Source organism: Nerophis ophidion, linkage group LG23 (assembly GCF_033978795.1).
Source record: "Nerophis ophidion isolate RoL-2023_Sa linkage group LG23, RoL_Noph_v1.0, whole genome shotgun sequence".
Lineage (NCBI taxonomy): Eukaryota > Metazoa > Chordata > Actinopteri > Syngnathiformes > Syngnathidae > Nerophis > Nerophis ophidion.
In genome coordinates, this window is record NC_084633.1 from 33,679,234 (window position 1) to 33,823,412 (window position 144,179).

At 38.5% G+C, this 144,179-nt stretch overlaps 3 protein-coding genes and 1 long non-coding RNA gene across 4 annotated transcripts in view; 1 reads left to right on the forward strand and 3 right to left on the reverse strand.

Moving 5' to 3' along the window:
- Positions 1-14,682: 14,682 nt before the first annotated feature.
- On the reverse strand, positions 14,683-18,649 carry LOC133541124 (uncharacterized). The gene is made up of 2 exons (XR_009803797.1): positions 15,473-18,649; positions 14,683-15,372 (listed from the first exon to the last, which is right to left on the reverse strand). It is a non-coding gene; the product is annotated as an uncharacterized LOC133541124 (long non-coding RNA).
- Positions 18,650-24,146: 5,497 nt separating this feature from the next.
- Positions 24,147-75,435, reverse strand: LOC133541125 (heme-binding protein 1-like). Its single transcript, XM_061884233.1, has 4 exons — positions 74,970-75,435; positions 41,798-41,936; positions 33,377-33,557; positions 24,147-24,626 (listed from the first exon to the last, which is right to left on the reverse strand). The coding sequence occupies exons 1-4, from the start codon at positions 75,045-75,047 to the stop codon at positions 24,449-24,451; spliced, it is 576 nt and encodes a 191-aa protein (XP_061740217.1). The 5' UTR covers positions 75,048-75,435; the 3' UTR covers positions 24,147-24,448.
- Positions 75,436-87,374: 11,939 nt separating this feature from the next.
- On the reverse strand, positions 87,375-96,708 carry fmc1 (formation of mitochondrial complex V assembly factor 1 homolog). The gene is made up of 2 exons (XM_061884234.1): positions 96,528-96,708; positions 87,375-87,713 (listed from the first exon to the last, which is right to left on the reverse strand). The coding sequence occupies exons 1-2, from the start codon at positions 96,651-96,653 to the stop codon at positions 87,510-87,512; spliced, it is 330 nt and encodes a 109-aa protein (XP_061740218.1). The 5' UTR covers positions 96,654-96,708; the 3' UTR covers positions 87,375-87,509.
- An 18,120-nt stretch (positions 96,709-114,828) lies between these two features.
- LOC133541130 (glutamate receptor ionotropic, NMDA 2B-like) overlaps positions 114,829-144,179 on the forward strand; it is a 553,382-nt gene continuing 524,031 nt past the window's right edge. Inside the window, exon 1 of the mRNA XM_061884238.1 lies at positions 114,829-115,331. The gene's annotated coding sequence lies outside the window, so the exon portion shown is untranslated. The remainder of the gene's footprint in view (positions 115,332-144,179) is intronic.

Here is a 144,179-nt window from a genome sequence, read left to right on the forward strand (position 1 = left end):
TTTGATCGTGAATTATCATTATACCGTTTTTTGTTACATCTCTCCTCCGTTAACAAGTAAAAAGACATGGGCGGTCACGGCAATTTTTTGGCTCCTATGTTGGCCATTTTTTTAGGGCGTTACTGCAAAGGACGTATATAAAGGTATATATGTATATAGTTATATAGATATATATATATGTAGTAGTGTTGTAACTATACCAATATTTTGGTACCGGTACTAAAATTATTTCGATACTTTTCGGTACTTTTTTAAATAAAGAGGATCACAAAAAAAAGGGATTATTGGCGTTATTTTAACAAAAAAATCTCAAGTTACATTAAACATGTTTCTTATTGCAGTTAAGTCCTTAAATAAAATAGTGAACCTACTAGACAACTTGTCATTTAGTAGTAAGTAAACAAACACAGACCCCTAATTAGTCAGCTGAGGTAAGCAGAAACATATTGTCATTTATCTAACTATTATTTCGTCAACATTATGAGGCACAAACTGTAAAAATTGATTATTAATCTACTTGTTCATTTAGTTTTGGATGGTACCACAAATTTGGGTATCAATCCGATACCAAAATCATATATTGGTGAAATACAACTTAAGGGGATTAACAAGCATCTGGCTTGTTAATCGCTAGCTGACAACTTGTAACCTAATTACTATATAAATGCATCTGGTGTGATAATTGCTAGCTGACAACTAACACCCTAATTGCTAGCTGACAACTTTTAACTTAATTGCTAGGTAATTGTATCTGGTGTGATCATCGCTAGCTGACAACTAACACCCTATGTGCTAGTAGGCAAGTGGTGTGCTAATTGCTAGCTGGCAAATAGTCACATAATTGCTATATAATTGTATCTGCCTTGATAATTGCTAGCTGACGACTAACAACCTATGTGGTAGGAGGCAAGTGGCATGCTAACTGCTAGCTGGCAAATAGTCACCTAATTGCTATATAATTGCATCTGACATTATAATCGCTAGCTGACAACTAACACCCTAATTGCTAGATGACAACTTGTAACCTTGATTGCTAAGCAATTGCATCTGGCCTGATAATTGCTAGCTGACAACTAACATTCCAAACGCTAGCTGACAACTTGTAACCTAATTGCTATATAAATGCATCTGGTGTGATAATCGCTAGCTGACAACTAACACCATAATTGCTAGCTGACAACTTTTTACTTAATTGCTAGGTAATTGTATCTGGTATGATCATTGCTAGTTGACAACTAACACCGTTTGTGCTAGTAGGCAAGTGGTGTGCTAATTGCTAGCTGGCAAATAGTCAAGTAATTGCTATATAACTGCATCTGCCTTGATAATTGCTAACTGACGAGTAACAACCTATGTGCTAGGAGGCAAGTGGCAAACTAATTGCTAGCTGACAACTAAGAACCTATGTGCTAGGAGGCAAGTGGCATGCTAATTGGTAGCTGGCAAATGGTCACCTAATTGCTATATAATTGCATCTGGCATGATAATCGGTAGCTGACAACTGACAACCATTATGCTCGTAGGCAAGTGGCATGCTAATTGCTACCTGGCAAATAGTCACGCAATTGTTATATAAATGCATCTGGCTTGTTAATCGCTATCTGACAACTAACACCCTAATTGCTAGATGACAACTTGTAACCTTGATTGCTAAGCAATTGCATCTGGCCTGATAATTGCTAGCTGACAACTAACATTCCAAACGCTACCTGACAACTTGTAACCTAATTGCTATATTAAATGCATCTGGTGTGATAATCGCTAGCTGACAACTATCACCATAATTGCTAGCTGACAACTTTACTAACACTCCAAACGCTAGCTGACAACTTGTAACCTAATTGCTATATTAAATGCATCTGGTGTGATAATTGCTAGCTAACAATTTGTAACCTAATTGCTAGGCAATTACATCCGGCATTATAATCTTTACCTGACAACTAAATCCTAGCTGACAACTTGTAACCTGATTTCTAGGTAATGGTAGCTGGTGAGATAATCTCTAAGTGACAACTAACACTCTAATCGCTAGCTGACAACTTGTAACCTAATAGCTAGGAAATTGCATCTGGCGTGATAAACGTTAGCTGACAACTAACACCCTATATGCCATCTGACAACTTGTAACCTGATTGCTAGGTAATTGTAGCTGGTGTGATAATCTCTACCTGACAACTAACACTCCAATCGCTAGCTGACAACTTGTAACCTAATTGTATCTGGTGGGATAAATGCTAGCTGACAACTAACACTGTAATCGCTAGCTGACAACCTGTAACCTAATTGCTCTGTACTTGCATCTGGCATAATAATCTGTAGTTGACAACTAACACTCTAATCGCTAGCTGACAACTTGTAACCTAATTGTATCTGGCGGGATAAATGGTAGCTGTCAACTAACACTGTAATCGCTATCTGACAACTTGTAACCTAATTGCTATATACTTGCATCTGGCATAATAATCTCTAGTTGATAACTAACACTCTAATCGCTAGCTGACAATTTGTAACCTCATTTCTAGGTACTTGCATCTGTTTGATATAATTGCTAGCTGACAACTAGCTCTTTATATGCTACCTGACAACTTGTGACCTGATTTCTAGGTAACTGGAGCTGGTGTGATAATCTCCAGCTGACAACTACCACTCTAATCGCTAGCTGACAACTTCTAAACTAATTGCTAGGTAATTGCATCTGGCATGATAATTTCTATCTGACACCTAATAATGTAATCGCTAGCTGACAACTAACAACCTATGTGCTAGTAGGCAAGCGGTTTGCTAATCGCTAGCTGACAACTAACACCCTAACTGCTAGCTGACAATTTGTAACCTAATTGCTATATAAATGCATCTGGTGTGATAATCACTATCTGACAACTAACACTCTAATTGCTAGCTGACAACTAACACCCTATGTGCTATTAGGAAAGTTGTGTGCTAATCGCTAGATGACAGCTAACACCCTAATTGCTAGCTGACAACTTGTAACCTAATTGCCAGGTAATTGCATCTGGCATGATAATTCATAGCTGACAACTAACACTCTAATCGCTAGCTGACAACTTGTAACCTAATTGCTATATGAATGCATTTTGTGTGATAATCCCTAGCTAACAATTTGTAACCAAATTGCTATGCAATTGCATCTGGCTTGTTAATCGCTCGCTGACAACTAACACTAATCGCTAGCTGACAACTTGTAACTTAATTTCTAGGTAATTGCATCTGGCGTGATAATCGCTAGCTGACAAATAACACCTTATATGCTATCTTACAACTTGTAACCTGATTTCTAGGTAATTGTAGCTGGTGTGATAATCTCTAGCTGACAACTAACACTCTAATCGCTAGATGACAACTTGTAACCTCGTTTCTAGGTAATTGCATCTGGCGTGATAATCGCTAGCTGACAACTAACACCCTATATGCTATCTGACAACTTGTAACCTGTTTTCTAGGTAATTGTAGCTGGTGTGATAATCTCTAGCTGACAACTAACACTCTAATCGGTTGCTGACAACTTGTAACCTGATTGCTAGGTAATTGCATCTGGCGTGATAATCTCTAGCTGACAACTAACACTCCAATCGCTAGCTGACAACTTGTTGCCTACTTGCATCTGGCGTAATAATCCCCAGCTGACAACCAACACTCTAATCGCTAGCTGACAACTAACACTCTATGTGTTATCTGATAACTTGTAACCTAATTGCTAGGCGATTGCATCTGGAGTGATAATCTCCAACTCACTGTCAACTAACACTCTAATCGGTAGCTGACAAGTAACAATCTAATCGGTAGCTGACAACTTGTAACCTAATTGCTACGTAATTGCATCTGGCCTGATACTATCTAGCTGACAACTAACACTCTAATCACTAGCTGACAACTTGTAGCCTAATTGCAGCTGGCGTGATAATCGCTAGCTGACAACTAACACTGTAATCGCTAACTGACAACTAACACCCTATGTGTTAGCTGACAACTTGTAATTTAGTTGCTTGGCGATTGCATCTGGCGTGATAATCTCCAACTCACTGACAACTAACACTCTAATCGCTAGCTGATAACTAACACTCTAATCGCTAGCTGACAACTTGTAACCTAATTGCTACGTAATCGCATATTGCGTAATAATCCCTAGCTGACAACCAACAGTCTAATCGCTAGCTGACAACTAACACTCTAATCGCTAGCTGACAACTAACACCCTATGTGTTAGCTGACAACTTGTAACCTAGTTGCTAGGCGATTGCATCTGGCGTGATAATCTCCAACTCACTGACAACTAACACTCTAATCGCTAGCTGACAACTTGTAACCTAATTGCTAGGTAATTGCATCTGGCGTGATAATCTCTAGCTGACAACTAACACTCCAATCGCTAGCTGACAATTTGTGGCCTAATTGCAGCTGGCGTAATAATCCCTAGCTGACAACCAACACTCTAATCGCTATCTGACAACTAACACTCTAATCGCTAGCTGACAACTAACACCCTAGTGTTAGCTGACAACTTGTAACCTAGTTGCTAGGCGATTGCATCTGGCGTGATAATCTCCAACTCACTGACAACTAACCCTCTAATCGCTAGCTGACACCTAACAATCTAATCGGTAGCTGACAACTTGTAACCTAGTTGCTACGTAATTGCATCTGGCGTGATAATATCTAGCTGACAACTAACACTCTAATCGCTAGCTGACAACTTGTAGCCTAATTGCAGCTGGCGTCATAATCGCTATCTGACATCTAACACTATAATCGCTAGCTGACAACTAACACTCTAATTGCTAGCTGACAACTAACACCTTATGTGTTAGCTGACAACTTGTAACCTAGTTGCTAGGCGATTGCATCTGAGGTGATAATCTGTAACTCACTGACAACTAACACTCTAATCGCTAGCTGTCAACTAACACTCTAATCGCTAGCTGACAACTTGTAACATAATTGCTACGTATTTGCATCTGGCGTGATAATATCTAGCTGACAACTAACACTCTAATCGCTAGCTGACAACTTGTAGCCTAATTGCAGCTGGCGTCATAATCGCTATCTGACATCTAACACTATAATCGCTAGCTGTCAACTAACACTCTAATCGCTAGCTGACAACTTGTAACATAATTGCTACGTATTTGCATCTGGCGTGATAATATCTAGCTGACAACTAACACTCTAATCGCTAGCTGACAACTTGTAGCCTAATTGCAGCTGGCGTCATAATCGCTATCTGACATCTAACACTATAATCGCTAGCTGACAACTAACACTCTAATCGCTAGCTGACAACTAACACCTTATGTGTTAGCTGACAACTTGTACCCTAGTTGCTAGGCGATTGCATCTGGCGAGATAATCTGTAACTCACTGTCAACTAACACTCTAATCGGTAGCTGACAACTTGTAACATAATTGCTACGTATTTGCATCTGGTGTGATAATATCTGGCTGACAACTAACACTCTAATCGCTAGCTGACAACTTGTAGCCTAATTGTATCTGGCGTGATAATCGCTAGCTGACAACTAACACTCTAATCGCTAGCTGAAAACTAACACTCTATGTGTTAGCTGACAACTTGTAACCTAGTTGCTAGGCGATTGCATCTGGCGTGATAATCTGTAACTCACTGACAACTAACACTCTAATCGCTAGCTGTCAACTAACACTCTAATCGCTAGGTGACAACTTGTAACATAATTGCTACGTATTTGCATCTGGCGTGATAATATCTAGCTGACAACTAACACTCTAATCGCTAGCTGACAACTTGTAGCCTAATTGCAGCTGGCGTCATAATCGCTATCCGACATCTAACACTATAATCGCTAGCTGACAACTAACACTCTAATCGCTAGCTGACAACTAACACCTTATGTGTTAGCTGACAACTTGTAACCTAGTTGCTAGGCGATTGCATCTGGCGTGATAATCTGTAACTCACTGTCAACTAACACTCTAATCGGTAGCTGACAACTTGTAACATAATTGCTACGTATTTGCATCTGGTGTGATAATATCTAGCTGACAACTAACACTCTAATCGCTAGCTGACAACTTGTAGCCTAATTGTATCTGGCGTGATAATCGCTAGCTGACAACTAACACTCTAATCGCTAGCTGACAACTAACACCTTATGTGTTAGCTGACAACTTGTAACCTAGTTGCTAGGCGATTGCATCTGGCGTGATAATCTGTAACTCACTGACAACTAACACTCTAATCGCTAGCTGACAACTAACACTCTAATCGCTAGCTGACAACTAACACCCTATGTGTTAGCTGACAACTTGTAACCTAATTGCTAGGCGATTGCATCTGGTGTGATAGTCTCCAACTCACTGTCAACTAACACTCTAATCGCTAGCTGACAACTTGTAGTCTAATTGCAGCTGGCGTGATAATCGCTGGCTGACAATTAAAACTGTAATCGCTAACTGACAACTAACACCCTATGTGTTAGCTGACAACTTGTAATTTAGTTGCTTGGCGATTGCATCTGGCGTGATAATCTCCAACTCACTGACAACTAACACTCTAATCGCTAGCTGATAACTAACACTCTAATCGCTAGCTGACAACTTGTAACCTAATTGCTACGTAATCGCATATTGCGTAATAATCCCTAGCTGACAACCAACAGTCTAATAGCTAGCTGACAACTAACACTCTAATCGCTAGCTGACAACTAACTCTAATCGCTAGCTGACAACTAACACCCTATGTGTTAGCTGACAACTTGTAACCTAGTTGCTAGGCGATTGCATCTGGCGTGATAATCTCCAACTCACTGACAACTAACACTCTAATCGCTAGCTGACAAGTAACAATCTAATCGGTAGCTGACAACTTGTAACCTAATTGTTACGTAATTGCATCTGGCGTGATAATATCTAGCTGACGACTAACACTCTAATCGCTAGCTGACAACTTGTAGCCTAATTGCAGCTGGCGTCATAATCGCTATCTGACAACTAACAACTTATGTGTTAGCTGACAACTTGTAACCTAGTTGCTAGGCGATTGCATCTGGCGTGATAATCTGTAACTCACTGACAACTAACACTCTAATCGCTAGCTGTCAACTAACACTCTAATCGGTAGCTGACAACTTGTAACATAATTGCTACGTATTTGCATCTGGCGTGATAATATCTAGCTGACAACTAACACTCTAATCGCTAGCTGACAACTTGTAGCCTAATCGCAGCTGGCGTGATAATCGCTAGCTGACAACTAACACTCTAATCGCTAGCTGACAACTAACACCCTATGTTAGCTGACAACTTGTAACCTAGTTGCTAGGCGATTGCATCTGGCGTGATAATCTGTAACTCACTGACAACTAACACTCTAATCGCTAGCTGTCAACTAACACTCTAATCGCTAGCTGACAACTTGTAACATAATTGCTACGTATTTGCATCTGGCGTGATAATATCTAGCTGACAACTAACACTCTAATCGCTAGCTGACAACTTGTAGCCTAATTGCAGCTGGCGTCATAATCGCTATCTGACATCTAACACTATAATCGCTAGCTGTCAACTAACACTCTAATCGCTAGCTGACAACTTGTAACATAATTGCTACGTATTTGCATCTGGCGTGATAATATCTAGCTGACAACTAACACTCTAATCGCTAGCTGACAACTTGTAGCCTAATTGCAGCTGGCGTCATAATCGCTATCTGACATCTAACACTATAATCGCTAGCTGACAACTAACACTCTAATCGCTAGCTGACAACTAACACCTTATGTGTTAGCTGACAACTTGTACCCTAGTTGCTAGGCGATTGCATCTGGCGAGATAATCTGTAACTCACTGTCAACTAACACTCTAATCGGTAGCTGACAACTTGTAACATAATTGCTACGTATTTGCATCTGGTGTGATAATATCTGGCTGACAACTAACACTCTAATCGCTAGCTGACAACTTGTAGCCTAATTGTATCTGGCGTGATAATCGCTAGCTGACAACTAACACTCTAATCGCTAGCTGAAAACTAACACTCTATGTGTTAGCTGACAACTTGTAACCTAGTTGCTAGGCGATTGCATCTGGCGTGATAATCTGTAACTCACTGACAACTAACACTCTAATCGCTAGCTGTCAACTAACACTCTAATCGCTAGGTGACAACTTGTAACATAATTGCTACGTATTTGCATCTGGCGTGATAATATCTAGCTGACAACTAACACTCTAATCGCTAGCTGACAACTTGTAGCCTAATTGCAGCTGGCGTCATAATCGCTATCCGACATCTAACACTATAATCGCTAGCTGACAACTAACACTCTAATCGCTAGCTGACAACTAACACCTTATGTGTTAGCTGACAACTTGTAACCTAGTTGCTAGGCGATTGCATCTGGCGTGATAATCTGTAACTCACTGTCAACTAACACTCTAATCGGTAGCTGACAACTTGTAACATAATTGCTACGTATTTGCATCTGGTGTGATAATATCTAGCTGACAACTAACACTCTAATCGCTAGCTGACAACTTGTAGCCTAATTGTATCTGGCGTGATAATCGCTAGCTGACAACTAACACTCTAATCGCTAGCTGACAACTAACACCTTATGTGTTAGCTGACAACTTGTAACCTAGTTGCTAGGCGATTGCATCTGGCGTGATAATCTGTAACTCACTGACAACTAACACTCTAATCGCTAGCTGACAACTAACACTCTAATCGCTAGCTGACAACTAACACCCTATGTGTTAGCTGACAACTTGTAACCTAATTGCTAGGCGATTGCATCTGGTGTGATAGTCTCCAACTCACTGTCAACTAACACTCTAATCGCTAGCTGACAACTTGTAGTCTAATTGCAGCTGGCGTGATAATCGCTGGCTGACAATTAAAACTGTAATCGCTAACTGACAACTAACACCCTATGTGTTAGCTGACAACTTGTAATTTAGTTGCTTGGCGATTGCATCTGGCGTGATAATCTCCAACTCACTGACAACTAACACTCTAATCGCTAGCTGATAACTAACACTCTAATCGCTAGCTGACAACTTGTAACCTAATTGCTACGTAATCGCATATTGCGTAATAATCCCTAGCTGACAACCAACAGTCTAATAGCTAGCTGACAACTAACACTCTAATCGCTAGCTGACAACTAACTCTAATCGCTAGCTGACAACTAACACCCTATGTGTTAGCTGACAACTTGTAACCTAGTTGCTAGGCGATTGCATCTGGCGTGATAATCTCCAACTCACTGACAACTAACACTCTAATCGCTAGCTGACAAGTAACAATCTAATCGGTAGCTGACAACTTGTAACCTAATTGTTACGTAATTGCATCTGGCGTGATAATATCTAGCTGACGACTAACACTCTAATCGCTAGCTGACAACTTGTAGCCTAATTGCAGCTGGCGTCATAATCGCTATCTGACAACTAACAACTTATGTGTTAGCTGACAACTTGTAACCTAGTTGCTAGGCGATTGCATCTGGCGTGATAATCTGTAACTCACTGACAACTAACACTCTAATCGCTAGCTGTCAACTAACACTCTAATCGGTAGCTGACAACTTGTAACATAATTGCTACGTATTTGCATCTGGCGTGATAATATCTAGCTGACAACTAACACTCTAATCGCTAGCTGACAACTTGTAGCCTAATCGCAGCTGGCGTGATAATCGCTAGCTGACAACTAACACTCTAATCGCTAGCTGACAACTAACACCCTATGTTAGCTGACAACTTGTAACCTAGTTGCTAGGCGATTGCATCTGGCGTGATAATCTGTAACTCACTGACAACTAACACTCTAATCGCTAGCTGTCAACTAACACTCTAATCGCTAGCTGACAACTTGTAACATAATTGCTACGTATTTGCATCTGGCGTGATAATATCTAGCTGACAACTAACACTCTAATCGCTAGCTGACAACTTGTAGCCTAATTGCAGCTGGCGTCATAATCGCTATCTGACATCTAACACTATAATCGCTAGCTGTCAACTAACACTCTAATCGCTAGCTGACAACTTGTAACATAATTGCTACGTATTTGCATCTGGCGTGATAATATCTAGCTGACAACTAACACTCTAATCGCTAGCTGACAACTTGTAGCCTAATTGCAGCTGGCGTCATAATCGCTATCTGACATCTAACACTATAATCGCTAGCTGACAACTAACACTCTAATCGCTAGCTGACAACTAACACCTTATGTGTTAGCTGACAACTTGTACCCTAGTTGCTAGGCGATTGCATCTGGCGAGATAATCTGTAACTCACTGTCAACTAACACTCTAATCGGTAGCTGACAACTTGTAACATAATTGCTACGTATTTGCATCTGGTGTGATAATATCTGGCTGACAACTAACACTCTAATCGCTAGCTGACAACTTGTAGCCTAATTGTATCTGGCGTGATAATCGCTAGCTGACAACTAACACTCTAATCGCTAGCTGACAACTAACACCTTATGTGTTAGCTGACAACTTGTAACCTCGTTGCTAGGCGATTGCATCTGGCGTGATAATCTGTAACTCACTGACAACTAACACTCTAATCGCTAGCTGTCAACTAACACTCTAATCGCTAGCTGACAACTTGTAACATAATTGCTACGTATTTGCATCTGGCGTGATAATATCTAGCTGACAACTAACACTCTAATTGCTAGCTGACAACTTGTAGCCTAATTGTATCTGGCGTGATAATCGCTAGCTGACAACTAACACTCTAATCGCTAGCTGACAACTAACACCTTATGTGTTAGCTGACAACTTGTAACCTAGTTGCTAGGCGATTGCATCTGGCGTGATAATCTGTAACTCACTGACAACTAACACTCTATTCGCTAGCTGTCAACTAACACTCTAATCGCTAGCTGTCAACTAACACTCTAATCGCTAGCTGACGACTTGTAACATAATTGCTACGTATTTGCATCTGGCGTGATAATCCCTAGCTGACAATTAACACTCTAATCGCTAGCTGACAACTTGTAGCCTAATTGCAGCTGGCGTCATAATCGCTATCTGACATCTAACACTATAATCGCTAGCTGACAACTAACACTCTAATCGCTAGCTGACAACCAACACCTTATGTGTTAGCTGACAACATGTAACCTAGTTGCCAGCCGATTGCATCTGGCGTGATAATCTGTAACTCACTGACAACTAACACTCTAATCGCTAGCTGTCAACTAACACTCTAATCGGTAGCTGACAACTTGTAACATAATTGCTACGTATTTGCATCTGGCGTGATAATCCCTAGCTGACAATTAACACTCTAATCGCTAGCTGACAACTTGTAGCCTAATTGCAGCTGGCGTCATAATCGCTATCTGACATCTAACACTATAATCGCTAGCTGACAACTAACACTCTAATCGCTAGCTGACAACCAACACCTTATGTGTTAGCTGACAACATGTAACCTAGTTGCCAGCCGATTGCATCTGGCGTGATAATCTGTAACTCACTGACAACTAACACTCTAATCGCTAGCTGTCAACTAACACTCTAATCGGTAGCTGACAACTTGTAACATAATTGCTACGTATTTGCATCTGGCGTGATAATCCCTAGCTGACAATTAACACTCTAATCGCTAGCTGACAACTTGTAGCCTAATTGCAGCTGGCGTCATAATCGCTATCTGACATCTAACACTATAATCGCTAGCTGACAACTAACACTCTAATCGCTAGCTGACAACCAACACCTTATGTGTTAGCTGACAACATGTAACCTAGTTGCTAGGCGATTGCATCTGGCGTGATAATCTGTAACTCACTGACAACTAACACTCTAATCGCTAGCTGTCAACTAACACTCTAATCGGTAGCTGACAACTTGTAACATAATTGCTACGTATTTGCATCTGGCGTGATAATATCTAGCTGACAACTAACACTCTAATCGCTAGCTGACAACTTGTAACATAATTGCTACGTATTTGCATCTGGCGTGATAATATCTAGCTGACACCTAACACTCTAATCGCTAGCTGACAACTTGTAGCCTAATTGTATCTGGCGTGATAATCGCTAGCTGACAACTAACACTCTAATCGCTAGCTGACAACTAACACCTTATGTGTTAGCTGACAACTTGTAACCTAGTTGCTAGGCGATTGCATCTGGCATGATAATCTGTAACTCACTGACAACTAACACTCTAATCGCTAGCTGTCAACTAACACTCTAATCGCTAGCTGACAACTTGTAACATAACTGCTACGTATTTGCATCTGGCGTGATAATCCCTAGCTGACAATTAACACTCTAATCGCTAGCTGACAACTTGTAGCCTAATTGCAGCTGGCGTCATAATCGCTATCTGACATCTAACACTATAATCGCTAGCTGACAACTAACACTCTAATCGCTAGCTGACAACCAACACCTTATGTGTTAGCTGACAACTTGTAACCTAGTTGCTAGGCGATTGCATCTGGCGTGATAATCTGTAACTCACTGACAACTAACACTCTAATCGCTAGCTGTCAACTAACACTCTAATCGGTAGCTGACAACTTGTAACATAATTGCTACGTATTTGCATCTGGCGTGATAATATCTAGCTGACAACTAACACTCTAATCGCTAGCTGACAACTTGTAACATAATTGCTACGTATTTGCATCTGGCGTGATAATATCTAGCTGACACCTAACACTCTAATCGCTAGCTGACAACTTGTAGCCTAATTGTATCTGGCGTGATAATCGCTAGCTGACAACTAACACTCTAATCGCTAGCTGACAACTAACACCTTATGTGTTAGCTGACAACTTGTAACCTAGTTGCTAGGCGATTGCATCTGGCATGATAATCTGTAACTCACTGACAACTAACACTCTAATCGCTAGCTGTCAACTAACACTCTAATCGCTAGCTGACAACTTGTAACATAACTGCTACGTATTTGCATCTGGCGTGATAATCCCTAGCTGACAATTAACACTCTAATCGCTAGCTGACAACTTGTAGCCTAATTGCAGCTGGCGTCATAATCGCTATCTGACATCTAACACTATAATCGCTAGCTGACAACTAACACTCTAATCGCTAGCTGACAACCAACACCTTATGTGTTAGCTGACAACTTGTAACCTAGTTGCTAGGCGATTGCATCTGGCGTGATTATCTGTAACTCACTGTCAACTAACACTCTAATCGGTAGCTGACAACTTGTAACATAATTGCTACGTATTTGCATCTGGCGTGATAATATCTAGCTGACAACTAACACTCTAATCGCTAGCTGACAACTTGTAACATAATTGCTACGTATTTGCATCTGGCGTGATAATATCTAGCTGACACCTAACACTCTAATCGCTAGCTGACAACTTGTAGCCTAATTGTATCTGGCGTGATAATCGCTAGCTGACAACTAACACTCTAATCGCTAGCTGACAACTAACACCTTATGTGTTAGCTGACAACTTGTAACCTAGTTGCTAGGCGATTGCATCTGGCATGATAATCTGTAACTCACTGACAACTAACACTCTAATCGCTAGCTGTCAACTAACACTCTAATCGCTAGCTGACAACTTGTAACATAACTGCTACGTATTTGCATCTGGCGTGATAATCCCTAGCTGACAATTAACACTCTAATCGCTAGCTGACAACTTGTAGCCTAATTGCAGCTGGCGTCATAATCGCTATCTGACATCTAACACTATAATCGCTAGCTGACAACTAACACTCTAATCGCTAGCTGACAACCAACACCTTATGTGTTAGCTGACAACTTGTAACCTAGTTGCTAGGCGATTGCATCTGGCGTGATTATCTGTAACTCACTGTCAACTAACACTCTAATCGGTAGCTGACAACTTGTAACATAATTGCTACGTATTTGCATCTGGCGTGATAATATCTAGCTGACAACTAACACTCTAATCGCTAGCTGACAACTTGTAACATAATTGCTACGTATTTGCATCTGGCGTGATAATATCTAGCTGACAACTAACACTCTAATCGCTAGCTGACAACTTGTAGCCTAATTGTATCTGGCGTGATAATCGCTAGCTGACAACTAACACTCTAATCGCTAGCTGACAACTTGTAACATAATTGCTACGTATTTGCATCTGGCGTGATAATATCTAGCTGACAACTAACACTCTAATCGCTAGCTGACAACTTGTAGCCTAATTGTATCTGGCGTGATAATCGCTAGCTGACAACTAACACTCTAACCGCTAGCTGACAACTAACACCCTATGTGTTAGCTGACAACTTGTAACCTAGTTGCTAGGCGATTGCATCTGGCGTGATAATCTGTAACTCACTGACAACTAACACTCTAATCGCTAGCTGTCAACTAACACTCTAATCGCTAGCTGACAACTTGTAACATAATTGCTACGTATTTGCATCTGGCGTGATAATATCTAGCTGACAACTAATACTCTAATCGCTAGCTGACAACTAACACCCTATGTGTTAGCTGACAACTTGTAACCTAGTTGCTAGGCGATTGCATCTGGTGTGATAATCTCCAACTCACTGACAACTAACACTCTAATCGCTAGCTGACAACTAACACTCTAATCGCTAGCTGACACCTATCACAGTAAAATGTTGTATTTAGATGAGTGGACATATTTAGTGCACAGAAATGAACTTTACACACTTTTTGGTGCTGTCATTTTATTTTGGAAGGACTCAATATCAGCACACGACACAGAAACATCACATAAAACACTTTCAAAGTAAAACACTCAACTGCTACAGTAACTTGTTGATTCATCACAAAAGTAAAACATAAATATATCGACTCTACTTTATGGCTTTTATTTCCACTTCCTAATGTTATTGCTTTGTTACTTTAATGACCGTGACAGTCGTCCCTCGTCTGTGGTAAAGGAATAATTATGATTATTAATGATAAGTCACTTATTTTACATTTTTAAAACATTTTTACAAGAATTTTCAAACAAAATGTTGTTCAGCGCCAAGTTTAGCGACCGTGTTGTTAGCATTGTTCACTCTCAACCCGGGAACTGGAATGTTGCTTCCCGATTCTAACTCGATTCATTTTGAAATCGGTACCGATTTGGTATCCATTCCTAGTGTCCGGAGCTTAATGGCAAAAACTCTTGACTTCACTTTAGATGATCGAACTGACTCGAGGCTTTAAGACGTTAACATCCGCACCAACATCGCCCCCTTCTGTTGAAAAAGTATAACTTCCTTACACATGATCCCATCTTCCCTAAACCTCAGGTGGTGGGTTGGGTCATTGGGAACACAGCTGCTAACTTGTTAGTGCTAACATTAGCATGCTAACTTTTTTTTTTTCACCAATTTTGCAGCTGTGCACCTAAGAGTCATACAGTTTAATATTTGACACGTGTTAACTGTTAGCATGCTTATATTAGCATGCTAACTTTTTTTTTTTAACCAATTTTGCAACTGTACACCTAAGAGTCATACAGTTTAATATTTGACACATGTTAACTGTTAGCATGCTTATTTTAGCATGCTAACTTTTTATTTTACATGATTAGCTAATTTTGCAGCCATACACCTTAATCATATAACTTGGTACATGACACATGCTAACATTTTATTTTAAATTTTTTAGCAACTTTGCAGCCGTACACATTAGAGTCATATAACTTGATACTTTATGCATGCTAAATGTTAGCATTCTAGCATGCTTATATTAGCTTTTTATTTTACATTTTTAGCTATTTTTGCAGCCGTACACCTTAGCCATATAGTTTGATACTTGACACATGTTAACTGTTACCATGCTAGCATGCTAATTTTTAATTTTACATTTTTAGCTAATTTTGCAGCCGTACACATTTAGTCATATAATTTAATACTTGACAAATGCTAACGTTTTATTGAAAATGTTTAGCTAATTTTGCAGCCGTACACCTTAGTCATATGACTTGATAGTTAACACGTGCTAAATGTTAGCATGCTTGTGTCAGCATGCTAACTTTTTATTTTACATTTTTAGCTAATTTCGAAGTCGTACAGCTAAGAGTCATATAGTTTAATAGTTGACACAAATTAACTGTTAACATGCTCATACTAGCATGCTTATATCAGCATGCTAACTTTTTATTTTTAGCTAATTTCGCAGCCTTACGGCTAAGAGTCATATAGTTTAATATTTGACACATATTAACTGTTAACATGCTCATACTAGCATGCTTAGTCATATAACTTGGTACATGACACATGCTAACATTTTATGTTAAATTTTTTAGCAACTTTGCAGCCGTACACAGAGTCATATAACTTGATACTTTACGCATGCTAAATGTTAGCATTCTAGCATGCTAACTTTTTATTTTAAATTTTTAGCTAATTTTGCAGCCGTACACCTTAGCCATATAGTTTGATACTTGACACGTTAACTGTTACCATGCTAGCATGCTAACTTTAAATTTTACATTATTAGCCAATTTTGCAGCCGTACACATTTAGTCATATAATTTAATACTTGACACATGCTAACATTTTATTGAAAATGTTTAGCTAATTTTGCAGCCGTACACCTTAGTCATATAACTTGGTACATGACACATGCTAACATTATATTTTAATTTTTTTAGCAACTTTGCAGCCGTACACAGAGTCGTATAACTTGATACTTTACGCATGCTAAATGTTAGCATTCTAGCATGCTCATATTAGTATGCTAACTTTTTATTTTAAATTTTTAGCTAATTTTGCAGCTGTACACCTTAGCCATATAGTTTGATACTTGACACGTTAACTGTTACCATGCTAGCATGCTAACTTTAAATTTTACATTATTAGCTAATTTTGCAGCCGTACACATTTAGTCATATAATTTAATACTTGACACATGCTAACATTTTATTGAAAATGTTTAGCTAATTTTGCAGCCGTACACCTTAGTCATATAACTTGATAGTTAACACATGCTAAATGTTAGCATGCTTGTATCAGCATGTTAACTTTTTATTTTACATTTTTAGCTAATTTCGCAGCCGTACAGCTAAGAGTCATATAGTTTAATATTTTACACTTATTGAATGTTAACATGCTCATTCTAGCATGCTTATGTTAGCATGTTTACTTTTTTTTTAGCTTATTTTGCAGCCGAACACATTAGAGTCCTATAACTTGATACTTAACACATGCTAAATGTTAGCATGCTTATGTCAGCATGCTAACTTTTTATTTTACATGATTAGCTAATTTTGCAGCCATACACCTTAATCATATAACTTGGTACATGACACATGCTAACATTATATTTTAAATTTTTTAGCAACTTTGCAGCCGTACACATAGTCGTATAACTTGATACTTTACGCATGCTAAATGTTAGCATTCTAGCATGCTTATATTAGCATGCTAACTTTTTATTTTAAATTTTTAGCTAATTTTGCAGCTGTACACCTTAGCCATATAGTTTGATACTTGACACATGTTAACTGTTACCATGCTAGCATGCTATCTTTTAATTTGACATTTTTAGCTAATTTTGCAGCGTACACATTCAGTCATATAATTTAATACTTCACACATGTTAACATTTTACTGAAAATGTTTAGCTAATTTTGCAGCCGTACACCTTAATCATATAACTTGATAGTTAGCACCCACTAAATGTTAGCATGCTTGTATCAGCATGCTAACTTTTTATTTTACATTTTTAGCTAATTTCGCAGCCGTACAGCTAAGAGTCATATAGTTTAATATTTGACACACATTAACTGTTAACATGCTCATACTAGCATGCCTGTGTTAGCATGTTTACTTTTTTTTTAGCTTATTTTGCAGCCGAATACTTTAGAGTCCTATAACTTGATACTTAACACATGCTAAATGTTACCATGCTTATATCAGCATGCTAACTTTTTATTTTACATTTTTAGCTTATTTTGGAGCCGAACACATTAGAGTCCTATAACTTGATACTTAACACATGCTAAATGTTAGCATGCTTATATCAGCATGCTAACTTTTTATTTTACATTTTTAGCTAATTTTGCAGCTGTACAGCTAAGAGTCATATAGTTTAATATTTGACACATATTAACTGTTGGCATGCTCATATTAGCATGCTAAGTTTTTATTTTATGTGACTAGCTAATTTTGCTGCCATACACCTTAGTCATATAGTTTGATACTTGACACATGTTAACTGTTACCATGCTAGCATGCTAACTTTTAATTTTACATTTTTAACTAATTTTGCAGCGTACACATTTAGTCATTAAATTTAATACTTGACACATGCTAACATTTTATTGAAAATGTTTAGCTAATTTTGCAGCCGTTCACCTTAGTCATATAACTTGATAGTTAACACATGCTAAATGTTAGCATGCTCATATCAGCATGCTAACTTTTTATTTTACATTTTTAGCTAATTTCGCAGCCGTACAGCTAAGAGTCGTATAGTTTAAAATTTGACACACATTAACTGTTAACATGCTCATACTAGCATGCCTGTGTTAGCATGTTTACTTTTTTTTTTAACTTATTTTGCAGCCGAACACTTTAGAGTCCTATAACTTGATACTTAACACATGCTAAATGTTAGCTTGCTTATATCAGCATGCTAACTTTTTATTTTACATTTTTAGCTAATTTTGCAGCTGTACACCTTAGTCATATAATTTGATAGTTTGATACTTGACACATGTTAACTGTTACCATGCTAGCATGCTAACTTTTAATTTTACATTTTTAACTAATTTTGCAGCGTACACATTTAGTCATATAATTTAATACTTGACACATGCTAACATTTTATTGAAAATGTTTAGCTAATTTTGCAGCCGTTCACCTTAGTCATATAACTTGATAGTTAACACATGCTAAATGTTAGCATGCTCATATCAGCATGCTAACTTTTTATTTTACATTTTTAGCTAATTTTGCAGCCGTACAGCTAAGAGGCATATAGTTTAATATTCGACACATATTAACTGTTAACATGCTCATACTAGCATGCTCATGTTAGCATGTTTACTTTTTTTTAGCTTATTTTGCAGCTGAACACATTAGAGTCCTACAACTTGATACTAAACATATGCTAAATGTTAGCATGCTTATATCAGCATGCTAACTTTTTATTTTACATTTTTAGCTAATTTTGCAGCCGTACAGCTAAGAATCATATAGTTTAATATTTGACACGTATTAACTGTTAGCATGCTCATATTAGCATGCTAACTTTTTATGTTATGTGACTAGCTAATTTTGCTGCCATACACCTTAGTCATATAATTTGATACTTGACAAATGTTAACCGTTAGCATGCTAGCATGCTTATTTTAGCATGCTTACTTTTTCCCCCCACTAATTTTGCAGCCGTACACAATAGAGTCATATAACTTGATACTTGACGCATGCTGAATGTTAGCATGGTTATATCAGCATGCTAAGTTTTTATTTTATATTTTTAGCTATTTTTACAGCCGTACATCTTAGTCGTATAACTTGGTGGTTGATTTTATTTAAAATTTCTAGCTAATTTTGCAGCTGTACACCTTAGTCATATAACTTAATACTTGACGCATGCTAAATGTTAGCATGTTAGCATGCTCATATTAGCATGATAACTTTGTATTTTACATTTTAAGCTAAGTTTGCAGCTGCACACCTTAGTCATATAGTTTCATACTTGACACAATTGTTAGCATACTAGCGTGCTTACTTATTTATTTTAAATGTTTAGCTAATTTTGCAGCTGTACACATTAGAGTCATATAACTTGATACCTGACGCACGCTAACTGTTAACATGCTAGCATGCTTACTTTTTATTTTAATTTTTTTTAGCTAATTTTGCAGCTGTACACATTATTAATATAACTTGATACATGACACATGCTAACTTTTAGCATACTAGCATGTTTTTTTTTGTTTTTTTAAATTTTTAGCTAATTTTGCAGCTGTACACCTCAAAATCAAATAATTTGATACTTGACACATGCTAACTGGTAGCATGTTAACATTAGCACGCTAACTTTTTCAGCGACATTTACAGCCATGCACTTCAGAGTCATATAACCTGGTACTTGATACATGCTCGGTGTCATGCAGGCCCATCAATTTTGTTGTCGTCATCATTTTTATACCAAATAATACACTGCGAGAATTGTGTGGAATCAGTTCTGAATTGAATCGTTACCCCAGGAATCGGATCGAATCGTTAGGTGTCCAAAGAGTCACAACCCTAAACCACACTTGAAATAAGACTTAAATCAACACTTCTTTTAAACCAAACATTTTTCAATATATCTTTTTTAAAATGCGTAATGTGGCAAAGTGGCAATATGTGAAGTGTGACGTAGCGAAGGACGACTGTACCGTATAACCTGGAATAATTCACATCAAACAAACACAAACATGAAAATACTGTCAATACTATTTATATAGATATATTTATATATACACACATATATACATTTATCTTTATTTATACACATATATACATTTACAGCCATATGTATGTGTGTGTGTATATAAATGGTAACACTTCAGTATGGGGAAGACATATTCACCATTAATGAGTTGCTTATTTACATGCAAATTCGTAACATTGGCTCTTAAGTAGTCATTATTAAGTACTTGTTAATGCTTTATTCTGCATTGCCTTATTATATAAGCCATTAACTAAGAGTCTTCCCTCAATAACCTCAGAATTAGAGCTTATTAGTAACCCTCGTGTCCAAACAACTCTGAATTAAGTCTTTGTTATTTTAATAAGCAACTAATTAATGGTGAATTAGTTCCCCATACTTAAGTATATATGTATGTATGTATGTATATATATATATATATGTATGTGGATATGTACTGTATATATATGTGTGTATATATACGTATATATACATATATATGTGTATATATATGTATATATATATATATGTATATACATGTATGAATATATATCCATCCATCCATTTTCTACCGCTTATTCCCTTTTCGGGGTCGCGGGGGGCGCTGGCGCCTATCTCAGCTACAATCGGGCGGAAGGCAGGGTACACCCTGGACAAGTCGCCACCTCATCGCAGGGCCAACACAGATAGACAGACAACATTCACACACTAGGGCCATTTTAGTGTTGCCAATCAACCTATCCCCAGGTGCATGTCTTTGGAAGTGGGAGGAAGCCGGAGTACCCGGAGGGATATATATATAATATATGTATGTATGTATGTATGTATGTATGTATATATATATATATGAAGAGTTCATACGCAAAAACCGATAAACGCCATTTTGATCAAGTTTAGCCCAGCCTCGGTAATATATAGTCCGCCACTTCTATTGTGGTATACCAAAATCAATTTGTTTGCAAATGCGGACAAATGCCGCTTTTAACGTCATTTAGTTCAGCGATTTATTGCAAAGGCCGATAAGCGCCATGGATCATCTACCACAAAAGCCGATATATCCGTTTGCCCAACCAGCGCTGCAGTACGGGATCACCTGACAAACAAAATGGCGGCGCGCACGGACTCACTCAGTGTTGTTATCCACGCATGAATAATTTGGAAGCTTCTCCTGTGAACAATGTTAAGCCAGCGAAAAAAACTGACCTGTTGAAGTTATTTGATGTTGGCGCTAGCACGCGTGTCCGTGAGTTTTACACCGCCGCGTTAAACGATGTTGTCGAGCAGGGAGCTAATGTCGATAGCGATGATGAGTGAGGCAAACCAGGTTGAGCATTTGTGGTTGTTTTATTAATAAAACATTGTCTTCATTGCAACAGTTTTTTTTGTTTTTTTCATTTTGTGCTGAAAAGCACAAGGTAAATATGTGAGGTCACAGTTCCAAAAAAGCATGTCCGGTTAGCAAGTACGAAAAAACAATGTTCGCGGGGACAGCTAGATTTATACGCACCAAGGGATCGAAACTGTTAAATAATGAAGTAAAGAAATGTGAAAAGTTGTTACGTTGAAATGTGGCTTTCGATAAATTTAACGTTCTGTTTTTCTCTCTATCTTTATCTTGAATATTATGCGAAATAACGACCGCAAAGAAAACGATTTTGGAGATATCTGTTTTTGCGACATATCATAATTTGGATATATCTGCTTTTGACGTAAAACCACATCAAACACTCTTACTTGAAAGCCATTCATTACATCAGCATTTCTTAAAAGTGACTTTCATGACTTGCTTATGTTGATATTAAATAAACCATTGTATGCTTGTACATGTACCGGCAACACCAGCAGGCAGAAAATCGTTAATATACAGAATCGGTCAAAATGGATTTATCTGCTTTTGCATATGAACTCTTCATATATATATATACATATATATGTATGTGTATATATGTGTATACCGTATATGTGTATATATACAGTGGGGCTGAAAAGTATTTAGTCAGCAAGTTCTCCCTACTTAAAATGATTACAGAGGTCTGTAATTTCCATCATAGGTACACTTCAACTGTGAGAGACAGAATGTGAAAAAAAAATCCAGGAATTCACATTGTAGGAATTTTAAATAATTTATGTGTAAATTATGGTGGAAAATAAGTATTTGGTCACTTCAAACAAGGAATATCTCTGGCTCTCACAGACCTGTAACTTCTTCTTTAAGAAGCTCTTCTGTCCTCCACTCGTTACCTGTATTAATGGAACCTGTTTGAACTCGTTATCTGAATAGAAGACACCTGTCCACAGCCTCAAACAGTCAGACTCCAAACTCCACTATGGCCAAGACCAAAGAGCAGTCAAAGGACACCAGGAAAAGAATTATAGACCTGCACCAGACTGGGAAGAGTGAATCTACAATAAGCAAGCAACTTTGTGTGAAAAAATCAACTGTGGGAGCAATTATCAGAAAATGGAAGACATACAAGACCACTGATAATCTCCCTCGATCTGGGGCTCCACGCAAGATCTCATCCCGTGGGGTCAAAATGATCATGAGAACCACACGGGAGGACCTGGTGAATGACCTGCAGAGAGCTGGGACCAAAGTAACAAAGGTTACCATCAGTAACACACTACGCCGACAGGGAATCGAATCCTGCAGTGGCAGATGTGTCCCCCTTCTTAAGCCAGTGCATGTCCAGGCCTGTCTGAAGTTTGCCAGAGAGCACATGGATGATACAGCAGAGGATTGGGAGAATGTCATGTGGTCAGATGAAACCAAAATAGAAATGTTTTGTTATAAACTCAACTTGTCGTGTTTGGAGGAAGAAGAATACTAAGTTGCATCCCGAGAACACCATACCTGCTGTGAAGCATGGGGTTGGAAACATCATGCTTTGGGGCTGTTTTTCTGCTAAGGGGACAGGACGACTGATCCGTGTTAAGGAAAGAATGAATGGGGCCATGTATCGTGAGATTTTGAGCCAAAACCTCCTTCCATCAGTGAGAGCTTTGAAGATGAAACGTGGCTGGGTCTTCCAGCATGACAATGATCCCAAACACACCACCCGGGCAATGAAGGAGTTGCTCCGTAAGAAGCATTTGAAAGTCCTGGAGTGGACTAGCCAGTCTCCAGACCTCAACCCCATAGAAAATCTGTGGAGGGAGTTGAAAGTCCGTGTTGCTCGGCGACAGCCCCAAAACATCACTGTTCTCGAGAAGATCTGCATAGAAGGATGGGCCAAAATACCAGCTACTGTGTGTCCAAACCTGGTAAAGACCTATAGTAATTGTTTGACCTCTGTTATTGCCAAAAAAAAGGTTATATTACAAAGTATTGAGTTGAATTTTTGTTATTGACCAAATACTTATTTTCCACCATCATTTACAAATAAATTCTTTAAAATTCCTACAATGTGAATTCCTGGATTTTTTTTTCACATTCTGTCTCTCATAGTTGAAGTGTACCTATGATGAAAATTATAGACCTCTGTCATCATTTTAAGTGGGAGAACTTGCACAATCGGTGGCTGACTAAATACTTTTTTGCACCACTGTATGTATATATATATATATATATATATATATATATATATACATATATGTACACACATATATGTATATTTATATGTATATATGTGTATATATATGTACACGTGTGTATATATGTGTATGTATATGTATGTATATGTATACAAATGTATATATGTATATGTATATATGTGTATATATATATGTATATGTGTGTATACTGTATATGTGTATATATATATATATATATATATATATACAAATATGTATATATATGTAAATATACATCTACATTATTATTATATATGTGTATGTATATATGTATACATATATATGTGTGTGTATGTATAATATATATATTTTTTTACTTCAACTCACAAACATACTACACACTACACATGTCTTCAACAATATAGTAATTAAGTATTTCCCCAAAGAAAAGGATGAGTTCTCTCTGCAGAGTGTTGGGAGTGTCAGTGGGAGGAGACTGAAGTCCACTCGGGCTCCTCCTGTATAATAAACCACAGCTCTAAGGCTCCTCCTGTATAAACCACACCTCGTTGCGTCGTCCATAAGGTTTGATGGGCGAGTCGTAGCTGCAGCAGAAGTATTGTTTTCGCTGGAAGGGCGCCGTCTCCCCGAGAGTGCGTGTCAGGCGCAAAGCCTCCGCTCGGTACTCGCTCTCGGCCGCGAAGCCGCCAAACTGCCTGTTGGGGAGAAGAAGAAAAAAAACGAATCGACAACAGCTGGAGACCAACAACAAATTGTTGGACTGCCAGCGCCCTCTAGGGGGCCAGCGAAAATATCTCTTACTCAGCTGGGGTCTATATGGGCCGCAGTTGTAATACACTTGTCCAACACTGGGGGCAGTAATGACAACACCAAACAGTCAGGGGCCAAAGTCATTGAGAAGTTACTTCAGCCTAAAAATTACGACTAAAGTGGTGAAGCTGGATTTTCACTTTCACAACACTCGTCCTCAATTAAAACGTTTCGCATTTCCAATTCAAAACCCTTCCAAAGTCAAAATGTTCCAGGGTAATGTTAGCTAGCTAGCATGCTGATGTTAGCATTTTGGATAAATGTGTATCTATACAGGTCAGAGTCAAAAATATATTTTTATATATTTTCTTAGCATGCTACCTTTTTTTGTTTGGCTTATTTTGCAGGTGTACACCTGATTCAACTATTTTCATATTTTATGTATGCTGTTAGCATGCCATTTTTTGCAGGTATACACCTCTGATTCAAATATTTTCATATTTTGTGTATGCTGTTAACATGCCGTTTTTGCAGGTATACATCAAAGAGTCATATTTTGTTACTTGTCTCTGCCTCGCTAGCATGCTAATGTTAACATGCTAGCTATGTAGCTTATTTTTCAGGTATACACCAAAGTCAAATATTTTCATATTTTATGTATACTGTTAGCATGCTGTTTTTTGCAGGTATACATCAAAGAGTCATATTTTGTTACTTGGCTCTGTTTTGCTAGCATGCTAATGTTAACATGCTAGCTATGTATCTTATTTTTTAGGTATACACCTCTGAGTCAAATATTTCCTATTTTATGTATGCTGTTCGCATGCCGTTTTTGCAGGTATCCATCAAAGAGTCATATTTTGTTACTTGTCTCTGCCTCGCTAGCAAGCTAATGTTAACATGCTTGCTATGTATCTTATTTTTCAGGTATACACCTGAGTCAAATATTTTCATATTTTATGTATGCTGTTCACATGCCGTTTTTGCAGATATTCATCAAAGAGTCATATTTTGTTACTTGTTTCTGCCTCGCTAACATGCTAATGTTAACATGCTAGCTATGTAGCTTATTTTTCAGGTATACACCAAAGTCAAATATTTTCATATTTTATGTATACTGTTAGCATGCTGTTTTTTGCAGGTATACATCAAAGAGTCATATTTTGTTACTTGGCTCTGTTTTGCTAACATGCTAATGTTAACATGCTAGCTATGTATCTTATTTTTTAGGTATACACCTCTGAGTCAAATATTTCCTATTTTATGTATGCTGTTCGCATGCCGTTTTTGCAGGTATCCATCAAAGAGTCATATTTTGTTACTTGTCTCTGCCTCGCTAGCAAGCTAATGTTAACATGCTTGCTATGTATCTTATTTTTCAGGTATACACCTGAGTCAAATATTTTCATATTTTATATATGCTGTTCACATGCCGTTTTTGCAGATATTCATCAAAGAGTCATATTTTGTTACTTGTTTCTGCCTTGCTAGCATGCTAATGTTAACATGCTAGCTATGTAGCTTATTTTTCAGGTATACACCAAAGTCAAATATTTTCATATTCTATGTATACTGTTAGCATGCTGTTTTTTGCAGGTATACATCAAAGAGTCATATTTTGTTACTTGGCTCTGTTTTGCTAGCATGCTAATGTTAACATGCTAGCTATGTATCTTATTTTTTAGGTATACACCTCTGAGTCAGATATTTCATATTTTATGTATGCTGTCTCATGCCGTTTTTGCAGGTATTCATCAAAGAGTCATATTTTGTTACTTGTCTCTGCTTCGCTAGCATGCTAATGTTAACATGCTTGCTATGTATCTTATTTGTCAGGTAATACACCTCGGAGTCAAATATTTTTTTTCATATTTTATGTATGCAGTTAGCATACCGTTTTTGCAGGTATACATCAAAGAGTCATATTTTGTTACTTGTGCCTGCTTGCTACCAAGCTAATGTTAACATGCTTGCTATGTATCTTATTTTTCAGGTATACACCTCTGAGTTAAATATTTTCATATTTTATGTATGCTGTTCGCATGCCGTTTTTTGCAGGTATTAATCAAAGAGTCATATTTTGTTACTTGTCTCTGCCTCGCTAGCATGCTAATGTTAACATGCTAGCTATGTATCTTATTTTTCAGGTATACACCTCTGAGTCAAATATTTTCATATTTTATGTATACTGTTAGCATGCTGTTTTTTGCAGGTATACATCAAAGAGTCATATTTTGTTACTTGGATCTGTTTTGCTAGCATGCTAATGTTAACATGCTAGCTATGTATCTTATTTTTAGGTATACACCTGAGTCAAATATTTCCTATTTTATGTATGCTGTTCGCATGCCGTTTTTGCAGGTATCCATCAAAGAGTCATATTTTGTTACTTGTCTCTGCTTCGCTAGCAAGCTAATGTTAACATGCTTGCTATGTATCTTATTTTTTAGGTATACACCTCTGAGTCAAATATTTTCATATTTTATGTATGCTGTTCGCATGCCGTTTTTGCAGGTATCCATCAAAGAGTCATATTTTGTTACTTGTCTCTGCCTCGCTAGCAAGCTAATGTTAACATGCTTGCTATGTATCTTATTTTTCAGGTATACACCTGAGTCAAATATTTTCATATTTTATATATGCTGTTCACATGCCGTTTTTGCAGATATTCATCAAAGAGTCATATTTTGTTACTTGTTTCTGCCTTGCTAGCATGCTAATGTTAACATGCTAGCTATGTAGCTTATTTTTCAGGTATACACCAAAGTCAAATATTTTCATATTCTATGTATACTGTTAGCATGCTGTTTTTTGCAGGTATACATCAAAGAGTCATATTTTGTTACTTGGCTCTGTTTTGCTAGCATGCTAATGTTAACATGCTAGCTATGTATCTTATTTTTTAGGTATACACCTCTGAGTCAGATATTTCATATTTTATGTATGCTGTCTCATGCCGTTTTTGCAGGTATTCATCAAAGAGTCATATTTTGTTACTTGTCTCTGCTTCGCTAGCATGCTAATGTTAACATGCTTGCTATGTATCTTATTTGTCAGGTAATACACCTCGGAGTCAAATATTTTTTTTCATATTTTATGTATGCAGTTAGCATACCGTTTTTGCAGGTATACATCAAAGAGTCATATTTTGTTACTTGTGCCTGCTTGCTACCAAGCTAATGTTAACATGCTTGCTATGTATCTTATTTTTCAGGTATACACCTCTGAGTTAAATATTTTCATATTTTATGTATGCTGTTCGCATGCCGTTTTTTGCAGGTATTAATCAAAGAGTCATATTTTGTTACTTGTCTCTGCCTCGCTAGCATGCTAATGTTAACATGCTAGCTATGTATCTTATTTTTCAGGTATACACCTCTGAGTCAAATATTTTCATATTTTATGTATACTGTTAGCATGCTGTTTTTTGCAGGTATACATCAAAGAGTCATATTTTGTTACTTGGATCTGTTTTGCTAGCATGCTAATGTTAACATGCTAGCTATGTATCTTATTTTTAGGTATACACCTGAGTCAAATATTTCCTATTTTATGTATGCTGTTCGCATGCCGTTTTTGCAGGTATCCATCAAAGAGTCATATTTTGTTACTTGTCTCTGCTTCGCTAGCAAGCTAATGTTAACATGCTTGCTATGTATCTTATTTTTCAGGTATACACCTGAGTCAAATATTTTCATATTTTATATATGCTGTTCACATGCCGTTTTTGCAGATATTCATCAAAGAGTCATATTTTGTTACTTGTTTCTGCCTTGCTAGCATGCTAATGTTAACATGCTAGCTATGTAGCTTATTTTTCAGGTATACACCAAAGTCAAATATTTTCATATTTTATGTATACTGTTAGCATGCTGTTTTTTGCAGGTATACATCAAAGAGTCATATTTTGTTACTTGGCTCTGTTTTGCTAGCATGCTAATGTTAACATGCTAGCTATGTATCTTATTTTTTAGGTATACACCTCTGAGTCAAATATTTTCATATTTTATGTATACTGTTAGCATGCTGTTTTTTGCAGGTATACATCAAAGAGTCATATTTTGTTACTTGGCTCTGTTTTGCTAGCATGCTAATGTTAACATGCTAGCTATGTATCTTAGTTTTTAGGTATACACCTCTGAGTCAAATATTTCATATTTTATGTATGCTGTTCGCATGCCGTTTTTGCAGGTATACATCAAAGAGTCATAATTTGTTACTTGTCTCTGCCTCACTAGCATGCTAATGTTAACATGCTAGCTATGTATCTTATTTTTCAGGTATACACCTGAGTCAAATATTTTCATATTTTATGTATACTGTTAGCATGCTGTTTTTTGCAGGTATACATCAAAGAGTCATATTTTGTTACTTGTCTCTGCCTCACTAGCATGCTAATGTTAACATGCTAGCTATGTATCTTATTTTTCAGGTATACACCTGAGTCAAATATTTTCATATTTTATGTATACTGTTAGCATGCTGTTTTTTGCAGGTATACATCAAAGAGTCATATTTTGTTACTTGGCTCTGTTTTGCTAGCATGCTAATAATGTTATCATGCTAGCTATGTATCTTATTTTTTAGGTATACGCCTCTGAGTCAAATATTTCGTATTTTATGTATGCTGTTCGCATGCCGTTTTTGCAGGTACACATCTAGGAGTCATATCTGGTATACTCCTGAGTCAAATATTTTCATATTTTATGTATACTGTTAGCATGCCGTTTTTGCAGGTATTCATCAAAGAGTCATATTTTGTTACTTGTCTCTGCCTCGCTAGCATGCAAATCTTAACATGCTAGCTATGTATCTTATTTGTCAGGTAATACACCTCGGAGTCAAATATTTTCATAATTTGTGTATGCTGTTAGCATGCCGTTTTTGCAGGTATTCATCAAAGAGTCATATTTTGTTACTTGTCTCTGCCTAGTTAGCATGCTAATGTTTACATGCTAGCTATGTGTCTTATTTTTCAGGTAATAGACCTCGGAGTCAAATATTTTCATATTTTATGTATGCTGTTAGCATGCCGTTTTTGCAGGAATACATCAAAGAGTCATATTTTGTTACTTGTCTCTGCCTTGCTAGTATGCTAATGTTTACATGCTAGCTATGTATCTTTTTTTTCAGGTAATATTTTCATATTTTATGTATGCTCTTAGCATGCCGTTTTTGCAGGTATAGATCAAAGAGTCATATTTTGATACTTGTCTCTGCCTCGCTAGCAACCTAATGTTAACATGCTAGCTATGTATCTTATTTTTCAGGTATACACCTCTGAGTCAAATATTTTCATATTTTATGTATGCTGTTCGCATGCCGTTTTTGCAGGTATTCATCAAAGAGTCATATTTTGTTACTTGTCTGCCTCGCTAGCATGCTAATGTTAACATGCTAGCTATGTATCTTATTTTTCCGGTAATGCACCTCGGAGTCAAATATTTTCATATTTTATGTATGCTGTTGGCATGCCGTTTTTGCAGGTATACATCAAAGAGTCATATTTTGTTACTTGTCTCTGCCTCGCTAGCATGCTAATGTTTACATGCTAGCTATGTGTCTTATTTTTCAGGTAATACACCTCGGAGTCAAATATTTTTATATTTTATGTATGCTGTTAGCACACCGTTTTTGCAGGTATACATCTAAGAGTCATATCTGGTATACACCTGAGTCAAATATTTTCATATTTTATGTATGCTGTTAGTCTGCCGTTTTTGCAGGTATACATCTAAGAGTCATATCTTGTTTATTGAAGTTATTTTAGCATTTTTTTTGTTAATATACTAGCTTTTGAGCTAATTTTACACCTGTAATAGCAAATTATACTTTTATATTTATTTATATTTTCGTATGATTTTTTTGATAGCTTTGTTTTAAAACTCATTTGCATTGCAGGTATACACTTCTGTATCAAATATTTTCATATTTTATGTATTCTGTTAGCATGCCGTTTTTTTTTTTTAGCTCATTTTGCAGGTATATCATCTAAGAGTCATATTTTGCTACTTGTTTCTGTCTTGCTTGCATGCTAATGTTAACATGCTGGCTATGTAGCTTTTTTTTCCAGTTATATACCTCTGAATCAAATATTTTCATATTTTATGTATGCTGTTAGCATGCTGTTTTTTGCAGGTATACATATCTAAGAGTCATATTTTGTTATTTGTCTATATTTTGCTAGCATGCTAATGTTAACATGCCAGTTTTACCAACTCATTTTACAGGCCTACTCCACAGGGTCAAATATTTTGTTAGAAGTTAGAATGCTAATATTAGCGTCCTAGCATTTAGCTAATTTTTCAGGTAAATAACTAGTTTTTTTTTACGTATTCGAATTGTTAGCATGCTAAAGCTAGAATCTGGACTTTGATTATTGTGCAAGTGTAAACATAACAGTCTTATATTTCATTTGACGCTATCGGTCAAGAATGCTAACGCTTAGCAATTCAGTTCAGCTTCAGATTTTTTGCATTCTCTCACAATTTCTACTGAATCTACATGTCTATTTTCTATTTCATTCTCTTTTATTCAACTTTTTTGTCTAGCTTTTTCTCACATATTCTTATTCGATTCAAGCCATTCCACTTTTAAAATGTTTGGCTAAAGCATAAATGCGGCGCATCCTTTTTTTTTAATTATTTTACAAAAAACGTACAAAATTACCCATGTTACCATGAATTCCACTTCTTCCAGGAAAATAAATGGAACATTTTTCAAACTTCGACATTTCTCAACCAATAAAAAAACATTCCACTCATCCTGGAAATTGAAACTAACATTTTTCCAAATATTTAAAATTCCCAGAATTCCCAGTTTTTATTTTGCAGTTGTCACCTTTTTTGCTTTTGACTTTCCCGACATGATTCAAAAATTTTACCATCAAACACTTCGCTTATTCGGGACATTCAGGCTAGCTGTTTTAATGTTACAAAAAATCCCAGTTTTTCCCGGATTGTCCATTTTTCTAAAAGTTAGTCTGTATTAACGAGTGTTTCTACTTCCACATTTGATATTACAAATTTGAAAGTTTCTTTGCATGTTTACATTGTTGTTTTTATCTGGTAATTTTACAGGTATTCACTTCACAGTCATATTTTGTAACTTCATGCATGCTAACTGTTAGCATGCTAGCCTTGTGGGCTAATTTTGCAGACATACACCTCAAAGTCACATTTTGGTACTTGACGCAATCTTTTCTGCTCATTTAGCGTGTATACACATAAGAGTCGATTTTTGTCACTTCACGCCGTCTGGCTAGCGTGCTAACTGTTAGCATTTCAGTTCGGCTGCGGCTTGCAATGGCTAAATTCGTATTTAAGTTATCTGTTGTCTAAAACCACAGTTTGAGTCTAGGACAGTGGTTCTTAACCTGGGTTTGATTGATTCCTTGGGGTTCAGTGAGTCAGCCTCAGGGGTTCGGGGGAGCCATTTAAGACACACCTGACTCATCCATACTTGGTAGTGGGGGTTGAGGTGGGGGGGCGGGCGTGGTTGAGGTGGGCGAGATTTGGTGATAGCGGGGGTGTATATTGTAAATTCTGGAAGAGTTAGTGCTGCAAGGAATTCTGGGTATTTGTTACGTTATGTTACGGTGCGGATGTTCTGCCCAAACGTGTTTGTCATTCTTGTTTGGTGTCCGTATTTGTAACAGTGTTAAAGTTGTTTATATGGCTACCCTCAGTGTGACCTGTATGGCTGTTGACCAAGTACGCATCGCATTCACTTATTTGTGTGTAAAAGCCACATAAATGATGTGAATGCCGTTTGGATGGAGGAAAATCGGACGTGACGACAGGTTGTAGAGGACGCTAAAGGAGAATGGTTGCCCCGGGAGATTTTCGGAAGGGGCACTGGAATTCGGGATTCTCCCGGAAAAATCGGGAGGGTGGGCAAGTATTGACTCATCGTGTAAATAAAAACTTCTCCATATCGGCGTATCATGGATACGGCAACAGCAGAAGTAACACTGATTTGCAGGTGTGTAATTTGTTGTGGGTTCATGCACGGTTCATTTTGTACACCACGAAAATAAAAAACATATAACTTTGTCTTGAATTTGGAAAAAATAAAAAATACATTTCACAAAAGAAGGGTTGGGTATGAAACTGGTGGGGTTCGGAACCTCCAACAAGGTTAAGAGCCACTGGTCTAGGAGTTTGTTGTTTCTCTGTTATTTGTCCTAAAATAAAACACTTGTATGGCTCTTCACACATTCTTGGGGCTTGCCGGGGATGTCTCCAAACCCCCACCTACGCCTTGAATAGGACAACGATTGTTGTGATGATTTTGTCCTATGTCGAAGGTCACTCTTGAAATGGTTTTCTTTTGGGATTGGGACTACTTGTCCAATGTTTCATGGAAACATTCCTGGTTTTGGCTGATGTCACAATTAGATAAATGGTATTTTGTCCATTGTCCTCCCCTACCCAGGATGAGAGCCTTCGCCCCAACCCCTCGTCTTTTCCCAAATGCTATAAAGTTCTGGAAGAGTTCTTAGTCTTTAACTCTCTCTCGCTACTTCTTGCTCGTTTTTCTTTCTTTCTGTAGCAGCGTTAACTTTCTCCTATTGCAATCTTTAATCCTTTATACTTAAACACATCCTAGTTCCCTCTGAACATGTATTTGTTGAAGAGGAATAATTCTAAAACAGACTTCAGTGTGTACTAATATTATTTGTTTTGAAACTTACAGTGTATAGACCGTCATGCCAGGCCGATCCTCAATCTTGATGGCACTGTCGGTAGGCGTCGGGGGGCCTTGCTGGTAGATGGCGGGGATACGGATGGCGACCACCAAACGGCGTGATAGCACACCGTCGTTCCGGGGGTATACAGTGATGATGGTTGGTGCCGCCGTTCCCATCGATTCGCCTTGTTGAAAGATTAGAAAGTAGGGGTTAGACCTTGGTGATAGTATGGCAACATGGACACAATGATTGGACGGACTACAATATCGGGAAACTGTACCAGATAACTTTAACTTGGGTAAAAAGTACGTTTGTTGTCTATATAACTTGTGCAATGTGTGCAACTAATTCTTCTTGTCTTGTCTTGGGGCCGCATTCACCCTGGGTGTGTTGAGGCGAATTCCTCTCTGGCCCTGACAACATCCTGAACCACCACACACGACGGTCCTGTGCTAGGTTGCAGGAGATGGCGAACCGCATATCAGTTCCACCGATGCAGACCCAAAAGTTCTTAATGGTCCCCTTTGATCGTCATTGCCCAGGTCTTCAACTGTAATGTGTGCAACTAGATCTTCTTGTCTTGTCGGTATTCACCCTGGATGTGTTGAGCCGACTATTCTCTCTGGCCCTGACAACATCCTGAACCATCACACACGACGGTCCTGTGCGAGTTTGCAGGAGATGGGGAACCAAATATCAGGTAAACCGATGCAGGCCGACCACCTGTGGACCCAAAAGTTCTTAATGGTCCCCTTTGATCGTCATTGCCCAGGTCTTCAACTGTTATGTGTGCAACTAGTTCTTCTTGTCTTGGGGCAACATTCACCCTGGGTTTGTTGAGCCAACTTCCTCTCTGGCCCTGACTACATCCTGAACCATCAAACACGACGGTCCTGTGCGAGGTTGCAGGAGATGGCGAACCACATATCAGTTCCACCGATGCATGCCGACCACCTGCAGACCCTAAAGTTCTTAATGGTCCACCTTGAACGTCATTGACCAGGTCTTCAACTGTAATGTATGCAACTAGATCTTCTTGTCTTGTCGGCATTCACCCTGGGTGTGTTGAGCCGACTCTTCTCTCTGGCCCTGACAACATCCTGAACCATCACACACGACGGTCCTGTGCGAGGTTGCGGAGATGGGGAACCAAATATCAGTTAAACTGATGCAGGCCGACCACCTGTGGACCCAAAAGTTCTTAATGGTCCCCCTTGATCGTCATTGCCCAGGTCTTCAACTGTAATGTATGCAACTAGATCTTCTTGTCTTGTCGGCATTCACCCTGGGTGTGTTGAGCCGACTCTTCTGTCTGGCCCTGACAACATCCTGAACCATCACACACGACGGTCCTGTGCGAGGTTGCGGAGATGGGGAACCAAATATCAGTTAAACTGATGCAGGCCGACCACCTGTGGACCCAAAAGTTCTTAATGGTCCCCTTTGATCGTCATTGCCCAGGTCTTCAACTGTTATGTGTGCAACTAGTTCTTCTTGTCTTGGGGCAACATTCACCCTGGGTTTGTTGAGCCGACTATTCTCTCTGGCCCTGACAACATCCTGAACCATCACACACGACGGTCCTGTGCGAGTTTGCAGGAGATGGGGAACCAAATATCAGTTAAACCGATGCAGGCCGACCACCTGTGGACCCAAAAGTTCTTAATGGTCCCCTTTGATCGTCATTGCCCAGGTCTTCAACTGTTATGTGTGCAACTAGTTCTTCTTGTCTTGGGGCAACATTCACCCTGGGTTTGTTGAGCCGACTTCCTCTCTGGCCCTGACTACATCCTGAACCATCACACACGACGGTCCTGTGCGAGGTTGCAGGAGATGGCGAACCACATATCAGTTCCACCGATGCATGCCGACCACCTGCAGACCCTAAAGTTCTTAATGGTCCACCTTGAACGTCATTGACCAGGTCTTCAACTGTAATGTGTGCAACTAGATCTTCTTGTCTTGTCGGCATTCACCCTGGATGTGTTGAGCCGACTATTCTCTCTGGCCCTGACAACATCCTGAACCATCACACACGACGGTCCTGTGCGAGTTTGCAGGAGATGGGGAACCAAATATCAGGTAAACCGATGCAGGCCGACCACCTGTGGACCCAAAAGTTCTTAATGGTCCCCCTTGATCGTCATTGCCCAGGTCTTCAACTGTTATGTGTGCAACTAGTTCTTCTTGTCTTGGGGCAACATTCACCCTGGGTTTGTTGAGCCGACTTCCTCTCTGGCCCTGACTACATCCTGAACCATCACACACGACGGTCCTGTGCGAGGTTGCAGGAGATGGCGAACCACATATCAGTTCCACCGATGCATGCCGACCACCTGCAGACCCTAAAGTTCTTAATGGTCCACCTTGAACGTCATTGACCAGGTCTTCAACTGTAATGTGTGCAACTAGATCTTCTTGTCTTGTCGGTATTCACCCTGGATGTGTTGAGCCGACTATTCTCTCTGGCCCTGACAACATCCTGAACCATCACACACGACGGTCCTGTGCGAGTTTGCAGGAGATGGGGAACCAAATATCAGTTAAACCGATGCAGGCCGACCACCTGTGGACCCAAAAGTTCTTAATGGTCCCCTTTGATCGTCATTGCCCAGGTCTTCAACTGTTATGTGTGCAACTAGTTCTTCTTGTCTTGGGGCAACATTCACCCTGGGTTTGTTGAGCCGACTTCCTCTCTGGCCCTGACTACATCCTGAACCATCACACACGACGGTCCTGTGCGAGGTTGCAGGAGATGGCGAACCACATATCAGTTCCACCGATGCATGCCGACCACCTGCAGACCCTAAAGTTCTTAATGGTCCACCTTGAACGTCATTGACCAGGTCTTCAACTGTAATGTGTGCAACTAGATCTTCTTGTCTTGTCGGTATTCACCCTGGATGTGTTGAGCCGACTATTCTCTCTGGCCCTGACAACATCCTGAACCATCACACACGACGGTCCTGTGCGAGTTTGCAGGGGATGGCGAACCACATATCAGTTCCACCGATGCATGCCGACCACCTGCAGACCCTAAAGTTCTTAATGGTCCCCCTTGATCGTCATTGCCCAGGTCTTCAACTGTAATGTGTGCAACTAGTTCTTCTTGTCTTGGGACATCATTCACCCTGAGTGTGTTGAGCCGACTTCCTGTCTGGCCCTGACCACATCCTGAACCATCACACACGACGGTCCTGTGCGAGATTGCAGGAGATGGTGAACCAAATATCAGTTCCACTGATGCATGCCGACCACCTGCAGACCCTAAAGTTCTTAATGGTCCACCTTGAACGTCATTGACCAGGTCTTCAACTGTAATGTGTGCAACTAGATCTTCTTGTCTTGTCGGTATTCACCCTGGATGTGTTGAGCCGACTATTCTCTCTGGCCCTGACAACATCCTGAACCATCACACACGACGGTCCTGTGCGAGTTTGCAGGAGATGGGGAACCAAATATCAGTTAAACCGATGCAGGCCGACCACCTGTGGACCCAAAAGTTCTTAATGGTCCCCTTTGATCGTCATTGCCCAGGTCTTCAACTGTTATGTGTGCAACTAGTTCTTCTTGTCTTGGGGCAACATTCATCCTGGGTTTGTTGAGCCGACTTCCTCTCTGGCCCTGACTACATCCTGAACCATCACACACGACGGTCCTGTGCGAGGTTGCAGGAGATGGCGAACCACATATCAGTTCCACCGATGCATGCCGACCACCTGCAGACCCTAAAGTTCTTAATGGTCCCCTTTGATCGTCATTGCCCAGGTCTTCAACTGTAATGTGTGCAACTAGATCTTCTTGTCTTGTCGGTATTCACCCTGGATGTGTTGAGCCGACTATTCTCTCTGGCCCTGACAACATCCTGAACCATCACACACGACGGTCCTGTGCGAGTTTGCAGGAGATGGGGAACCAAATATCAGTTAAACCGATGCAGGCCGACCACCTGTGGACCCAAAAGTTCTTAATGGTCCCCTTTGATCGTCATTGCCCAGGTCTTCAACTGTTATGTGTGCAACTAGTTCTTCTTGTCTTGGAGCAACATTCACCCTGGGTTTGTTGAGCCGACTTCCTCTCTGGCCCTGACTACATCCTGAACCATCACACACGACGGTCCTGTGCGAGGTTGCAGGAGATGGTGAACCACATATCAGTTCCACCGATGCAGACCCAAAAGTTCTTAATGGTCCCCTTTGATCGTCATTGCCCAGGTCTTCAACTGTTATGTGTGCAACTAGTTCTTCTTGTCTTGGGGCAACATTCACCCTGGGTTTGTTGAGCCAACTTCCTCTCTGGCCCTGACTACATCCTGAACCATCACACACGACGGTCCTGTGCGAGGTTGCAGGAGATGGCGAACCACATATCAGTTCCACCGATGCATGCCGACCACCTGCAGACCCTAAAGTTCTTAATGGTCCACCTTGAACGTCATTGACCAGGTCTTCAACTGTAATGTGTGCAACTAGATCTTCTTGTCTTGTCGGCATTCACCCTGGGTGTGTTGAGCCGACTTCCTGTCTGGCCCTGACCACATCCTGAACCATCACACACGACGGTCCTGTGCGAGATTGCAGGAGATGGTGAACCAAATATCAGTTCCGCTGATGCAGGCCGACCACCTGCGTACCCAAATGTTTTCCTCTTACACACATGTTTGTGTGCTATAGCTATGAGTTTTTTCCCCCTTGGCCTCAGTCTGGACTCCCTCTACAGGGCCCCAGGCTTAGACTGAATTTTTTTTCCCTCCTCCCCTTTCCCCAGCGTTTACCTGTTTCTCACCTGTTTTGTAAGGGGCGCTGGAAGTTGGCAGAGCCATCAGCGATCCTGTTCTGTCTCCCTGTAATGTTGTCTAACCTTGAATGGGATTGTGCTGAAAATCTCAATTTACCCTTGAAAATTAGTAAAGTATTTCTGATTCTGATGGTGAACTAAATATCAGTTCCACCGATAAAGGCCGACTTCCTGCGGACCAAAGAGTTAGGAAAGGTCCACCTTGATCGTCCTTGCCCAGGTCTTCAATTTCAATGTGTGCAACTACTTCTTCTTATCTTGTCGACATTCACCCTGGGTGTGTTGATCCAGCTTCCTCTCTGGTCCTGACAACATCCTGAACCAATGGCGGCCCACGCACGACGGTTCTGTGCAAGGTTGCAGTAGATGGCGAACCAAATATCAGTTCCACAGATACAGGCCGACAACCCAAGAGTTCGGAAAGGTCCACCTTGATCGGTGCTTCCAAGGTCTTCAACTCTCCGTTAACACGCTTGTGCCAATGAGGCAGTGGGAGTGGGAGAAGGAGATCGCAAACCATCCACCCTCCACCCGTCAGGCTGCATGACCAAACCATCCTAAAATCACCGTTGCAACAACAGAGAAGGAAGAGGCCATAGATCCAGGCATTGACGGCGACAGGCGGTACGTACACGATCAGTGCGTCAGCACCTTAGGATGCGGCAGAGGCAGTCATTGTAGCAGACCTCCAGCTTCTTGTCCAGACGTTTCCCCGCCTTAGAGGAGGATAGTTTGAGCAATGGCCTAGTAGATTCCAGCTAGTCAACCAGGGTTGTTGTTGTTGTCGCTCAATTTTTAATAAATTGACAGAGACGTTAGCATATTGCACAAGACCTTAGGTTGATTGATTAGACTGTCTGGGGCATGTCGAGAGAAATTGTACTCTCCAATTTGATCGGAAAACAGTCATAAATGTTAAACATGTTTAACATCCATGATCAAAAACCCTTTTGTTTATGGTCAAAACTGAAGACATTTGAGTTTTAAATGGAAAGGCCAACTTTCTTCAGGACTTCAGAAGTGGAGGACAAACTCTTGATGTCGACAGTAGTTTACCTTCGCCAGGAGTTTATAAATTCATTGCCGTTGGTTGTTAGTTAACTAGTCATTTAGCAAAAAAAAGTTACGGGCGGATTTTCATCAAACTTTCAAGAAATGTCCAGAATTGGATAGGAAACAACTGATTATATTTTGGATCTGATGCAGATCATTACTGCGCTACCTTACGTCTTTACGTTTGGAGCTTCAACTTCTGTGTGTATGTTAGCGGCCCCACCTCCACCTGCATAGGCAAACACTGCGGATGACTGAATGTTCATTCCGTTTCTTTCGTTCCGACACAGATCGCTCAAATTTTGCTTCTTGCTTTCAGGAAATGTTAGGAAAAAGTGATTACATTTTGAGGATGATACGCATCATATCGGTAGATAGCAACTGAAGTCCCCCGTTTGATTTTTACCGGCGATGCTACGACAGAGATGGCACAGAGATGGCAAAAATGTCTGGATATCCTGCGACACTCAAAGCAGATGCATTCCCAACGATAAAGTCAACGAAATCACAAAGGTGAGTGTTGTTGTTGTTATTGACTTATATGCTAATCAGACATATTTGGTTGCGGCATGACTGCCAGCTAATCAATGCTAACATGCTATTTAGGCTACCTGTATGTACATTTGAAACTATATTTACATCCAGCGTTTCCTTCCACCCACATTTATCCATCCATCCATCCATTCATTTCCTACCGCTTATTCCCTTTTGGGGTCACGGGGGGCGCTGGCGCCTATTTCAGCTACAATCGGGCGGACGGCGGGGTACACCCTGGACAAGTCGCCACCTCATCGCAGGGCCAACACAGATAGACAGACAACATTCACACTCACATTCACACACTAGGGCCAATTTAGTGTTGCCAATCAACCTATCCCCATGTGCATGTCTTTGGAAGTGGGAGGAAGCCGGAGTACCCGGAGGGAACCCACGCATTCACGGGGAGGACATGCAAACTCCACACAGAAAGATCCCGAGCCTGTATTTGAACCCCACATTTAATGCGAAACAAACTTTTACCAATCGACGGATTTAACATGACCATTGTTGGTTGGATGGCGATCGCCGAATAGCTTCAATAGCTATTCGCTCAATAGCTTCAGTTTCTTCTTCAATTTCGTTTGCACTATCTGCCTCCATACTCCAACCATCTGTTTCAATACATGCGTAATCTGTTGAATCGCTCAAACCGCTGAAATCGGAGTCTGAATCCGAGCTAATGTCGCTATATCTTGCTGTGCTACTTGCCATTGTTCGTATTGGAATCGCTATGTGACGTCAGAGGGAAATGGACAGTGGCTTAAGCAAATAGCGAAAATCAAGCACTGTAAAGCTTTTTTTAGGGATATTCCGGGACGGGTAAAATTTCGAAAAAAATTTCGAAAAATAAAATAAGCCACTGGGAACTGATTTTTATTGGTTTTAACCCTTCTGAAATTCTGATAATGTTCCCCTTTAAAACTGTGGTATGGTACAAAGGCCCTATCTGGCGCCACGCTAAATAATTACTTGATTAAAGGACAGTGGTTTCTTATATTACAACACAGTGTTACTGTTCAAACTGTATGTAATGTGACGGGGGCCAAAAATATTAAATATACCTTGTTTTAATGACTACCTAAACCTACCATGCTACTGTATTTTAAGCGTTTTCTGAGGTGGAAATTGGTTACAAAAGTGTAAGAACCGTTGTTGTTTTTTAAATTAAGTTTAAATATCTGGCAAACCTATTTCTATAACCTTGCCACCATCTTGAGGACAATGTGAGTAATTCAGGTAAAATGACTGTAAATTGTAATTTTGTAGTGATCCAAACCACCTTCCCTAGTCATGGCGCAATAAAAAAAAAAAGCAACCAACACAAAGTCAACACATATAACAACGATCAAAATTACACTCAATCCTGCTCAGTGGCCTTGTGGTTAGTGTCCGCCCTGAGATCGGTAGGTCGTGAGTTCAAACCCTGGCCGAGGCTTACCAAAGACTATAAAAACGGGAACCGTTACCTCCCTGCTTGGCACTCGGCATCAAGGTTTGGAATTGGGGGTTAAATCAGAAAAATTATGCTCACTGCTACCCTCACCTCCCAGGGGGTGGAACAAGGGGATTGGGTAAAATGCAGAGGGTAATTTCAACACACCTAGTATTTGTGGTACTTTAACTTTAATTTAAATCCAATACAATGCATGATGGGAAGGTAGGAGTCAAACTTTCCGGTCTGGTGGAGGTCATTAAACCAGAAAGAACGTACGGACGCTACAGGGCCAGTAGTCTGGATGAGCAAAAGGGGAGGGGCTTGCCAACACAGCATGTCTAAGAATGACCACGTCGGTACGTCCGTCAGTTTTTGATGTCATATATTGGACACTGTTAAAAAAATACTACAAAATCCAGCAGTCAGAGCCACCCACAACCCAAATGCACGATTTGACGCTTTGTCACACGAGTATCTAACATTTTAACAACATTTATAAGTCGAAAAGACGTAAATCCTAATAGGTCCTCTTTAAACCAAGCAAAAAAAATAGCGGTTTTACACAACAAGCACGCTGCTGATCTCCTACGAGGCCTTACCTTGTTCATTACTGCCACCAATGTACATGAGCAGCTTCCTCACCAACTCTCCTGTCACCTGGTCGAAAGTGCGTCCCTCCGAGGAGACCACGGCATATTTGGCAGCGTCGTATCGCCGTACTTCAAAGCTTACTCCATCCTAGGGGAAGGAAGCAAAATGGGAAAGGCTGAGGCATGAGTGAGCAAAATGTAGCTATGACCGATACTGTCTATGGAGGTCTTCATCGCAACTGGACTGTTCAGTTTGTCTTCTCATTCAAGCAGGCTTCATCCGTTCATGATCATAGACCTAAATTGGTCAGATCTAGACAAGAGACTACCTTTTTGGATTGGTCAGATCAAGACAAGTAATTACCTTTTTGGATAAGTCAGATCAAGACTAGAGATTACATTTTGGATAAGTCAGATCAAGACTAGAGATTACATTTTGGATAAGTCAGATCAAGACTAGAGATTACATTTTTGGTTTGGTCAGAGCTAGACAAGAGACTACAGATATGTCAGATCCAGACAATAGATTACATTGTTGCTTTGGTCAGATCAAAACAAGAGACTACCTTTTTAGATTGGTCAGATCTAGACAAGAGACTACATTGTTGGTTTGGTCAGATCAAAACAAGAGACTACCTTTTTGGATTGGTCAAATCCACACAAGAGACTACTTTTGTCAGATCTAGACAGGAGACTACCTATTAGATATGTCAGATCTAGATGAGACTACCTTCTTAGATATGTCAGATCTAGGCAATAGAGTACATTGTTGGTTTGGTCGGATCAAAAACAAGAGACTACATTTTTGGTTTGGTCAGATCAAGACAAGAGACTACCTTCTTAGATATGTCATATCTAGACGAGAGACTACATTTTTGGTTTGGTCAGATCAAGACGAGAGATTACCTTTTTAGTTTGGTCAGATCGAGACAATAGACTACCTTTTTATATATGTCAGCTCTAGATAAGAGACTACCTTTGTCAGATCGAGACAAGAGTGTACCTTCTTAGATATGTCAGATCTAGACCAGGGACTACCTACTTCGATATGTCAGATCGAGACAAGAGTGTACCCTCTTAGATATGTCAGATCTAGACCAGGGACTACCTACTTCGATATGTCAGATCGAGACAAGACACTACCTTCTTAGATACTGTATGTTAGATCCAAACAAGAGAATACATTTTTAAATTAGTCAGGTCTAAACAAGAACTACCTTTTTACATATGTAAGATCTAGACAAGAATGACCTTTTTCAATATGTCAGATCCCTACAAGTGGCAATATTTTTAGATTGCACAGATCAGAAAACTTTTTACAAGGACTAGATCTGACAAATGAGACAACAATTAATTCTATGAGAATGAACCAATGAAGCATGCTCGGATGAGAGGCGAATAGTCTTAAAACCAACTGAACAGTCTGAGTGTCTGATATGTTTTGTGTATTGCATAAAAAGGCATGAGTGAGCCAAATGTAGCTATGACCGATAATGTCTATGGAGGTTTTCATCGCAACTGGACTGTTCAGTGTGTCTTCTCATTCAAGCAAGCTTCATCCGTTCAAGATCATAGACTTAGATTGGTCAGATCTAGACAAGAGACTACCCTTTTGAATTGGTCAGATCAAGAAAAGAGATTACATTTTTGGATTGGTCAATCCCACACAAAAAACTACCTTTGTCATATCTAGACAAGAGACTACATTCTTAGATAAGTCAGATCTAGATGATAGACTATCTTCTTAGATATGTCGGATCTAGACAAGAGATTACATTGTTGGATCGGTCAGATCAAGACAACTGACGACCTTTTTAGATTGGTTCGATCCAGACAAGAGACTATCTTTTCGATATGTCAATTCTAGACGAGAGACTACCTTTTTAGATATGTCAGTTCTGGACAAGAGACTCCCTGTTTAAATATGTCAGTTCTGGACAAGAGACTATCTTTGTCAGATTTAGACAAGAGACAACCTTCTTAGATATGTCAGATCTAGACAAGAGACTACATTTTTGGTGTGGTCAGATCCAGACAAGAGACTACCTTTGTCAGATTTAGACAAGAGACTACCTTTTTAAATATGTCAGATCTGGATAAGAGACTACTGCCTTTGTCAGATTTAGACAAGAGACTACCTTTTTAAATATGTCAGATCTAGATAAGAGACTACTGCCTTGGTCAGATTCAGACAAGAGAGTACCTTCTTAGATATGTCTGATCTAAACAAGAGACTACCTTTTAAGATATATGTCAGATCTAGACAAGAGAATACCTTCTTAGATATGTCAGATCCATACAAGAGATTACCTTTTTAGATTAGTCAGGTCTAGACAAGAGACTACCTTCTTAGATGTGTCAGATCTAGACAAGAGACTACCATTTTAAATTATTCAGGTCTAGACAAGAGACTACCTTCTTAGATATGTCAGATCTAGACAATAACTATCTTTTTAGATTGGTCAGATATTGACAAGAAACTTCCTTCTTAGAATTGTCAGATCTACATTTTCACATGTAAGATTTAGACAAGAACTACCTTTTTGGTTTGGTCATATCCATACAAGAGACTATCTTCTTAGATATGTCAGATCCAGACAAGAGATTACATTGTTGGATCGGTCAGATCAAGACAAGAGACTACCTTTTAGATATGTCAGATCTAAACAAGAGACTCTCTTTGTCAGATCTAGACAAGAGACATCTTTCTTGGATATGTCAGATCCAGACAAGAGACTACATTTTTTTGTTTGGTAAGATGAACACGAGAGGCTATCCTTTTAGTTTGGTCAGATCCAGACAAGAGACTACTTTCTTAGAAATGTCAGATCTAGACAAGAGACTAAATTTTTTTGTTTGGTAAGATCAACACAAGAGACTATCATTTTAGTTTGGTCAGATCTAGACAAGAGACTACCTTTTTAGATATGTCAGATCTAGATAAGAGCTTACCTTTGTCAGATCTAGACAAGAGTGTACCTTCTTAGATAGCTCAGGTCTAGACAAGAGACTACCTTCTTAGATATGTCTGATCTAGACAAGAGATTACATTGTTGGATCGGTCAGATCAAGACAACAGACTACCTTTTTAGATTGGTCATATCTAGACGAGAGACTACCTTTTTAGATAAGTCAGATCTGGACAAGAGACTATCTTTGTCAGATCTAGACAAAAGACTACCTTCTTAGATTAGTCAGGTCTAGACAAGAGACTAACTTCTTAGATATGTCAGATCTAGACGAGACTACCTTCTTAGATTAGTCAGGTCTACACAAGAGACTAACTTCTTAGATATGTCAGATCTAGACTAGACTACCTTTTTAGATTGGTCAGATATTGACAAAAGACTTCCTTCTTAGAATTCTTAGATCTCGTTAAGAGACTACATTTTTACATATGTCAGATCTAGACGAGATACCTTTCTAGACAAGAGAATACTTTTGTCAGATGAGAGACTCTCTTCTTAGATATGTCAGATTTAGACAAGAGATTACATTGTTGGATTGGTCAGATCAAGACAAAAGACTACCTTTTTGGATATGTCAGATCTAGATAAGAGCCTACCTTTGTTAGATCTAGACAAGCGTGTACCGTCTTAGATAGGTCAGGTCTAGAGAAGAGACTACCTTCTTAGATACGTCTGATCTAGACAAGAGATTACATTGTTGGATCGGTCAGATCAAGACAACAGACTACTTTTTTAAATTGGTCAGATCTAGACAAGAGACTACCTTTTAGATATGTCATATCTAGACGAGAGACTACCTTTTTAGATACGTCAGATCTGGACAAGAGACTATCTTTGTCAGATCTAGACAAAAGACTACCTTTTTAGATATGTCAGATCTAGATAAGAGCCTACCTTTGTTAGATCTAGACAAGAGTGTACCCTAGATAGGTCAGGTCTAGAGAAGAGACTACCTTCTTAGATACGTCTGATCTAGACAAGAGATTACATTGTTGGATCGGTCAGATCAAGACAACAGACTACCTTTTTAGATTGGTCAGAACTAGACAAGAGACTACCTTTTAGATATGTCATATCTAGACGAGAGACTACCTTTTTAGATACGTCAGATCTGGACAAGAGACTATCTTTGTCAGATCTAGACAAAAGACTACCTTTTTAGATATGTCGGATCTAGATAAGAGTGTACCTTCTTAGATAGGTCAGACCCAGACAGGGGACTACCTTTTTAGATTAGTCAGGTCAAGACAAGAGACTAACTTCTTAGATATGTCAGATCTAGACGAGACTACCTTTTTAGATTGGTTAGATATTGACAAAAGACTTCCTTCTTAGAATTCTCAGATCTCGTTAAGAGACTACATTTTTACACATGTCAGATCTAGACAAGAACTACTCTTTACATATGTCAGATATAAACAAGATACCTTTCTAGACAAGAGAATACTTTTGTCAGATGAGAGACACTCTTCTTAGATATGTCAGATTTAGACAAGAGATTACATGCTTGGATTGGTCAAATCAAGACACGAGACTACCTTTTTAGATCAGTCAGGTCGAGACAAGAAACTAACTTCTTAGATATGTCAGAACTAGACGAGACTACCTTTTTAGATTGGTCAGATATTGACAAAAGACTTCCTTCTTAGAATTCTCAGATCTCGTTAAGAGACTACATTTTTACATATGTCAGATTTAGACAAGAACTATTTTTTTTTTTTACATATGTCAGATCTGACAAGATACCTTTCTAGACAAGAGAATACTTTTGTTAGATGAAAGAATCTCTTCTTAGATATGTCAGATTTGGACAAGAGATTACATTGTTGGATTGGTCAGATCAAGACAAGAGACTACCTTTTTAGATATGTCAGATCTAGATAAGAGCCTACCTTTGTTAGATCTAGACAGGAATGAACCTTCTTAGATAGGTCAGGTCTAGAGAAGAGACTACCTTCTTAGATACGTCTGATCTGGACAAGAGATTACATTGTTGGATCGGTCAGATCAAGACAACAGACTACATTTTTAAATTGGTCAGATCAAGACACGAGACTACCTTTTTAGATCAGTCAGGTCGAGACAAGAAACTAACTTCTTAGATATGTCAGAACTAGACGAGACTACCTTTTTAGATTGGTCAGATATTGACAAAAGACTTCCTTCTTAGAATTCTCAGATCTCGTTAAGAGACTACATTTTTAAATATGTCAGATCTAGACAAGATACCTTTCTAGACAAGAGAATACTTTTGTCAGATGAGAGACTCTCTTCTTAGATATGTCAGATTTAGACAAGAGATTACATTGTTGGATTGGTCAGATCAAGACAAAAGACTACCTTTTTGGATATGTCAGATCTAGATAAGAGCCTACCTTTGTTAGATCTAGACAAGAGTGTACCCTAGATAGGTCAGGTCTAGAGAAGAGACTACCTTCTTAGATACGTCTGATCTAGACAAGAGATTACATTGTTGGATCGGTCAGATCAAGACAACAGACTACCTTTTTAGATTGGTCAGAACTAGACAAGAGACTACCTTTTAGATATGTCACATCTAGACGAGAGACTACCTTTTTAGATACGTCAGATCTGGACAAGAGACTATCTTTGTCAGATCTAGACAAAAGACTACCTTTTTAGATATGTCGGCTCTAGATAAGAGTGTACCTTCTTAGATAGGTCAGACCCAGACAGGGGACTACCTTTTTAGATTAGTCAGGTCAAGACAAGAGACTAACTTCTTAGATATGTCAGATCTAGACGAGACTACCTTTTTAGATTGGTTAGATATTGACAAAAGACTTCCTTCTTAGAATTCTCAGATCTCGTTAAGAGACTACATTTTTACACATGTCAGATCTAGACAAGATACCTTTCTAGACAAGAGAATACTTTTGTCAGATGAGAGACACTCTTCTTAGATATGTCAGATTTAGACAAGAGATTACATGCTTGGATTGGTCAGATCAAGACACGAGTCTACCTTTTTAGATTAGTCAGGTCGAGACAAGAAACTAACTTCTTAGATATGTCAGAACTAGACGAGACTACCTTTTTAGATTGGTCAGATATTGACAAAAGACTTCCTTCTTAGAATTCTCAGATCTCGTTAAGAGACTACATTTTTACATATGTCAGATTTAGACAAGAACTATTTTTTTTTTTTACATATGTCAGATCTGACAAGATACCTTTCTAGACAAGAGAATACTTTTGTCAGATGAGAGACTCTCTTCTTAGATATGTCAGATTTAGACAAGAGATTACATGCTTGGATTGGTCAGATCAAGACACGAGACTACCTTTTTAGATCAGTCAGGTCGAGACAAGAAACTAACTTCTTAGATATGTCAGAACTAGACGAGACTACCTTTTTAGATTGGTCAGATATTGACAAAAGACTTCCTTCTTAGAATTCTCAGATCTCGTTAAGAGACTACATTTTTACATATGTCAGATCTAGACAAGAACTATTTTTTTTTTTTTTACATATGTCAGATCTGACAAGATACCTTTCTAGACAAGAGAATACTTTTGTTAGATGAAAGAATCTCTTCTTAGATATGTCAGATTTAGACAAGAGATTACATTGTTGGATTGGTCAGATCAAGACAAGAGACTACCTTTTTAGATATGTCAGATCTAGATAAGAGTCTACCTTTGTTAGATCTAGACAGGAGTGAACCTTCTTAGATAGGTCAGGTCTAGAGAAGAGACTACCTTCTTAGATACGTCTGATCTGGACAAGAGATTACATTGTTGGATCGGTCAGATCAAGACAACAGACTACATTTTTAAATTGGTCAGATCTAGACAAGAGACTACCTTTTTAGATATTTCAGATCTGGACATGAGACTATCTTTGTCAGATCTAGACAAAAGACTACCTTTTTAGATATGTCAAATCTACGTAAGAGCCTACCTTTGTTAGATCTAGACAAGCGTGTACCGTCTTAGATAGGTCAGGTCTAGAGAAGAGACTACCTTCTTAGATATGTCTGATCTAGACAAGAGATTACATTGTTGGATCGGTCAGATCAAGACAACAGACTACATTTTTAAATTGGTCAGATCTAGACAAGAGACTACCTTTTAGATATGTCACATCTAGACGAGAGACTACCTTTTTAGATATGTCAGATCTGGACATGAGACTATCTTTGTTAGATGTAGACAAAAGACTACGTTTTTAGATATGTCAGATCTAGATAAGAGCCTACCTTTGTCAGATCTAGACAAGATACCTTTCTAGACAAGAGACTACTTTTGTCGGATGAGAGACTCTCTTCTTAGATATGTCAGATTTAGACAAGAGATTACATTGTTGGATTGGTCAGATCAAGAAAAGAGACTACCTTTTTAGATATGTCAGATCCAGACAAGAGACTACCTTTGTCAAATCTAGACAAGAGACTACATTCTTAGATATGTCAGATCAAGACACAAGACTACCTAGACAAGCGGGTATATTTTTAGATTGCTCAGATCAGGACAAACTTTTAGATCTAACGAATGAGACATAAGTTCATTCTATGAGAATGAACCGATGAAGCATGCTCGGATGAGAGGCGAATAGTCTTAGGACCAACTGAACGGTCTGATATTTTTTTGCATAAAATCACTGTTTTCGCTAGGAACACTAAATGGGGGCTAACCGACATGGGTTCAGGATCCGTGAGTGTGTTTTGTGTGTGAAATAACACAAACGTGGGCGTGTGAAACGATGAAAAAAAGAGGCTGAGATGAAAACATACTTTGCGCTGATGTGATTTCATGTCTCCTGCTGCTGCCCCGGGTTCAGTCAGGCTACACAATTATAACGGGCCAGAGATACACAATCTTACGTAACGCAGACAAACACAACTCGCGACCCCCCAGTGCCGCCGTTCTAACAGTCTTTCAGTTAAACTAAGCGGCGTTAACTACTCCGCTACGTCGCCGTGACCTTAATAGGTTTTGAGGGACGGAAATTGTAAGGCGTTACGTGTTTACATCGTGACTCACTCTGCTTCTATAAGGTTGTGAGCATCGTATTCAAAGTCATATTTACCTTTTACTTGTGAGTACCTCGCTCCCATGTTGACCTACTTTGGCTAAGATTCATTGGTCCAGTGCATTTTGACACTAAAGTACAAAAATCATCATCATCAATCAATCAATCAATCAATGTTTACTTATATAGCCCTAAATCACTAGTGTCTCAAAGGGCTGCACAAACCACCACGACATCCTCGGTAGGCCCACATAAGGGCAAGGAAAACTCACACCCAGTGGGACATCGGTGACAATGATGACTATGAGAACCTTGGAGAGGAGGAAAGCAATGGATGTCGAGCGGGTCTAACATGATACTGTGAAAGTTCAATCCACAATGGATCCAACACAGTCGCGAGAGTCCAGTCCAAAGCGGGTCCAACTCAGCAGCGAGAGTCCCGTTCACAGCGGAGCCAGCAGGAAACCATCCCAAGCGGAGGCGGATCAGCAGCGCAGAGATGTCCCCAGCCGATACACAGGCAAGCAGTACATGGCCACCGGATCGGACCGGACCCCCTCCACAGGGGAGAGTGGGACATAGAAGAAAAAGAAAAGAAACAGCAGATCAACTGGTCTAAAAAGGGAGTCTATTTAAAGGCTACAGTATACAAATGAGTTTTAAGGTGAGACTTAAATGCTTCTACTGAGGTGGCATCTCGAACTGTTACCGGGAGGGCATTCCAGAGTACTGGAGCCCGAACGGAAAACGCTCTATAGCCCGCAGACTTTTTTTGGGCTTTGGGAATCACTAACAAGCCGGAGTCCTTTGAACGCAGATTTCTTGCCGGGACATATGGTACAATACAATCGGCAAGATCAACAGGAACTCATTTATTCATCTGAAGACATTTGATTACATGTGCCTTGTTCAGCTTTTAGAATGTGTGCGTACTGCCAGGTCCCTCCCGCGTATACCGTGTCGGTTTTATTTAAGAGTGTACAGTGTCAGAGTCCGATACGTGTCAAAGGCTTCAGGTGACAATCTCTGATTTCAGCACCCGCTTTGAGTCCGCTTTAGAGATTTGACAATCCCGCCGCCTCCGGCTTTGACTTTTCAACACTCTTTGATAAAACGCTAGAGACCTTGGAAAACATCTGTGCTTCACACTGCTGACAGAAGGCAGTCATCACACTGATACTGTAATTGTTAGGGGGATATTTTCCACCCTGAAGCAGAGCGGAATGAGCGGGGAGTCTCACCGCCGGTTCACTTTGTTCTGTTCAGGGATAAAATACAATGAGTAAAATACATGGTTTCCTAATTGGTTTCGATGGTGAGAAGAGGTGGTTAGTTAACATTTAGTTAACTTTCGGTTTTGTTTGACAATACCCAAACAAGGGAGGGGCGGGGGATCGCAGCTTACTGCAAGGTTTGTTCTCCCGGGAAGCAATCGAACTATTCCGGACAAGACTTGCAGGTAGGTAGTGGTTTGTGTTGTGGTTTGTGCAGCCCTTTGAGACACTAGTGATTTAGGGCTATATAAGTAAACATTGATTGATTGATTGATTGAATTATCATTTTAATTAACATGTAAGGTACAACTACAAAACCAGTGGTCATCTGAATATAAATCACAAATGAAAGAATGGAAATTAAGGTGTGAAGGTAACTTAAGAATAGGTCAAAGGCCATATCGTGTCTAATCATCCCTAATTAACATTTCAATTCATTTGAAAGATGCACGTTTAAACCAACGCGGATATTGTTGAGAATGGTGTTATGATTCAGATTGTTGTGTAAAGACAACTGAAAAATGTCAGCCAGGTTATACAGCACACGGTGAAAGCATGTACACCATGTGATTTATTGTCCACCTTGCCTCACAAACAATGGTCCATGTACTGCAGTCATCTGGCACATCAGCGCTTGGACTAGAAAGTTGACCTCTTCACACATGCTCTCACTCCAGTAATCCAACTATTCTTTGCAACAAACCACATCAACTATTCCCGTTGGTTGTCCAAATTCCAGTTGGATCTGGTAAACATCGACAATACACACCCTGGCCTTCGAAATCTTCTACGGAATGGCGCGTTCACCATCCAGAGAACAGGAAAGTCTTTCAGCAGATGTCCAGTCGATCTAACGTTGGAGCAGACGGTGAACGCAGACGCAGCTTCTAGACGCACAGGTCTGTCATCTGCCACCAACAACTACGATGGATGATAACCAAATCTACTCGTGCTGCCGTCATAGCCGCCTTCCAGGAACTGGCAGGAATGTCGAACCGTGAAGATACAACTGCGGAGTTGCACGCATCACGAATCAGAAGGGATGCCTCCGACTTGCTGAAGGTCATTGAGCCGATAAAGGGATGCTGCGATCCCTTTTTAAAGTCATTTGAAGTATCCCCAAGTTTGTTTAATATCAGAACGGGGAAAGTGACCAGTGAACCTATTAAAGGGGAACATTATCACCAGACCTATGTAAGCGTCAATGTGTACCTTGATGGTGCAGAAAAAAGACCATCTATTTTTTTTAACCGATTTCCGAACTCTAAATGGGTGAATTTTGGCGAATTAAACGCATTTCTGTTTATCGGGCTGGAGGCGATGACGTCAGAATGTGACGTCGCCGAGGTAACACACCCACCATTTTCATTTTCAACACATTACAAACACCGGGTCTCAGCTCTGTTATTTTCCGTTTTTTTGACTATTTTTTGGAACCTTGGAGACATCATGCCTCGACGGTGTGTTGTCGGAGGGTGTAACAACACTAACAGGGAGGGATTCAAGTTGCACCACTGGCCCCAAGATGCGAAAGTGTCTGCCGCCAGACCCCCATTAAATGTGCCGGAGTGTCTCCACATTTGACCGGCGATGCTAAGGCAGACATGGCACAGAGATGTATGGATAACCTGAAAATGCATTTGCAACGATAGTCAACAAAATCACAAAGGTGAGTTTTGTTGATTTTGACTGCCAGCTAATCGATGCTAACATGCTACGCTAATCGATGCTAACATGCTATTTACCGGCGGTGCTAAAGCAGACATGGCACAGAGATGTATGGATAACCTGCAGATGCATTTGCAACGATAGTCAACAAAATCACAAAGGTGAGTTTTGTTGATGTTGACTGCCAGCTAATCGATGCTAACATGCTACGCTAATCGATGCTAACATGCTATTTACCGGCGGTGCTAAAGCAGACATGGAACAGAGATGTATGGATAACCTGAAAATGCATTTGCAACGATAGTCAACAAAATCACAAAGGTGAGTTTTGTTGATTTTGACTGCCAGCTAATCGATGCTAACATGCTACGCTAATCGATGCTAACATGCTATTTACCGGCGGTGCTAATGCAGACATGGAACAGAGATGTATGGATCACCTGTAGATGCATTTGCAACTATATTGCGTTTCCTTCCACCCACTTTTAATGCGAAAAAAACACGGATTTAAGTTGCTCCAGTGTCAAAAGATGCGAAAGTCGTGATCGTTTGGTTCGCACATTTTACCGGCGATGCTAACGCAGCTGAATAGCTATGGCTATGAATAGCGTCAATAGCTATTCGCTCAATAGCTTCAGTTTCTTCTTCAATATTTTCATACTCCAACCATCTGTTTCAATACATGCGTGATCTGTTGAATCGCTTAAGTCGCTGAAATCAGAGTTTGAATCCGAGCTAATGTCGCTATGTCTTGCTGTGGTATTCCCATTGTTTGTTTACATTGGCAGCGCTGTGTGACGTCACAGGGAAATGGCCAGAGTCTTCGCAGAGAGTCGAAAATAAGGCACTTTAAAGCTTTATTTAGGGATATTCCGAGACCGGTAAACATTTTGAAAAAAACTTCAAAAAATACAACAAGCTACTGGGAACTGATTTTTATTGTTTTTAACCCTTTTGAAATTGTGATAATGTTCCCCTTTAAGGAATGTCTGCTTGGATAGAGGCAAAAGGGGAAAGAGCGCCATGAAGAGTTCACCAAGGCATGCTTCGAAGACCCAATCAACTTCGAACGGTCGATTAAGAAGGAGAGACTGCTGACGTTCAAGGAGAATTTCAAGTCCAGTGAACAGAGCAAAGACAAACAAATAGCTTCTCTGGTGTGTTCACGTGATCTGTTGGGGCGACTGCTTGTTCTCGCTTGTAAGAAAGATATGGACTTAAAGCATGTCCTTCCCACTCCCCTAACGACGGTTCTTCTCTCAATGTGCAGCAACGGTGGGTTGGTGGCGAAAACGGACAAGAGCGCTCTTCTCCATCCCCTGGAAGATAAAGTCGAACAGTCCGCTCCAACCACAGTGAAGGAGACCGTCATCGATGGCAACTTCTTCCTGAGGACCCTCTTGCCTCATCTACCAGGAACATATGGTGGCTTAGCAGCAGAGGTGGGTAGAGTAGCCAGAAATTGTACTCAAGTAAGAGTACTGTTACTTTAGAGATGTATTACTCAAGTAAACGTAAGGAGTAGTCATCCAAATATTTACTTGAGTAAAAGTAAAAAGTATGTTGTGAAAAAGCTACTCAAGTACTGAGTAACTGATGAGTAACCTGATTACGGCAACAAATAATGCACAAAAAGATTAAAATAGCAATGAGCAAATTCATAGCCAGGAATATCTCTTAAGCAACTAAAACAATAACATATATTAAATAATAATACATTAAAATAAAAAAATTAAGGCAAATTGAGCCACAATAACTTAACAGCACCATAGCCTCAGTGGGCATTTATTGATTGATTGATTGATTGATTGATTGAAACTTGTATTAGTAGATTTCACAGTACAGTACATATTCCCTACAATTGACGACTAAATGGTAACACCCCAATAAGTTTTTCAACGTTAATCAATTACTTAATAAATGAACAAGTCGAGGTGATTTGATTGATTGATTGATTGATACTTTTATTAGTAGATTGTACAGTACAGTACATATTCCATACAATTGACCACTAAATGGTAACACCCGAATAAGTTTTTCAACTTGTTTAAGTCGGGGTCCACGATAATCAATTCATGGTACTTCATGATCTACCTCGTATATACATACACACACATATCATATATATATATATATATATATATATATATATAAATACAGTATATAATTTATAGTTTTTTATTTTGCCGTTTTTGTTGAAATGTTAAAGGTGTTTTAATGAATATACATGCATGTTTAACATATAGATTCCTATCTTTCATGAAGACAAGAATATAAGTTGGTGTATTACCTGATTCTGATGACTTGCATTGATTGGAATCAGACAGTATAGTGCTGATAACGTCCACATTTTCAAATGGAGGAGAAAAAAAGTTCCTCTTTTCTGTCTAATACCACATGAAAGTCGTTGGTTTTTGGCATCTTATTTGTCCAGCTTCCATTTTCGTTTTTATACACTTTACAAGAAATACATTGGCGGCAAACTCCGTAGCTTGCTCGCTTGTTAGCGCTGGCTTTCGGAGACTCTTATTTTGTTAGCGCAGGCGCGATGGAGCGGCGCTTTTATTGTGAAGACAGGAACTGTGCGATCAGTCTTTAGGCTTGTGACGGGAAGTACCGTTGAAATAAAAAGTGTCTTTTTTCCTTTACACTTTTGATTGCTTGATTGCAACTTTTATTAGTAGATTGCACAGTACAGTACATATTCTGTACAATTGACCACTAAATGGTAACACCCCAATAAGTTTTTCAACTTGTTTAGGTCGGATTCGACGTGTGACGGTCACCTGACCGCCTGGTTTTGTTTGATTGGTCCAAATACCAGTGACTGCATTTGATTGGTGAAACGCAGGCCTGCGTAGTTCCTACTTTGAATGCGTGTCTGACAAAATCAAAACAAACAAAGCGTGCATTAACAGATCGATAAAAAAAAAGTAGCGAGTAACGAGCTGATTGTGGATAAATGGAGCGGAGTAAAAGTAGCGTTTCTTCTCCATAAATATACTCAAGTAAAAGTAAAAGTACTCTTAGAAGTACAATTTATCCCAAAAGTTACTCAAGTAGATGTAACGGAGTAAATGTAGCAGCTGGTATTCTTGAGCAAGTCACTGCTATGTCAGGAAACAGAGTCGACGTAGCTTTTGACGCGTACCCTATTCCGTCAATAAAGGAGAGTGAACGGGCTAGAAGAGGTCTTGGCGAGAAGGAGAAGCCGGAGTATGTTATATCTGGTGCCGAGCATTCAAGGAGGAACTACCAAAGTTCCATGTTGTACCATGATAATTAAAATGTTAATTAGGGATGATTAGACACAATATGACCTTTGACCTATTCTTAAGTTACCTTCCCACCGTAATTTCCATTCTTACGTTTGTGATTCATATTCAGATGACCACAGCCTACAAATCCCCACTGGTTTCGTAGTTGTACCTTACATGTTTATTACAATGATAATTAGTCCAGTGGTTAATTAGGTGCATTTTTTTTTATAGATTTTTCCCACATTTGACTTAGTTATAAGTAACAATCTGAGATTTGTTGGCATCCGAGTGGTACTTCTTTACGCCGCCTTTGACACGATGGCGAGGCATAATGGATGCGTGTTGCTACCCCAGGGATGCAAGAGGACCAGGACAGGCAGGAGTTGCAGGTAAGATTAGATTTAATACAAAAACAAAAATAATACTGGTACAAAATGCAAAGAAAAGGCGTGCCGAATGCACGGAGAGCTATGCTAATAATTAGCAACGAGAGCAGAGTACAGGAATAGAGGTGCAGAGCGCACGCAAAGCTAAGGCGAGACTTAGCAATAGTGATTACAAAAATAAGAACCAACGTGCGTGTTGCAAGTAGCAAACAAAACAGCCAGGAGGAACTAAGGTAGCAGGTGGTCTTAAATACAACACAAATAATTCAAAACAGGTGTGCGTAATGAGTCCGTGCAGGAGGCATACTTAGGTTGCCATGGTGACAATACAAAACAAGGAAGTGCGCTAACAAACGGGATCGGTAGAGTCCAAAACATGATCAAAACATAGTAGGACAATACAAAAAAGACAAACATGCTAGAGATGTGTGATCCGGAAGCCGGATCACAACATTACCCCCCCCTTAAGGGGCAGATCCCAGATGCCCCCAAAAAACTGCAATAAAGAGAACCCCCTCCCAAAACCAGAAAGTTCACAAACGAAGGGAGGGCGGAAGGAGTCCACGGTGGAGGGTCGCCAGATCGCATGTCCCCGAATCCACCGAGGACACATCATGTGGCGGCGGCGGGTGGAACGCTGCTGCCGAAAAAGTTTTGGCGGGCGACCTCGAAAAGGCCACATTAGTGGCCGCCTCGCAGGATGAGGTGCCCGGCGAGGCGGACGACCCGGGCACGGCCACATCCGTGGCCGACATGGAGGAGGGAGTATCTGGCGAGGAGGATGACCTCGCAGAGGCCACGCCCGTGGTCGACGTGGTGGACGACGCCTCAGCACCGAAATCCCAGCAGGCTTGGAAGCAGCAGACGAGGGTGCGGGGACTGCAGCCAAAGCAGGCCCGAGTGCAGCTGGCGAGGATGATGCGGGTGCTGCAGCCGCAGGAGTCGTCGGAGGCGGCCTGGGAGCCGCAGGAGTCGTCGGAGGCGGCCTGGGAGCCGCAGGAGTCGTCGGAGGCGGCCTGGGAGCCGCAGGAGTCGTCGGAGGCGGCCTGGGAGCCGCAGGAGTCGTCGGAGGCGGCCTGGGAGCCGCAGGAGTCGTCGGTGGTGCTGGTGTGGGCTCCAGCCCCGTCGTCGGCGCTGGTGTGGGCTCCAGCCCCGTCGTCGGCGCTGGTGTGGGCTCCAGCCCCGTCGTCGGCGCTGGTGTGGGCTCCAGCCCCGGAGTTTGTGCTGGTGTGAGAACCAGACTGGGAGTTTGTGCTGGTGTGAGAACCAGACTGGGAGTTTGTGCTGGTGTGAGAACCAGACTGGGAGCTGGTGTGAGAACCAGACTGGGAGCTGGTGTGAGAACCAGACTGGGAGCTGGTGTGAGAACCAGACTGGGAGCTGGTGTGAGAACCAGACTGGGAGCTGGTGTGAGAACCAGACTGGGAGCTGGTGTGAGAACCAGACTGGGAGCTGGTGTCGGCTTCAGCCGAGGAGCAGGTGTCGGCTTCAGCCGAGGAGCAGGTGTCGGCTTCAGCCGAGGAGCAGGAGTCGGCTTCAGCCGAGGAGCAGGAGTCGGCTTCAGCCGAGGAGCAGGAGTCGGCGTCAGCCGAGGAGCAGGAGTCGGCGTCAGCCGAGGAGCAGGAGTCGGCGTCAGCCGAGGAGCAGGTGTCGGCGTCAGCCGAGGAGCAGGTGTCGGCGTCAGCCGAGGAGCACTAAGAGACTGGCAGAGAGGAGGACTAGGACTACTATGAGGATTTAGACTAACACTAGGACTTGGGCAAGGACTTGTGTGAGGACCAGTACTTACAATCAAACTAGTGCTTTTATAAGGACTTGGGCAAGGACCAGGGTTACTGTGAGGACTAAGACCACGAGGGGAATTAGGACAAGGACTACGATCAAGACTACACGAAGGTACGTAACTGGGACCGGGACTTGGACTACCATTAAGAGAATGACTTGAGCAAGGACTTGGGCTAGGACTCGGACTACGACTCAGTCTACGAGTTGATCTACAATGTTGGCCAGAAGTCGGACCAGGACTGGGACTAGGCTTGAACACCGGTGGTGGAGGGCGCACTGGAGGTAGTGGACTAGCGAGTCGAAAAGTCGGTGGAGGAGGTCTAGGTGGCCTTAGTGGCTTGACCGGGGGAAACACAGGTGGAGGAGGTCTACTAGGAGGAGCTAAGCGGAATATCGGTGGAGGTGGCCTCATAGGAGGCTGCGGTTTGACAGTTAGCATCTGAGCTACTTCCCCACCAAAGCTATAGGCCTTAGCCCCTCCCTCCAGACGGGGATCCCAGACCCGTTCCCTATGGTCAGGGACTGACCTTAAGGGAGGGTGGTGTGAGGTTTGGAGGTGGGCAGACTCCTCCCCTTTAAGTTGACCAACATGTCCTTTTGAAAAAGGAGAAAAAAACCCAGACTTGGGCGGGGAACGGGGCTTAAGAGGTGGAGGAAGAAAAGTAGGTAGCTCATGTTGCCTTAGTTTGCATCTAGAAATAACATCTGTATAGAACTTAGTTGTGTCTATAGAGTCCAAAAAATCATAGTCAATATTTGAAACAGGTTGAGAATAAGACTCAACAATATAAAAATCCTCAGAAAAAATATCATCGACAGGGGGTGGTATTGAGTCACCAGGGGGCGTTGACGAAATGACGTCACCGTGATGGACCGGTGGGCCGGAGGTATGCCCTGGCCTTACAGCCCAGTCGGAAGAGTGGTTGGAATATGGAGAAAAAACAAAACTTCCAAACCTCAGGGAAGAGTACTGGGCTGTTGTCTGCGCGCTGCTGTCCGGGGAAAAAGTCTTCGCGGCTTGGCGAAGGGAAGACTTTTGGTGGTCCACTGCGAGGCGGCGTTGTGCTGGCTGTTTTCTGACACGATGGCGAGGCATAATGGATGCGTGTTGCTACCCCAGGGATGCAAGAGGACCAGGACAGGCAGGAGTTGCAGGTAAGATTAGATTTAATACAAAAACAAAAATAATACTGGTACAAAATGCAAAGAAAAGGCGTGCCGAATGCACGGAGAGCTATGCTAATAATTAGCAACGAGAGCAGAGTACAGGAATAGAGGTGCAGAGCGCACGCAAAGCTAAGGCGAGACTTAGCAATAGTGATTACAAAAATAAGAACCAACGTGCGTGTTGCAAGTAGCAAACAAAACAGCCAGGAGGAACTAAGGTAGCAGGTGGTCTTAAATACAACACAAATAATTCAAAACAGGTGTGCGTAATGAGTCCGTGCAGGAGGCATACTTAGGTTGCCATGGTGACAATACAAAACAAGGAAGTGCGCTAACAAACGGGATCGGTAGAGTCCAAAACATGATCAAAACATAGTAGGACAATACAAAAAAGACAAACATGCTAGAGATGTGTGATCCGGAAGCCGGATCACAACAGCCTTTATTTTAAGACCAAATTCAACATGGTGTATGATTAACCTCAAGAGATATGGCAATTTTAATTAGTGTCTGACTTAATTAGTTACCTTTGACCTGTTCTTATGTGACCTTTCCACCACAATTGTCATTCTTACTCTATTGATTCTGAACCAGGCAAGCACCCTCTACATTTCTGATTTGGTTCCATACGTGTACCTTTCATGTTAATTAAAACCTTAATTAACGTCGTTCTTAAGTGATCATTCCACCAGAAATTCCATTCTTACGTTGGAGATTTGGATTAAGTGGGGTGCCCATAAACATTTGGCACAGAAATGAAACTTGTACCTTTTTCCATCCAAATGCCATGTCCATTCAAAAGTCCATAGAGATAATTGCTCTTTTAGCATCATTTTGAGTGCTGTCATCATGACAGATTTATGGTTATATTTCAAAAAATTCCAAACTATTAAAGTTAATAATGTAGCCAAAAGTTTTCCCCAAATATATAGTGTTTAAAAAAGGTGGTTTTCTTCAAGTTTTTGCCTATTTATTGCGTTTTGTTGACTTTTTCAATCCAGATAATTGTTCATTTAACATCATTTTGAGTGCTGTCATCATGACATATTTATGGTCATATTTCTAAGAATTCCAAACTAATAAAGTTTAGATTGTTGCCAAAAGTTTTCCCCAAATATATAGTGTTTAAAAAAGGTGGTTTTCTTCAAGTTTTTGCCAATTTATTGCGTTTTGTTGACTTTTTCAATCCAAATGCCATGTCCATTCAAAAGTCCATAGAGATAATTGCTCTTTTAGCATCATTTTGAGTGCTGTCATCATGACAGATTTATGGTTATATTTCTAAAAATTACAAACTATTAAAGTTAATAATGTAGCCAAAGATTTTCCCCAAATATAAAGTGTTTAAAAAAAGTGGTTTTCTTCAAGTTTTTCCCATTTTTTTTTTGTTTTTTTTACTTTTTCGATCCAGGTAATTTTTCATTTAGCATCATTTTGAGTGCTGTCATCATGACAAATTTATGGTTGTATTTCAAAAAATTCCAAACTATTGAGGTTTATAATGTAGCCAAAAGTCAACCCCAAATATATAGTGTTTAAAAAAAGGTGGTTTTCTTTAAGTTTTTGCCAAATAATTGCGTTTTGTTGACTTTTTCGATCCAGATAATTGTTCATTTAGCATCATTTTAAGTGCTGTCATCATGACATATTTATGGTTATATTTCAAAAAATTCCAAATTATTAAAGTTGATAATATAGCCAAAAGTTTTCCCATAATATGTAGTGTTTAAAAAAAGGTTGTTTTCTTCAAGTTTTTGCCAATTTATTGCGTTTTGTTGACTTTTTCCATCTAAATGCCATGTCCATTCAAAAGTCCATAGAGATAATTGCTCTTTTAGCATCATTTTGAGTGCTGTCATCATGACAGATTTATGGTTATATTTCTAAAAATTCCAAACTATTAAAGTTAATAATGTAGCAAAAGGTTTTCCCCAAATATAAAGTGTTTAAAAAAAGTGGTTTTCTTCAAGTTTTTCCCATTTTTTTTTGTTTTTTTTTACTTTTTCGATCCAGGTAATTTTTCATTTAGCATCATTTTGAGTGCTGTCATCATGACAAATTTATGGTTATATTTCAAAAAATTCCAAACTATTGAGGTTTATAATGTAGCCAAAAGTTAACCCCAAATATATAGTGTTTAAAAAAAGGTGGTTTTCTTTAAGTTTTTGCCAAATAATTGCGTTTTGTTGACTTTTTCGATCCAGATAATTGTTCATTTAGCATCATTTTAAGTGCTGTCATCATGACATATTTATGGTTATATTTCAAAAAATTCCAAACTATTAAAGTTTATAATATAGCCAAAAGTTTTCCCATAATATATAGTGTTTAAAAAAAGGTTGTTTTCTTCAAGTTTTTGCCAATTTATTGCGTTTTGTTGACTTTTTCCATCTAAATGCCATGTCCATTCAAAATTCCAAAGAGATAATTGCTTTTTTAGCATCATTTTGAGTGCTGTCATCATGACAGATTTATGGTTATATTTCTAAAAATTCCAAACTATTAAAGTTAATAATGTAGCCAAAGGTTTTCCCCAAATATAAAGTGTTTAAAAAAAGTGGTTTTCTTCAAGTTTTTCCCATTTTTTTTTGTTTTTTTTACTTTTTCGATCCAGGTAATTTTTCATTTAGCATCATTTTGAGTGCTGTCATCATGACAGATTTATGGTTATATTTCAAAAAATTCCAAACTATTGAGGTTTATAATGTAGCCAAAAGTTAACCCCAAATATATAGTGTTTAAAAAAAGGTGGTTTTCTTTAAGTTTTTGCCAAATAATTGCGTTTTGTTGACTTTTTCGATCCAGATAATTGTTCATTTAGCATCATTTTAAGTGCTGTCATCATGACATATTTATGGTTATATTTCAAAAAATTCCAAATTATTAAAGTTGATAATATAGCCAAAAGTTTTCCCATAATATGTAGTGTTTAAAAAAAGGTTGTTTTCTTCAAGTTTTTGCCAATTTATTGCGTTTTGTTGACTTTTTCCATCTAAATGCCATGTCCATTCAAAAGTCCATAGAGATAATTGCTCTTTTAGCATCATTTTGAGTGCTGTCATCATGACAGATTTATGGTTATATTTCTAAAAATTCCAAACTATTAAAGTTAATAATGTAGCAAAAGGTTTTCCCCAAATATAAAGTGTTTAAAAAAAGTGGTTTTCTTCAAGTTTTTCCCATTTTTTTTTGTTTTTTTTTACTTTTTCGATCCAGGTAATTTTTCATTTAGCATCATTTTGAGTGCTGTCATCATGACAAATTTATGGTTATATTTCAAAAAATTCCAAACTATTGAGGTTTATAATGTAGCCAAAAGTTAACCCCAAATATATAGTGTTTAAAAAAAGGTGGTTTTCTTTAAGTTTTTGCCAAATAATTGCGTTTTGTTGACTTTTTCGATCCAGATAATTGTTCATTTAGCATCATTTTAAGTGCTGTCATCATGACATATTTATGGTTATATTTCAAAAAATTCCAAACTATTAAAGTTTATAATATAGCCAAAAGTTTTCCCATAATATATAGTGTTTAAAAAAAGGTTGTTTTCTTCAAGTTTTTGCCAATTTATTGCGTTTTGTTGACTTTTTCCATCTAAATGCCATGTCCATTCAAAATTCCAAAGAGATAATTGCTTTTTTAGCATCATTTTGAGTGCTGTCATCATGACAGATTTATGGTTATATTTCTAAAAATTCCAAACTATTAAAGTTAATAATGTAGCCAAAGGTTTTCCCCAAATATAAAGTGTTTAAAAAAAGTGGTTTTCTTCAAGTTTTTCCCATTTTTTTTTGTTTTTTTTACTTTTTCGATCCAGGTAATTTTTCATTTAGCATCATTTTGAGTGCTGTCATCATGACAGATTTATGGTTATATTTCAAAAAATTCCAAACTATTGAGGTTTATAATGTAGCCAAAAGTTAACCCCAAATATATAGTGTTTAAAAAAAGGTGGTTTTCTTTAAGTTTTTGCCAAATAATTGCGTTTTGTTGACTTTTTCGATCCAGATAATTGTTCATTTAGCATCATTCTAAGTGCTGTCATCATGACATATTTATGGTTATATTTCAAAAAATTCCAAACTATTAAAGTTTATAATATAGCCAAAAGTTTTCCCATAATATATAGTGTTTAAAAAAAGGTTGTTTTCTTCAAGTTTTTGCCAATTTATTGCGTTTTGTTGACTTTTTCCATCTAAATGCCATGTCCATTCAAAATTCCAAAGAGATAATTGCTTTTTTAGCATCATTTTGAGTGCTGTCATCATGACAGATTTATGGTTATATTTCTAAAATTTCCAAACTATTAAAGTTTATAATGTAGCCAAAAGTTTTCCCCAAATATATAGTGTTTAAAAAAAGGTGGTTTTCTTCAAGTTTTTGCCTATTTATTGCGTTTTGTTGACTTTTTCAATCCAGATAATTGTTCATTTAGCATCATTTTGAGTGCTGTCATCATGAAATTCCATTCTTACGTTGGAGATTTGGATTAAGTGGGGTGCCCATAAATATTTGGCACAGAAATGAAACTTTTCATGTTAATTAAATCGAAAACATTTTTTTTTTTTTGGTGGCACCCCCTATCACATCCACCACTTCCGGAACGTAAGAATGGCTGTTTTGTGTAAAGTCTGAGTGGTACTAACCCTCACTAACCTCCAACCTTTTGTTCCTTCCATGCTAATTAAACTTCACCCAGCTCCCAAACTATACCTATTCAGTTCCTCCAGGATTGCGCTGGCTGTTTCTGGGATTGTTACGGTCCAAAATGCCAGGATTTGCATCAGGTTTTTCCAGACAGTTGCGGCAAAAATTGCAATGTTTAGTGCTTTTATGACTTCGTTATCAATGTTTTCAGGGTTCCTTGCAAACTCAACCCTAAAAAGTAAAGTTTTTCCAACAAAAACTGGTAAAAAAAAATAAAAAATACAATGTTAATGTTTTACAGTTTTTTTTACCACACAGACTTAAAAGTAGACACCAGGTGGCTCATAGTCACTGTGCAGTTTTAATTAGTTATAACTAATAATAATAAAGTCCCTTCAGGAGTTGGCCGGATTTTCGCGGTTTTCGCGGCCCAAGTTCTCTGAATTTGCCGCAGCATATTTTTCAGAAAGTTGCGGCAAAAATCGTGACTTGCTAACAATAGTCTTCAATACAGGTAAATAATATTTTAAAATCGTTTAGTGCTTTTATGACTTCGTTATCAATGTTTTCAGTGTTCCTTGCAAACTCAAAGTTTTTCCAACAAAAACTGGTAAAAAAATAAATAAATACAATGTTAATGTTTTACAGTTTTTTTTACCACACAGACTTAAAAGTAGACACCAGGTGGCTCATAGTCACTGTGCAGTTTTAATTAGTTATAACTAATAATAAAGTCCCTTCAGGAGTTGGCCGGATTTTCGCGGTTTTCGCGGCCTAAGTTCTCTGAATTTGCCGCAGCATATTTTTCAGAAAGTTGCGGCAAAAATCGTGACTTGCTAACAGTAGTCTTCAATACAGGTAAATAATATTTTAAAATCGTTTAGTGCTTTTATGACTTCGTTATCAATGTTTTCAGTGTTCCTTGCAAACTCAAAGTTTTTCCAACAAAAACTGGTAAAAAAATAAATAAATGCAATGTTAATGTTTTACAGTTTTTTTACCACACAGACTTAAAAGTAGACACCAGGTGGCTCATAGTCACTGTGCAGTTTTAATTAGTTCTAACTAATAATAATAAAGTCCCTTCAGGAGTTAGCCGGGTTTTCGCGGCCTAAGTTCTCTGAATTTGCCGCAGCATATTTTTCAGAAAGTTGCGGCAAAAATCGTGACTTGCTAACAATAGTCTTCAATACAGGTAAATAATATTTTAAAATCGTTTAGTGCTTTTATGACTTCGTTATCAATGTTTTCAGTGTTCCTTGCAAATTCAAAGTTTTTCCAACAAAAACTGGTTAAAAAAAAAAAAAAATACAATGTTAATGTTTTACAGTTTTTTTTACCACACAGACTTAAAAGTAGACACCAGGTGGCTCATAGTCACTGTGCAGTTTTAATTAGTTATAACTAATAATAATAAAGTCCCTTCAGGAGTTGGCCGGATTTTCGTGGTTTTCGCGGCCTAAGTTCTCTGAATTTGCCGCAGCATATTTTTCAGAAAGTTGCGGCAAAAATCGTGACTTGCTAACAATAGTCTTCAATACAGGTAAAAAATATTTTAAAATCGTTTAGTGCTTTTATGACTTCGTTATCAATGTTTTCAGTGTTCCTTGCAAACTCAAAGTTTTTCCAACAAACACTGGTAAAAAAATAAATAAATACAATGTTAATGTTTTACAGTTTTTTTACCACACAGACTTAAAAGTAGACACCAGGTGGCTCATAGTCACTGTGGAGTTTTAATTAGTTCTAACTAATAATAATAAAGTCCCTTCAGGAGTTAGCCGGATTTTCGCGGTTTTCGCGGCCTAAGTTCTCTGAATTTGCCGCAGCATATTTTTCAGAAAGTTGCGGCAAAAATTGTGATTTGCTAACAATAGTCTTCAATACAAGTAAAAAATATTTTAAAATCGTCATTTATCAATTTCAAAATTTATTTTTTAAATTTTTTTCTGCATGTAAAACTATAATTATTAGTAGTATACAAAATATATTGTGTGTTGGGTGTGTAGAATGGACTACGTACACTTGAATTATTAATTTTGGGAAAAAAAATGCTTGTTTTTGTACGAGTCGGTCTTTGTCAGACCTTTTGGAACGAAAACCAAGGTTCAAATTGAAAACAATTGTTCACGGGTAAAAAGGCTTTTATGACTGTCAGTGCTACAAGTGACACAGTAAAAACAAATCAGTGGATTTTACCCTAAAAAACTGGCAGCAGAGTCAACATAATAACAGTAGTAGTGTTTTTTTCCATTTACAGTAAAGCACTGTAAAAACAACGACTGTAGATTTTACAGTAAAAAAGTGGCAGTTTTGTCGCAATATTCTAAAACTAAAAGTGATACCATTTTTTAAAATGTATAGTAATGCACTTTAAAACACTGACTGGAAATGTTATGGTGAAAAAAGGTCAATCGCCAGAATTTTACGATACCATTTTTTTCTCCAATATTTTTACAGTGAAACATAGTCAAAACAACAACCCTATATTTTACAGTAAAACACTGGCAGTTCAGTCACCAAAATATTACCATAAAAATAACAATGTTTAGGGTTAATAACAGGGTTTTCCTCGTTTACAGCAGTTTGTTGCAGAATTTTACCGTAAAAATAAGAGTAGAACTGTTTTACCATTTACAGTAATTTGGTGTAAAAACTACCATAGTTTTTACAGTAAAAATGGTAGGTCAGTCACCAGAATTTTACCCTTAAAATAACAGTAGAACGGTTTTACCATTTACAGTAATTTGGTGTAAAAACAACCATAGATTTTACAGTAAAAATGTTAGGTCAGTCACCAGAATTTTACTGTTAAAACAACAGTAGAACTGTTTTTCCATTTACAGTAATTTGGTGTAAAAACGACCATAGTTTTTACAGTAAAAATGCTGGGTCAGTCACCAGAATTTTACCCTTGAAGTAACAGTAGAACGGTTTTACCATTTACAGTAATTTGGTGTAAAAAGGACCATAGTTACGGTAAAAATGGTAGGTCAGTCACCAGAATTTTACCGTTAAAACAACAGTAGAACTGTTTTTCCATTTACAGTAATTTGGTGAAAAACGACTATAGTTTTTACAGTAAAAATGCTAGGTCAGTCACCAGAATTTTACCCTTAAAATGACAGTAGAACGGTTTTACCATTTACAGTAATTTGGTGTAAGAAGGACCATAGTTACGGTAAAAATGGTAGGTCAGTCACCAGAATTTTACCGTTAAAACAACAGTAGAACTGTTTTTCCATTTACAGTAATTTGGTGAAAAACGACTATAGTTTTTAGAGTAAAAATGCTTGGCCAGTCACCAGAATTTTACCCTTAAAATGACAGTAGAACGGTTTTACCATTTACAGTAATTTGGTGTAAAAAGGACCATAGTTACGGTAAAAATGGTAGGTCAGTCATAAGAATTTTACCGTTAAGACAACAGCAGAACTGTTTTTCCATTTACAGTAATTTGGTGTAAAAACGATTATAGTTTTTACAGTAAAAATGCTAGGTCAGTCACCAGAATTTTACCCTTAAAATAACAGTAGAACAGTTTTACCATTTACAGTAATTTGGTGTAAAAAGGACCATAGTTACGGTAAAAATGGTGGGTCAGTCACCAGAATTTTGCCGTTAAAACAACAGTAGAACGGTTTTTCCATTTACAGTAATTTGGTGTAAAAACAATTATAGTTTTTACAGTAAAAATGCTAGGTCAGTCACCAGAATTTTACCCTTAAAATAACAGTAGAACAGTTTTACCATTTACAGTAATTTGGTGTAAAAAGGACCATAGTTACGGTAAAAATGGTAGGTCAGTCATAAGAATTTTACCGTTAAAACAACAGTAGAACAGTTTTTCCATTTACAGTAATTTGGTGTAAAAACGATTATAGTTTTTACAGTAAAAATGCTAGGTCAGTCACCAGAATTTTACCCTTAAAATAACAGTAGAACAGTTTTACCATTTACAGTAATTTGGTGTAAAAAGGACCATAGTTAAGGTAAAAATGGTGGGTCAGTCACCAGAATTTTACCGTTAAAACAACAGTAGAACTGTTTTTCCATTTACAGTAATTTGGTGTAAAAACGACCAGTTTTTACAGTAAAAATGCTAGGTCAGTCCCCAGAATTTTACCCTTAAAATAACAGTAGAACGGTTTTACCATTTACAGTAGTTTGGTGTAGAAAGGACCATAGTTACGGTAAAAATGGTAGGTCAGTCACCAGAATTTTACCGTTAAAACAGCAGTAGAACTGTTTTTCCATTTACAGTAATTTGGTGTAAAAACGACCATTGTTTTTACAGTAAAAATGCTAGTTCAGTCACCAGAATTTTACCCTTAAAATAATAGTAGAATGTTTTTACCATTTACAGTAATTTGGTGTAAAAACAACCATAGATTTTACGGTAAAAATGGTAGGTCAGTCACCAGAATTATACCCTTGAAATAATAGTAGAATGTTTTTACCATTTACAGTAATTTGGGGTAAAAAGGACCATAGTTACGGTAAAAATGGTAAGTCAGTCACCAGAATTTTACCGTTAAAACAACAGTAGAACTGTTTTTCCATTTACAATATTTTGGTGTAAAAACGACTATAGTTTTTACAGTAAAAATGCTAGGTCAGTCACCAGAATTTTACCCTTAACATAACAGTAGAACGGTTTTACAATTTACAGTAATTTGGTGTAAAAACGACCATTGTTTTTACAGTAAAAATGCTAGTTCAGTCACCAGAATTTTACCCTTAAAATAATAGTAGAATGTTTTTACCATTTACAGTAATTTGGTGTAAAAACAACCAAAGATTTTACGGTAAAAATGGTAGGTCAGTCACCAGAATTTTACCCTTAAAATAATAGTAGAATGTTTTTACCATTTACAGTAATTTGGTGTAAAAACGACCATAGTTTTTACAGTAAAAATGCTAGTTCAGTCACCAGAATTATACCCTTAAAATAATAGTAGAATGTTTTTACCATTTACAGTAATTTGGTGTAAAAACAACCATAGATTTTACGGTAAAAATGGTAGGTCAGTCACCAGAATTTTTCCGTGGAAATACCAGTATAATTGTTTTTTAAATTACAGTAATTTGGTGTAAACATGGCCATAGATTTTACAGTAAAACTGGTATGTCAGTCGGCAGAATTTTACCTTAAAAATACCAGTGGTATTATTTTTCCATTTACAGTGAAGTGCATTAAACAAGACCGTTTTACTTTTTTTATTATTTAAATGCCAGTTTTTATCGTAAAATCTGGGGTTGTTTTTACAGTGCATTACTGTAAGTTGAAAAACGGTACAACTGTTATTTTAATGATAAAATTCAGGCGGCAGAGGTAAAATATAAGATCGTTTTTTTTACAGTATTGACAGAATTTTACTGTAAAAATTAGAGTAACTGTTTTTCACCTTACAGTACTGCACTGTAAAAAACAACAACTATATTTTACGGTAAAAAAAATCGCAATTGAACGATGTAAAAATTAAAAGGGTCTTGTTTTTCCAATTACAGTAACGCACTGTACTGTAAATAGAAAAACAGTTCTACTGTTATTTTTACGGTAAAATTATGGCGACTGACCTACCATTTTTATTGTAAAATCTATGGTCGTTTTTACACCAAATTACTGTAAATGGACAGTTATACTGTTATTTTTATTGTAAATCTATGGTCGTTTTTACACCATATTACTGTAAATGGAAAAACAGTTCTACTGATATTTTTATGGTAAAATATGGTCGTTTTTACACCTATTTTACTGTAAATAGAAAAACAGTTCTGCTGTTATTTTGACGGTAAAATTCTGGCGACCGACCAACTATTTTTACCGTACAATTTTTGGTCGTTTTTACACCAAATTACTGTAAATAGAAAAACAGTTCTACTGTTATTTTGACGCTAAAACTATACGGTCGTTTTTTACACCCATATTATTGTATGTAGAAAGACAGTTTTACTGTTATTTTTATGGTAAAATTGTGGCTACTGACCTACCATTTTTACTGTAAAATCTATGGTCGTTTTTACACCAAATTACTGTAAATACAAAAACAGTTATACTGTTATTTTTTATGGTAAATCTAGGGTCGTTTTTACACCAAATTACTGTTAATGGAAAAACAGTTCTACTGTTAATTTTACTGTAAATCTATGGTCGATTTTACACCTATTTTACTGTAAATAGAAAAACAGTTCTACTGTTATTTTGACGGTAAAATTCTGGCGACTGACCAACCATTTTTACAGTAATATCTTTGGTCCTTTTTACACAAAATTACTGTAAATGGAAAAACAATTCCACTGTTATTTTTACGGTAAAACTATATGGTCGTTTTTTTACACCTATTTTATTGTACGTAGAAAGACAGTTTTACTGTTATTTTTACGGTAAAATTCTGGCGACTGACCTACCATATTTACTGTAAAATCTATAGTCGTTTTTACACCAAATTACTGTAAATGGAAAAGCGGTTGTACTGTTATTTTTACGGTAAATAAAAGGTCGTTTTAACACTAATTTTACTGTAAATGGAAAAACAGTTCTACTGTTATTTTGACGCTAAAATTCTGGCGACTGACCGACTTTTCTTAACGTAAAATCTATGGTCGTTTTTACACCAAATTACTGTAAATGGTAAAACCGTTCTACTGTTATTTTAAGGGTAAAATTCTGGTGACTGACCTACCATTTTTACCGTAAAATCTATGGTCTTTTTTACACCAAATTACTGTAAATGGTAAAACAGTTCTACTGTTATTTTTACGGTAAATATATGGTCGTTTTAACACTTATTTTACTGTAAATGGAAAAACAGTTCTACTGTTATTTTGACGCTAAAATTCTGGCGCCTGACCGACTTTTCTTAACGTAAAATCTATGGTCGTTTTTACACCAAATTACTGTAAATGGTAAAACCGTTCTACTGTTATTTTAAGGGTAAAATTCTGGTGACTGACCTACCATTTTTGCCGTAAAATCTATGGTCTTTTTTACACCAAATTACTGTAAACCGACCAAAATTTTACGGTGAAAAATGGACAGCTCAGTTATCGGAAATTTACCGTAAAAATAACAATGTTACCGTTTTCTTTGTCATTTACCGGTTCCGTGAGTAAAGAACTGGTAAGTCAGTCGCCAGAAATTAACCGTAAAAATAACAGTAAAACACAATAAATTCTACAGTAAAATTCTAGTGAGTACAGTGTTTGAGTCTGGAGTCATGCCAGAATTTTACCCTTAAAATAACAGTAGAACAGTTTTACCATTTACAGTAATTTGGTGTAAAAAGGACCATAGTTACGGTAAAAATGGTAGGTCAGTCATAAGAATTTTACCGTTAAAACAACAGTAGAACAGTTTTTCCATTTACAGTAATTTGGTGTAAAAACGATTATAGTTTTTACAGTAAAAATGCTAGGTCAGTCACCAGAATTTTACCCTTAAAATAACAGTAGAACAGTTTTACCATTTACAGTAATTTGGTGTAAAAAGGACCATAGTTAAGGTAAAAATGGTGGGTCAGTCACCAGAATTTTACCGTTAAAACAACAGTAGAACTGTTTTTCCATTTACAGTAATTTGGTGTAAAAACGACCAGTTTTTACAGTAAAAATGCTAGGTCAGTCCCCAGAATTTTACCCTTAAAATAACAGTAGAACGGTTTTACCATTTACAGTAGTTTGGTGTAGAAAGGACCATAGTTACGGTAAAAATGGTAGGTCAGTCACCAGAATTTTACCGTTAAAACAGCAGTAGAACTGTTTTTCCATTTACAGTAATTTGGTGTAAAAACGACCATTGTTTTTACAGTAAAAATGCTAGTTCAGTCACCAGAATTTTACCCTTAAAATAATAGTAGAATGTTTTTACCATTTACAGTAATTTGGTGTAAAAACAACCATAGATTTTACGGTAAAAATGGTAGGTCAGTCACCAGAATTTTACCCTTAAAATAATAGTAGAATGTTTTTACCATTTACAGTAATTTGGGGTAAAAAGGACCATAGTTACGGTAAAAATGGTAAGTCAGTCACCAGAATTTTACCGTTAAAACAACAGTAGAACTGTTTTTCCATTTACAATATTTTGGTGTAAAAACGACTATAGTTTTTACAGTAAAAATGCTAGGTCAGTCACCAGAATTTTACCCTTAACATAACAGTAGAACGGTTTTACAATTTACAGTAATTTGGTGTAAAAACGACCATTGTTTTTACAGTAAAAATGCTAGTTCAGTCACCAGAATTTTACCCTTAAAATAATAGTAGAATGTTTTTACCATTTACAGTAATTTGGTGTAAAAACAACCAAAGATTTTACGGTAAAAATGGTAGGTCAGTCACCAGAATTTTACCCTTAAAATAATAGTAGAATGTTTTTACCATTTACAGTAATTTGGTGTAAAAACGACCATAGTTTTTACAGTAAAAATGCTAGTTCAGTCACCAGAATTTTACCCTTAAAATAATAGTAGAATGTTTTTACCATTTACAGTAATTTGGTGTAAAAACAACCATAGATTTTACGGTAAAAATGGTAGGTCAGTCACCAGAATTTTTCCGTGGAAATACCAGTATAATTGTTTTTTAAATTACAGTAATTTGGTGTAAACATGGCCATAGATTTTACAGTAAAACTGGTATGTCAGTCGGCAGAATTTTACCTTAAAAATACCAGTGGTATTATTTTTCCATTTACAGTGAAGTGCATTAAACAAGACCGTTTTACTTTTTTTATTATTTAAATGCCAGTTTTTATCGTAAAATCTGGGGTTGTTTTTACAGTGCATTACTGTAAGTTGAAAAACGGTACAACTGTTATTTTAATGATAAAATTCAGGCGGCAGAGGTAAAATATAAGATCGTTTTTTTTACAGTATTGACAGAATTTTACTGTAAAAATTAGAGTAACTGTTTTTCACCTTACAGTACTGCACTGTAAAAAACAACAACTATATTTTACGGTAAAAAAAATCGCAATTGAACGATGTAAAAATTAAAAGGGTCTTGTTTTTCCAATTACAGTAACGCACTGTACTGTAAATAGAAAAACAGTTCTACTGTTATTTTTACGGTAAAATTATGGCGACTGACCTACCATTTTTATTGTAAAATCTATGGTCGTTTTTACACCAAATTACTGTAAATGGACAGTTATACTGTTATTTTTATTGTAAATCTATGGTCGTTTTTACACCATATTACTGTAAATGGAAAAACAGTTCTACTGATATTTTTATGGTAAAATATGGTCGTTTTTACACCTATTTTACTGTAAATAGAAAAACAGTTCTGCTGTTATTTTGACGGTAAAATTCTGGCGACCGACCAACTATTTTTACCGTACAATTTTTGGTCGTTTTTACACCAAATTACTGTAAATAGAAAAACAGTTCTACTGTTATTTTGACGCTAAAACTATACGGTCGTTTTTTACACCCATATTATTGTATGTAGAAAGACAGTTTTACTGTTATTTTTATGGTAAAATTGTGGCTACTGACCTACCATTTTTACTGTAAAATCTATGGTCGTTTTTACACCAAATTACTGTAAATACAAAAACAGTTATACTGTTATTTTTTATGGTAAATCTAGGGTCGTTTTTACACCAAATTACTGTTAATGAAAAAACAGTTATACTGTTAATTTTATTGTAAATCTGTGGTCATTTTTATACCATATTACTGTAAATGGAAAAACAGTTCTACTTTTATTTTGACGGTAAAATTCTGGCGACTAACCAACTATTTTTACCGTAAAATCTTTGGTCGTTTTTACACCAAATTACTGTAAATAGAAAAACAGTTCTACTGTTATTTTTACAGTAAAACTACATGGTCGTTTTTTACACCTATTTTATTGTATGTAGAAAGACAGTTTTACTGTTATTTTTACGATAAAAGTCTGGCGACTGACCTACCATTTTTACTGTAAAATCTATGGTCGTTTTTACACCAAATTACTGTAAATGGAAAAACAGTTATACTGTTATTTTTTTTTGTAAATCTGTGGTCTTTTTTAAACCATATTACTTTAAATGGAAAAACAGTTCTACTGTTAATTTTACTGTAAATCTATGGTCGATTTTACACCTATTTTACTGTAAATAGAAAAACAGTTCTACTGTTATTTTGACGGTAAAATTCTGGCGACTGACCAACCATTTTTACAGTAATATCTTTGGTCCTTTTTACACAAAATTACTGTAAATGGAAAAACAGTTCCACTGTTATTTTTACGGTAAAACTATATGGTCGTTTTTTTACACCTATTTTATTGTACGTAGAAAGACAGTTTTACTGTTATTTTTACGGTAAAATTCTGGCGACTGACCTACCATATTTACTGTAAAATCTATAGTCGTTTTTACACCAAATTACTGTAAATGGAAAAGCGGTTCTACTGTTATTTTTACGGTAAATAAAAGGTCGTTTTAACACTAATTTTACTGTAAATGGAAAAACAGTTCTACTGTTATTTTGACGCTAAAATTCTGGCGACTGACCGACTTTTCTTAACGTAAAATCTATGGTCGTTTTTACACCAAATTACTGTAAATGGTAAAACCGTTCTACTGTTATTTTAAGGGTAAAATTCTGGTGACTGACCTACCATTTTTACCGTAAAATCTATGGTCTTTTTTACACCAAATTACTGTAAACCGACCAAAATTTTACGGTGAAAAATGGACAGCTCAGTTATCGGAAATTTACCGTAAAAATAACAATGTTACCGTTTTCTTTGTCATTTACCGGTTCCGTGAGTAAAGAACTGGTAAGTCAGTCGCCAGAAATTAACCGTAAAAATAACAGTAAAACACAGTAAATTTTACAGTAAAATTCTAGTGAGTACAGTGTTTGAGTCTGGAGTCATGCCCCCCCCCCTCCCCCCATGCATATTTGCAGAGGTGCATTGTGGGTCAAGGGAGCACTGTTTCGCTCCCAACAAGAAACACAGTAAGGAGTGACGTCACTGCGCCTCAGCCTCTATCGGTTGATGACGTCAGTGTTAACAGGTCATGACGTACCTTGGTCTCGGTGCTCAGCAACTTGTACTCCGTCTCCTCGGTGTTCCCGAACAGAGAGTTCTTGATCATGCCGAACATGTCGCTCCTTTTTTTCCTCGCCTTTTACTCCTTTGATTCTGATCTTGTCGTCCGCTCGCTTGTGTGCAGCCCGCTGGTCCTCAGCGACACATTGTGATGTTTGTAGGGCGGCCGCAAGTTGGAGATGCCTGCTCTCCTCCTCTTTCAGCAGCGATGACGGACGCCATGTGTCCCCGCCTCCTTTCTCCTCCCTCCTTCCTCATCGGCTCGATAAGAGCGCGTCGTGGTATTTTCAAATGTTGAATATTCATCAGTGTGAAGGCAAACATGACATCGCTACATAAGAGCTAGAGGCCGATACTGCTCATTTTGGCATCGATCTGACACCGAGTGAATAGACGGAGCAGTATTGCTGACGTCGATACTGATACCGATTTGTATTTGGAAAATGTCAAGATCATTGAGTGATTTTTGCCTTTATTTTGTAGTTCGTGATTATAATCGGTACATGTTGAAAGGCAAATAAATAAATATTTGGATCGATAAATGTTTTGTTATCAATCATCTTGGGAGTTAGACTTGAATCAATATATACATCTGCGTTTCTCAAAATGTCTTTTTTTTCTTCCCAAGTACAGCGCAAAGACCAACATTAAAATACAATTTTAATTTCTATATTACTGAAAAGAAAACTGGTTTTGTTTACTACTATTCTACCCAAACATTTAATAAAAATACCCCCTACATTAAAAAGGACAACTTTTTTGGGGGGGTCGATTTAAAAAAAAAATATATATATATATACATATATATATACACTTAAATGTGTATATAATGTGTGTGTGTGTATATATATACATATATATATATATTGTATTTATATGTGTATATGTGTGTGTAAATACATATATATGCATGTATATTTGTACACACATGTATTCAATATATATATATATATATATATTTATACAGACACACACACACGTGTGTATACACACACACACACACACATATGTATACAAACACACATATAATCATATATAATGTAAATATACATACATACACATATATATATACATTTATTTATATATACATATATATGTGTATATATATGTATGTATATACATATATATGTGAAAATATATACATATATATGCCTATGTATGTATATATATATATATATATATATATATATATATATATATATATATATATATATATATATATATATGAGATGCGACTTGTCCAGGTTGTATACCGCCTTCCGCCCGATTGTAGCTGAGATAGGCGCCAGCGCCCACCGCGACCCCGAAAGGGAATAAGCGGTAGAAAATGAATGAATGGATGGATGTATATATATATATATATATATATATATATATATATATATATATATATATATATATATATATATATATATATATATAAGGCATGTGATTTCACCAAAATGAAAAAGACTGAAAAAAATTCCGGGGGTCTGGGGGCCATCGTCCCCCAGCCAGGTCCAGGGCGGTGCCCTGGTGGGGGGACAAGGGGGGCAACGCCCGCCGAAGCTCCTGGTTTTCCACCAATTTAACATGCTAAAATTAACAAAGACAGCACCATTTGAAGCAAATATCTTACTGTTTAAAGACATAAAAACATCATTAATAGAACAGAAAATATGCCAATTATCCTAATGAATCACTGTATATGGTTCAGTCCCAACAGTATTTAGTCACTAATATTTACATCATGTGTTCATTTCACATCCACAGGTGTCACATTGATCAGTGTTATTATCTACAGTTTATTTACAGTATTACCACATTACTTCGGTTCACTTCACAAATTTACTTGTCCTAACATGAGCTTTACTTGCAAATTTCTGAGCAGCCTGCATTTTCCTTTTGGTCTCTGCTTTTGTAGCTTATTTTTTGGATTTCACTGCCAACTTCTCCCTCTAGTATTATATGCAAATTTATTTCAAATCAATTGTTAACTGGAATTAATAACGCGACTCTTTGAATTTCTGTAATTTCATAATGTATTTTCACATAGCTTTTTATTTTTTAGAAAAACCCATTTATATTTCGCAAAGCAATAGTTGGTTAATATTTAAAACAAACATGCGTATTTCGCAAGCAAATATATTTTAGCTTACCTCATTATTAACTACCCTGTCTGCAACTGAAGTGGGTTGTTTGGGTGGATCTTTCCTCTCGATGTCTACGGCAGTTGTCTGTAAGGTTTGCTCACTTTCGGTTGACATCTAAAAGTACCAGCTAGTGAAAAGTTTGCTTTCCTTGCTTCAAGTTGTTTCATATGTTTTTGGCGTTTCGCATGTACTTCCAAAGCCTTAAAACCTCGTGATCCATAGTCAATATTATCAAGACACCACGTGCACAAAACTTTTCCGGGACGATCGATTTTCCGATTAAAATCGCCGAACAAAGTCGTAACTTCCTTCTTCCCAACAGTATCAGTGATTTCCCTTTCCATCCATCCCCATCTTCTTCCGCTTATCCGAGGTCGGGTCGCGGGGGCAACAGCCTAAGCAGGGAAACCCAGACTTCCCTCTCCCCAGCCACTTCGTCCAGCTCTTCCCGGGGGATCCCGAGGCGTTCCCAGGCCAGCCGGGAGACATAGTCTTCCCAACGTGTCCTGGGTCTTCCCCGTGGCCTCCTACCGGTTGGACGTGCCCTAAACACCTCCCTAGGGAGGCGTTCGAGTGGCATCCTGACCAGATGCCCGAACCACCTCATCTGGCTCCTCTCGATGTGATGGAGCAGCGGCTTTACTTTGAGTTCCTCCCGGATGGCAGAGCTTCTCACCCTATCTCTAAGGGAGAGCCCCGCCACACGGCGGAGGAAACTCATTTCGGCCGCTTGTACCCGTGATCTTATCCTTTCGGTCATGACCCAAAGCTCATGACCATAGGTGAGGATGGGAACGTAGATCGACCGGTAAATTGAGAGCTTGGCCTTCCGGCTCAGCTCCTTCTTCACCACAACGGATCGGTACAACGTCCGCATTACGGAAGACGCCGCACCGATCCGCCTGTCGATCTCACGATCCACTCTTCCCTCACTTGTGAACAAGACTCCTAGGTACTTGAACTCCTCCACTTGGGGCAGGGTCTCCTCCCCAACCCGGAGATGGCATTCCACCCTTTTCCGGGCGAGAACCATGGACTCGGACTTGGAGGTGCTGATTCTCATTCCGGTCGCTTCACACTCGCCTGCAAACCGATCAAGTGAGAGGTGAAGATCCCGGTCAGATGAAGCCATCAGGACCACATCATCTGCAAAAAGCAGAGACCTAATCCTGCGGTCACCAAACCGGAACCCTTCAACGCCTTGACTGCGCCTAGAAATTCTGTCCATAAAAGTTATGAACAGAATCGGTGACAAAGGACAGCCTTGGCGGAGTCCAACCCTCACTGGAAATGTGTTCGACTTACTGCCGGCAATGCGGACCAAGCTCTGGCACTGATCGTACAGGGAGCGGACCGCCACAATAAGACAGTCCGATACCCCATACTCTCTGAGCACTCCCCACAGGACTTCCCGAGGGACACGGTCGAATGCCTTCTCCAAGTCCACAAAGCACATGTAGACTGGTTGGGCAAACTCCCATGCACCCTCAAGAACCCTGCCGAGAGTATAGAGCTGGTCCAGTCCCATCGAAACTTATTTTTGACATGTTTATCATTTTCTTTTACCCGTGAAGCGTCCTTTCTCTCGAGACCCGACATTGTTTACATCTGGAAAATGGCGGTAAAAACGTCATCATTCATAACAGATGTCCTGATTGGTCGACACCCCCCCCCCCCCCCCGAGATTAAAAAAGACGATATTCAGACTTTAGACGGAAAAATCACATGCCTGGTATATGTATGTATGTATATATATATATATATGTGTGTGTGTGTACAATCGCGATCAAAAGTTTAAATAAACTTGTAAAGAAGTGAAGTGAAGTGAATTATATTTATATAGCGCTTTTCTCTAATGACTCAAAGCGCTTTACATAGTGAAACCCAATATCTAAATTACATTTAAACCAGTGTGGGTGGCACTGGGAGCAGGTGGGTAAAGTGTCTTGCCCAAGGAAACAACGGCAGTGACTAGAATGGCGGAAGCGGGAATCGAACCTGCAACCCTCAAGTTGCTGGCACGGCCACTCTACCAACCGAGCTATGCCGCCCATAGAACATAATGTCATGGCTGTCTTGAGTTTCCAATCATTTCTACAACTTATTTTTTTGTGACAGAGTGATTGGAGCACATACTTGTGGGTCACAAAAAACATTCATGAAGTTTCTGGTTCTTTTATGAATTTATTATGACTCTACTGAAAAAGTGACTAAATCTGCTTGGTCAAAAGTATACGTACAGCAATGTTAGTTCAGCTAAATGTGTTGGTTTTCTGACATGGACTTGTTTCTTCAGCAGGACTTTGGGAAGGCCATTCTAAAACCTTAATTCTAGCCTGATTTAGCCATTCCTTTACCACTTTTGACATGTTTGGGGTCATTGTCCTGTTGGAACATCCAACTGCGCCCAAGACCCAACATCCGGGCTGATGATTTTAGCTTGTCCTGAAGAATTCGGAGGTAATCCTCCTTTTTCATTGTCCCATTTAAAGCACCAGTTCCATTGGCAGCAAACCAGGCTCAGAGCATAATACTACCACCACCATGCTTGGTGTTCCTGGGATTAAAGGCCTTACCTTTTCTCCTCCAAACATATTGCTGGGTATTGTGGCCAAACAGCTCCATTTTTTGTTTCTTCTGACCACAGCACTTTACTCCAGAAGGTCATATTTTTGTCCATGTGGTGTCGCAAGTAATTCGAACATCAGTTTTTTTTTGACACCATTAGTAATTACCACTACCGGTAAATTGTTTACACCAGTGACTCTCAAACTTGTTTCACCAAGTACCACCTCAGAAATGACATGGCTCTCCAAGTACCACCATAATGACCAACATTAAAACACAGCAGCATCGTAGGCCAAGTATTCATTAAAAACAAGTATATTTCCTATTTTTTGCCACTGTAACATTACACACACTTTGTTTAAATATAAGAAAATAAAACACTACTTTAATCAAGTGATTTTTTTGTGGTATGCCACCATTTTCCATTCATGGATTTCGACAATACCTCATCTGTTGATGTTGTGAAGGAGCTCTACTGAGGAAAGCATCCAGCGATCCTCCACTTTGGTAGTCTTCCAGGACTTTTCATGTCGCAGCTATTTCTTTTTCGTGTATTTCCTCTTTGGCCCACGCTCCATTTGTCTGTTTTGACCATGCTACAGGAGGCATTTATATTGCTGACATATCACAATCTTAAAGGGGTAACATTATCACAATTTCAAAAGGGTTGAAAACAATAAAAATCAGTTCCCAGTGGCTTTGGAAGTTTTTTTCAAAATTTTACTGGTCTCGGAATATCCCTAAATAAAGCTTTAAAGTGCCTTATTTTCGCTATCTTTGAAACCACTATCCATTTCCCTGTGACGTCATACAGTGCTGCCAATGTAAACAAACAATAATAATACCACAGCAAGATATAGCGACATTAGCTCGGATTCAAACTCGGATTTCAGCGACTTAAGCGATTCAACAGATTACTCATGTATTGAAACAGATGGTTGGAAAGTATATAAGAAGAAACTAAAGCTATTGAGCTAATAGCTATTGACGCTATTGATAGCCATAGCATGGCCGAATAGCTGCGTTAGCATCGCCGGTAAAACGTGCGGACAAAACGATCAGGACTTTCGCATCTTGTGACACTGGAGCAACTTAAATCCTTCGATTGGTAAGTGTTTTTTTCGCATTAAATGTGGGTGGAAGGAAACGTGATATAGTTGCAAATGCATCTAAAGGTTATCCATACATCTCTGTACCATGTCTGCTTTAGCATTGCCGGTAAATAGCATGTTAGCATCGATTAGCGTAGCATGTTAGCATCGATTAGCTGGCAGTCAACATCAACAAAACTCACCTTTGTGATTTCGTTGACTTTATGGTTGCAAATGCATCTGCAGGTTATCCATACATCTCTGTGTCATGTCTGCTTTAGCATCGCCGGTAAAATGTGGAGACACTCCAGCACATTCAATGGGGGTCTGGCGGCAGTCACTTTTGCATCTTCGGGCCAGTGGTGCAACTTGAATCCCTCCCTGTTAGTGTTGTTACACCCTCCGACAACACACCGACGAGGCATGATGTTTCCAAGGTTCCAAAAAATAGTCAAAAAAACGGAAAATAACAGAGCTGAGTCCCGGTGTTTGTAATGTGTTGAAAATGAAAATGCCGTGTGTGTTACCTCGGCGACGTCACATTTGACGTCCAGTGCGATAAACAGAAAGGCGTTTAATTCGCCAAAATTCACCCATTTAGAGTTCGGAAATCGGTTAAAAAAAATATATGGTCTTTTTTCTGCACCATCAAGGTATATATTGACGCTTACATAGGTCTGGTGATAATGTTCCCCTTTAAGGCTACATGAATAATTCGGGGTTTATAACCACTTGTCATGCTTTGAATGCAACCAGCATTTACTTGTAGGACCCAATGCAAACTACCTTCCCTAGTCATGGGGTAAAAAAAATAAAATGGAACCAACACAAAGTGCCTACAGACATAGTCACCCATAACACAATATAATTCAATTTGTAGATTCAGAATTACACCCATGACAAAGCATGATTGGTAAAATGCAAAACACCACGTCCATATAGTATAATGGTTACTTTTGGATGATTTTTCAGCCCAACGTGACTGCCAGGGCAGAAGGTTTGGACACCCCTGTGCATCCTGTTTCTCCTCTATTACGATCGTGCATTATTAACTGTGACACAAGCCGTTGGTTTTCCCAGAATGCATTGGAAGGTTACGTGTGTGTAATGGGGACAAGGCATGCAGCGCTCGCCTTAGTCCCGGTGTCACTGTGACTTGCTTGGCTTTGGGGTTTTTCTATTTAGATTCACACTGAGAGCAATGTTAGTCATCAGCGGGAAAGGAAGGGTCGATTTACGGAGGGAAAGAAAGTGGAATGGAAAAACATGGCGTCACAAGACGTGAGGAGTGAGGAAATGGCGAATGGAGGAGACGTCTTTTTATTTGCACTTTAATTTGAACGAGATGAGGCAATTCCTGAAAACACTGCGTGTGAATGCTCCAAAGCTGAAATTGAACTGAAATGCTGACAAAATGTAGAATGAATAGTTTCAATGTTAAAATGGTTTGAATGTTGTAGAGTTAGAATTTCCAGGAAAACTGGAATTTGGTTTGGAACTTGGGACATTGTTAGTTTGAATGTTTAGGATGAGTGGAATGTGTTGATGTTGGAATGGTTTGAAAAGGTTGAAAAATGTGGGAATTGTGCAACTTGGAAAAATGTCCCATTCATTTCAATGGGAACTTCCTGGAAATTTGGGAATTTTGGGAAAATCGGGATTTAAAAAAATATGAATAGGAGCATGGATGTACTGAATGAGTTCAATCAGTTGGTGTTGGAATTGTTTGAATCGGTCAAGAAATATTGAAGTAGAAACAGTTTTTTAATTGACAAATTGTATCATGGAATTTCGGGAAAACGGAGAATGTTTCTAGTTCCTAAACCAACTTGTTTTTTTTGTGTCCAGACTAAGAAAAATGTTTTGAAAGTGGGATGGAAAAAAGTAAAAGGAGTAGTCAAAGCTCAAAGGTTGGAAATAGGGTTAGAAAAAAAACAGGAATTCCTGGAAATTTGTTGAACGTGGAAAAATGGTAGGTTAAATGTCTAGGATGAATAGAATGTGTTGAAGGTTAAATGGTTTCAATCGGTTGAAAAATGTGGGAATTGTGAGAGTTTGAAAAATGGACAATTAATTTTGAATGGAAAAAAATAATAAATGAATTATGGGAAATCCGGGAATTTGTTTTTAGAATTGTTGAAGTAGAGAAAATAATTCTTGAACAAGCTGAGTATTTTGAAGTTGGTACAGAATCAGATGAAAAATGTGGGAATTGTGGAACTTTGAAGAATGTCCCCTCGACTTCAAGGGGAATTATCCTAAAAATTGGGAATTTCATGAGAAGCGAGAATTTTTTTGAAAATGGTAATAAACTTCAATGGTCTTAATCAGTTGAAATGGTTGGTGTTGGAATTTTTCAAATCGGTCGAGAAATGTTGAAGTAGTAACGTGTGGAATTTAGAAATGCTATTACGGAATTCCTGGCATAAACTCAACTCGTCGTGTTTGGAGGAAGAAGAATACTGAGTTGCATCCCAAGAACACCACACCTACTGTGAAGCATGGGGGTGGAAACATCATGCTTTGGGGCTGTTTTTCTGCTAAGGGGACAGGACGATTGATCCGTGTTAAGGAAAGAATGAATGGGGCCATGTATCGTGAGATTTTGAGCCAAAACCTCCTTCCATCAGTGAAAGCTTTGAATGGTTGACCAAATACTTATTTTCCACCATAATTTACAAATAAATTCTTTAAAATTCCTACAATGTGAATTCCTGGATTTTTTTTCCCATATTCTGTCTCTCACAGTTGAAGTGTACCTATGATGAAAATTACAGATCTCTGTCATCATTTTAAGTGGGAGAACTTGCACAATCGATGGGTGACTAAATACTTTTTTGCCCCACTGTATGTTAATGCAGTACGAACAACAATGTTTTAATGTAGACACATACTGTGATTATATGCATCAAGTGTTCATTCAAGGCTAAGGCAAAATGTAGAGATATATATCGTGTATCGCAATATGGCCTAAAAATATCGAGATATTAAAAAAAAGGCCATATCGCCCAGCCCTAGTGCAAAGCAATAACAATATATCAATAATTTAACATTGCTCAAACGTTAATGTCACACACCACACCACACAAAATAAACATGTAAAGCTCACTTTATTAAGTTATTCCTCATCCACGAATCCCTCGAATTCTTTTTCTTCCACCTCGCTTTGTTCCCTCGGAAACTCTGTTTAGTCTTCTTAACTTGGCGCAGGTCATCTTGTTGCTTCCTCCACTTCCGCACCATTGATTCGTTAATGTTAAATTCTCTCGCTGCTGCTCTATTCCCGTGACTGATCGCCTTGAGTTTAAACCCTGCGTCATAAACGTGTCTCCTAATAGGAGCCATTTTGGGGTCTTTAATAAACACACAAATGGAAATGAAACGACCCGTTGTGGCGCAATATTGGTCCAATATTGGCTTTTGAAAAAATTGGAGGTTTTTAAGTGCGCCCTATAGTGCGGAAAATACGATACTCATTACAGGAAAACCGTAGTTGTTTAAACTACTACTACTTATTAACAGGTTGCCAATATGAACGAGATAAATGGGTTGCAAACATAAATGGGTTGTCGACCTCTGAGACGGGGCTACGGCATAAATGTGCTGTCAACATAAACAGGTTGTCAACATAATCAGGTTCTCAATACAAACAGGATGCCAATATGAACGGGATAAATGGGTTGCAAACATAAATGGGTTGTCGACCTCTGAGACGGGGCAATGGCATAAATGGGCTGTCAACATAAACGGGTTGTCAACATGAACATGTTCTCAATATAAACTGGTTGCCAATATGAACGGGATAAATGGTTGCAAACATAAATTGGTTGTCGATCTCTGAGACGGGGCTATGGCATAGATGGGCTGTCAACATAAACGGGTTGTCAACATAAACAGGTTCTCAATATAAACAGGATGCCAATATGAACGGGATAAATTGGTTGACAACACAAATGGGTTGTCGACCTCTGAGACGGGGCTACGGCATAAATGGGCTGTCAACATAAACGGGTTGTCAACATAAACAGGTTCTCAATATAAACAGGATGCCAATATGAACGGGATAAATTGGTTGACAACATAAATGGGTTGTCGGCGCAGGCGGATTGTCAATATAAACGGAACAAAAAAGTTGTAGGCATAAACGGGCATTGTCGATTTAAGGGGGTTCCACCGTTGACTGAAAAGATCCCAGATCAGTGTAGGTCGGGAAAAACGGAAAATATTTTTCAAATATTTTTACAGAGATAAAACAGACAGATTTCAGACTATGCCCTGATTATAATTAATTGATTTAATTTTCAGAACATGTCGAGGGCCAATAAAAAACGGAACCGCCCTGTACTATGTAGAACAGTGTTTTTCAACCTTATTTGAGCCAAGGCACTTTTGCGTTGAAAGAATCCAGAGGCACACCACCAGCAGAAATCATTAAAAAAAAACGAAACTCAGTTGACAATAAAAAGTCGATGTCGCAATTTTTTGGATATGACTTTAAACCATAACCAAGCATGCATCAACTCTTGTCTCAAAGTAGGTGTACTGTCACCACCTGTCACATCACGACGTGACTTATTTTGAGATGTTTGCTGTTTTCCTGTGTGTAGTGTTTTCGTTCTTGTCTTGCGCTCCTATTTTGGTGACTTTTTCTCTTTTTTTGGTATTTTCCTGTAGCAGTTTCATGTCTTCCTTTGAGCGATATTTACCGTATCTACTTTGTTTTAGCAATCAAGACTATTTAAGTTGTTTTTATCCTTCTTTGTGGGGACATTGTTGATTTTCATGTCATGTTCGGATGTACTTTGTGGACGCCGTCTTTGCTCCACAGTAAGTCTTTGCTGTCCTCCAGCATTCATTTTTAGTTTTGTTCTGCATAGCCTTCCCTCAGCTCCAAAGCCTTTTTAGGGGCACTCACCTTTTGTTTATTTTTGGTTTAAGCGTTAGATACCCTTTTACCTGCACGCTAGCTCCTGCTGTTACCGTCATTTCCAAAGCAATTAGCTACCGGCTGCCCCCTACTGATATGGAAGAGGTCTAGACAGCACCGACACTTAAAGGGGAACATTATCACCAGACCTATGCAAGCGTCAATATAAACCTTGATGTTGCAGAAAAAAGACCATGTATTTTTTTAACCGATTTCCGAACTCTAAATGGGTGAATTTTGGCAAATTAAACACCTTTCTGTTTATCGGTCTTTTAGCGATGACGTCAGAACGTGACGTCACCGAGGTAATACACCCGCCATTTTGATTTTCAAAACATTACAAACACCGGGTCTCAGCTCTGTTATTTTCCGTTTTTTCAACCATTTTTTTGGAACCTTGGAGACATCATGCCTCGTCGGTGTGTTGTCGGAGGGTGTAACAACACTAACAGGGAGGGATTCAAGTTGCACAACTGGCAAGAAATCTGCCGCCAGACCCCCATTGAATTTGCCAGAGTGTCTGCACATTTTACCGGCGATGCTAAGACAGACATGGCACAGAGATGTATGGATAACCTTCAGATGCATTTGCAACGACTAAGTCAACGAAATCACAAAGGTGAGTTTTGTTGATGTTGTTGACCTATGTGCTAATCAGACATATTTGGTCACGGCCTGACTGCCAGCTAATCGATGCTAACATGCTACGCTAATCGATACTAACATGCTATTTACGCTAGCTGTATGTACATTTGAAACTAGATACCCACATTTAATGCGAAACAAACACTTACCAATCGACGGATTTAAATTGCTCCAGTGTCACAAGATACAAAAGTCCTGATCGTTTGGTCTGCACATTTTACCGGCGATGCTAATAAGGCAGCCATGCTATGGGCCACTTCATTAGGTACACCCATGCTATGGCCGAATAGCGTCAATAGCTATTCGCTCAATAGCTTCAATTTCTTCTTCAATTTCGTTTTCGCTATCTGCCTCCATACTCCGACCATCTGTTTCAATACATGCGTAATCTGTTGAATCGCTTAAACCGCTGAAATCCGAGTCTGAATCCGAGCTAATGTCGCTATATCTTGCTGTGATAACCGCCATGTTGTTTGTATTGGCAGCCCTGAATGACGTCATAGGGAAAAAGACAGTCGCATCGCAAATAGCGAAAATCAAGAACTTTAAAGCTTTTTTTAGGGATATTCCGGGAGGTGTAAAATTTTGAAAAAAAAAACTTCGAAAAATAAAACAAGCGACTGGGAACTGATTTTTATTGCTTTTAACCCTTTTGAAATTGTGATAATGTTCCCCTTTAACAACAACACCAAATTTGCAGACTATAATTACTGGTTTGCAAAAATATTTTCAACCCAAATAGGTGAAATTAGATAATCTCCCACGGCACACCAGACTGAATCTCACGGCACACTAGTGTGCCGCAGCCCATTGGTTGAAAAACACTGATGTAGAAAACCAATCCACCATTTACAAGTCGTCCTGCATGAATTGTCGTATTAAAATAAAAATAACTAAGGAAAGTGTTTTTCTTCACATTGTTATCAATGTTTTAAGATTGGTAAGATTATACAACAATCAATTCTTAATCATCAATCAAACAAGTTAGCATTTCCATTTGGTTAATAATGAAAACAGAACATTATTCATAGTTTAATAGAGAAGTGGAACAATTGAACATACTGTATTTCTTCCCGCAGCTAAGCAGGTCCAGTCCACTGCCTTCTTGACAGACACGCATCCTTTTTTGTCCCTTTTTACCCCCCCGCCATGGCTCACTTCTCCCAGCCTTTGCCTCCGGGCTGAGTGGGCAACCTGAGCCCCACCAGGCCGGCCGCCTCCTGGAGGCTGCGCTCTCCCTTGCCGTGGTAAAGGTCGTGCAGGGTCCGGTGGTTCCTGGTGGACGCCAGTAGACACAGGTAGGTTTGCGAGGCGTGCAGCGCCTCCTGCTGGGCGCGGCAGTACCTCTCTCCTGTCACCTGTGCAGGAGGAGAACTGATTGTGAACATTCCTCGACAAGATATGGCTAATTAACGTCAGTCGTGACAATCACAAATATGCAATTATTGAGTCAACATTATTATTTTCTTCCGTCCGCCTCAACGGCAATGTTGTCCCTATAGAGACTCACATTTACGTTAGCATGTCCTGGGGTCTTGGCAGGGCTGGGACAAACACACACTGACAGGCTGGAGTCCTCCCGCTGGCTGTTGTGCATCAGTGCACATGCATTCAGCCAGCGTGGTCAACCTTGTTCTCTCCAGCATGAATAATGCAAGCTTTAAGCCTATATGCTCAACAGTCAGGGCCACTTGGCTTAGAGAAGAAATAACATCAAATAGGGATTTATTTGATATATATATGTATATAAACATATATCTATATATGTGTATACATATATATACACACACATTATATATATATACATAAACATACATATATATGTATACACATATACATATATATACTTCTTCCCTAATATCTATATATATATATGATTTTAAATATATTTTGTTGTGCAATATAAAAATTAGCTTTTGATACTCTCGTTCTATCGTGATAAGGCATGTTGACGACACGTTCGGACTGTGTCCCGAAAATTTGACAGTGACAAGCTAACAAACGCGTCCTCAATGAAATGTAGCATTCTTGCTGGCAGTTAATGTCTCTTCGAAGTCAGAAATCCTCGTCTCCATGGCGGCAAATGAACTACTAAGGCGCTACTTTTCCCCCCTACATTTTGAACCCTGCGGCATATAAAACCGTGGATTTTTCTTTGTTGATGTCCATAATGCAATAGTTTAAAAAACAACAACAAGAAAACACATTGAAAAGGTGTGTTACTGTTTGTGTTATGGTGCCATCTTTTGGACAAGTTAACTCACTGCAGGTGCTGCAGTGTCCTTCAATTTAGTCATTTCAACCAGAAGTAGAAATACTCGGGGTTTAACGGTACGTGTATTTGTATCGAACCGTTTCGGTACGGGGGTTTCGGTTCGGCACGCGGGTGTATCGAACGAGTCTTCAAAAGCTGCTCTGCTTTCTGCCTCTGTCTCTGCCTCATTGTCCCGCCCACACAACCATCTGATTGGTTACATACAAAGCCAATCAGCAGTGCGTATTCAGACTTCAGAGCAATGTAGTCAATCCTTCAGCATCGAGCAGAGATATTCATTTAGCAGGGGAGGAGCGGACTCTACCCAAATTATACTAAACACTTCCCAATCACAACTATTACAAACATCACTATGAGCCTGTTGACCTTTTAGAAACTTAAACTGCAGCTCAGCTCGCTCACAGTATAGGCTTGAGGTGAGGGCTAATTAGCTTTTAGCGTAACGTTAGCTCATTTTGCTGTATGGGTGTGTGTGCGTGTGTGTGTGTGTGTGCGTCTGTGTTAGGGGCAGCAAAGCCCTGTCTGTCTGTTATTTCATTGAATTCTATTGTGTTTAGGGATGAATAGTCTCTCCTATTGCAATTGTACTATTTTTCAGCTATAGTTACATGAATCATTAGTAATGTAGCAGCCTAGTTTTGAATAGCAGGTTCCCTGCTATCACATGTTGATTAAAAATACAACATTTACATAATAAAAGTCAACTACAGGCGGTAGAAAATGGATGGATGGATGGAACTACAGGCTTCCCAAATGTTGTAATATACTAAGCATGATGAGTTGACATTAAACAGTTTTAATGGAAACTGTTTAATGTTGCACTGTTTATATGTAGAAGAAAGGTTTTGTCATTTTATTTAATCAAAGCAACAACTTGAGGCAGTTTAATGTGAATTAGCGTGGGCAGAATTATTATAGTGTTCCCAATGTTAAAAGGATAAAGCCATGGTTTACAAATTTGGTAAATAAATAACCAAAAAATTTATATTTTGTTGTTTTCTTACTGAACTGAAAATGAACCGAACCGTGACCTCTAAACCGAGGTACGTACCGAACCGAAATTTTTGTGTACCGTTACACCCCTAAGAAATACCGTTCCGTTTTTTTAGCCATCCATAGCGGTTTTAATTCTATGGATTCTTCATTCATCGCTCCAAACAACTTTTGCAAGTTTATCAATAAAACTAAATCAATTCTTACTTACTAAACCGTCCCAGGTGTGATGTCTGTAGGAGTGCTTTCATGCATATTTGTATGTGCTATCGTAATGTAATGACAACTAGCGTCATTAGCTAATATGCTAACATGTTTAAGAGTGTCTGTGTTAGTGTTATTAATTTACAATGGCATTTTTTGTATGGTTTCAGTTTCACAAAATCCTCATTAAATTCACCAAAACGTCACCGTGGAGTTATTGAGTCTGTTTAGCTAATTGGAGATATAGCTTGAGCAGCTAGTGGGTCCAAGACGATGACTTCCGTTTTGTTTAATCACCCATTTTACTGCCATGTTACAGACACCGTTTGTAAACAATTAAAGTATGTAAATAAACATTTATGTGTAAATAACAAATTTCACAACGTATGTCTGATCTTGAATGGGATTGTGCTGAAAATTTTAATTTTCCTTAAGGAACTCTCCTTAAGAAATAAATAAAGTACTATCTAATCTAATCTATAAATATGCGACTAATATATGAAAAATATTTTTTCCCCCTAAAAATGCGGCTATATCATAGTTCGCTCTATAGTACGGAAAATACGGTACGTTTCTTACAAATATTATCCCAGGATGAGGAGGAATAGCTAGACATGCTACACTACACACAGTAGCAAGATATGCTAACCACAAGCTAGAGCATGTAAACAAAGGTGTGTGAATCGATACAAATATCAACAAGTAACCATACCAAGTACTTAATTATTTGGTCGATACTACATTGTTTAGATTTACATTTTTTATTTTATATTTATAATTTTTGCCATTTTCTTTAGGGTTCACAAACTTAGGAAATATGTTCCTGGAAACAGGAGGTCTTTAAGGGCAGAAACCTAAGTATTTAAAAAAGAGACAGTGGTGCAAAATTATTTCAATATATAATAGATATTATTACACCACCAACCTGTGCTTTTGTCGGATCAAAATTGGAATTCAGTGATATTAAAAAAAAAAAGTATCAGTATCAGCACTCGTACTGTATGATCATGTAACTATACTATGTATTGGATTGGAGGAAGAAGAATGGACATATTTGTGGCTTTAAAACTAACAATAAGGGTGAACCAATGCACTGCAGAGTCCTCCGCAGTGTTTTAGCTACTTCTAAATCCCTAATCCTCCGCTCCAAGGCAACAAATTCACTGGGTTTCTTACAAGTATCATCCCTGCGGGATGGGGAATGGCGAAACGTGCTTCAGTACACACCGTAGGGAAGTACGATAGCTAACTACTAACAACATGCTAGCGCTCCTGGATGTAAACAAATGGGTGGATCTATACAAATATCGACGGTAACGATACCAAGTACAAGAGCCGAACATAGTCAATACCACACTGATTCCGTTGATAATTTTTAAATGACAAAATCTTGTCTTGTAAGATGACTTAAAGTATGACTAATGCACAACACACTAATCTACTTGGTATTCCACACCCAAATGTGTACTATCACCCAAATCATGTGTAAAGTTAAGTTTAGTTTCGTTTATTACGGATCCCCATTGGTCTACACCGCAGTGGAGGATATTCTTCCTGGGGTCCAGTCAAAAAACATCACACAATCACAAAACAAAAGATTACAATGCAGTACAACATGATGAAATAATAAAAAGGTGTAGTACAAAAATAGCAACAACAAAGAACAGTAAACAACAACAATAACTTTAAGTTTACATAATAAATGTTCATACCAAAAAAAGAGCAATATAATGTATGTATATATATATATATATATATATATACACACACACAACTGTTCAAAAGTTTGGGGTCACCCAAACAATTTTGTGTTTTCCATGAAATGTCACACTTATTCACCACCATACATTGTAAAATGAATAGAAAATAGAGTCAAGACATTGACAAGGTTAGAAATAATGATTTGTATTTGAAATAAGATTTTTTTTTAAATCAAACTTTGCTTTTGTCAAAGAATCCTCCATTTGCAGCAATTACAGCATTGCAGACCTTTGGCATTCTAGCTGTTAATTTGCTTCTAGAAGCAGCTCCCACGAGTTGGATTGGTTGGATGGGCACTTCTTGCGTACCATACGGTCAAGCTGCTCCCACAACAGCTCAATGGGGTTCAGATCTGGTGACTGCGCTGGCCACTCCATTACCGATAGAATACCAGCTGCCTGCTTCTTCTCTAAATAGTTCTTGCTTAATTTGGAGGTGTGTTTTGAGTCATTGTCCTGTTGTAGGATTGGCTCCAATCAAGCGCTGTCCACTGGGTATGGCATGGCATTGCAAAATGGAGTGGTAGCCTTCCTTATTCAGAATCCCTTTTACCCTGTACAAATCTCCCACCTTACCAGCAACAAAGCAACCCCAGACCATCACATTACCTCCAACATGCTTAACAGATGGCGTCGGGCATTCTTCCAGCATCTTTTCAGTTGTTCTGTGTCTCACAAACACCTCAAACTTGGATTCATCCGTCCACAGCACTTTTTTCCAGTCTTCCTCTGTCCAATGTCTGTGTTCTTTTGCCCATCTTAATCTTTTTCTTTTATTGGCCAGTCTCAGATATGGCTTTTTCTTTGCCACTCTGCCCTGAAGCCCAAAATCCCGCGGCCGCCTCTTAACTGTAAATGTAGGTGTTTTGCGGGTACTATTTAATGAAGATGCCAGTTGGGGACCTGTGAGGCGCCTGTTTCACAAACTAGAGACTCTAGTGTACTTATCTTCTTGCTCAGTTGTGCAACGCGGCCTCCCACTGCTTTTTCTACTCTGGTTAGAGCCTGTTTGTGCTGTCCTCTGAAGGGAGTAGTACACACCGTTTTAGAAAATCTTCAATTTCTTAGCAATTTCTCACATGGAATAGCCTTCATTTCTAAGAACAAGAACAGACTGTCGAGTTTCAGATGAAAGTTCTCTTTTTCTGGCCATTTTGAGCATTTAATTGACCCCACAAATGTGATGCTCCAGAAACTCAATCTGCTATAAGGAAGGTCAGTTTTGTAGCTTCTGTAACAAGCTCAACTGTTTTCAGATGTGTGAACATGATTGCAAAAGGGTTTTCTTATCATCAATTAGCCTTCTGAGCCAATGAGCAAACACATTGTCCCATTAGAACACTGGAGTGATAGTTGCTGGAAATGGGCCTCTTTACACCTAAGTAGATATTCCACCAAAAACCAGACATTTGCAGCTAGAATAGTCATTTACCACATTAGCAATGTATAGAATGTATTTCTTTAAAGTTAGACTAGTTTAAAGTTATCTTCATTGAAAAGTACAGTGCTTTTCCTTCAAAAATAAGGACATTTCAATGTGACCCCAAACTTTTGAACGGTAGTGTATATATCCAAACAACAGACTAACAAGTGATTATTACAATTTGACAGAAGTGTAAATAAAACATGGTAAAACTGAAAGTAAGAAGATATTAAGAGTAAATGAACAAGCAGATCAATAATGTTCACAAAATTATATAATGAGAAATGACACAGTGGTTAGAGAGTCCGCCCTGAGATCGGTAGATCGTGAGTTCAAATCCTGGGACCCATTACCTCCCTTCTTGGCACTCAGCGTCAAGCTTTGGAATTGGGGGTTAAATTACCAAAATGATTCCTGGGCACGGCTACCGCTGCTGCTCACTGCTCTCTTCACCTCCCAGGGGGTGATCAAGGGTGATGGGTCAAATGGAGAGGATCATTTCGCCACACCTAGTGTGTGTGTGTGACAATCATTGGTACTTTAACTTTAACAAAATATGTTACTGCATACCTCAGCAGACTAATTAGAGGTCTTTGTTTGTTTACTTAGTAGTAAAAGACAAGTTGTCTAGTATGTTCACTATCTTATTTATTGACAAAATTGTTCTTTGATTGCAATAAGAAACATATGTTTAATGTATCATAATTTATTTTGTCAAAATAAAGCTATGGGCAGCACGGTGGAAGAGGGGTTAGTGCGTCTGCCTCACAATACGAAGGTCCTGAGTAGTCCTGAGGATCTTTCTGTGTGGACTTTGCATGTTCTCCCCGTGACTGCGTGGGTTGCCTCCGGTATACTCTGGCTTCCTCCCACCTCCAAAGACATGCACCTGGGGATAGCTTGATTGGCAACACTAAAATTGGCCCTAGTGTGTGAATGTGAGTGTGAATGTTGTCTGTCTATCTGTGTTGGCCCTTCAATGAGATGGCGAATTGTCCAGGGTGTACGACGCCTTCCGCTCGATTGTAGCTGAGATAGTTTCCAGCGCTCCCCGCGACTCCGAAGGGAATAAGCGGTAGAAAATGGATGGATTGAAGAAAATAAAGCTAACAATGACCCCTTTATTTTGAAAAGTATCAGAATACATTTTGGTACTAGTCAAGTATTTTGCAAACACATGCACGTGTAAATGTAAATAAACACAGTGGTGCCAGCTACTTAACTCAAAATGATGCACGTTTGGATAAATATCTCTTAATAAAAACTAGACTTCCTTTACCATATTTCCTTGAATTGCCGCAGGGCATATAGTTTCGCCTGCCTTGAATTATTGCTGGGCCAAACTCGCTTCCCAAAATAATTAGCGTATGCTTAGTATTACCGCCTGGTCAAACTCGTGCCGTCACGAGTGTATCACGCCTATAGATTATGTTTTGTGTTCGCCATGTTTGGTCATGTTATGTTTTGTTTTATGGACACTCACTTCTGTTTTTGCACTTCCTGGTTTGTTTTTGTCTCCATGTCAACTCATTGATTTTCACCTTGCCGGTCCTCAGTTCTCACACCTGCTAATCATTAACACAGTCATCATTTAAGCCATTCTGTTTCTGTCTTCGTCCTGGCAACTTTACCTATCTTCATTGAAAGATAGGTACATTTCCATGTACCTACCTTCATGCCTTGCTGTTCGTTTTTGACCACGCCACGAAAGTTTTGTATTTATGCCTCTGTGCAAGTTTTTGGTTTGTTATTCATGCCACAGCCCAAGTGTTTTTGTTTCACGTTTTTAGTTTACAGCCTTTGTTCTAGGCATTTGTTTTTGTAGCCAAGTATTTGTTCTCCGCCACTGTGCACGCCCTTTGTTTGCCTTTTTGTGTAGTTTTGTTAGAATATTAAATATGTACTAGGGTTGTCCCGATCCAATATTTGGATCGGATCTGCCGCCGATATTTGCCCAAAAATGCGTATCGGCAAGGCATGGGAAAATGACGATCCAGTTTTTAAAAAAACTCCGGTCCGTGTTTTCCAACGCACCAATTTAAATAATACATTCCACTCTTCTGCTGCTCCCTAAACTCTGTTCCGCATTTTCCAGCACACCTTCAAAACATCCACAGGTCTGCGTTCTAACCGTGTGAATTAAAAATTACGGTAAAAATGTCAGCTGCGTGGGATTGTTTTATCCTACAAAACGAAAAAGATGAAGAGGTGGAGTGCAAAACATGCAACAATAAAGTCAAGCGTGGTGGTAAAGTTGTAAGACATTTTAATGACTCTTGCGAGTGAGAGGCTTTTTAGCACTCATAGATGAACACAGGAGCAGGCTGACACCTGAGCATCTTGAAGTGCTCGTCTTTGTTAGAAAGAATCTCCCCATTATGCTTGGACTTCAATTGTTTGCTCCCCCTGACTGGGGCAAACAATTGAAGGGAGTGTGTAGATTTGTATTTATTTTTTTAAGTTTACACTTGTCCAAAAGCAAGTATTGATGCTGAGTTATAGACATTTTATCCCACTCAGGTTGTTAGGGTGTTTTGCTTTTTTTTAATGTTTACAGCATTATTTGCACTTTATACTGTTCACGTTTTTACTGTTTAATGATGCCATTTCTGTTTGTCATGTATATTTTTTTTGGATATTTTGTGTTTATCCTTGAATAACAACTATTGTGTATTATTCAAACTCACCTAATTCAGCTGGCCATTTGTTTTTAAGAGTACTATAATCCTTTACTGCATGAATCTGACAACTAAGTAGGCTAAACAACTTTAAACTTTAATACATGCTCGGATAGGCCAGTATCGGTATCGGATCGGAAGTGCAAAAACCTGGATCGGGACATCCCTAATATGTACACACGTTCACGCCTGGCTCGTCCTAAATATTCTCTGCATTGAAAAACAATCCAAGTCCAAGTCCATGCTTGACAGAGTGACACTTCCCCTATCATCGTTTTCAAAATTGAGGAGGCTGATTTCAATACCGGTAATTTGAAATCGCATAAAGGGAAAAAGATTAAGAGGTATTCAGTAGGATTTAAGATCCAAACTTAAATCACAATCAAATTTTTACTGCATACCTTTGGTAAGTGCCGGAGTGAGAAGAGGTTTTAAAACAATTAGCGCATGCTTACATTTACCACATGCCTTTGGTAAGCATAGGAGTGAGAGGAGGGTTTTAAATTAATTAACGCCCCGGCGGCAATTCAAGGAAATACGCTATATTGTCGGTGGAAAATAATTATCCAGGTATACCTAATAAAATGTCCCGGAAGTGTCTCATGCCGCCATGTCAGCTTAGCCGTTAGCATGCCCTTCGCATCACAAAGTCACATGCTTTGTAAAATAACAACCCAATTACGTCATGGTGGGCCCTGACATATATTTTAGAGATTATTGCAGATCAAATAAATTACACACACATGTATATTGTATATAAACATGTTAGCTACACCCACAGTACTGTTTAGCTAATGTGGCTATCAGAAGCAGAAAGGCAGGAAAGAGGACAAAAATACCTTATTTTTACGAAACTGCTCCTTGACAAACGCGTACGCCAGGGACTGTTTGTAATTGTGTCCTTGCATGGAGCGCAGTTCTTTGAGAATTCCACTATAAATACGCAACGATGACGCCGACGCCATCTTGGAACACAGACCGTGTTGTGATCTCGGAGAGCCGACCGTTACCAGCAAAGCAGACCAACTCAATGGAGCTTCGCCTCATCGATCGCTCGTGACTGCCACAAGATGGCGCCGTGCCACTGACTCACGAACGCACCGGGCACAGAGTACAACAAGGCTGAAGGAATTCGAGTTCAAACGTGGGATACGGCAAGGTTGTCCTATTTCTCCATATTTATTTCTGTTAGCCACCCAACTGTTATCGGTTCATATAAAAACTAGTCATTTAAAGGGGATTTCTGTATTAGACAGAGAAATAATTCTGGTCTCCGTCTAAATGTGAACTAATGGCTGTGGAGAGATGTGAAATTATGTCTGTATCTCAAATTCCAGTTAAGGATAGTATTAATTATCTAGGAATACATATCACTAAAAATCAAAACTCTAGATCGGCATTGAACTTCAATCCAATTGTAGAAAAAACTAAGAAAAGATTTAACCAATGGCTACAGAAAGATTTATCCTTAAAAGGCAGAACCTTACTTTCCAAAGCAGAAGGTATCTCCAGGCTTACGTATGCAGCTATTTCTTTAGATGTTAACCAAAAAATATGTAAAACTATTGACAAAATACTGGTTGACTTTATTTGGAAAAACAAAATTCATTATATTAAGAAATTTGTTATAATGAACAATTACAATCAGGGTGGTCTAAACTTTCTTGATTTCACTACACTAAACAACACCTTTAAAATTAATTGGATAAGACACTACTTGAAAGACCCTACCTCAATTTGGAACTTTATTTCTCATCATGTATTCTCTAACCTTGGAGGCCTAAAATTTTTGCTATTGTGTAATTATAACATTGATAGGATTCCTGTTGCGCTCTCAAACTTCCACAAACAAGCCCTTCTAGCATGCTCTCTTGTATACAAGCACCATTTTTCACCTACCAAATATTTCATCTGGAACAATAAAGACATATGTTACAAAAGGAAATCTCTTTTCCTCAACAATTGGTTTAACAATAACATTATTTTAGTGTGTCAGCTTTTCAATAAGCAAGGTCAACTTTTTAATTACCAAGAATTTCTCAACCAATTTAAGATACCTGTGACTCCCAAACAATTTGCTATTGTATTTGATGCCATCCCAACAGGTGTTGTTATGTTGTACAGGGCTTACACACCTCCTCTTTCTGCTGTAAAAATTGTGAATGATCCACTTGACACTCCTGTGGGGAAACTTTGCTTTGATCAAAAAAATAACAGAAAAATCCGCAGCTTATTCCAAAATGATTGTGTGTCTGTCTCCTATGTAATTTCCTTATGGAATAATGTTGTAAATGACATCTGTTGGATCAAAACGTGGTCCCTTCCTAACAGGTATTTACTTACCAACAAAGTCAAAGAGATATCATTTAAAATCATCCATCGCTATTACCCTGTAAAGACTGTGATGCTTAGATACAAGAAGGACATTGATGTTACCTGCACCTTTTGTAACATGCACCCAGAGACTGTCAACCACTTGTTTTGGACTTGTGAAAACACTCGATCACTATGGCAGGGCGTCTGTCGCTTCATCCTGGACAATATTTATGACAAATTTGTGCTTTACTTTAAAGATGTGATTTTTGGTTTTCCACTGTATGAACAAAAATTTGAAAAGGAATTCTACCTTTGCAACCTCATTATTTTATTGGCTAAGTTTTATATTCATAAATGTAAGTTTCTTAATACCCGTCCTATCTTTTGTGCCTTTAAAAAAGATCTGAAACTTTACATTAAAACGCTCTCTACCTCTAACAACAAAAAAGCTGTGAAAACGATGATGCTGTGTTCCAAATTTAAGTTGCTTGATGAATCTGAATAAGCCTACGGCTTTGCATTTTGTTTATTATATATATATATATATATATATTTTTTTTTTGTGTTCTGTTTTTATTATTTTGAACTTACAACCCCCTGGCGCTGTTTTGTACTGTTTTCACAATGTTTTATATTGTTGTTGTTGTTTATCTTACTGTTTGTAATTGTTGAAATTTATAAATAAACCTTTAAAAAAACAAAAAAAACAAGGCTGAACGACGGTTCAATTTCAATGACATACATGGCCGTAGATGACTTCTTTCTCCATTTATTGTGAGTATTTAAACTACTGACTTAGTTAGTTTATGTCACAACAAACAGTTCATACAGACACATTACTCGCAAATATTTAGTTTCCCACATGCTTAAAGGCCTACTGAAACCCACTACTACCGACCATGCAGTCTGATGGTTTATATATCAATGATGAAATATTAACATTGCAACGCATGCCAATACGGCCTTTTTAGTTTACTAAATTACAATTTAAAATTTTACCGCGGAGTTTCCTGTTAAAAACATTGCGGAATGATGACGCATGTTTGTGACGCTATTGGTTGGAGGGGACATATTAGCCCAGCACCACTTGCGGCTAAAAGTCGCGCAATTACACAGTATTTTTGACATCTGGGTTGCTGAATCTTTTGCAATTTGTTCAATTAATAATGGAGAAGTCAAAGTAGAAAGATGGAGTTGGGAACCTTTAGCCTTTAGCCACACAAACACACGGTGATTCCTTGTTTAAAATTCTCGGAGGTGAAGCTTTACTATGGATCAGAGCGGTCAAGCGAACATGGTTCCCGACCACTTGTCAACCGGCAGGTTTCGGTGAGAAAATTGGGGTGAAAAGTTGCCTTTTACCGGAGATCAGTGGAGCTTCCGTCCTGCTGCAGGTTTGTGACTTCTCTCAGAGACTGGCGTCAACACACCCCTCCGACTATCAGGTACGATTTACAGTTGTGATCAAAATTATTCAACCCCCACACAATTTTGGTGTTTTAGCAAGTAGGACATTTATTTCTTATTTTGTTTATAGTCATATCAAATAAAGATGCATTAAATAGACAAATGCAACTTGAATACAACATTATATTTTGTAACATACCAAACAGTTTGAATAAGGTCTTTTCAATCAGGTGTTGAAAACACCTTTAGATGTGATTAGAACCATAACGAGCAACAATTAAACTGATTAAAAAAGACTGTGACGCTCAGCTTCTTGTAGATGGTCAATGGTGTATTTGCAACATGGTGAAGTCCAGGGAGTAGTCAAAGAAGTCAACAGAGGAGGTAGTTTCTCTTCATAAGAAAGGATATGGATATAAGAAAAAAGCAAAGAGACACAAGAGACACAGTTGGGAGCATAATTCGCAAGCTCAAAGCTAAAGGCACAGTGGAAACACTACCTAGGCGTGGTACAAAGAGGATGCTGTGTGCAACTGCTGTCCGGTATTTGAAGCGTAGAGTGGTGAAAACCCCACGGGTAACAGCTGAGGAACTACAACAGGACATTGCAGAGGGGGGAACACAGGTTTTGTCCCAGACAATAAGGCGCGCACTACGAGATGAAGGCCTCCATGCCAGAACTCCCAGGTGCACCCCACTTCTGACTACCAGGCACAAGAAAAATAGACTCGAGTATGCCAAAAATAATCTGGAAAAACCCCAAAGGTTTTGGGAAACTGTTCTATGGAGTGATGAGACAAAACTGGAACTCTTTGGGCCTATGAATCAACGTTATGTCTGGAGGAGAAAAAAATGAAGCTTACAAAGAGAAGAACACCTTGCCTACTGTTAAGCATGGTGGGGGGTCAATCATGCTCTGGGGCTGTTTCTCTGCCTCAGGTACCGGGAATCTCCAGCGCGTTCAAGCCATTATGAATTCTATTTCCTAGCAGGATATATTAGCTGCAAATGTTGAAGTCAGTGACGAAGCTAAGGCTTGGGAGACGTTGGACCTTCCAACAGGACAACGATCCCAAGCATACCTCCAAATCAACATTAGAGTGGTTGCAGAAGAAGGGCTGGAAGACTCTGGAGTCGCCTTCACAGACCTAAATCCTATAAAAAAAAAAACCTGTGGTAGGACTTGAAGAAAGCAGTTGCAGCACGCAAGCCCAAGAATATGAATGAACTGGAGGCCTTTGCCCAAGAGGAATGGGCTGAAATACCTGTAGATGGTTGCAAGAAGCTTGTGTCCGGTTATGTATCACCTTTGAAGGATGTCATTACTGCCAAAGGGTGTTCTACTAGGGTGTACCCCGCCTTCCGCCCGATTGTAGATGAGATAGGCGCCAGCGACCCCCGCGACCCCAAAAGGGAATAAGCGGTAGAAAATGAATGGATGGATGGATGGATGGGTGTTCTACTAAGTACTAAAGATGCATGTAACTAGGGGATTGAATAATTTTGTCAACGAGATATTAAGAAAAATGTCCTTTTTTGGTATTTTGTAAAATACAGTGTTACAATTTAAGTTGCATTTGTCCATTTGACACATCTTTATTTGATGTGACTATAAACAAAATACGGAATAAATGTCCAACTTGCTAAAACGCCAAAATTGTGTGGGTGTTGAATAATTTTGATCACAACTGTAACTTACTAAAACACTAGCAACACTATAGAAAGATAAGGGATTTCCCAGAATTATGCTAGTAAATGTGTCTAAAAACATCTGAATTGCTCCCAATGCAATCGCCTTTTTTTTTTAACTTTATTTATTTTTAATGTTTATTTTTTCTAGTCCTTCACTCTATAGTTCCTCATCCACAAATCTTTCATCCTCGCTCAAATTAATGGGGAAATTGTCACTTTCTCGGTCCGAATAGCTCTTGCTGCTGGAGGCTCACATTATAAACAATGTGAGGATGTGAGGAGCCCTCACACCAGTGATGTCATCGTCTGCCACTTCCGCTAAAGGCAATGCTTTTTTATTAGCGACCAAAAGTTGCGAACTTTATCGTCGATGTTCTCTACTAAATCATTTCAGCAAAAATATGGCAATTTCGCGAAATGATCAAGTATGACACATAGAATGGACCTGCTATGCCCGTTTAAATAAGAAAATGTCTTTTCAGTAGGCCTTTAACTTTTAGTAACAAACTAGAGATGGATTGAGTCGCCAAAATTGTACTTAAGCAAGAGTACCGTTACTTAAAAGTAATGTGAGTAGTAATTCAAACTATTACTTGAGTAAGTATCCCTAAAAATACTGAGTAACACGTGAGTGACTTCTGTAACCATAGAAATCTTATAAGTAGACGCAAGAAATTTGGCCGCCATCTTGAAGTGGTGATGAGGAGCCGGCGAGCAACCAAAACCATACTTGCCAACCCTCCCGAATTTTCCGTGAGACTCCCGAATTTCAGTGCCTCTCCCGAAAATCTCCCGGGACAACCATTCTCCCGAATTTCTCCCAATTTCCAGCCGGACCTGAGTGAGTACAGCGTCTACTTTTCCTCCATATAAACAGCGTGCGGCCCAGTCACGTTTTAACATCCACAGCTTTTGGAGCTCAGTGCGCAACTGCACACATAACACGAAGGAGACTACTATATATGTCTCCGTTATCCATAGGTTTATCAATAACCCATAAAGTAGGCAGGCACGGAGTTATTCCTCAGCGTGTGTTCATTCCAGCCGGCACGTTAATACATTGACACACAACATCCGGATTCCCATTATGCATTGCTTCAAAACTACGGCAAGTAGTAATGTCCAAAAAAAAATAGTGACAGAGAAGAGAATGAGGATGGACAATTATTACAGAAACTCACTCCTTTCCTGCAAATTAAATTTCACGGGTGCTGCCCATACCTATGCTCCTTCAAAGGCTGTGCTACTGGCTGCAGCATTACACTTTCAAATACAACAATGAGTGGAGAGGAGTTTTATGTGTGTGTACATGTGTACATGTGTAAATAGTCCTGGTTTCAATCCCAGGCTCGGGATCTTTCTGTGTGGAGTTTGCATGTTCTCCCCGTGACTGCCTGGGTTCCCTCCGGGTACTCCGGCTTCCTCCCACCTCCAAAGACATGCGCCTGGGGAAAGGTTGATTGGCAACACAAAATTGGCCCTAGTGTGTGAATGTGAGTGCGAATGTTGTCTGTCTATCTATGTTGGCCCTGCGATAAGGTGGCGACTTGTCCTGGGTGTACACCGCCTTCCGCCCGATTGTAGCTGAGATAGGCACCAGCGCCCCCCGCGACCCCAAAGGGAAAAAGCGGTAGGAAATGGATGGATATATATGTATGAATGTATGTATATCTGTATCGAAATATATATGTATGTATGTACTGTATGTGTGTGTATATATATATATATATATATATATACATATATATATATATATATATATACGTATGTATGTATGTATGTATATGTGTGTGTGTGTATGTATATATATAATATATATCAGAAACACTCATATGTGAGAATGCTGTTCATATATTTCAGTTGTGAAGTGAAGTGAATGATATTTATATAGCGCTTTTCTCAAGTGACTCAAAGCGCTTTACATAGTGACACCCAATATCTAAGTTACATTTAAACCAGTGTGGGTGGCACTGGGAGCAGGTGGGTAAAGTGTCTTGCCAGTAACTAGGATGGCACAAGCGGGAATCGAACCTGCAACCCTCAAGTGGCTGGCACGGCCACTCTACCAACCGAGCTATGCCGCCCCAGTTCAGCATTCAACACCATAATACCACAACAACTCACCTGCAAACTTGGCAAACTGGGCCTCAGCATCTCACTCTGCAACTGGCTGCTCGACTTCCTTAGTCAGAGGCCACAAGCAGTACATGTTGGTAACAACACCTCAAGCACCATCACCCTGAGCACAGGGGCCCCACAAGGCTGTGTGCACAGTCCTCTCCTCTTCACTCTACTGACACATGACTGCACACCAACCTACAGCTCCAACCACCTCGTTAGGTTTGCGGACGACACAACTCTGGTGGGTCTCGTCACCAAGGGCGACGAGACTCACTACAGGAAAGAGGTGGACCTCCTGACCACGTGGTGCAGGGACAACAATCTCTTGCTGAATGTCAGCAAGACAAAAGAGATTGTTGTCAATTTCCACTGACCATCGGTGGTGCTGCAGTGGAGAGAGTAAGGAGCACCAAATTCCTGGGGGTGCACAGCAGTGAGGACCTGTCATGGACTACTAACACCGCATCACTGGTGAAGAAGGCCCAACAGCGCCTCTACTTCCTGCGAAAACTAAAGCGGGCAAGTGCTCCATCACCCATTCTGACCACTTTTTACAGAGGCACCATTGAAAGCATCCTTTCTAGCTGCATCACTGTGTGGGGCGGGAGCTACACTCAATGCAACAGAAGAGACCTGCAGCGCATCGTGAAAACAGCTGGGAAAATCATTGGTGCACCACTCCCATCTCTTCAGGAGTTATACACCACCCGCCTCACCCTCAAAGCACTCACAATTGTGATTGACGCAAGCCACCCTGCACACAACCTGTTCAGCCTCCTTCCCTCTGGAAGAAGATACAAGAGCCTCCGCTTTCGCACCACCAGACTCCCTAACAGCTTTCACCACCAGGCTGTTAGTTTGCTGTACTCCCCCCCCCTCAATCCTCAGCCCGATCCAACAGGCTGTCAGGACTTTGAAATCCCCCTCGCCGGAACAACCTGAACTCTAAATAAGAGTTCAGGTTGACCCACAGAAAAAATGACTATGCAAAATTGCACACATCTGCTGCTATATCATAAGTATTTGCACTACTGATGAAACACTCATTGTTTACAGCCATATCCTATTTAAAAACAACCGTAACTATATGTATTGTCATTTTAGTAGGTAGACATATTTACGTTGCACTTTACTGTTGTGTTTTATTTTCTTTTTGTCTACGCATGGGAGAGTGCGAAACAAAATTTCGATTCCTTTGTATGTCTTTACATGTAAAGAAATTGACAAATAAAGCTGACTTGACTTGATATTTGTATATATATAAACATATATATGTATATATGTGTGTGTATACAGTGTATATATATGTATGTGTGTGTACACACGCACACATACATATATATACACATTTATATGTATGTATATACATATATATATATATATATATATATATATATATATAAAAACACACACACACGTATGTGTGTATATTTACAAATCCTTTTTTCACATGAGTTGGGAAATTGTGTTAGATGTAAATTTAAGCCGAGCACAATGATTTGCAAATCCTTTTCAACCCATATTCAGTTGAATGCACTACAAAGACAAGATATTTGATGTTCAAACTCATAAACTTTATTTATTTTTTCCAAATAACAATGAACTTAGAATTTCATGGTTGCAACACGTGCCAAAGTAATTGGGAAAGGACATGTTTACCACGGTGTTACATCACCTTTTCTTTTAACAACACTCAATAAACGTTTGGGAACTGAGGAAACTAATTGTTGAAACTTTGAAAGTGGAATTCTTTCTCATTCTTGTTTTATGTAGGGCTTCAGTCGTTCTACAGTCCAGGGTGTCCGCTGTCAGATTTTACGCTTCATAATGCGCCACACATTTTCGATGGGAGACAGGTCTGGACTGCAGGTGGGCCAGGAAAGTACCCACACTCTGCCTTCACGGATATGTATGGCCATGCCTTGGGCACTAATACACCCCAATAGCATCACAGATGCTGGCTTTTGAACTTTGCGTCGATAACAGTCTGGATGGTTCACTTCCCCTTTGGTCCGGATGACATGATGTCGATAATTTCCAAAAACAATTTGAAATGTGGACTCGTCAGACCACAGAACACTCTTCCACTTTGCATCAGTCCATCTTAGATGATCTCGGGCCAAGGATTTTGTTGATAAATAGCTTTCTCTTTGCATATTAGAGCTTTAACTTGCACTTACAGATGTAGCGACCAACTGTATTTAGTGACAGTGGTTTACCGAAGTGTTCCTGAGCCCATGTGGTGATATCCTTCAGAGACTGATTTGTATCTGAGGGATTGAAGGTCACTGTCATTCAATGTTGGTTTCCGGCCATGCCGCTTACGTGGAGTGATTACTCCAGATTCTCTGAACCTTTTGATGATATTATGGACCGTAGATGTTGAAATCCCTAAATTTCTTGCAATTGCACTTTGAGAAATGTTGTTCTTTAAACTGTTTGACTATTTGCTCACGCAGTTGCGGACAAAGGGGTGTACCTCGCCCCATCCTTTCTTGTGAAAGACTGAGCATTTTTTGGGAAGCTGTTTTTATACCCAATCATGGGACCCACCTGTTCCCAATTAGCCTGCACACCTGTGGGATGTTCCAAATCAATCAATCAATCAATCAATATTTATTTATATAGCCCTAAATCACAAATGTCTCAAAGGACTGTACAAACCACTACGACTACGACATCCTCGGAAGAACCCACATAAGGGCAAGGAAAACTCATACCCAGTGGGATGCTAGTGACAATGATGACTATGATTATTATATAAATAAGTGTTTGATGAGCATTCCTCAACTTTATCAGTATTTATTGCCACCTTTCCCAACTTCTTCGTCACGTGTTGCTGGCATCAAATTCTAAAGTTAACGATTATTTGCAAAAAAAAAATGTTTGAGTTTGAACATCAAATATGTTGTCTTTGTAGCATATTCAACTGATATGGGTTGAAAATGATTTGCAAATCATTGTATTCCGTTTATATTTACATCTAACACAATTTCCCAACTCATATGGAAATGGGGTTTGTATATATATACATATATATGTATATATATGTATATATGTATATATATATATATATATATATATACATATATATATATATATATATATATATATATATATATATATATATATATATATATATATATATATATATATATATATACATATATATATGTATATATGTGTATGTATGTCTTGATTGGATTATCCAGAGAATAGTGCTCGATACCGTGGTAGAGCGCAATATATGTGTGTGTGGGAAAAATCACAAGACTTCTTTATCTCTACAGAACTGTTTCATGAGCCGTTGCCTCAATCATCAGGAGATTTTAATGGAAGCCTTACAATTGTATGTGAATGCTTCCATTAAAATCTCCTGATGATCGAGGGAACGCCTCATGAAACAGTTCTGTAGAGATAAAGTAGTCTTGTGATTTTTTCCACACACTCATATATATATATATATATATATATATATATATATATATATATATACACACATACACACACGCGTACATATATACACATTTATACACATAGAATTGGAAGGTTGCTGGAATGCCAGCAACACGTAACAAAGAAGTTGGGAAATGTGGCAATAAATACTGATAAAGTTGAGGAATGCTCATCAAACACTTATTTGGAACATCCCACAGGTGTGCAGGCTAATTGGGAACAGGTGAGTGCCTTGATTGGGTATAAAAACTGCTTCCCTGAAGCTGTGCTGTGGAACACTGATTGGTTGAACGCAGTTCGGGCTTTTCTAAAACTCTTTTACAAACACACGACGGCCATTTACAGTATGCAATATATTGTGTATTTCTTATTTCTTTTGCATTTTATTTTAAACAAAATTGACAATGGAGAGAAAGAAGAACAAAAGGAACTTTTGACTTGCAGGAACTTTAGTGGGGGGATCTTTGTGCTGAAGAACACTGATCAGTGGAACTATCTTGCAGTGTTTTTTCTCAGCCGTAGTCTTTAAACTATATGCAGTTTGGATTAGATTAGATTAGATTAGATTAGATAGTACTTTATTTATTCCGTCAGGAGAGTTCCTTCAGGAAAATTACAATTTTCAGCACAATCCCATTCAAGATCAGACAAACATTACAGGGAGACAGAACAGGATCGCTGACGGGATAAATAAAGTACTATCTAATCTAATCTGACGGGTTTATTGTTGTTTATTATTTTTATGAACTTCATTACATTACCCAAAGCTACGAGAAGTGGACAGACTCTTTTAAACGTATTTACGGAGGACTGTGAAGCCGACTTTGACCTCAGCTGCTTACTACTCTGACTTTGATGGATAAAATTGAAATAAAGGAGGCAGAACACGGAGTAGGTAGCATCAAATATTAACTATTTACTTTATTAAATGTTGTAAAAGTAGTCAGTGACACTCCATATGTGCAGTTATTAGTCTCAAGCCCGGTGAACAGAAGGCTAATGCTAACGCTAAAGTTGATGTGTTTGTGTTGTCAGCGTGAGATAAACACTGACATTTATTATTGATAAATTGTTATTTACAGATACACCCTGACGTGTATCATTTATATATTGTTATTTGCAGATCAACACTGACATTTATTATTTATGTATTTTTTTACAGATAAACACTGACATTTTTTAATGATGTATTATTAACAGATAAAGAGTGACATTTTATTATTGATATTGTTATTCACAGATACACACTGATATTTAATATTTATATATTGTAATTTACAGATAAACACTAACATTATTTTTATATTATTATTTACAGATAAACACTGCCATTTATTATTTACAGATAAACACTGCCATTTATTATTTATTTATTATTTACAGATAAACACTGACATTTACTATGTATATATTATTTGCAGATCAACACTGACATTTATTATTTATGTATTTTTTTTACAGATAAACACTGACATTTTTAATGATGTATTGTTAACAGACAAAGACTGACATTTTATTATTGATATTGTTATTTACAGATACACACTGACATTTAATATTTATATATTGTAATTTACAGATAAACACTAACATTATTTGTATATTATTATTTACAGATAAACACTGCCATTTATTATTTATTTATTATTTACAGATAAACACTGACATTTACTATGTATATATTATTTACAGATAAACACTGAAATGTATTATGTGTATATTATTTACAGATAAACACTGATATTCATTATTTATATATTGTTATCTACACATAAACACTAACATGTATTATTTATATATTATTTACAGATAAACACTAACATGTATTACTTACATATTATTAATTACAGTTAAATCTGACATTTATTGTTAATGTATTGTTATTGACAGATGAACGCTGATATTTATTATTTATATATTGTTATCTACAGATAAACACTGACATTTGTTCTTGATATATTGTTATTTACAGATAAATACTGACATTTAATATATATATATAATTTAAAGATACACACTGGTAGTGTTATTTATTAACAGATAAACACCGACATGTATTATTGGTATATTGTTATTTACAGATAAACACTAGCATTTATTATTGATATATCATTATTAACGGATAAACACTAGCATTTATTATTGACATGTTGTTTACAGGTGAAATGGACTAATAGGAATTGCCTGACCCTCATGAATTCGTCATTTACTATTAGGACAACTTTCTGACTGTTGGTCATTACGAACAAAAGCCTGACTTTTTATAAACTATTTAGTACACTTTTTTTTTTTAATTGTTTTGTATATTATTGTTTTTTTTTACTTGCTTTGGAGTCAAATAATTGTGTCTTAATATTGTCTGTTTATTAACATGGTTTCAGTGTAGATCAGGGGTCACCAACCTTTTTGAAACCAAGAGCTACTTCTTGGGCACTGATTAATGCGAAGGGCTACCAGTTTGATACACACTTAAATAAATTGCCAGAAATAGCCAATTTGCTCAATGTCCTTTTAATAAATAAATCTATCTACCAGTATATATAAAAAATGGGTATTTTTGTCTGTCATTCCGTCGTACATTTTTTTTTCCTTTACGGAAGTTTTTTGTGGAGAATGAATGATGAAAAAAACACTTGATTGAATGGTTTAAAAAAGGAGAAAAGAGGAAAAAATTTAAATTAAAATTTGAAACATTGTTTATCTTCAATTTCGACTCTTTAATATTCAAAATTCAACCGAAAAAAAGAAGAGAAAAACTAGCTAGTTCGAATCTTTTTGAAAATAATTAAAAAAAGAATTTATGGAACATCATTAGTAATTTTTCCTGATTAAGATTAATTTTAGAATTTTGATGACATGTTTTAAACAGGTTAAACCCAATCTGCACTTTGTTAGAAAATATAACAAATTGGACCAAGCTATTTTTCTAACAAAGACAAATCATTATTTCTTCTAGATTTTCCAGAACAAAAGTTTTGAAAGAAATTCAAAAGACTTTGAAATAAGATTTAAATTTGATTCTACAGATTTTCTAGATTTGCCAGAATAATTTTTTTGAATTTCAATCATAATAAGTTTGAAGAAATATTTCACAAATATTCTTTGTCGAAAAAACAGAAGCTAAAATGAAGAATTAAATAAAATTGTATTTATTATTCTTTGCAATAAAAATTTTTTTTTACTTGCACATTGATTTAAATTGTCAGGAAAGAAGCGGAAGAAATTTAAAAGGTATGTGTGTTTAAAAATCCTAAAATCATTTTTAAGGTTGTATTTTTTTCTCTAAAATTGTCTTTCTGAAAGTTATAAGAAGCAAAGTAAAAAAATAAATGGTTTTATTTAAACAAGTGAAGACCAAGTTTTTGATTGATTGATTGATACTTTTATTAGTAGATTGCACAGTACAGTACATATTCCGTACAATTGACCACTAAATGGTAACACCCCAATAAGTTTTTCAACTTGTTTAAGTCGGGGTCCACGTTAATCAATTCATGGTAGTCTTTAAAATATTTTATTTACCATGAATTGATTAACGTGGACCCCGACTTAAACAAGTTGAAAAACTTATTCAGGTGTCAATTGTAGCGCCCCCCCGCGATCCCAAAAGGGATTAAGCGGTAGAAAAAAGGATGGATGGATGTACTGAACTGTGCAATCTACTAATAAAAGTATCAATCAATGGATTTTCAAATTCTATTTGAGTTTTGTGTCTCTTAGAATTAAAATCTCGGGCAAAGCTAGACCAGCTTGCTAGTGTTGAAGGCACAATACCAATGTGAGCAATTTGCAAAATGCGCAACTGCATTTTGCAAATTTGTATAATGCGCAATCTTATTGCAAATTGCTTCCAGCTATATATTTGAATAATTTGTGGTGCACATTTTGCAAATCAATGGGCGCAATTTGTATAATGCACAATCTTTTTGGCAATTTTGGAAATTACTTCCAGCTATATATTGATTGTGTTGGAAGTTCTGGCTACTAACCCTAACCCTTGATGCCATCTACGCAGTGTTGGGAGACTGTTTTGCTGTTCTTCTTCTGTTCGATGTAGCTTTCTGTGCAGAATTCCGCAAATTCTTCTTCAGCCGTCCTCAAACCATCCATTTGCACGGTCGCGCCATTTTCAAACAAAATCTCGTCTCGCGAAATGCAAATTGCTTGCGCACAATGGAAATGACGTATAATTTGCAAAGTGCGCGAGATTGGTGAAATGCTTACAACACTTTGTTAAAGGGGAACATTATCCATCCATCCCATCCATTTCCTACCGCTTATTCCCTTTTGGGGTCGCGGGGGGCGCTGGCGCCTATCTCAGCTACAATCGGGCGGAAGGCGGGGTACACCCTGGACAAGTCGCCACCTCAGGGAACATTATCACAATTTCAAAAGGGTTGAAAATAGGGATGCACCGAAATGAAAATTTGTGGCCGAAGCCGAAGCCGAATAAAATTTAAAAGCTTGGCCGAAGGCTGAATACTGAATAATGAATGCATCCATCCATTTTCTACCGCTTATTCCCTTTCGGGGTCGCGGGGGGCGCTGGCGCCTATCTCAGCTACAATCGGGCGGAAGGCGGGGTACACCCTGGACAAGTCGCCACCTCAGGGAACATTATCACAATTTCAAAAGGGTTGAAAATAGGGATGCACCGAAATGAAAATTTGTGGCCGAAGCCGAAGCCGAATAAAATTTAAAAGCTTGGCCGAAGGCTGAATACTGAATAATGAATGCATCCATCCATTTTCTACCGCTTATTCCCTTTTGGGGTCGCGGGGGGCACTGGCGCCTATCTCAGCTACAATCGGGCGGAAGGCGGGGTACACCCTGGACAAGTCGCCACCTCAGGGAACATTATCACAATTTCAAAAGGGTTGAAAATAGGGATGCACCGAAATGAAAATTTGTGGCCGAAGCCGAAGCCGAATAAAATTTAAAAGCTTGGCCGAAGGCTGAATACTGAATAATGAATGCAGTTTTTCACAATTTTTTTTATATTGCAGAAACAGCCTATAATACATTTTTAGACATGTTTTTGTAAATAAAGTACATTTTTATTGAATATTGTGCTTTCAAAAAAAGCACAAAGTTTTTCATTCATATTAGGCCTTAAAACAAAACATGCATTCCCCCCAAAAATAAAGTGCATTAAAGTGGATAAACCCACAACAAATGAATTATTGTCCTTTTGGCAAAAGTCTGCTTAGCCACAGTAGATAGGCTAATAATGTAAACAGAAGGCTCAAGTAAATCTCAATTAAGTGTGTGCTTGTAACCTCATACGGCGGCATAGCTCGGTTGGTAGAGTGGCCGTGCTAGCAACTTGAGGGTTGCCGGTTCGATTCCCGCTTCCGCTATTCTAGTCACTGCCGTTGTGTCCTTGGGCAAGGCACTTTACCCACCTGCTCCCAGTGCCACCCACACTGGTTTAAATGTAACTTAGATATTGGGTTTCACTATGTAAAGCGCTTTGAGTCACTAGAGAAAAGCGCTATATAAATATAATTCACTTCACTTCACTTCATACACTTATACAGGTAGCCTACACAACAGGCTAATAATGTAAACAGCACAATGTAAAGAGCACACATCAGAGAAATACCGTCTGCTCGGTATCGTGTAACGGTGCTCAATGTGCTCCATGAGTCTCCGAAAGCCAAAGTCCTCCACAACACTAAACGGTCGATCATCCAAAGCCATAAACTCCATTACCTTCTTTGTAATTCTGTTTGCTTTGGCTCTGTCAGTCGCAAACTTTTTCGTCCTCTCAAAGACGTCGGCCACGAGGCACCTCCTCGAGACAGCTTGGCTGAACATTCGTTGCAAACTGCAATACTTTTTTCACTTTCCGACACTTTAAAATATCTCCACACTGCTGACATTTTTCCGAAGGCGCCTGGTTACAACGTCACCGCCTCACTGCACGTTGGTTGATTGCGTCACCGCGTCAAAAAATTGCATCATTGCGTCACACGCCACTATTAAGCCTTGCATTTAACTCATTCCACCGAAGGCCGAATGTGGCTTATTTTGCCATATTTGGCCGAATATATTTGGTTACCGATTAATCGGTGCATCCCTAGTTGAAAACAATAAAAATCAGTTCCCAGTGGCTTACCGGTCCCGGAATATCCCTAAATAAAGCTTTAAAATGCCTTATTTTCACTGTCTTCGAAACCACTGTCCATTTCCCTGTGACGTCATACAGGGCTGCCAATACAAACAACATGGCGGTTACCACAGCAAAATATAGCGACATTAGCTCGGATTCAGACTCGGATTTCAGCGGCTTAAGCGATTCAACAGATTACGCATGTATTGAAACAGATGGTCGGAGTATGGAGGCAGATAGCGAAAACGAAATTGAAGAAGAAATTGAAGCTATTGAGCAAATAGCTATTGACGCTATTCGGCCATAGCGTGGGTGTACCTAATGAAGTGGGCCATAGCATGGCTGCCTTATTAGCATCGCCGGTAAAATGTGCAGACCAAACGATCAGGACTTTCGCATCTTGGGACACTGGAGCAACTTAAATCCGTCGATTGGTGTTTGTTTCGTATTAAATGTGGGTATCTAGTTTCAAATGTACATACAGCTAGCGTAAATAGCATGTTAGCATCGATTAGCGTAGCATGTTAGCATCGATTAGCTGGCAGTCATGCCGTGACCAAATATGTCTGATTAGCACATAAGTCAACAACACCAACAAAACTCACCTTTTTGATTTCGTTGACTTAATCCTTGCAAATGCATCTGCAGGTTATCCATACATCTCTGTGCCATGTCTGCTTTAGCATCGCCGGTAAAATGTGCAGACACTCTGGCAAATTCAATGGGGGTCTGGCGGCAGATTTCTTGCCAGTGGTGCAACTTGAATCCCTCCCTGTTAGTGTTGTTACACCCTCCGACAACACACCGACGAGGCATGATGTCTCCAAGGTTCCTAAAAATAGTCAAAAAACGGAAAATAACAGAGCTGAGACCCGGTGTTTGTAATGTGAAAATGAATATGGCGGGTGTATTACCTCGGTGACGTCACGTTCGGACGTCATCACTAAAAGACCGATAAACAGAAAGGCGTTTAATTCGCCAAAATTCACCCATTTAGAGTTCGGAAATCGGTTAAAAAAAATACATGGTCTTTTTTCTGCAAAATCAAGGTATATATTGACGCTTGCATAGGTTTGGTGATAATGTTCCCCTTTAATAAATAACATTTTAAAAATGGAGGCAACTCACTGGTAAGTGCTGCTATTTGAGCTATTTTTAGAACAGGCCAGCGGGCTACTCATCTGGTCCTTACGGGCTACCTGGTGCCCGCGGGCACCGCGTTGGTGACCCCTGGTGTAGATTATATATAGTAAACCACTCCTCCATACGCCGTCAGCTTGATGTGTAGAAACTACCTAAACTTTGAAAGGCGGTGGGAACACAAACCACACACTTCTCCAGAAACCTCCAGTTCCGGGAACCAGAAGTTCCAGGAACCTAAAGTTCCTGAACTTTTGGTGGAAAAGGGCCTAATGGTCATCCCCCACAAATCACGTGCCCATCCGAGCCCTAAAGAACTGCTTGAAAGGATCCCAAGAAGGAGAATACAAGTTGTTTTGCTTGCATAGCAACACTTTCACAACCTTGAAGCTTGGTCTACTTGGCTGATGTGAACTTTCTGAGCCGCGTACTATTTATCGCCTCTAGGGGGAGCCATCCTCTCATCATTGGGAAGCGGCGCTCAGGTTCCTAGACATTTGTAGGCCCTTCCACTCCTCCCCATCTCTTGCCTCCTCTCACACTCTTTCAATGAATACTAATGCGGCGAGTGGGCCCACCTCCCTTTCCTCCCGTCCTTTTCCGTCGCAGGGATGGGCGGGAGAGGGGAGACGGTTCCAGCTTCACATCTTCCCCACATGATGCAGGCAGCGCTTGCTGGACTCGAAGCAGCGGACCGCCACCCCCCAATGCCTCGTTCCCCCTCCCACGGCACGTGTCGCCACGGCCGTAACAATGTCTTACCTGTGTGAGTCCGAGCAGAGTTGAGGGAGCGAGTCCGGGGGGTGGGAGGGGGGGGAAGGGACCGGAGGAACATCCGTGCCCATGCTTCTTTTGGACGGGAAGGTTTTTCTGGGGGCGAGCAGAAGGCAGCCGGGAAAGGGGAACAACTGGCGCTAGCCAATCCCCACAACACCCGCGTCCAAGCTGGAGAAGACGGAGGCCACTGGAGTATTTGCTTTTATCTTTCGTTTTCTCTTCTTTTTCTTCCTCATCGCGCTGCTGGGAGGCGCTTTTTCTTTTCATTTGCTGGCGCTCTCCGTCCTCTGCCTGCTCATCTACTTTGCCATTTACCTGCTCAACAATTTCTTCTATTTATGAGCCGCGCCAGGAGGCCAAGCGACGCCAGGACCCGCACAGAGGAAGGGGATTTTTGTGGCCCTCCTCTTCAGTGGTCCCTCCTTCCTCGTCCATCGCTTCCTTCCCCTCTGCAGCCCACGCCGCCTCCTCCCTTCACCGCCTCCGCTCCTAACTTCTGGAATCCGCCACTGTGTTAATTACCCTTCTTATGATGAAGACCTCAACTTTTCTCCTTGCTTTTTTGCTTCTCATTTCAACCTATGCGTCGTTTCTGGGCCGCTCTTAAATCTAACAATAGGTAGGTTGACTAAGTCTTTTGTGTTTTCTAAAGGTTTTTTTTTTTGTTGGTGCATTTTGCTCAGCATACCTTGACAACACACACACTTCCATCAACATCCTCCTTCCTAATTATTCCCTTTTTCCTTCTCTTTAAGCAACCACATCCTCTCGCTTTCAGTATTAAAAAAGTGAAAATAAGAGACATCCAACATCTTCCTTCTTACTTATGCTCGCATTGTCCAAAAAAACAAAACAAAACAATTTTTTTAATCGATTTAAAAAAATATATATTAAATTTTCGTTTTTCAATCTGTCCTGTCCAGCCACTCAGACAAATTGTATTGTTGATGTAGATGATTTATATCTGCTGTACAGATTTACTTTAGATAAGAGAAGTGTTGGATACCGTATTTTTTTAACTATAAGTCGCACCTGCCGAAAACGCATAATAAAGAAGAAAAAAAAACATATATAAGTCGCACTGGAGTATAAGTCGCATTTTTGGGGGAAATTGATTTGATAAAACCCAACACCAAGAATAGACATTTGAAAGGCAATTTAAAATGAATAAAGAATAGTGAACAACAGGCTGAATAAGTGTACGTTATATGACGCATAAATAACCAACTGAGAAGGTGCCTGGTATGTTAACGAAACATATTATGGTAAGAGTCCTTCAAATAACTATAACATATAGAACATGCTATACGTTTACCAAACAATCTGTCACTCCTAATCGCTAAATCCCATGAAATCTTGTACGTCTAGTCTCTTACGGGAATGAGCTAAATAATATTATTTGATATTTTACGTAATGTGTTAATACTTTCACACATAAATTGCTCCTGAGTATAAGTCGCGCCTATGAAAAAAACTGCGACTTATAGTCCAAAAAATACAGTACTTCTCTGGTTGCCTTATTAAGTAGAATTTTATTTAAAAAAATGTTTTCTTTTCAAGTAATGTTAAAAAAATATCAGAGTTGTTTGTCTATTTTATGGAGAAATATAATTAATTAACCATACAACTGGCATCCAATGTTATTAAAAAAAGTGTTGCTTTTCAATCCAGAATCGATTCTGAATTGATTCTGATCCAATCGTGTGCTGCCCAAAGAGTCACAGCCCTACCAAATAATACATTGCAAAAAACGTTTTGAATCAAGAATCAAAGTGACTGGAGAATCGATTCGGAATCAATCGTTACCCCCAAGAATCAAAGTGAATCGTCTGGTGCCCAAAGATTCATAGCTTTACTGCGAGAAACGGTTCGGATCAATAATTTTTTGTGAATGGAGAATCGATTTTGAATCGGGTCGTCACCCCAGGAATCGGATCAAATCAAATCGTGTGGTGCTCCAAAGATTCACAGCTCTACCAAATAATACATTGCAGGAAACAGTTTGAATAAATAATTGTGGTGAATGAATTGGTTCTGAATGCAATTGTCACCCTAGGATTCGGATCGAATCGATTCACAGCTCTACCAAATAATACATTGCAGGAAACAGTTTGAATAAATAATTGTGGTGAATGAATTGGTTCTGAATGCAATTGTCACCCTAGGAATCGGATCGAATCGTGTGGTGCCCAAAGAGTCACAGCCCTAGGGGCTGTGACTCTTTGGGTACCACACGATTCGATTCAAACCGATCCGATTACTGGGGTGACGATTCGGTTCAGAACCGATTCTCCATTCACCACAATTCTTGGTTCATTGCAAGAAACGGGTTGACTAAATAATTGGGGTAAGTGGAGAATTGGTTCTGAATGCAATTGTCACCCCAGGAATCAGATTGAATCGTGTGGTGCCCAAAGATTCACAGCCCTACCAAGTAATACATTGCGAGAATGGTTTGAATTAGGACTCGTGGTGAATGGAGAATCAATTCTGAATGGAATATTCCACCCAGGAAATGGATCTAATCGAAGCGTGTGGTTCCCCAAAGATTCACACCCCTATCAAAAAATACATTGTGAAAAACGGTTTGAATCAAGAATCTTGGAGAATGGAGAATCGATTCTGAATCAAATCCTCACCCCAGGAATTGGATTTAATCGAATCATGTAGTGGCCAAAAAAAAAATCACAGCCCAATCAAATATTACATTGCGAGAAATGGTCTGACTCAAGAATTGTGGTGGATGGAGAATCGATTCTGAAGAGACTCGTCATCCCAGGAATCGGATCGGATTGAATCGAATTGTGTGGTGCCCAAAGATTCACAGCCCTACCAAATAATACATTGTTAGGATGGTTTGAATTGAGACTTGTGGTGAATGGAGAATCGATTCCGAATGGAATATTCAACCCAGGAATTGGATCGAATCTAATTGTATGGTGCCCAAAGATTCAGAGCCCTACCAAATAATACATTGCGAGAAACGGTTTGAATCAAGAATCGTGGTGAATGGAGAATCAATCCTTAATTGAATCATCACTCCAGGAATTGAATTGGATCGACTCGAATTGTTCACAGCCCTATTAAAATAATACATTGCGAGTAACGGTTTGAATCAAGAATCGTAGTGAATTAAGAGACCATTTTGAATGGAATAGTCACCGCAGGAATGGGATCGAACCGTGTGGTGCCCAAAGATTCACAGCCCTAGTTTTTACCTAGTGCTTTTTCTCTCGTGACTCAAAACACTTTACAGTGAGAAACCAATTATCTGCATCTAAGCTACAGTTACACCAGTGTAAGTGGCACTGGGAGCAAGGCGGGTGAAGTGTCTTGCCCAAGGACACAACGACAGTGACGAGAATGGCTGCTCTAACATCTAAGCCAGGACGCTCCAAACCGCGAGTGAAGAATGCATCCTTGACCAGATAACTCCGAAAAGAGAAGGAGACGATCCATTATCTCCTCGGTAGGGCTGGGAATCTTTGGGCCCCACACGATTCGATCCGATTCCTGGGGTGACGACCCGATTCAAAATCGATTCTCCATTCACAAAAAATTATTTATTCGAACCATTTCTCGCAGTGTATTATTTGGTAGAGCTATGAATCTTGGGGCACCGGACGATTCAATTTGCTTCATGGGGGTAATGAATGATTCCGAACCGATTCTCCTTTCACCATGATTCTTGAGTCAAACCATTTTTTGCAATGTATTATTTGGTAGGGAGGTGACTCTTTGGGCAGCACACGATTCGATCCGATTCAATTCAATTAAACCAGATGGTACCTGGTTGTGGTTTCAGCACACTGCGGCTAGTCCCGGATAGTCCCAGTCCTTAATGCTTCACTGACACACAGGATTCTCTCAGGAACGAGGCCAAAACACAACCTTACCTACTGTACGTTCCACAGCTGGACTAGAAGGTCAAACAAATATAATGTTGTCCTGCAGTTCTGGACTAGCACGTGTGTTGTCTTACACCACCCCCATCTCGCTCTCTCTCTGTCACCCTAGCTTCCGTAGGGTGACAGAGAGACGCCTGTCCCCACAGACAGACTGACATGAGCTTTGGAAGGGAATGGACTTTATCGCGGATCGTTCCCTTCCGCATCACCATCTTGCAGCGTCTCAATCGATCCACATTTCGATTCGTGGCCTTGCAAATCCATGTAGCAATTGGTTAACTTTGTATCACTCTTTAGAAAACTAGCGGTGTCCTTTCCTAATTTGTGTGCGTTAGTGTAGTCATGGGTAGATTCATAGAAAAGTGAACTCGTTTGCTTCGTCGTCCGCCCATCAGTCAGTCCGTGAAGACCATAACAAGTGGGATGTCTGGATCTAGCTGCTTTTCCGTGGACTTATCACTTTGAAAAATCCAGGATGTTTGATTCCAAATGAAAAAAGAAACTTTAGACACAAAGTGTCTAAAGCCTTTTATTTTATTTTTTTTTTTACATTTTTTCTTTCTGGGATTTCACTAAAGGATTAAAGACTCAAGCAGTAGTTGATAACATCTTTCACTTTCTCTGGTAAAGAGTAGAAACATATATAGTTAACAGGTGAGTACACTGCTTGGATTTTTGGAAAATGAATTGATCCCGAGGTGGATTATGTTTTCAATCTGAATAAATGTGTGTGTGTGTGTGTGTGTGTGCGTGCGCAGGTTTCGTTAGTTACTTCATGCATTATTTGATACATTTTCCTCCCATTTGGCCACCACTATTTCATTGACAAAGCTGACCAACTCATTATTTCAGATCAGGGGTTTGCAAGCATTTTCTAGATTAATTAGATTTAATATATATATATTTTTTTTCAATTTGTTTTTTTAAAATTATTTTATTCACCTTCTCGTAATTTATAAAGCGATTGTCTTGCGTAAAAACTGTGCTTTAAAATGACCTGGCCTTGCCTAGTCTAACCCCTTTCACATATTACATTTATTTTTATCTTCATTCCCATTAATATTATTATACAGCCAACTCCATTTTTTGATTGCTTGCGGAAAACCACAAAAACGTACCCAGCGGGGACAAGACATTGACGCGAAGTTCATGTCCTTTAAAACTGACTTAGAAACAACGTTGCAAAATAGCTGTCTTAACATTGGATCCACGTTGTTTGTTGGGAAATGACCAAATTCCATCCATCCATCCATTTTCAACCGCTTATTCCCTTTTGGGGTCGCGGGGGCCGCTGGCGCCTATCTCAGCTACAATCGGGCGGAAGGCAGGGTACACCCTGGACAAGTCGCCACCTCATCGCAGATGACCAAATTCCAATGGTCAAATTAACATCGCACATTGATGAAACGTCGTAAAAATGTCGTATTTGTGTTGTAGAATTTTGGTTGGGAAATAGCCAAAATTCAATGGTCAAATCAACATCAGAACCCGGCATTGATTAAACGTTGTCAAAAAGCATGTTGTTTCAACCGGGTATTTGTGTCGTAGAATATTGGTTGGGAAATAACCAAAATTCAATGGTCAAATCAACGTCGCAACCTGACATTGATTAAACGTTGTCAAAAAGCATGTTGTTTCAAGCTTGTATTTGTGTCGTAGAATATTGGTTGGGAAATGACCAGAACCGTACATTGATTAAACTTTGTCAAAAAGCAGGTTGTTTCAAAGCTTTGTGTTGTAGAATATTGGTTGGAAAATTACCAACATTCAATGGTCAAATCAAGCTCACAACCCGACATTGATTAAACGTCGTCAAAAAGCATGTTGTTTCAATGTTGTATTTGTGTTGTGGAATGTTGGTAGGGAAATGACTCAAATTAAACAGTTAAATCAACGTCAGAACCCGACAATGAATAAACGTCGTCAAAAAGCATGTTGCTTCAACGTTGTATTTATGTTTGTAGAATATCGGTCGGGAAATGACCAAATTTCAATGGTAAAATCAACGTCAGAACATGACATTGATTAAATGTCAATAAGCATGTTGATTCAACGTTGTATATGTGTTGTAGAATATTGGTTGGGAAAAGATCAAAATGCAATGGTCTAATCGAGTCAGAACTTGACGTTGAGTAAACGTTGTCAAGAAGCATGTTGTTCCAATGTTGTATTTTGTGTTGTAGAATAATAGTTGGAAAATGACCAAAATTCAGTGTTCAAATCCACGTCAGAACCTGACATTGAATAATCGTTGTCAAAAAGCATGTTGTATTCGTACTGTATAATGTTGGTTGGGAAATTACCAAATTTCAATGGTCAACTCAACGTCAAAACCTGATATTGACTAAACATTGTCAAAAAGCATGTTGTTTTAATGTTGTATCTGTGTTGTTGAATATTGGTTGGGAAATGACCAAAATTCAATGGTCAAATCAACGTCAAAACCCGACATTGATTAGATGGTGTATAAAAGCATGTTGTTTCAACTTTGTATTTGTGCTGTAAAATATTGGTTGGAAAATTACCAACATTCAATGGTCAAATCAGGCTCACAACCCGACATTGATTAAACGTCGTCAAAGAGCATGTTGTTTCAATGTTGTATTTGTGTTGTGGAATGTTGGTAGGGAAATGACTCAAATTAAACAGTTAAATCAACGTCAGAACCCGACAATGAATAAACATCGTCAAAAAGCATGTTGATTCAACGTTGTATTTATGTTTTTAGAATATCGGTTGGGAAATTACCAAATTTCAATGGTCTACTCAACGTCACAACCTGATATTGACTAAATATTGTCAAAAAGCATGTTGTTTTAATGTTGTATCTGTGTTGTTGAATATTGGTTGGGAAATGACCAAAATTCAATGGTCAAATCAACGTCAAAACCCGACATTGATTAAATGTTGTATAAAAGCATGTTGTTTCAAATTTATATTTGTGCTGTAAAATATTGGTTGGAAAATTACCAACATTCAATGGTCAAATCAGGCTCACAACCTGACATTGATTAAACGTCGTCAAAAAGCATGTTGTTTCAATGTTGTATTTGTGTTGTGGAATGTTGGTAGGGAAATGACTCAAATTAAACAGTTAAATCAACGTCAGAACCCGACAATGAATAAACATCGTCAAAAAGCATGTTGTTTCAACGTTGTATTTATGTTTGTAGAATATCGGTTGGGAAATGACCAAATTTTAATGGTAAAATCAACGTCAGAACCTGACATTGATTAAAAGTTGTCAAAAAGTATGTTGTTTCAACGTTGTATTTGTGTTGTAGAATATTGGTTGGGAAAAGATCAAAATGCAATGGTCTAATCGAGTCAGAACTTGACGTTGAGTAAAGGTTGTCAAGAAGCATGTTGTTCCAATGTTGTATTTTGTGTTGTAGAATAATAGTCGGAAAATGACCAAAATTCAGTGTTCAAATCCACGTCAGAACCTGACATTGAATAATCGTTGTCAAAAAGCATGTTGTTTCCATGTTGTATTCGTATTGTATAATGTTGGTTGGGAACCTGATATTGACTAAACATTGTCAAAAAGCATGTTGTTTTAATGTTGTATCTGTTTTGTAGAACATTGGTTGGGAAATGACCAAAATTCAATGGTCAAATCAACGTCAGAACCCGGCATTGATTAAATGTTGTATAAAAGCATGTTGTTTCAACTTTGTATTTGTGCTGTAGAATATTGGTTGGGAAATGACCAAATTTCGATGGTAAAATCAACATCAGAACCTGATATTGATTAAAAGTTGTCAAAAAGTATGTTGTTTCAACGTTGTATTTGTGTTGTAGAATATTGGTTGGGAAGTTACCAAAATTCAATGGTCTAATGCAGGGGTCACCAATGCGGTGCACCAGGTCGCCCATAAGGACCAGATGAGTCGCCCACTGGCCTGTTTAAAGACTTGGTGTTCACTTGTTTAAACAAATTAATTTATTTTTGTACTTTGCTTCTTATAACTTTCAGAAAGACAATTTTAGAGAAAAATACAACCTTAAAAATTATTTTAGGCTTTTTAAACACATATACCTTTTTACCTTTTAAATTCCTTCCTCTTCTTTCCTGACAATTTAAATCAATGATCAAGTAAATTTTTTTTTTTATTATTGAAAAGAATAATACATACATTTTAATTGAATTCTTCATTTTAGTTTCTGTTTTTTTGACGAAGAATATTTGTGAAATATTTCTTCAAACCTATTATGATTAAAATAAAAAAAAATATTCTGGCAAATCTAGAAAATCTTTGGAATCAAATTTAAATATTATTTCAAAGTCTTTTGAATTTCATTGAAAATTTTTGTTCAGGAAAATCTAGAATAAATAATGATTTGTCTTTGTTAGAAATATAGCTTGGTCCAATTTGTAATATATTCTAACAAAATGCAGATTGGATTTTAACCTATTTAAAACATGTCATCAAAATTCTAAAATGAATCTTAATAAAACTGCTAATGATGTTCTATAAATTCTTTTTTTAATTCTTTCAAAAAGATGCGAATTAGTTAGTTTTTCCTCTTGTTTTTTTTTCAATTGAATTTTGAATTTTAAAGAGTCGAAATTGATGATAAACTATGTTTCAAAATTAAATTTAAATTTTTTTCCTGCTTTCTCCTCTTTTAAACCGTTCAATTAAGTGTTTTTTTCATCATTTATTTTCTACAAAAAACCTTCTGTAAAAGGAAAAAAATGTACGACGGAATGACAGACAGAAATATCAATTTATATATATATATATATATATATATATATATATATATATATATATATTTTTTTTTTTTTTAATTTTTTTTTTTAATTTATTTTTTAAAGGTAAGTTTGAGCAAATTGGTTATTTCTGGCAATTTATTTAAGTGTGTATCAAACTGGTAGCCCTTCGCATTAATCAGTACCCAAGAAGTAGCCCTTGGTTTCAAAAAGGTTGGTGACCCCTGCTCTAATCCATGTCAGAACTTAACGTTGAATAAACGTCAAGAAGCTTGTTGTTTCAATGTTGTATTTTGTTTTGTAGAATAAAAGTTGGAAAATGATCAAAATTCAATGTTCAAATCAACCTCAGGACTTGACATTGATTAAACGTTGTTAAAAAGCATGTTGTTTCAATGTTGGGTTAGTGTTGTTGAATGTTGGTTGGGAAATAACCAAATTTCAATGGTCAACTCAACGTCACAACCTGACATTCATTAAACATTGTGAAAAAGCACAGTGATTCAACATTGTATTTGTGTTGTAGAATGTTGTTTGGGAAATGAACAAATTTCAATGGTCAAATCAACGTCAGAACCCGACATTGAATAAACGTCATCAAAAAGCATGTTGTTTCAACGTAGTATTTGTGTTGTAGAATATTGGTTGGGAAAAGACCAATATTCAATGGTCTAATCGACGTCAGAACTTGACGTTGAGTAATCATTGTCAAGAAGCATGTTGTTCCAATGTTGTATTTTGTATTGTAGAATAATAGTTGGAAAATGACCAAAATTTAATGGTCAAATCAAAGTCAGAATCTGACATTGAATAAACGTCGTCAAAAAGCATGTTGTTTCAACATTGTATTTGTGTTGTAGAATATTGGTTGGGAAATGACCAAATTTCAATGGTAAAATCAACATTAGAACCCAACCTTGATTAAACATCATCAAAAAGCATGTTGTTTCAATGTTGTATTTGTGTTGTAGAATAATAGTTGGAAAATGACCAAAATTCAATGGTCAAAGCAACGTCAGGACTTGACATTGATTAAACGTTGTCAAAAAGCATCTTGTTTCAATGTTGTGTTAGTGCTGTATAATGTTTGTTGGGAAATTACCAAATTTCAATGGTCTACTCAACGTCACAACCTGACATTGATTAAACGTTGTCAAAAAGCACGTTGTTTAAACATTGTATTTGGGTTGTAAAATATTGGTTGGGAAATCACCAAAATTCAATGGTCAAATCAACCTCAGAACCCGGCATTGATTAAACGTTGTCAAAAAGCATGTTTTTACAACATTGTATTTTTATTGTTGAATATTGGTTGGGAAATTACCAAAATTCAATGGTCAAATTAACGCCAGGACTTGAAATTGATTAAACGTTGGAAAAAAGCATGTTGTTTCAATGTTATATTAGTGTTGTAGAATATTGGTTGGGAAATTATCAAGTTCTAATGGTCAAATCAACGTCAGAACCCGACATTGAATAAACATCGCCAAAAAGCATGTTGTTTCAACATTGTATTTGTGTGGTAGAATATTGTTTAGGAAATGAACAAATTTCAATGGTAAAATCAACGTCAGAACCTGACATTGACTAAACGTTGTCAGAAAGCATGTTGTTTCAATGTTGTATTTGTGTTGTAGAATAATAGTTGGAAAATGACCTAAATTCAATGGTCAAAGCAACGTCAGGACTTGACATTGATTAAACGTTGTCAAAAAGCATCTTGTTTCAATGTTGTGTTAGTGCAGTATAATGTTTGTTGGGAAATTACCAAATTTCAATGGTCTACTCAACGTCACAACCTGACATTGATTAAACGTCAAAAAGCACGTTGTTTAAACATTGTATTTGGGTTGTAAAATATTGGTTGGGAAATCACCAAAATTCAATGGTCAAATCAACCTCAGAACCCGGCATTGATTAAACGTTGTCAAAAAGCATGTTTTTACAACATTGTATTTGTATTGTTGAATATTGGTTGGGAAATTACCAAAATTCAATGGTCAAATCAACGCCAGGACTTGAAATTGATTAAACGTTGTAAAAAAGCATGTTGTTTCAATGTTATATTAGTGTTGTAGAATATTGGTTGGGAAATTATCAAGATCTAATGGTCAAATCAACGTCAGAACCCGACATTGAATAAACATCGCCAAAAAGCATGTTGTTTCAACATTGTATTTGTGTTGTAGAATATTGTTTTGGAAATGAACAAATTTCAATGGTAAAATCAACGTCAGAACCTGACATTGATTAAACGTTGTCAGAAAGCATGTTGTTTCAATGTTGTATTTGTGTTGTAGAATAATAGTTGGAAAATGACCAAAATTCAATGGTCAAAGCAACGTCAGGACTTGACATTGATTAAACGTTGTCAAAAAGCATGTTGTTTCAATGTTGTGTTAGTGCTGTATAATGTTTGTTGGGAAATTACCAAATTTCAATGGTCAACTCAACGTCACAACCTGACATTGATTAAACGTTGTCAAAAAGCACGTTATATTTGGGTTGTAAAATATTGGTTGGGAAATGACCAAAATTCAATGGTCAAATCAACCTCAGAACCCGGCATTGATTAAACGTTGTCAGAAATCATGTTTTTACAACATTGTATTTGTATTGTTCAATATTGGTTGGGAAATTACCAAAATTCAATGGTTAAATCAACGCCAGGACTTGAAATTGATTAAACGTTGGAAAAAAGCATGTTGTTTCAATGTTATATTAGTGTTGTAGAATATTGGTTGGGAAATGACCAAATTTCAATGGTAAAATCAACGTCAGAACCTGACATTGATTAAACATTGTCAGAAAGCATGTTGTTTCAATGTTGTATTTGTGTTGTAGAATAATAGTTGGAAAATGACCAAAATTCAATGGTCAAAGCAACGTCAGGACATGACATTGATTAAACGTTGTCAAAAAGCATGTTGTTTCAATGTTGTGTTAGTGCTGTATAATGTTTGTTGGGAAATTACCAAATTTCAATGGTCAACTCAACGTCACAACCTGACATTGATTAAACGTTGTCAAAAAGCACGTTATATTTGGGTTGTAAAATATTGGTTGGGAAATGACCAAAATTCAATGGTCAAATCAACCTCAGAACCCGGCATTGATTAAACGTTGTCAGAAATCATGTTTTTACAACATTGTATTTGTATTGTTCAATATTGGTTGGGAAATTACCAAAATTCAATGGTTAAATCAACGCCAGGACTTGAAATTGATTAAACGTTGGAAAAAAGCATGTTGTTTCAATGTTATATTAGTGTTGTAGAATATTGGTTGGGAAATGACCAAATTTCAATGGTAAAATCAACGTCAGAACCTGACATTGATTAAACATTGTCAGAAAGCATGTTGTTTCAATGTTGTATTTGTGTTGTAGAATAATAGTTGGAAAATGACCTAAATTCAATGGTCAAAGCAACGTCAGGACTTGACATTGATTAAACGTTGTCAAAAAGCATGTTGTTTCAATGTTGTGTTAGTGCTGTATAATGTTTGTTGGGAAATTACCAAATTTCAATGGTCAACTCAACGTCACAACCTGACATTGATTAAACGTTGTCAAAAAGCACGTTGTTTCAACGTTATATTTGGGTTGTAAAATATTGGTTGGGAAATTACCAAAATTCAATGGTCAAATCAACGCCAGGACTTGAAATTGATTAAACGTTGTAAAAAAGCATGTTGTTTCAATGTTATATTAGTGTTGTAGAATGTTGGTTGGGAAATTATCAAGATCTAATGGTCAAATCAACGTCAGAACCCGACATTGAATAAACATCGCCAAAAAGCATGTTGTTTCAACATTGTATTTGTGTGGTAGAATATTGTTTTGGAAATGAACAAATTTCACTGGTAAAATCAACGTCAGAACCTGACATTGATTAAACGTGGTCAGAAAGCATGTTGTTTCAATGTTGTATTTGTGTTGTAGAATAATAGTTGGAAAATGACCTAAATTCAATGGTCAAAGCAACGTCAGGACTTGACATTGATTAAACGTTGTCAAAAAGCATGTTGTTTCAATGTTGTGTTAGTGCTGTATAATGTTTGTTGGGAAATTACCAAATTTCAATGGTCAACTCAACGTCACAACCTGACATTGATTAAACGTTGTCAAAAAGCACGTTGTTTCAACGTTATATTTGGGTTGTAAAATATTGGTTGGGAAATTACCAAAATTCAATGGTCAAATCAACCTCAGAACCCGGCATTGATTAAACGTTGTCAGAAAGCATGTTTTTACAACGTTGTATTTGTATTGTTCAGTATTGGTTGGGAAATTACCAAAATTCAATGGTTAAATCAACGCCAGGACTTGAAATTGATTAAACGTTGGAAAAAAGCATGTTGTTTCAATGTTATATTAGTGTTGTAGAATATTGGTTGGGAAATGACCAAATTTCAATGGTAAAATCAACGTCAGAACCTGACATTGATTAAACATTGTCAGAAAGCATGTTGTTTCAATGTTGCATTTGTGTTGTAGAATAATAGTTGGAAAATGACCAAAATTCAATGGTCAAATCAACCTCAGGACTTGACATTGATTAAACGTTGTCAAAAAGCACGTTGTTTCAACATTGTATTTGGGTTGTAAAATATTGGTTGGGAAATGACCAAATTTCAATGGTCAAATCAACATTAGAACCCAACCTTGATTAAACATCATCAAAAAGCATGTTGTTTCAATGTTGTATTTGTGTTGTAGAATAATAGTTGGAAAATGACCAAAATTCAATGGTCAAAGCAACGTCAGGACTTGACATTGATTAAACGTTGTCAAAAAGCATGTTGTTTCAATGTTGTGTTAGTGCTGTATAGTGTTTGTTGGGAAATTACCAAATTTAAATGGTAAAATCAACGTCAAAACCTGACATTGAATAAACGTATTCAAAAAAATCTTGTTTGAATGTTGTATTTGTGTTGTAGAATATTGGTTGGGAAATTACCAAACCTCAATGGTCAACTCAACGTCAGAACCCGACATTGAATAAACGTCGTCATGTTGTAGAATATTGGTTGGGAAATGACCAACTTTCAAGCATTTTCAGTTTCTTTTCTTTTTGTTTGGATCTATTGTTTTACCAGGGTCGTGTTCAATTTGTCTTTAACATTTGTCGGGCCCTAATAAAAAAAACACGTGGAAAATGGGCACATTTTGGACCCCCCTGCTTCACCTGTTCATACTTAATCATAATCCAGTGAAGTCAAACGTCATACTTTGTTTAGTTCCGAGCTTGCTGAAAGACTTGAAGCAATGTGTGTGATAATGTGAGACGTTGAATAGAATAACACGTTTTCCGTAGTTGAACCTTTCTCTAATGGCTGAAACGACTCGTGTACCTTTTCACAAACACACATGTCACCGTCATCCATCCATCAGATGTTCACCAGTGATTGACCCCTTTTCCCTGATTACGTGTCCTGCTGTTGACATCACTTTGGATTTATACCCGGTGTGTGTGTGAGTGTGTGTGTGTGTGTGTGTGCGTGTGAGGGCATACATTGTGCAGTCAAGGTTATGACTCCATACCTGTGAGAACCCACCTGGGATCTGCTCTCATAAAGCGGGATCGTTACAGATCGCTCGGTTCCGTTGGCGCACACGTGACCCCTGTAGGCCATCTGCAGACGGGCACCTGGGATCCGATAGACTCTGGTAGACATGACTCGCCGCCGTCTTTGAGGTCTAAACGCGTTTTTTAACTGTTGGGATGGCGAGGTTTCTTTTTATAAACCTGAAAACTGTATTTTTTGAGCTAGTAACTGGAAGTCTTTGTCATAGCTGACTTAATGCTGAGAGTCTCACGGAGTGTGTGTGTGTGTGTGTGTGTGCGTGTGTGTGTGTGTGTGTTCTGGCAATGCTTACTTAATGGGGACATGGCTCTGTTTACACAGTCACCATTAGGGGATCTCTGACCAAAAAAACAGGTCCCCTAAAGGAAAACCTTTTTAAATGATAGTCCGATCCATTCTGTGATTTTTAAGCTTTGGCCCATAAAACATGTTTACTGGTTAGTTTGAGTGTGAGACATTTGCACAGAAGCCCCTTCATCGGGCTGTAGCTGGTACTGCGCTCGCTGCTCTGCTCACACTTCTTCCGTGTATAGTTAATCACTTCCACCTGTCCTATAAGAGGACAGCTGTAGTGATGTATTCTGAGGATCATGTCATATTTAATTTGAACTTTTTTTTTTAAATGGTCCTCCGTAGTCACGTACTGTCAGGTTCCAACATTGTTGACATCTATTAAGACAAAAAGCCAAGGAATCAAACAGAGACAGACTTAAATTTGGACTCAGATCTGAGGAGAGAAATGGCCTCTGTACACCTTCCACAGTTCCTGCACCAAGCTCTGACGAAAAGGTTTCGTCTCCTCTTTTATTTAGATATTCAATGTTTACGCAACAACACATGTCAAAACAGGAATGGGGAGCATACAAACAGTCACTGTTTTCGGTCACATCGAAGACAAAAGAAGACGATGCCTTGGGCCGGGGTCGTCCTGGTTTCAGCTTCGGCAGGTCTTTGAGGACAAAAGAAAACCCCTCTCGTCGCATTCCAATGTACACAGCGGAATGCCCCAAGACCTTGCTTGGTCGAAGAAGGACAGCTCTCAACTACTCAATGGAATCAAAGAGAGCTGAAAGTTTTTTGATAATTCACATACAATTTACACAATTTTTCTAACACATACAAATTTGTGTGAATTATGCAAAATTATTTAAATTTGGTCCCCGTGAACCATATTAACTCTTTTTACCCAGGGTCCCCAGTTAGTATGAACATCACATTACTTCATCAATCCAGATATTTAAAGACGTGTATGAGCTAACTGGACAGTGGCCATTTTACCACATTTTTTTCATGCCTCCACAAACTGTAGAAAGGGTGGTCCCCACAAGTCATGATGAAAAACTTGATCCCCATTCCAAATAATAATCAGTATGTGTTTGTGTGTGTTTGTGTGTGTTCTTGTATTTGTAACTTTTTTGAGACGTCAAAAAGGAAGAGGATCGGTGAACAAGTTATGACATATATCATGGTCCCAATACGGAAAACCATTGCATCTATTAGAGAATGTCTCATTTGCAGCCCTCTAATTGAGGGTGGTCTCAAAAAGGAGGAATTTTTCAAACTGACTCTGTGTCGGTTTTAATAATAATAATAATAATAAAAATAGATTTTATTTGTAAAAAGCACTTTACATTGAGCAAACCACCTCAAAGTGCTACAGTGTAATAAAAGCATTAAAATAAATATAATAAAAATGAATAAAAATAAAAACTAGGACAGTCTATTATGCATATATCTATAAAAAGGCTCTTTTAAAAGGAAGGGTATTTAAGCCTTTTTTTTTTTTTTATTTTTATCTTTCACAGTCTGTGGTGCCCTCAGGTGGTCAGGGAGAGCGTTCCACAGAGCAGAAAGCCCAGTCTCCCATAGTTTGTAGCTTTGTCCTTGGAGGTTGGAGGAGGTTCGCCTGTTTGAAGCGGAGGTGTCGTGTGGAGGATTTGGGCGTCAGTAGTTCTTTGAGGTATAGGGGGGAATTTCCATGGAGTCACTGGTGGGTTAGTAGGGAGACCTTGTATTCAATCCTGAGTGGAACTGGAAGCCAGTGAAGGGATTTGAGGATTGGTGTGATATGGTCGTATTTCCGCACTCTCATCAGGCTCCTAGCAGCACTATTCTGTATGTATTGCGGCTTCTGAATGTTCTCGCTGGGGATCCCGATAAGAAGTGGCTTGTTTTTAATGTGCTCCCCCCTCTGGTCAACATATGAAATAACAAGTGTGTTTAAAAATTGGAAGTGCTCCCCCTCTGGCCAAGGGATGTAACAACAAGTGTGTGTAAGAATTTGAAATGCGCCCCCTTTGGCCAAAATTATTTAAAAAAATTAATAAATATGTTTATAGAGACATACTGTAAATAATGTAGATTAAAAAACAATTAAAAACACCCCCCCGCCACCCCATAAATGAACTAAAATCTTTTTTTAAATATTTGCATAGTTTGTATATATTATTAATGTTGTAAATTCAAATCTTTATATATAAAGGTCCTAAAGAGGTCAGCATTTTTCGGAGGTCTCAAAAAGGTAACAATTACAAGAATGTGTGTGTGTGTGTGTGTGAAAATGTTAGAGATGTACGATGCGAAAACTTCATATCACGGTTATCGTGGCCAAAATGATCAGGATTATCATTATTATCGTGGTATTGGTAAATAGTAGGGCTGTGAAAATTTGGGCACCACACGATTCAATTCGATTCCTGGGGGTAACAATTTGATGCAGAATCGATTCTCAATTCAAAAGCAATGCTTTTTTTTTTATTGTATTAACATTGGATGCCAGTTCTATGATGAACTACTTCCCTCCAAAAAATAGCTCTGATACATTTTTATATTACTTAAAAGGGTAAAATTCCGCCCAATTTCATAAAGTCAAACACAAATAAGGCAAGAAGAGAAGTATATTTTCTAAAGTAAATATGTGCAGCAGATATCTACAGATTATCTACAACAACTATATGACTTTTCTAAGTGGCCAAACAGGACAAACTGGAAAAAATAATAATCTAAAAAAAACATTTTTTAATCAAATAAGAATCACAATTCATCTGAAAATTGATTTGTTTTTTGACACCCTTAATAAATGCTCAAAAAGTACCAATCCAAACACTGACATTGTTTGACCAACTTATTAAAAAAAGACGGCTCGAATAAATAGAAAAACTATAAGAAAGCACACAACCGTGCATGTTTTGTGTTTCTTATGACTTTCCACTACAGAGGGGCCCGAGGCCCACTCAAATAATCACACTAAGTTATGATTTTAATCGGATCCAGTAATTATATGTAACCTACTTACAGTTTATAACAGGGCTAGTCAACTACAAACCTCGTTTCCATATGAGTTGGGAAATTGTGTTAGATGTAAATATAAACGGAATACAATGATTTGCCAATCATTTTCAACCCATATTCAGTTGAATATGCTACAAAGACAACATATTTGATGTTCAAACTGATAAATGTTTTTTTCTGCAAATAATCATTAACTTTCAAATGTGATGCCAGCAACACGTGACAAAGAAGTTGGGAAAGGTGGCAGTAAATACTGATAAAATTGAAAAATTCTCATCAAACACTTATTTGGAACATCTCACAGGTGTGCCGGCTAATTGGGAACAGGTTGGTCTCATGATTGGGTATAAAAGCAGCTTCCATGAAATGCTAAGTAATTCACAAGTAAGGATGGGACAAGGGTCACCAATTTGTAAGGAAATCGTCAAACAGTTTTAGAACAACATTTCTCAACGAGCTATTGCAAGGAATTTAGGGATTTTACCATCTACGGTCTGTAAAATCATCAAAAGGTTCAGAGAATCTGGAGAAATCACTGCACGTAAGCGGTGATATTACGGACCGTTGATCCCTCAGGCGGTACTGCATCAAAAACAGACATCAGTGTGGAAAGGATATCACCACTAGGGCTCAGGAACACTTCATAAAACCATTGTCAGTAACTACAGTTGGTCGCTACATCTGTAAGTGCAAGTTAAAAGCAAAACCCATTTCTCAACAACCCCAAGGAACGCCGCTGGCTTCGCTGGGCCCGAGCTCATCTAAGATGGACTGATGCAAAGTGGAAAATTGTTCTGTGGTTGTCACCAGTCCGCATTTCAAATTATATTTGGAATCTGTGGACGTAGTGTCCTCCGGAACAAAGAGGAAAATAACCATCCGGATTGTTTTATAGGCGCGAAGTTCAAAAGCCAGCATCTGTGATGGTATGGGGGCGTAATAGTGCCCAAGCATGGGTAACTTACACATCTGTGAGGGCACCATTAACCATACAGGTTTTGGAGCAACATATGTTGTCATCAAAGCTACGTTATAATGGACGCCCCTGCTTATTTCAGCAAGACAATGCCAAGCCACGTGTTACAACAGCGTGGTTTCGTAGTAAAAGAGTGTGGGTAGTCTAGACCTGTCTCCCATCAAAAATGTGTGGTGTATTATGAAGCGTAAAATACGACCGCGGAGACCCCGGACTGTTGAACGACTAAAGCTCTACATAAAACAAGAATGGGAGAGAATTCCACTTTCAAAGCTTCAACAATTAGTTTCCTCAGTTCCCAAACGTTTATTGAGTGTTGTTAAAAGAAAAGGTGATGTAACACAGTGGTGAACATGCCCTTTCCCAACTTCTTTGACATGTGTTGCAGCCATGAAATTTTAGGTTAATTATTATTTGCAAAAAAAAAAAATCAAGCTGCTTTTATATCTTGCCACCCACCTGTTCCCAATTAGCCTGCACACCTGTGGGATGTTCCAAATAAGTGTTTGATGAGCATTTCTCAACTTTATCAGTATTTATTGCCACCTTTCCCAACTTCTTTGTCACGTGTTGCTGGCATCAAATTCTAAAGTTAATGATTATTTGCACAACATTTTTTTTTTTATCAATGTGAACATCAAATATATTGTCTTTGTAGTGCATTCAATTGATTATGGGTTGAAAAGGATTAGTAAATCATTGTATTCCGTTTATATTTACAGCCAACACAATTTCCCAACTCATATGGAAACAGGGTTTGTACATCATGTCATGTTTTCAGGTGACGTTCTGTTTTGTTTTGGATTCATTGGGCACTCTTGTTTGTTTTGTCACCACGCCAACCCGTCAGTTTTCGCCTGTTATGTGTTCACGACTCACGCCCCTAATTTGTCTGGACTCACGCACCTGTCATCACTGCACCTATTTAAGCCTGTAGTTGCCAGGCAGTCACCCTGGCGGCATCACCATCTATCACCCTTGCTCCATGCTGATGGTCCATGCTCTTTTCTCATTCCCCGTAAGCTTTGTTATTCATGCCATAGTTTGCAAGTTTTGTTTTATGTCCATAGTTTACATTGTAGTAATAGTTTTGTTTCATAGCCAAGTTTTGTACCTCCTCTGAGAGCGCCTTTTGTTTAAACCCTTTGTTTTTGTTTTTTTTTCAAATTAAAATTAAAAGATGTCATTACCTTCACGCCATGTACGGTCCACTCGTTTTGCACCACAGTAAAACAAACCGCACCATAGTCCTCGGTTTTACACATCATGAATAGGGCCGCAGTCCAAGAGCCCTAGGTCTCAGGGGCCCGGACATCGAAATGTAAATGTTTCGTCAGAAAGGGTTCGTGCAGGTTATATTCCTTTGAGACTGCGTTTACCTAATTGCAAAGTAAACCGAATTATCAGTATTCTAACCTAGCGAGTCCTTCCCAGCTTGTGCAGCGAGACAGATAGTTAACAGCATGAAGAAAACACAAGCTCCAAAAGTTTTGATGTTCATTCTTTTGAATTATTTTCCATCCTCAGTTTGATTCTTGACACTTCTTCCTTCAGTTAGGTTTGTAAGACTGAAAATATGAACATAACATAATATGTTTATTATGACTTAGTTATTATGACTATTTAACTACAAAACCCCAAACTAGTGAAGTTGCCTCATTGCGTAAATGGTAAAATACAACAAAATACAATAATTTCCTAGTCTTTTTCAACTTGTATTTAATTGAATACCATACCATACCATACCATACCATACCATACCATACCATACCATACCATACCATATTATGCCATACCATGCCATACCAACTGTATTTATAAAGCCCTTTGAGTAGACTGCAAAGACAAGCTATTTAATGTTCCAACTGAGAAGCTTATTTTTCTTTTTTGGCAGATAATCATTAACTTAGAATTTAATGGCAGCAAAACGTTGCAAAAAAGTTGGCACGGGCCTTTTTACCACTGTGTTACATGGCCTTTCCATTTAACAACACTCAGTAAACGTTTGGGAACTGAGGAGACACATTTTTTAAAAGTGGAATTATTTCCCATTCTTGCTTGATGTACAGCTTAAGTTGTTCAACAGTCCAGGGTCTCCGTTGTGGTATTTTAGACTTTTCAATGGGAGACAGGTCAGGACTACAAGCAGGCCAGTCTAGTACCCGCACTCTTTTACTACAAAGCCACACTGTTGTAACAGGTGGCTTGACATTGTCTTGCTGAAATAAGCAGGGGCGTCTACAAACCCTGTTTCCATATGAGTTGGAAAATTGTGTTCGATGTAAATATAAACGGAATACAATGATTTGCAAATCATTTTCAACCCATATTCAGTTGAATATGCTACAAAGACAACATATTTGATGTTTGAATGTTTTTTTTTTTGCAAATAATCATTAACTTTAGAATTTGATGCCAGCAACACCTGACAAAGAAGTCAAGAAAGATGGCAAAAAATACTGAAAAAGTTGAGGAATGCTCAAAAATCACTTATTAGGAACATCCCACAGGTGTGCATGCTAATTGGGAACAGGTGGGTGCCATGATTGGGTACAAAAACAGCTTCCCCAAAAAATGCTCAGTCTTTCACAAGAAAGGATGGGGCGAGGTACACCCCTTTGTCCACAACTGCGTGAGCAAATAGTCAAACAGTTTAAGAACAACGTTTCTCAAAGTGCAATTGCAAGAAATTTAGGGATTTCAACATCTACGCTCCATAATATCATCAAAAGGTTCGGAGAATCTGGAAAAATCACCCCACCTAAGCAGCATAGCCGGAAACAAACATTGAATGACCGTGACCTTCGATCCCTCAGATGGCACTGTATCAAAAAACAACATTAATCTCTAAAGGATATCACCACATGGGCTCAGGTACACTTCAGAAAATCACTGTCACTAAATACAGTTTGTCATTACATCTGTAAGTGCAAGTTAAAGCTCTATTATGCAAAGCGAAAGCCATTTATCAACAACATCCAGAAACGCCGCCGGCTTCTCTGGACCCTAGATCATCTAAGATGAATTGATGCAAAGTGGAAAAGTGATCTGTGGTCTGACGAGTCCACATTTCAAATTGTTTTTGGAACTATTTGACATCGTGTCATCCCTCAAGTAGTATATGAACTTTTACTAGTTTAGTTGACATGTATTTATATATTGAATTAACTTTTATTTATCCTGGGTAAGACAATTAAGGATATATTTGTATTCGCAATGCTGACCTAGCAAAGAGGCAGCATTTAAATGTTAGAGATGTTGAAGTGTGATGATAATCTTTCATTTATCAACAAAAATTTGCTTGATAGATCGCGCTCAACAGTTCACAAATGCTTTTAAGGTGCGGGGGTAAATGTGCTGGAGCAAATTGAAATTGTAATGAAATTGAAAGTGTAAAACATACACCGAAAATGTCTGCAGATAAGGGAAGATAGGGAATGTACTTTTAATGACTTAATATTATTGTTGTTTAAAACAGAACAGTGATTTGACAAAGAGTAATGAGTATGTACTTATACTGCCATCTAGTGTCTACTTCTAAGTCTGTTTGGTATAAAAGGAGTAAAACATCAATTCAGTATATGTTTTCAGATTTTTGTTGCTATCGTGCGATTTTTGAGGTTAAGGTTACACGAAAAACGTAAAGTGTTGTCAACAAACTCATAAAATCACAAGTTCATTCAATGTTATTGTAAAAAAATAAGCCTCAATCGTAACTTTCGCCACAACTCACTGAAAATGCTGCCGCAAATGAAGGCATTTTAGGTCCCAACAATCAAAAAAGCAATAAGAATCCTGCAGGGACACAATTATTAGAAATGATGAGATAAAACAAGACAATAAATTGACAGTGAGCTTTGAGTATGTGCTTTTACTGCTATCTAGTGTCTACTCGGGTCTGTGCGGTAAAAGGAGTAAACATCAATGCGGTATTTGTCCAATTTGTGTTCATATGCTGTGCTTTTTGAGTTTAAGATTACATGGAACACAAAAAAAATCATACATTCATAAAACTTGATTCAATGTTATTGGAAAAAAAGCCTCAAAACGTTGCATTTTTCCAAAAAAGCTGCTGCCAATGAAGGCATTTTAGCCCACAACAATCACAAAAAACCCCCAGCAAGATCGTATAATTATTATGAGTTAAAACAGTACAGTAATTTGACAATGAGCTCTGGTTATGCACATTTACTACCATCCACAGTTTACTTTTAACTACAGTATGTCTGGTATAAGACGAGTAAAACATCAATGCCATATTTGTAATAGATTTTTGGATAACATCATGTGCTTTTTAAAGTTAAGGTTATAAGGAACACTAAAAAAATTATAACAAATTCATCAAATCACAAGGTTATTCAATGTCATAAAAAAAGCCTCAAAACGTTATGACTTTCCGAAAAAGTTGTCGCAAATAAATGCATTTTAGGCCACAACAATCACAACAACAAAAACCGGCAAGATCCTATAATTATAATGAGTTAAAACAGTACAGTAATATGAACGAGCTCTGGTTATATACCTTTACTGCCATCCAGAGTTTACTTTTAATTATGTGTGGTACAAGACGAGTAAAACATCAATAAAATATTTGTAAAAAAAAAATTTTTTAAACCCTGTGCTTCTTAAGATTAAGGTTATATGTAACACTAAAAAATGAGAACACATTTATAAAATCACAAGTTGATTCAATGTCATTTGAAAAAAAGCCTCAAAATGTTGCAACTTTCGGAAAAAGCTGCCACAAATGAAGACATTTTATGCCACAGCAATCGCATAAAAGCCGGCAATATCGTAGAATTAATATGAGTTAAAACAGTACAGTAATTTGACAACGAGCTCTGGTTATGCACCTTTAATGCCATCCAGAGTTTACTTTTAATTATGTGTGGTATAAGACGAGTAAAACATCAATACAATATTTGTAATTTATTTTTGGTAAAATCCTGTGCTTTTTAAGATTAGGGTTATATGGAACACTAAAACATGATAACACATTCATAAAATCACAAGTTAATTCAATGGCATTTAAAAAAACCCTCAAAATGTTGCAACTTTCTGAAAAAGCTGCCACAAATGAAGGCATTTTGGGCCACAGCAATCGCATTAAAGCCAGCAAAATCGTAGAAGTAATATGAGTTAAAACAGTACAGTAATTTGACAATGAGCTCTGGTTATGCACTTTTAATGCCATCCAGAGTTTACTTTTAATTATGTGTGGTATAAGACAAGTAAAAAATCAATACAATATTTGTAATTTATTGTTTGTAAAATCCTGTGCTTTTTAAGATTAAGGTTATATGGAACACTAAAATATGATAACAAATTCATAAAATCACGAGTTGATTAAAAAAAAAAGCCTGGAAATGTTGCAACTTCCTGAAAAAGCTGCCGCAAATGAAGGCATTTTGGGCCACACAAATCGCAAAAAAGCCAACAAAATCTTAGAATTACTATGAATTAAAAACAATACAATAATTTGACTATGAACTATGGTTATGCACTTTTACTGCCGTCTAGAGTTTACTTTTAATTATGTGTGGTATAAGACGAGTAAAACATCAATACAATATTTGTCATTTATTTTTGGTAAAATCCTGTGCTTTTTAAGATTAAGGTTATATGGAACACTAAAAAATGATAACACATTCATAAAATCCCAAGTTGATTCAATGTCATTAAAAAAAAGCCTGGAAATGTTGCAACTTCCTGAAAAAGCTGCCGCAAATGAAGGCATTTTGGGCCACACAAATCGCAAAAAAGCCAACAAAATCTTAGAATTACTATGAATTAAAAACAATACAATAATTTGACTATGAACTATGGTTATGCACTTTTAATGCCATCTAGAGTTTACTTTTAATTATGTGTGGTATAAGACGAGTAAAACATCAATACAATATTTGTCATTTATTTTTGGTAAAATCCTGTGCTTTTTAAGATTAAGGTTATATGGAACACTAAAAAATGATAACACATTCATAAAATCCCAAGTTGATTCAATGTCATTAAAAAAAAGCCTGGAAATGTTGCAACTTCCTGAAAAAGCTGCCGCAAATGAAGGCATTTTGGGCCACACAAATCGCAAAAAAGCCAACAAAATCTTAGAATTACTATGAATAAAAAAAAATACAATAATTTGACTATGAACTATGGTTATGCACTTTTAATGCCATCTAGAGTTTACTTTTAATTATGTGTGGTATAAGATGAGTAAAACATCAATACAATATTTGTCATTTATTTTTGGTAAAATCATGTGCTTTTTAAGATTAAGGTTATATGGAACACTAAAAAATGATAACACATTCATAAAATCCCAAGTTGATTCAATGTCATTAAAAAAAAGCCTGGAAATGTTGCAACTTCCTGAAAAAGCTGCCGCAAATGAAGGCATTTTGGGCCACACAAATCGCAAAAAAGCCAACAAAATCTTAAAATTACTATGAATTAAAAACAATACAATAATTTGACAATGAACTCTGGTCATGCACTTTTAATGCCATCCAGAGTTTACTTTTAATTATGTGTGGTATAAGACGAGTAAAACATCAATACGATACTTTTAAATTTATTTCTGGAAAAATCCTGTGCTTTTTAAGATTAAGGTTATATGGAACACTAAAAATTGATAACAAATTCATAAAATCACAAGTTGATTCAATGTCATTTAAAAAAAGCCTCAGAATGTTGCAACTTCCTGAAAAAGCTGCCGCAAATGAAGGCATTTTGGGCCACACATATCGCAAAAAAGCCAACAAAATCTTAGAATCACTATGAATTAAAAACAATACAATAATTTGACAATGAACTCTGGTTATGCACTTTTACTGCCGTCTAGTGTTTACTTTTAAGTCTGTGTGGTAAACGACGAGTAAAACATCAATACAATATTTGTTTTTTCCCATTTTCGTTGAGTTCTTGTGCTTTTTGACATTAAGGTTATAAGAGCGAATTGAAAAGAAAAAATCATAAAATCACAAGTTGATTCTGTTTTATTGAAAAAAAAAAAATGCAACTTTTGATACAATTTTCCGAAAAAGCTGCTGCAAATGAAGGCTTTTTAGGCCGCTACATTTAAAAAAGGCAGCTAAATCATAGAAGGACTGAATTATTATATTAATAACAGTACAGTAAATTGACAATGAGCTCTGGTTATGGGCGATACTGCCATCTAGTGTCTACTTCTAATTATGTATGGTATGAAATGAGTACAACATCAATATTGTATTGCATTTGTTCATTAACTGTGTTTTTGAGTTTAAAATTACAACAAACATTTCAAACTTTAACAAATTCATGAAATCAAAAGTTGATTCAGTTTAAAAAAAAAAGAGCCTCAAAACGTTGCAACTTTTGCTACAACTGCTGCAAATTAAGGCATTTTAGAACACAACAATTAAAAAATGGCAGCTAAATCCTAGAGGGACTGAATTATTATATAAATAACAGTACAGTAAATTGACAATGAGCTCTGGTTATGAGCTATACTGCCATCTAGTGTCAGCTTCTAATTCAGTATGGTATAAAATGAGTACAACAGCAATACAATATTCATTCATTAACTGTGTTTTTCAGTTGAACGTTACAACAAACCTTTAAATCTCTGATAACAAATTCATAATATCACAAGTTGATTCGGTTTTATTGAAAAAAAAAAGCCTCAAAACGTTGCAACTTTTGCTACACCTGCTGCAAATGAAGGCATTTTAGACCACAACAATAAACAAAGACAGCTAAATCCTAGAGCGAGGGAAAATACAAAAAAACAAATCTGTCTGTATCCGTGAATGCCGTATATACAGTAATACTTATAATGACGTAAGTGTCTATACTGGCTATATTAGCCTACTATCAAAATTACTTTCAAAGACTTATATAGACTTAGACTGAGACAAACTTGATTCATCCACAAGGGAAATTGTTGGGAAATTATACATGTTATAATGAAGACAACACATGACGTAAGTGTCTATATTAGCTATAATAGCCTACTATTAAAATTACTTTAAAGGTCGTGTATAAGTCCATCCATCCATCCATCCATCATCTTCCGCTTATCCGAGGTCGGGTCGCGGGGGCAGCAGACGAAGCAGGGAAGCCCAGACCTTCCTCTCCCCAGCCACTTCGTCCAACTCTTCCCGGGGGATCCCGAGGCGTTCTCAGGCCAGCCGGGAGACATAGTCTTCCCGACGTGTCCTGGGTCTTCCCCGTGGCCTCCTACCAGTTGGACGTGCCCTAAACACCTCCCTAGGGAGGCGTTCGGGTGGCATCCTGACCAGATGCCCGAGCCACCTCATCTGGGTCCTCTCGATGTGAAGGAGCAGCGGCTTTACTTTGAGTTCATCCCGGATGGCAGAGCTTCTCACCCTATCTCTAAGGGAGAGCCCCGCCACACGGCGGAGGAAACTCATTTCAGCCGCTTGTACCCGTGATCTTGTCTTTTCGGTCATGACCCAAATCTCATGACTATAGGTGATGATGGGAACGTAGATCGACCGGTAAATTGAGAGCTTTGCCTTCCGGCTCAGCTCCTTCTTCACCACAACGGATCGGTACAACGTCCGCATTACTGAAGACGCCGCACCGATCCGCCTGTCGATCTCACGATCCACTCTTCCCCCACTCGTGAACAAGACTCCTAAGTACTTGAACTCCTCCACTTGGGGCAGGGTCTCCTCCCCAACCCGGAGATGGCACTCCACCCATTTTCCGGGCGAGAACCATGGACTCGGACTTGGAGGTGCTGATTCTCATTCCGGTCGCTTCACGCTCGGCTGCGAACCGATCCAGTGAGAGCTGAAGATGAAGCCATCAGGACCACATCATCTGCAAAAAGCAGAGACCTAATCCTGCAGCCACCAAACCGGAACCCCTCAACGCCTTGACTGCGCCTAGAAATTCTGTCCATAAAAGTTATGAACAGAATCGGTGACAAAGGACAGCCTTGGCGGAGTCCAACCCTCACTGGAAACGTGTCCGACTTACTGCCGGCAATGCGGACCAAGCTCTGACACTGATCATACAGGGAGCGGACCCCCACAATAAGACAGTCCGGTACCCCATACTCTGAGCTCTCCCCACAGGACTTCCCGAGGGACACGGTCGAATGCCTTCTCCAAGTCCACAAAGCACATGTAGACTGGTTGGGCAAACTCCCATGCACCCTCAAGAACCCTGCCGAGAGTATAGAGCTGGTCCACAGTTCCACGACCAAGACGAAAACCACACTGTTCCTCCTGAATCCGAGGTTCGACTATCCGGCGTAGCCTCCTCTCCAGTACACCTGAATAAACCTTACCGGGAAGGCTGAGGAGTGTGATCCCACGATAGTTGGAACACACCCTCCGGTCCCCCTTCTTAAAGAGGGGGACCACCACCCCGGTCTGCCAATCCAGAGGTATCGCCCCCGATGTCCACGCGATGCTCCAGAGTCTTGTCAACCAAGACAGCCCCACAGCATCCAGAGCCTTAAGGAACTCCGGGCGGATCTCATCTACCCCCGGGGCCTTGCCGCCGAGGAGCTTTTTAACTACCTCAGCAACCTCACCCCCAGAAATAGAAGAACCCACCACAGATTCCCCAGGCACCGCTTCCTCAAAGGAAGACGTGTTGGTGGGATGAAGGAAGACGTGTTGGTGGGATTAAGGAGGTCTTCGAAGTATTCCCTCCACCGATCCACAACAGCCGCAGTCGAAGTCAGCAGAACACCATCCGCACCATACACATTGTTGATAGTGCACTGCTTCCCCTTCCTAAGGCGGCGTATGGTGGTCCAGAATTGCTTCGAAGCCGTCCGGAAGTCGTTTTCCATGGCTTCCCCGAATTCTTCCCATGTCCGAGTTTGTGCCTCCGCGACCGCTAAAGCTGCACACCGCTTGGCCCGTCGGTACCCATCCATTGCCTCCGGAGTCCTATGAGCCAAAAGAACCCGATAGGACTCCTTCTTCAGCTTGACGGCATCCCTCACTGCTGGTGTCCACCGACGGGTTCTGGGATTACCGCCACGACAGGCACCAACAACCTTGCGGCCACAGCTCCAATCGGCCGCCTTGACAATAGAGGTACGCAACATGTCCACTCGGACTCGATGTCCCGCACCTCCCTCGTGACATGTTCAAAGTTCTTCCGGAGGTGGGAGTTGAAACTCTCTCTGACAGGAGACTCTGCCAGACGTTCCCAGCAGACCCTCACAATGCGCTTGGGCCTGCCAGGTCTGTCCGGCATCCTCCCCCACCATCGCAGCCAACTCACCACCAGGTGGTGATCGGTAGAAAGCTCCGCCCCTCTCTTCACTCGAGTGTCCAAAACATGAGGCCGCAAATCCGATGACACAACTACAAAGTCGATCATGGAACTGCGGCCTAGGGTGTCCTGGTGCCAAGTGCACATATGGACACCCTTATGTTTGAACATGGTGTTTGTTATGGACAATCCGTGACGAGCACAAAAGTCCAATAACAAAACACCACTCGGGTTTAGATCCGGGCGGCCATTCTTCCCAATCACGCCTCTCCAGGTTTCACTGTCGTTGCCAACATGAGCGTTGAAGTCCCCCAGTAGGACAAGGGAATCACCCGGGGGAGCACTTTCCAGTACTCCCTCGAGTGTACCCAAAAAGGGTGGGTACTCTGAACTGCTGTTTGGTGCGTAAGCACAAACAACAGTCATTACTCGTCCCCTCACCCGAAGGCGGAGGGAAGCTACCCTCTCGTCCACTGGGTTGAACTCCAATGTGCAGGCTTTGAGCCGGGGGGCAACCAGAATTGCCACCCCAGCCCGTCGCCTCTCACTGCCGGCAACGCCAGAGTGGAAGAGGGTCCAGTCCCTCTCGAGAGAACTGGTTCCAGAGCCCTTGCTGTGTGTCGAGGTGAGTCCGACTATATCCAGCCGGAACTTCTCTACCTCGCGCACTAGCTCAGGCTCCTTCCCCCTCAGTGAGGTAACGTTCCACGTCCCAAGAGCTAGCTTCTGTAGCCGAGG

Coding starts and splice junctions, on each gene's coding strand:
- LOC133541125 (XM_061884233.1), bottom strand. CDS start 75,047: ATGTTCGGCATGATCAAGAACTCTCTGTTCGGGAACACCGAGGAGACG. Junction 41,937..74,969: donor TGCTGAGCACCGAGACCAAG/GTACGTCATGAC, acceptor TCCTTCCCCTAG/GATGGAGTAAGCTTTGAAGT. Junction 24,627..33,376: donor GGCATGACGGTCTATACACT/GTAAGTTTCAAA, acceptor TCTCCCCAACAG/GCAGTTTGGCGGCTTCGCGG.
- fmc1 (XM_061884234.1), bottom strand. CDS start 96,653: ATGGCGTCGGCGTCATCGTTGCGTATTTATAGTGGAATTCTCAAAGAA. Junction 87,714..96,527: donor AGCAGTTTCGTAAAAATAAG/GTATTTTTGTCC, acceptor CCTCCTGCACAG/GTGACAGGAGAGAGGTACTG.